The sequence below is a fragment of the Oncorhynchus mykiss genome, chromosome 11 (assembly GCF_057628025.1).
Source record: "Oncorhynchus mykiss isolate SJ-2025 chromosome 11, ASM5762802v1, whole genome shotgun sequence".
Taxonomy (NCBI): domain Eukaryota; kingdom Metazoa; phylum Chordata; class Actinopteri; order Salmoniformes; family Salmonidae; genus Oncorhynchus; species Oncorhynchus mykiss.
This window is the reverse complement of record NC_143032.1, coordinates 45,119,762-45,263,940: the sequence shown is the minus strand read 5'-3', so window position 1 is coordinate 45,263,940 and position 144,179 is coordinate 45,119,762. Positions and strand designations below refer to the sequence as shown.

Below are 144,179 nucleotides of genomic sequence, written 5' to 3'. Positions count from 1 at the left end.
TTGGTGATCCTTCACCAGATCTGTGCATCAGCATAATCCTGTCTCGGAGCTCTACGGACAATTCATTTGATCTCATGGCTTGGTTTATGCTCTGACATGCACTGTCAACTGTGGGACCTTATATAGACAGGTGTGTGCCTTTCCAAATCATTTCCAATCAATTGAATTTACCACAGGTAGACTCCAATCAAGTTGTAGAAACATCTCAAGGATGATCAATGAAAACAGGATGCACCAGAGCTCAATATCAAGTCTCATAGCAAAGGGTCTGAATACTTACAGTGGGGCAAAAAAGTATTTTGTCAGCCACCAATTGTGCAAGTTCTCCCACTTAAAAAGATGAGAAAGGCCTGTAATTTTCCTCATAGGTACACTTCAACTATGACAGACAAAATGAGAAACAAAATCCAGAAAATCACATTGTAGGATTTTTAATGAATTTATTTGCAAATTATGGTGGAAAATAAGTATTTTGTCACCTACAAACAAGCAAGATTTGTTCAAGCAGTTGGCACACAGTTTGGACACTCATCCGTAAAACAGAAGACATGCAACCAGTGGTCTCTTCAGTCCCCAGTTCCAGAACAGAGCCATGATGACTACATGGAACTCTCTGCCACCCCAGGTAACTCAAGCTAGCAACAAAACTGCAATGACGTGCACTGAGAGTCGGGAAGCAAGTTCAGGGAGTGAGTGTTTTTAATAAAATAAATGGAACATAATATAACACTAAAAACACTAACAGCACAAAAACATGAAACTGAAACAGAAACAATGACGCCCCGGAAAGGAGGCAAAGGGGGTGACGTATATAGGGAAGGTAATCAGGGAAGTGATGGAGTCCAGGTGAGTCTGATGACGCGCAGGTGCGTATAACGATGGGGACAGTTGTGCTCCATAACAAGCAGCCTGGTGACCTAGAGGCCGGATTAGGAGCAAAAACCAGTTTAAATAACTGATAAACGAACAGCTTACTACACAAAGGGGACTGTGAAGAGACACAGCCATTTTAAATATATATATTGTTTTGTAATTTGTACTGTACTATGTATTAGACATACAGTGCCTTGCGAAAGTATTCGGCCCCCTTAAACTTTGCGGCCTTTTGCCACATTTCAGGCTTCAAACATAAAGATATAAAACTGTATTTTTTTGTGAAGAATCAACAACAAGTGGGACACAATCATGAAGTGGAACGACCTTTATTGGATATTTCAAACTTCAAACTTTTAACAAATCAAAAACTGAAAAATTGGGCGTGCAAAATTATTCAGCCCCCTTAAGTTAATACTTTGTAGCGCCACCTTTTGCTGCGATTACAGCTGTAAGTCGCTTGGGGTATGTCTCTATCAGTTTTGCACATCGAGAGACTGACATTTTTTCCCATTCCTCCTTGCAAAACAGCTCGAGCTCAGTGAGGTTGGATGGAGAGCATTTGTGAACAGCAGTTTTCAGTTCTTTCCACAGATTCTCGATTGGATTCAGGTCTGGACTTTGACTTGGCCATTCTAACACCTGGATATGTTTATTTTTGAACCATTCCATTGTAGATTTTGCTTTATGTTTTGGATCATTGTCTTGTTGGAAGACAAATCTCTGTCCCAGTCTCAGGTCTTTTGCAGACTCCATCAGGTTTTCTTACAGAATGGTCCTGTATTTGGCTCCATCCATCTTCCCATCAATTTTAACCATCTTCCCTGTCCCTGCTGAAGAAAAGCAGGCCCAAACCATGATGCTGCCACCACCATGTTTGACAGTGGGGATGGTGTGTTCAGCTGTGTTGCTTTTACGCCAAACATAACGTTTTGCATTGTTGCCAAAAAGTTCAATTTTGGTTTCATCTGACCAGAGCACCTTCTTCCACATGTTTGGTGTGTCTCCCAGGTGGCTTGTGGCAAACTTTAAACGACACTTTTTATGGATATCTTTAAGAAATGGCTTTCTTCTTGCCACTCTTCCATAAAGGACAGATTTGTGCAATATACGACTGATTGTTGTCCTATGGACAGAGTCTCCCACCTCAGCTGTAGATCTCTGCAGTTCATCCAGAGTGATCATGGGCCTTGGCTGCATCTCTGATCAGTCTTCTCCTTGTATGAGCTGAAAGTTTAGAGGGACGGCCAGGTCTTGGTAGATTTGCAGTGGTCTGATACTCCTTCCATTTCAATATTATCGCTTGCATAGTGCTCCTTGGGATGTTTAAAGCTTGGGAAATCTTTTTGTATCCAAACCCGGCTTTAAACTTCTTCACAACAGTATCTCGGACCTGCCTGGTGTGTTCCTTGTTCTTCATGATGCTCTCTGCGCTTTTAACGGACCTCTGAGACTATCACAGTGCAGGTGCATTTATACGGAGACTTGATTACACACAGGTGAATTGTATTTATCATCATTAGTCATTTAGGTCAACATTGGATCATTCAGAGATCCTCACTGAACTTCTGGAGAGAGTTTGCTGCACTGAAAGTAAAGGGGCTGAATAATTTTGCACGCCCAATTTTTCAGTTTTTGATTTGTTAAAAAAATTTGAAATATCCATTAAATGTCGTTCCACTTCATGATTGTGTCCCACTTGTTGTTGATTCTTCACAAAAAAATACAGTTTTATATCTTTATGTTTGAAGCCTGAAATGTGGCAAAAGGTCGCAAAGTTCAAGGGGGCCGAATACTTTCGCAAGGCACTGTAGATATTGTGTGCATGTACTGATATGTACTATAGGCTGTGTGCGACATTTAAAATGTATGCAATTCAGTCCATGACTAATAATGTTCTGTACTATGTATTATGTCACATTTCATGTGGACCCTAGAAAGAGAGGCTGATGCTTTTGCAGTGGCTAATGGGGATCCTAATAAACATCAAATGAGAGGCTTTTAAGCAGTCTTTCAACAGAATGGTGTTAAAGGCCAATTGCCAGTGATTAAGTTCGAAACACTAGCTAGGTTCCATCCAATTTGGGACAGAATTTCATGAGATTATTATAAAATCTGCATTTAATTTTTTTGCATTTTCAATAAAAACGGATTTGTTACAGATAAAAGGCTGAGCATGATGATGTAGTGCACATAAAAAAAGTGATGTGCCGTATATAAAATGTAAATTCAATGTGCTTCCATTGCATTTTCCAATCTATCGATGGTTTTGTCACGCAAGATGTTGAGATAAATGGCACACTTGCCCAATCTGGTTTTCATGCATACAACAGTTAGTTGATAAGGTTGACAGGTGAGGTTATAATATAAGATGGATAAGATTATTGTTTGTTAATTGGTAGCTAAACACTGATCATCATGTCACTAGCATACAGATTAAAATCTCAATATTTATTGGAAAGGAGCACCAAGCTCATAACCTTGAACTTCAACACCCTGTGAAGTTCATCATAATTTATTTAATCTGTAAACAATCATAAACAATGCATGCTTTTTCAAGTTGTGGTAAGAGGACACCACAACATAACATCTCTGTTCTATCAATACTTGCCCAAGAAATCATTTACCCCGCAATTTGTCACAGAATTCCTTTTACCGACACAAAAAGATCACACCATGTAGAGTAAGCAAATTGCCTGTCGACATTTCTGAAATTGAACTGACACTTCCTGTTTCCATCACAGCTGTCGTGATTTGTTTTATGTGGTATGACTGAACTTGCATAAAACTATGGATGGAAACGTGTTTAAGCCTAATGAGGAGGACACATTGAATATTCAAGACACATTGAATAACAGATTCAAACATGAAAAAACAGATCGTCAAAAACATTTATTAAAAGGAAGTTTGTGTGTCCTGTATCTGACAGATATAAGAAAGAATAGGAAATGATTTACCCATATTTAACCCCTTATTTTTGTTGCACTAAACTACTTTCATATATACACTTCCATAACTTTTTTTAAACTGGTACTGGGCGACTTTCAGACGAGTCCTGTGAGGTTTGTGGGTGTCCTAGGTCAAAACATGTACGTGTTCGTAAGAGTCTCCCCTTTCCATAGAGGGGTCATATTAGTTTGTAGCCCAAACTGTGCGGACACTACAGGCAGAAGTTGTCAGATCGGCGGCACTAACTTCAGACGAGTCCTGTGACGCTTGTGGGGGAAAGTAGAGCACCGTTCGTACGCTACTGTCTCATGGTCTGACAAACACTACTGTAGCTCAGCCACCTTCCATCTTAGATGCGGAAGATGGCCATTGGAAAGGAAAAACCTTTTTTTTTTAAAGCATGGAATCCTAAAGTAACCGAGAAAGCCAATAGTTGGGGAACGTCAGGTATTGGTTAAGTCCTCAAAAGGTTGATTGTGTGTCCAAACACACATGATTCTTCCTGTTGAGAATTTGAGTAAAACAATACTGTTCAAACCTGCTCACATCCAAGAATAACTGATTCAATAGCATTGTAAGTTTGTATGCAGAATGGTGGGTGTGTTCGCTGGATCTACATTTGCCCTTGTGGTTTGTCTGTAAGTGTTTCTCTCAATGGGGGGTGAAAATTACCACAATCATAGTAGTGCTTGCTTTGATTAGAGGAAAACAAATCCCCCAGTGGTTACAGAGCCATTCATTAGAGTTACTTACCAGCCTAGAGCAGGTATGTAGTGCTCATACGATCTACCAAACATTGTCCCTGTAATTACTTTGGAATTGCTCAAACTTTAACCACCACAGGACTAGAATCTGTTGAAAGTATAGGCAAAGGTATTCATCTCTGCGATATTGCACCATACATAGTTCCCTTGCATTTTAGATAAAAAACTGTACTGAATCCTACCGCTGCCAACTTAAAGTAGACGGTTGAAGTTGCACCTGGCTAGCTTACGTTCCGAGTTCCTATCTCTGCCATGAGACTAGGGGTTTATAGTATTTATGTTTATGCGTCCCCCATGCTCATCGCTATAGTAGACTTATGACTTAAATCAAACCTTATGTACTATCTCCAGTGGATGGAGGTTTAGGTGTGGAAGATGTGATTAGCTGGGTCTTTAGTCTGTACAACAAGGGCCCATAGGGTCTTCTGTGCCAGGGGTGTTGTCACATCTCAGGGTGTTTAAAAAGTAGAGAGAGACCGAGAGGAAAAAATATATACAAAGTTTGAATTTCCCCAGCTGTAACAACTCTTGTGATCGAGGGGCCCAGGGCACAATCTGTGGTTTGTCCCTCCGTCCTAGTGCTGCCGTCACTCAAGGACCATCCGGACGGCTGAGAAAATGATTAAGACAGACCATACACTCCCCCTCACCCGCCATACCCCGGAATAGCCTAAGCAGCCCCATCGAATTAGTTTAGAAAGACCTGAAGAGGTTTCCAGATTAGAGTTTGAAGAGGGCACTATCTATGTATAGTGTCTCCATCTAGTCAGTTATTATTGCAATCATCTGCCATAGAACAACTTTAAGTGGTAGGAAATGAAAATAGGCTTTCACTGTACAGAGAAGGTTAGACTGAGAAACCAAAGAAAGGACGGGATTAGGGGGAAATAAAGAATGTGAAGGCAAGGAGAGGGATTTGCAATGAGGTGAACTTTGGGTGCACTGTACAGATTTGCAGCCAGGCAGGTTTTAGGTTCTTGCGTCATCACTGGATGTAGAAATAAATGAAACATCAGCAAGACCTGCAAAGAAAGAGCAGGTAAAATCACACAGGTAAAATCACATGGAGGGCCTCACACACCCCAACACAAACCCCAGGCAGGTGCCGTCTCTATTTAAGATGATGCTTTCCCCCCTCTCAACTGGAAAGGTGCTTGGATTTCAGTTGCGGAGGTAAAACATTACAGCAGGACTTACAGCAATAGTACAAGTACTATAATAGTTTAGGTTGTGCAGCAGTCTCGCTACAGAACATGGAAGAAGCAGCATTGTGGTCACAGGAACAAAATGATCACCAAAAAGCAGAAAGTAATTAAAATGAGTGCATAAAGGACCTGAATGGACACAATACAAATATTTGTGAATATGTTTCTTTGTTCAGTGGACTCTCCTGAGGGACACCTGAGGGACACTTTGAGGACAGTATAGTGTAACTTTTCTGCTCCTCGGGGAGACCAGCACGGAGACATCTAACATTGTGGTGAGATGGTGAGGTGAAGGAGAGCCAGGATGATGGGCTCTCTCCCTTTGAGGGGGAGTGGTCTCAGCCATGCTGGGCTACAATAAAAGGCACTTGTGTGGACCTCTAAGAAGCCCAAACTTTCCAGTAGCACTACCGGCGGTTGCTGCACCAGGGTTACTGGCACACCTCGTAAAAGAAAGAACGAATGAAAGGAAGAAAACAAACAAAGAACTCTTGATTTTGATACATTTGCTTCCTAGAAAATTAGTGTGACATTTCATTTTGAAATTCTTTGCATTTCCAGTGAAGCGGCCCCTTGGTGTGAAAAAGAGAAAATGAGAGCTCTGCTTTGCACCGCTTTGCTTTCTCTGACCCTGGCCAGCAGTGTGTACAGTGATACCGACAGCACTGCTTCTGCACCAGTCGACGCAGCAGGTAAGTGTGTGTGTCTGTGCGATGTGTCTCTGTGTGTGTGTGTTCGTGCAGGGGTGTGCATGTGCGTGCCATGAGGCCTCAGTAAAGAGGGACCATAGACTAATATAACAGCAGGGTCATTATAGTGGTTGGTAACAGATCCCTCTCTGGGATGCCATTCACAGTCTGACTCACCACTGACACATTGACTAACGGTTTACGGCTGAGCCACTGGCTGAGTATAAATCCGCCTGTCAGTCACAATGGCTTGCTTCCACACATCACAAACTAACGGTTTTACACTGCATATGGACCAAACTACTATTTTTAGAATGAAAATGTGTACGTTTTTAATTTTAGCTCAAATTGGGTTCTAGTTCAGAATTGTTCAAAATTGTTTACAGGTAAACTGTAGATAATTGATCATTATGTCTACAAATGGACCACTTGGCCTTTTTTTTGTTCCTTTACAATGTATTTATTAGGAGGGAGTGAGAAGTGGAAAATTGGAGGGGGACATTTTCAGATTGCACCTGCTCAAGCTACACAATTGAGTTTAACTTAAAAATGGCACCTGTGGCCTACACCAAATACTGTGAGATATCTTACTGCCAAATGCAATAGTACAATACCACCGAGAAACATATGGTTCTAGTTCAAACTAGAGTCTCAATGTAAAAAGTGAAGAGTATTTGAATGAATTTGTCCAGTCCTGTAGGCTGACTCAGGGGATTTGAGTTTCAGCATGTGTTCGCTCTATCACGGTAGAGAGAGAAATCCTGGCAAAAGGCAAAAAAATATACACTTCCTCAGTCTGTAGATGAGATGCTGCTGTTCTGTCTTTCTTGTCTGTGTAAACGTTTGTTCTACTCCTGTGGCCTGATGATGTCAGATGTTTGTGCATGTTTATTTGTTTTATTTCACAATTATTTATAAAGGTTAGGCCAGTGCTGTGACACAACACACACATGTTATGCACTCAAGAAATATTCAAGCAAAGTTGCACCCACCTTTTAGAAAAATAAATTGTCTGCCTACCTTTCTGTCACGTCAACCATCCATCCAAATCAAATAATTCCATGAGTCCGTCTGTCTTCATAAACGTTCACTCACGTAGCCTATTACATCATGTAGTAGGCTACGTGAGTAGCATCAACTAATCATCAACTAGATTTTGCCGATGTTGCCGTTTTTTGTTGTTGTTTTGAGCAGATCGGGGGGGTGAAACATAATTACACATTATTTTTGGACTGCAAATTGACCACAAGAAGCCCAAACAGATATAATAATTGACAATGGCATAATCATTTCAAACCTTGCTTACATTTGTATGTGATCACGTGTCCTTTTATTATCCGTGGGGATACTTGGAGTTGAGTTCCTAGTGTTTTTACAGGCTTTCATGTCCAACAATGAAAGAAAAAAAAGCAATGACAAAAACAACAACTTCGGTTTTGTGTTTTTTTTTTTTTTGCTCAGAAAACTTGAGAGCCAAATAAAACCACCCGTGGGCCAAATTAACCACCAGTTGGGGAATCCTGTTATATGTGGTAATCCAATGAGTAACACTGCAGCTGTAGTTTGCCAGTAATAATCATTCATCACATATACTATACACAACTTTTAGGAAGTAGGGTATTTAATGCAAAAATGTTATCACTCTTTTCTATTTGATAAAATTATGACATTCTCTTTCTCGCTCAAAGAAGGCAATTTGGCCCAGGCTTGCAAACAAAATATCCTGCATTATGCTGTAAATGAAGGCAATTAATAAATGTTGGCCTAATAAAAGCATATTTGATTTAACCCAATAAAAAAATTGGAGAGTGAGTATAAAATCGCATTTCGATAGATGCACGCCTCAGTATGCTATTATAGCCTATCTGCAGCGGAGAAATTATTGTACAAGGATATGTTTGCTGTCAGCTGGCTACTGTCGGAAAGTTACAATCTAATGAAACATTTGTTACATAATTTAGCTCATGAAGTGGATGTTATGTTGCACATTCAACACTAACTAGGCGATCCCTCTCATTTGTGTAGGTCTTCGTATATTACCATGGAACAATAGATGTAGAGTCAATAGCATACGACAACATAACACGAAGGACAATGTTGATTGGCAAGTGGAATGATGTCCAATAGGATTGCAAGGTAAAAGCGGAAGATGGGATCAGGTTGGCTCCCTTATCCTTGGTTAGTAGAGACTTCAGAAAATATGAAATTGTTACCCGCAACATAAAAATGTATATGGGGGGAGTTGACGTTTGTGTGTATGCGTGGATGCGTGTGTTTGTCAAATCAAATAAAAAACATACACATGGTTAGCAGATGTTAATACGAGTGTAGCGAAATGCTTCTAGTTCCGACAATGCAGTAATATCTAACAAATTCACAACAACTACCTTATACACACAAATGTAAGGGATGAATAAGAATATGTACACATGAATATATAGATGAGCGATGGCCGAGCGGCATAGGCAAGATGCAGTAGATGGTTTAGAATACAGTATATACATATGAGAAGAGTAATGTAGGATATGTAAACATTATTAAAGTGCCGTTATTTAAAGTGACTAGTGATACCTTTTATTTAGTCCATTTATAGTGGCAGAGATTTGAGTCTGTATGTTGGCACTATGTTAGTGATGGCTGTTTAGCAGTCTAATGGCCTTGAGATAGAAGCTGTTTTTCAGTCTCTCGTACATGCATGCGTGGGTGTATGAGAGAGAGTGGACGTTTTTTGGGCACGTGCCAGGGGTGTGTGTGTAGGTGTGTGCCTTGGTCACAGCTATGCCTGTTAACTCCATCTTCTTATTGATTCAGGCTAGCTGTGCAGAGCTGTAGGATGTTGTAAAGGATAGCATGTCTAGCAGGCCTGGGTTGGTGTGGTTTATCACTCAATGATACACATGTAGTTACAGCTGTGTAGCATACTCTCTCACTGTATACATACTGATGTAGGCTTATAGGCTAATTAGTGACTAATCAACTTCCTCGGTTGCGCCTTCAACATCTCAAAGACCACAATTACACCAAGTTAACATAAGGTTAGGATAACATTATTACACTTCTGTAGACGCCGAACATACAGTATATGCCGCATGGCAACGTTGGACCATTATGATGTTACTGTTCATTTATTCCTTTATGATGTTACTGTTCATTTATTCCATTATGATGTTACTGTTCATTTATTGCCCTACGTTGCTACACTCTCAAAAGACACAGCTGTTTCCAATAACGCGGTACTGTAATCATTTATGGAGTGAGAGAGAATTGTGTATGATCGTAAAAATGGCAGTAGGTCTTGGCTTCTGCTGTACTTTTTAATTGTCATGCACATGTGTTCATTTACTAATTCTCTCCTCTCTTTCATTTTCACCCCACCCTTAACAAAATATGTGTGAGTGTGTGTGTGTGTGTGTGTGTGTGTGGGGGGGGGGGGGGGGGGGGGGGGGGTTGGTAATGGTTTAATGAGCCGTTTCTATACGTTACATCTGACAATTAGGGGGAACCCTTGACCCCACAGAAATAGCCTCGTATAAATAAGCTAAGGCTTGATATATGACAGAATATTTAGCTGCTTGCCAAGTGGTTAAATACACATGCCAAGCTGTCACTTTATGAGTGCAGTGTATATTACTTGGGGCCACATACACTCAAGGGCAATGTATCTCCACTGGTAACTCAGGTAGCAGGGACAGGGGTAAAAGAGCAGTCTTACACTCACATCTCTACTGAAATTAGGCTTTTTTGCGTGCAAAGGTTCACCAATATATCTTTACAGTGTCATTCTTTGCATAGTCTTTTTTGTACAGGATCTGTCTGTTCTTGATGTTTCATATGCATGTGGTCAGTCTATGTGCTGTATGGGGTCTCATTGTACAGGTTTTATTTAGTTTACGTTCAACCGCATAGTGTTTCCTGGTAGCTATGAGATCTCTTATTTGTACCATGTACAGCCCATCCCCAGCCTCATATGTTCAGGGATTATGAACCTCAGCCAGTGGTTTATGAGCGCTAGAACAATGTTTTTATAAATCAGACAAATAAGTTTATTTTTTTATTTTTTATTATTTTAACCTCGTATCTGTTGAATAAGAATCAGAAACGTTTAGGGATAAATCCTGGATGGCGTCACATCTGGCCGACTGCCGTTGACGTTGTCATGCGCTCCCGGTTTGATCAGTCATTCTGGGCTTTCAGTTTCCAATGAAACTTCACTCAACGGCTTCCCAAGTCCAGAATTTATGAGGCAGAGAGAAGCTCTGAGTCATAAGCCAGTGACAGAGGGAGAATTCATACAAATATACTGGGCCTCTTCATGAAACTCTCCATGCCCCATTCTTTTAAGAAGTGGGATTTTTTATTCTGCTTAGTAAACCCTTTGGCATGCGTTTGGTGTGCCTGCCTGCCTGCCTGCATGGAGGCGAGGTGTCTGGGTGGGTATGGAGGGGAGGGATGGTGGTGAGTGAGTTGCAGTCCAGAGGAAAGGAAGAAAATGAAAGAGCGGTTGGAGTTAGGGATATAGGGTGAGATTACATTTGTCGGGCAGCACAGCTTCTGCTCATTAAACCCCTCTGCAGGATAGCGTGCAACTGATAACGTGTAGGCCACTATTAAGCCGAGCCACATGTTGGCTATTTGCTCTGTGTGCATGGGAGAATGGGGTTATGGGGTTTAGAGAGGTTGGGTGAAAATCAGGGGTGGAAGAAGTTGGGGTGTGGGGGAGAAATGATCAGAGCGGAAGGCTGTTCACCTGGAGTACCTGGTAGCGATTCCTGCATCTGTAAATGGCACACGTGGACAAAAGCTTTTGCCCGTTGAAGAGACAGCAGAACCATTTTCCAGTCATGGCTTTGGTGTGGCTCAAGGAGAACCTGGCAGACACAAATAAAGAGGAAAGGAAAGAGAGAAAGAGGAATAGAGAAACCAGGAGAGACAGTCAGACACAGAAGGGAGGAAGGGAAAGCAGGAGAGTGAGAAGCATATTATTTTGTTAAGCTTACACACCGACTAGGACGACTGCGGACACTAGTTAGTAGCTGCTGACGTATTTTGACCAACCAGGTATCTATCCAACCTTTTTATGAGTAAAGTGAGTAAAGTACTTGTCGGATGAAAAAAAATGTCATTACATGCCTATTTGAAACAGAACGTTTTTTCCGTAAACTTTCCAAATGTCGACAAATCAAAATACACTAGACAAGGTGGCATCTTTTTGTGTCGGTAAAATTATGAATGTCGGAGGAAACGCTTTTATGCACAAATATTGTTGTGAAGGGTCTGGAGGTCAGGGAGATTGTGGGAACACATGGAGTTGTCGGAAAAGCATGCAGTTTATTAGGATACAGACAATATAAATGATGATAAACTTCACAGGGTGGTGAAACTACAAAGTGATGAGCTTAATTGTCCTTTTCAAAAAATATTGAGGGTTTTATTCTAATAACATGATAATGGATGCTTTGCTGCAGTTTGAAAAAAAAAAAAAATCTTACTCTTTTGTCCATAACAATAATCTCATCATATAGGCCAGGAGTCTCCAACCAGTCAATCACCTGTGAGTAGCTCGCCAAACAATTCCGAATGTACACAGAATTTTTTTCGCCGAATACAACTGCTGTAGACCTTACAGTGAAATGCTTACTTACAAACCCTTAGCCAACAATGCAGTTTTAAGAAAAATAAGTGTTAAGAAATATTTACTAAATAAACTGAATTAATAAAAAAAAGAAAAATAACAAATACTTAAAGAGCAACAATAAAATAACGGTAACGAGGCTATAGGTTAGTCGAGGAAGTAAAATATAGTATAAATCATTTCAAATTCCTTATATTAAGCACACCAGACAGCACAAACAAAAAAAATATGTGTATGTATGGATAGCCAGGGGCATACTCCAACAGTCAGACATTATTTACAAACAAAGCATGTGTGTTTAGTGAGTGAGCCAGAGAGGCTGATCCAGAGAGGATGACCAGGTATATTCCCTTGATAAGTTTGTGAATTTAACCATTTTCCTCTCCTGCTAAACATTCTAAACATAATGAGTACTTTTGGGTGTCAGGGAAAATGTATGGAGTAAAAAGTACATTATTTTCTTTAGGAATGTACTGAAGTAAAAGTAAAAATAAAAAAATAAAAAGTAAAGGACAGATTCCCCTCAAAACGACTTTAGTACTTTAAAGTATTTTTACATAAGTACTTTACACCACTGACTGTATGTTACCGTACATAACGTTCTCAAACAAAGCAGAATTTTCACATCCCCTCCCTTTTGAGCAGAGTATGCCTGTAGAAATCATCATCAGCCTTTGGAAAGAACCAAGTCCCCTTTCGAGTCATGAGCTATTGTAGGTTTCCATCCAATTGGCGACAGATGTAAATGTAAATTTTCTAAAATCTCCATAAAAACAATATGCACATTTTCTCACCAGATATGTGTTTCCATACTTCCTTACTGTTGATACTTAAGTACATTTTAGCAATTACATTTACTTTTGATACTTAAGTATATTTAAAATCAAAACATTTTACTCAAGTAGTATTTTACTGGGTCACTTTCACTTTTACTTGAGTCATTTTCTGTTAAGGTATCTTGACTTTTACTCAAGTATACGAATAGGGTACTTTTTCCACCACTGCATATATAACAGGAAATGCTTATTTTACTCTTACTCTCGATCATATAGACAAACTGTTTGTCTTTTTGCCAAGTTTGTATATTTCATTGAAGTGTGATGTGTCAGCATTGTGCTATTTAAACCCTTTAATTTACTACCCCATATATTTAAGAAGAGTGTTGTGACCATTGGCTGCTCTGTCTGGCCCAGGGGGCTATATATCCTGGGACTCTACACATAGCTTTATTGGTTGTGGCTGCACCAGTGGTGAGTGGGTCATGGGTCAAGTGCATCCATCATGTCCCTGCTTGGGCTCAGTGGGCTGTGTGTAGGCAACCACTGGGTGGGGTCCCCACAAAGCACCACTCTCATAAAGGGCCTGGAGGTCAGGGAGATTGTGGGAACTCACGTGGAGTGACTGATAGCAGCTACCTCTCTGAACTGAAGGGTGGCCTGGTTCGGAGGGAGGCCAGGAGGGAGGGAGGAAGGGAAAGAATGATGATGGCCATAACATGAGGGAAAACGTGTCTGTTTGCAAACCGTTTAGTCACCTTATTTTGTAAATGCTGAATTGCAGGATGCCCAACTCATGTTTTACACAAGTCAGCTGGGGCGGGTGAAAGATAAACATTTAATTTTGGGGGTTAATGTGGATTAACATTGAATTTGTTAACTGCCAGAGCTGGTCATGGTATATAGTTTGCTGAGAGCTAGGTGCAGATGATTTGCAGAGGTGGGAGACTGGCTGGTTCCAAAAGCAGAATCTATTTAGGACTGAAGGGCTACTTTGATGATATAGCTGATTGGCCACTACAGAGAGGGGAAGAGGTAGAGTGTGTGTGTGTGTGCAGTAGTGGAAAAGGTACTCAAATGTTACACTTGAGTAAAAGTAAATGTACTTTAACATTAATCAAGTAAAACGGATAGTCACCAAGTGAAATACTGCTTGAGTGAAAGTCTTAAAGTTTTTCTTTTAAAATATACTTAATTCACTAGATTCTTACAGAATAAAATTAAAAGTAAAAGTTGTCAAAAATATAAATAGTGAAGTAAAGTACAGATTACCCCCAAAAATACTTTAAGATGTACTTTACACCACTGTGTGTGTGTGTGTGTGTGTGTGTGTGTGTGTGTGTGTGTGTGTGTGTGTTTCTAGGCAATGTTGAGAGGGGCATTTTTCAGAGATCTTTTACTGCTTTTATGCTTGCCAATGAAACGCATGCAAAACCATAATTATTGAGGACATTAAAAGACGTGGCACGTCTGAACTGACACCAGTAATTAAAATATCTTAAGGAGCCGCCCCTTTTTTTCAATTTTCGCCTAAAATCACATACCCAAATCTAACTGCCTGTAACAGGCCCTGAAGCAAGGATATGCAAATACTTTGAAGTTTGTGGAAATGTGAAAGGAATGTAGGAGAATATAACACAATAGATATGGTAAACGACAATACAAAGAAAAAAACAACCGTTCTTTTGTATTTTTTGTATTATCATCTTTGAAATGCAAGTGGAAAGGCCATAATGTATTATTCAAGCCCAGCTGCAATTTAGATGTTGGGCACAAGATGGCAACAGTGTATCTGCAAAGTGTTGGACTGATCCAATGAACCATTGCATTTATGTTCAAAATGTAGTATTAAAACTGTCCAAATGTGCCTAATTTGTTTATTAATAACTTTTCATGTTCAAAACTGGGCACTCTCCTCAAAAAATAGCATTGTATTATTTCACTGTAATAACTACTGTAAATTGGACAGTGCAGTTAGATTAACTATAATCTAAGCTTTTTAACAATATCAGATATGCCTTTGTCTTGGGAACTTTTCTTGTTACTTACAACCTCATGCCAGTCGCATTAGCCTACGTTAGCTCAACTGTCCCGTGGACGAAGTTAATGCAACTTTGTTATGTATTCTACTGTATTCTTCTGATGCTTTAGTAACTCTTGACTTACACTACACCTTTTCTTGTCCTTCACAGAGACTGAACTTGGTGATCAGAACCGTGTGTTTGCCAGTCGCGGCTCCAACATCACTCTACCATGCCGGCTCCACCGCCGGCATGGGATGTCTTTCGGCCGCGTGGGCATAAGGATCAAGTGGACCAAGCTGTCTGCGGATGAGTCACTGGAGGAAGATGTGCTGGTGTCCATGGGCTTCCACAAGAAGAGCTACGGCAGCTTCCTGGGCCGTGTCCGCCTGCTGGAGGCTGACGATGATGACGCCTCACTGCTCATCAACGACGTGTCCCTGGACGACATGGGAAAGTTCCGTTGTGAAGTCATTGATGGCATGGATGATGTCATTCATGAGGTTACCTTGGAGGTGCAAGGTAGTGTAGGCTACAGCGACGGTAAATCTTTATCTTTTTACTTCCTCCCCCTGCCATCTCATCTCATCATCCCGCACATCACGTCACCACCCTCCATTTAATTTTGTCTTCACTGTTCTGTCTTTATGGTGTTAATAGACTTGTGTTACCCTGTAAATAAGGACAGGAGGTTTTCATGACCCTACCCATAAACTACTGTCTGGAAGAAATGAATGGTTTCAAGACCAGAGCCAAGAAATAATGGTTTCAAGACCAGAGCCTGTTTCCTTATTTTCAACACCTCACCACCATTATATTGATTTATGTGTAGAAATACAAAAGACAAAAAAAGACAGCTTTTGTTCATTTTTCAGAGTTTGTGCTGATAATATTCACACAGCCTTTCACTGCAGTACATGAAAACACATTTTCCATCTGAACTAATCCCACTCCGCATCGATTCTAACATCCTCCTTGCTCATACAGTACTATTTACATAATTGTGAAAGGAGTCCTGTTCTTCCTTTTAATATGTGGCACAAATACAACCTTTTTTTTACATTCTATTCATAAAACTGAGTCAGCCTGAATCTATTGAATACTATTACACGGTATTAGTTCCCATCTGGGCCAAGACCGCCTGAGCAGATTTTGCTTCAGGTTAAGAAAAGGGATCTTTAATAGAGAACAGCTAGCTAGCTGGCCATAATCAAAACAGGCTGGAACGACTGTCTATTGTTAACATTGGAACAAAGTCATGCCCAATGAAAAGCCGCAGTACTGGTTGTGACTTTCCCTCAAAGTAATCCAATTAAATGTTCTCTTGTTTGCAGCTGTATACATCTGACAGTCAAGCACTCAGCTAGCACTAGGCTACCATGGGATGCAGGCTTGTGTCAAAGATGAAACTACAGATGCTGATGTAACAATCTAATGTGTTACAGGGCATTGTTTTTGCTTTATCGGCTCTTAGTTGTTTCTAAACCACCAAGGGCCAAATACAACCCTCTCTGTTAGCTAGCAGTGACACGAAGTACATTAACAAGGGATAAAGAAGGGCTGTTGAAGTCCAATTCAGTGCTTTTTTATTTTTACCTTTATTTAACAAGGCAAGTCAGTTAAGAACAAATTCTTATTTTCAATGATGGCCTAGGAAATAGTGGGTCAAGTGTCTTGTTCAGGGGCAGAAGGACAGATTTGTACCTTGTCAGCACGGGGATTCAATTTTGCAACCTTTCGCTTATAGTCCAACGCTCTAACCACTAGGCTACCTGCCGCTTTCCAAGAACATTGCATCTCCTAAACAGTATGTCAACAATCACTACAGCCAAATGAAAGCCACCTTTCCCTTACAGAACTTTACATTTTAGGCATTTAGCAGACTCTTATCCAGAGTGAGTCACAGTAGTGAGTCCATACATATTCATACTGGTCCCCCATGGGAATTTAACCCACAGCCCTGGCATTGCAAGTGCCATGCTCTTCCAACTGAGCCACACTGGACTACATTTCACACATATAAGGGATTACATTTTTTTGTAGGCCGGACACACATAAAATACTGGTCAGGACAACCGCGGAGTGAACCAGCAAAGTCTGAGTCAAGAAGGGAATTAATTCAATTACATAACCATAATGCCTTAGGGGCTGTTTTACGGCTGTAAAATCACATAACTGAACCACCAAATGATTGACACCAGAGGTTCCATTTGCTGTACACAGTTGAGGATTGTGCTTTGTATTATAGTGCTTTGGAGTCTTGTTCTGGCCTAACGTATTTGCTAGCTTGGCTGTTACAGCCTAATTAAAACGTAAACAGCGTGAGATGTATCTCCCTTCCCTGCTGAGGGGCAGAATACCACAGAATTAATCAGTTAGAAAAGTCTGAATCCTCTCTGGAGGGCGGCTGCTCTTTTATCACTCACCAGGAGCTGCAGAACCAAGAACAGCTATAGCTTACACTCACTAACATATACTATCAGATCGTATGTCAGAAACCCCCAATCCCTCATGAATGGTCCAGTCTAGACCCAAGGACCACACACATTCTTTATCCTACTGGCCTTTTTGCTCTACCATGGCCTTTTTGCCTTTACCTCCCTTATCTCACCTCATTTGCTCACATCGTATATAGACTTGTTTATACTGTATTATTGACTGTATGTTTGTTTTACTCCATGTGTAACTCTGCGTCGTTGTATGTGTCGAACTGCTTTGCTTTATCTTGGCCAGGTCGCAATTGTAAATGAGAACTTGTTCTCAACTTGCCTACCTGGTTAAATAAAGGTGAAATAAATAAAATAAATAAAGTAGTCAATGAACAGCATTCTCACATAGGTATTCCTCTTGTCCAGATGGGTTAGGGCAGTGTGCAGTGTGGTTGAGATTGCATCGTCTGTCGACCTATTTGGGCGGTAAGCAAATTGGAGTGGGTCTAGGGTGTCAGGTAGGGTGGAGGTGATATGGTCCTTGACTAGTCTCTCAAAGCACTTCATGATGACGGAAGTGAGTGCTACGGGGCGGTAGTCATTTAGCTCAGTTACCTTAGCTTTCTTGGGAACAGGAACAATGGTGGCCCTCTTGAAGCATGTGGGAACAGCAGACTGGTATAGGGATTGATTGAATGTGTCCGTAAACACACCGGCCAGCTGGTCTGCGCATGCTCTGAGGGCGCGGCTGGGGATGCCGTCTGGGCCTGCAGCCTTGCGAGGGTTAACACGTTTAAATGTCTTACTCACCTCGGCTGCAGTGAAGGAGAGACCGCATGTTTTCGTTGCAGGCCGTGTCAGTGGCACTGTATTGTCCTCAAAGCGGGCAAAAAAGTTATTTAGTCTGCCTGGGAGCAAGACATCCTGGTCCGTGACTGGGCTGGATTTCTTCCTGTAGTCCGTGATTGACTGTAGACCCTGCCACATGCCTCTTGTGTCTGAGCCGTTGAATTGAGATTCTACTTTGTCTCTGTACTGACGCTTAGCTTGTTTGATAGCCTTGCGGAGGGAATAGCTGCACTGTTTGTATTCGGTCATGTTACCAGACACCTTGCCCTGATTAAAAGCAGTGGTTCGCGCTTTCAGTTTCACGCGAATGCTACCATCAATCCACGGTTTCTGGTTAGGGAATGTTTTAATCATTGCTATGGGAACGACATCTTCAACGCACGTTCTAATGAACTCGCACACCGAATCAGCGTATTCGTCAATATTGTTATCTGACGGAATACGAAACATGTCCCAGTCCACGTGATGGAAGCAGTCTTGGAGTGTGGAGTCAGCTTGGTCGGACCAGCGTTGGACAGACCTCAGCGTGGGAGCCTCTTGTTTTAGTTTCTGTCTGTAGGCAGGGATCAACAAAATGGAGTCGTGGTCAGCTTTTCCGAAAGGGGGGCGGGGCAGGGCCTTATATGCGTCACAGAAGTTAGAGTAACAATGATCCAAGGTCTTTCCACCCCTGGTTGCGCAATCGATATGCTGATAAAATTTAGGGAGTCTTGTTTTCAGATTAGCCTTGTTAAAATCCCCAGCTACAATGAATGCAGCCTCCGGATAAATGGTTTCCAGTTTGCAAAGAGTTAAATAAAGTTTGTTCAGAGCCATCGATGTGTCTGCTTGGGGGGATATATACGGCTGTGATTATAATCGAAGAGAATTCTCTTGGTAGATAATGCGGTCTACATTTGATTGTGAGGAATTCTAAATCAGGTGAACAGAAGGATTTGAGTTCCTGTATGTTTCTTTCATCACACATCACACCATGTCACGTTAGCCATAAGGCCTTATGACTATATAACTGTAGTTATATAACATGCATAACTATGCAATGGGTCTTTATCCGCTGTGGTGATTCAATTAAAGACACAAAATAAACATTCTTGTAAGGAGACATTCAAAAAAGAGCATGTCATAAAATGAATAACAATCGATTCGGACTCACTAATAGTTGTCTTACAATAGAATAACATACAATAGAATAACAACAATAGCGAGTTCAGTTGGCATTTACCTGAATGGGTGCTCCATGTAGCCTAAGAGCCACATTAGCTATGATATTAACCCCAGCACCTTGCTCATTCCCAGGTGTGGTGTTCCCTTACTCCCCACGGCTGGGTCGTTACAACCTCAACTTCCACAATGCCGAGCAGGCTTGCCTGGACCAGGACTCTGTGGTGGCCTCCTTCGACCAGCTCTACAAGGCCTGGAGGAGTGGCCTTGACTGGTGCAATGCCGGTTGGCTGAACGACGGCTCCGTGCAGTACCCCATAACCAACCCCAGACAGGCCTGTGGAGGAGTCAACTCCGGTGCGGGCCTGAGAAGCTACGGCCAGCGCGACAAGTCCAAAAGCCGCTACGATGTCTTCTGCTTCACCTCTGCCATCAACGGTGAGTTTGTCTGCTTTATATGGTTGTTTTTGAGGAAGTCATTGGACATGCAGTATCTATTATTATAACAAAAGTAGTAGAAATAGTTAGGCATACATTACAGTAGGGAAGAGTTCATCAGCATATCTAATTGACCTCTCTTTAAAATGAGGCAACCCAACCAAAATCCTCTGTTTTCCTTTGGCCGTCTTCCCTCTCTGACCTCAGGCCGCTTCTACTGGCTGGTGCAGCCCGACAAGCTAACGTTCAACGAGGCTGCTCAGGCGTGCCAGGATGACGGAGCTGAGATCGCCAAGGTGGGCCAGATGTATGCTGCATGGAAGAACGGCTATGACCGCTGCGACTCTGGCTGGCTGGCTGACGGCAGTGTCCGCTACCCCATCTCCAGACCCCGAAGGAACTGCAGCCCGACAGAGGCGGCTGTGCGCTTCGTGGGATTCCCCGACAAGAAGCAAAAGCTCTTCGGCGTCTACTGCTTCAAGGGCCAGCAGTGAAGAGGAAAGGGCTTAGCCCTGAGCACCAAACCCATATAACCATCAAAGAAAAACAACAACGACACCACCAATAAACAAAAGATGCATATCAGGACTTAATTTGCATGAAGTAGCATCACCTTACCAATACTGTGATACATTTGTTTTAATGAATACTGTAAAATCTCATTTTTCATACCACAACCGATCCAAGACTATTTTCTAAGCTGAAACAAGCGTTATTCCTTAACATTTTCAGTCATGTAATACGTTGCATATAATGTGACAATACCATTTTTAGTTATACAAAATGTTGGTCACATAATAACGCGGTACTATGGTTGAAATGGACTGGATGAGTTATCTTCTAAGGCCTAGATTCAATCAGAACAGCTTTAGCCAACATCTATATAGCGGTTTGTTTTGGCGCTGTTGGAGATGGAACTGCATTAGAGCTGTCAAATTGGTGAGAAGCTGGTCTTGATCATTGTTGCAAAGCCACAATCGTCCCATTCACATTAAAATTGTAGGCTACAGCGAAATAATGTTCTAATTGAAAATCATTCGATGAAATTAGGATTTCTGTCACCATATTCAAGGTGTAGATTACGTCTCACATTCTGGTGTTTGAACCTGGAAACAAGGCTACAAGGGATTTCTCTTAATTCTACTCCGTGCAGCCAATGGCAACATCCCCTTTAGGTATAATGCCAGGAGCCACTTGTGGATTTGACAGATCTAACACAGTTCCAACACCGCAAAAACAACCGCTATGCGGAAGTCGGCTAAAGCAGATCTGATTGAACAGAGCCCTAACTAACATGTACTGTGGCCTATCTAGCAGCTTATGAGCTAAATTGCATGAACATAATGACCACTGTTTGACTATGGCAGAAGTATATTTTGATTTCAGTAACACTTGCACAGTAATGCTACCACAAAAAAATTACATATATATTTCAATCCGAATCTGAAGTGAATATTCATCTGAGCAGAGGGGCATTTCACAAAGGAGATTCAAGCTAACTTTCCTGAAACAGCAAACTAGGATATTGTTTCAGAATTTCAGAAATGTTTGCTATTAATTTACAGACCCTAATCTCTGAAAAACACCTTGTATTTCTGCTTTTATTTTACTGATACCTTTCTCTCCTCAGATAGAAGTCAGTGAAGGAAAAATCTCAGCGTACAATAGGCCTAGTGTTTAAAAACAATGACCTAGCCATCCACTCACAGCCATGTGCATATCAGGATTGCAATACAATTGGAGTGAATCCTTGCAAACTAAGCGGGAAATCTGAAATTGGTATTTAACAGCAGTACAGAAACAGCTGTATGTCTGTGTAACACTGGAATGGCAGCCAAATAGGGATCCACATTGACAAACTTCTGCTGTTGCAAAGGATTTGGGTTGATTGTACATCATCGCCGAAGTTACAAGCTGCAAAGGGCTTACATTACACTTCTCAGGGCATGCAACCGCCTTTAAGACCCCGTTGCTAGTGTGCAACAGTGCTTTAAGACAGTGCCTTAAACCAGGTGACCATTTTGGGTGATCCATCCAGGCCACCCAAGACCTGCTTTGAGAACTGCCAATTGAATAATTCTGGCAAAACGATGTTGAGCAGCTTTTAACTATACGCACAAATAAAAACGCAGGGTCTGACTAAAATCCTGACTTGAAGAGGTTGGTCCAGTCCATACTCGAAGATCAAAAGAGTCACAAAGCATTTCAAAACAAATATAAAGTGGGAAAAAAGAGAGACTAGAAATATTGCATCTGACTTGTGGTCAATATGTTATTGCTTTGTATTCTCTTAGCATTAGAATACTAATCGTCCCCTAGGACATGCAGGAGGTCGACAACTGAGATCTGTGTTGACTGAAATCACAACCACTAGCCTATTGAAGCCAATATTTGCCAATAAAACTGATCATACAAATGATGGTGGTCATCTTTCTTTTTTTTGTGTGTTGTATTTCGGCTAACCCTTTTCTCTTTCCTAGATCTGGCATTGACAGGTAGCATGTGGTTATTTGGTTGAACCTGGTTTACTAACTGGGGCTGGGTCACTGGCTTTACTGGGGCTCTCTCATGCCGTCCCTGGAGGGGGTGCGTCACCTGAGTGGGTTGAGTCACTGATGTGGTCATCCTGTCTGGGTTGGCGCCCCCCCCCCCCCCCCTTAAGTTGTGCCGTGGCGGAGGTCTTTGTGGGCTATACTCAGCCTTGTCTCAGGATGGTATGTTGGTGGTTGAAGATATCCCTCTAGTGGTGTGGGGGCTGTGCTTTGGCAAAGTGGGTGGGGTTATATCCTTCCTGTTTGGCCCTGTCCGGGGGTGTCCTCGGAGTGGGCCACAGTGTCTCCTGACCCCTCCTGTCTCAGCCTCCAGTATTTATGCTGCAGTAGTTTATGTGTCGGGGGGCTAGGGTCAGTTTGTTATATCTGGAGTACTTCTCCTGTCCTATTCGGTGTCCTGTGTGAATCTAAGTGTGCGTTCTCTAATTCTCTCCTTCTCTCTTTCTCTCTCTCGGAGGACCTGAGCCCTAGGACCATGCCCCAGGACTACCTGACATGATGACTCCTTGCTGTCCCCAGTCCACCTGGCTGTGCTGCTGCTCCAGTTTCAACTGTTCTGCCTTATTATTATTCAACCATGCTGATCATTTATGAACATTTGAACATCTTGGCCATGTTCTGTTATAATCTCCACCCGGCACAGCCAGAAGAGGACTGGCCATCCCACATATGCTCTCTCTAATTCTCTCTTTCTTTCTCTCTCTCGGAGGACCTGAGCCCTAGGACCATGCCCCAGGAATACCTGACATGATGACTCCTTGCTGTCCCCAGTCCACCTGACTGTGCTGCTGCTCCAGTTTCAACTATTCTGCCTTATTATTATTCGACCATGCTGGTCATTTATGAACATTTGAACATCTTGACCATGTTTTGTTATAATCTCCACCCGGCACAGCCAGAAGAGGACTGGCCACCCCACATAGCCTGGTTCCTCTCTAGGTTTCTTCCTAGGTTTTGGCCTTTCTAGGGAGTTTTTCCTAGCCACCGTGCTTCTTCACCTGCATTGCTTGCTGTTTGGGGTTTTAGGCTGGGTTTCTGTACAGCACTTTGAGATATCAGCTGATGTACGAAGGGCTATATAAAATAAATTTGAATTTTGAACTGCAGTTAGATCAAATACACTGTGAAATAGACAGACACACATTCCTCGGTGGTGGTATTATTTGTTTTCTAATGCCTAGTACCTTTTTAAACAAAACTTGGTGATACATTTTTGATGCTGTGACTTTTTACCCTCCTTGTAAAGGTTGTTTTTCTGTGTCGTTGGACCTGAACTAACAAACATTAATTATGTTTTTAGAAATGCTAAGGTTGCCATTGTGGCAGTAGAAAGCTGTTTGCAGAGCATAGAAGTTCGCAAATGAAGGACATTCTCTCCTGTCTCCATTGTCAGTGTATCATGCAGTTTTTGATTGAAAATACATATCCAAAATAAGCCTCTAATACTCTGTGTGTATCAAACATTAGGATTTAAACTCAGCAAAAAAAGAAGCGTCCCTTTTTCAGGACCCTGTCTTTCAAAGATAATCAGAAAAATCCAAATAACTTCACAGATCTTCATTGTAAAGGGTTTAAACTCTGTTTCCCATGCTTGTTCAATGACCCATAAACAATTAATGAACATGCACCTGTGGACATTAACAGTTTACAGACGTCGCCTACGTCGCCTATGGGCACAAACCCACCATCGCTGGACCAGACAGGACTGGCAAACGACGAGTCGTGGTTTTGTCTCACCAGGAGTGATGGTCGGATTCGAGTTTATCGTCGCAGGAATGAGATTTACACCGAGGCCTGTACTCTGGAGCGGGATCGATTTGGAGGTGGAGGGTCCGTCATGGTCTGGGGCACTGTGTCACAGCATCATCGGACTGAGCTTGTTGTCATTGCAGGCAATCTCAACACTGTGCGTTACATGGTACCCTTCCTGCAGGCTCATCCTGACATGACCCTCCGGCATGACAATGCCACCAGCCGTACTGCTCATTCTGTGAGTGATTTCCTGCAATACAGAAATGTCAGTGTTCTGCCATGGCCAGCGAAGAGCCCGGATCTCAATCCCATTCAGCACATCTGGGACCTGTTGGATCGGAGAGTGAGTGTTAGGTCCATTCCCCACAGAAATGTCTGGGAACTTGCAGGTGCCTTGGTGGAAGAGTGGGGTAACATCTCACAACAAGAACTGGCAAATCTGGTCCAGTCCAAGAGGAGGAGATGCACTGCAGTACTTAATGCAGCTGGTGGCCACACCAGATACTGACTGTTACTTTTGATCCCCCCCATTGTTCGGGGACACATTATTCATTTTCTGTTATTCCAGTCACATGTCTGTGGATCTTGTTCAATGTACTGTATGTCTGTTGTTGAATCATGTTATGTTCATACAAATATTTACACATGTTAAGTTGCCTGAAAATACACGCAGTTGACAGTGAGAGCATGTTTCTTTTTTTGCTGAATTTACAATAGAGAATGACATTTGAAAAATATTCAGACCCCTTGACTTTTTCAGAATTTTGTTACATTACAGCCTTATTCTAAAATGTATTAAATACCAACAAATCCTCAGCAATCTAGACACAATACCCGTAATGACAAAGTGAAAACAGTTTACACCTTTTTTTTAAAGTGTATAAAAAAATACAATAAATAAATCCTTTATTTACATAAGTATTCAGACCCTTTGCTATGAGACTCGATATGGAGGTCAGGTATATCTTGTTTCAACTGACCATCCTTGAGATGTTACTACAACTTGATTGGAGTCCACCAGTGGTAAACTAAAATGATTGGACATGATTTGGAAAGGCACACTCATGTCTATATAAGGTCCCACAGTTGACAATGCATGTCAGAGCAAAAACCAAGCCATGAGGTCAAAGAAATTGTCCGTAGAGCTCAGAAACAGGATTGTGTAATGGCACATATCTGGGGAAGACTCGCCAAATAAATTCTGCATCATTGAATGTTCCCAAGAAAACAGTGGCCTCCATCATTCTTAAATGGAAAAAGTTTGGAACCACCAAGACTTTTCCTAGAGCTTGATGCCCGGCCAAACTGAGCAATCGGGGGAGAAGGTCCTTGGTCAGGGAGGTGACCAACAATCCGATGGTCACTCTGACAGAGCTCTAGAATTCCTCTGTGGAGAAATTTCCAGAATGACATCCATATCTGCAGCACTCCACCAATCATGCCTTTATGGTAGAGCGGCCAGAAAGAAGCCACTCCTCAGTAAACAGCACATGACAGCCAGCTTGGAGTTTGCCCAAAGGCACCTAAAGGACTCTCAGACCATGAGAAGCAAGATTCTCTGGTCTGATGAAATCAAGATTGAACACTTTGGCATGAATGCCAAGAATCACATCTGTTGGAAACCTGGCACCATTCCTACGGTGAAGCATGGTGGTGGCAGCATCATGCTGTGGGGATGTTTTTCAGCGGCAGGGACTAGAAGACTAGTCAGGATCGAGGCAAAGATGAACGGAGCAAATTAGAGAGATTGATGAAAACCTGCTCCAGAGTGATCAGGACCTCAGACTGGGGTGGGGCATGGGTTCACCTTCCAACAGGACAACCACCCTAAGAACACAGCCAAGACAACGCAGGAGTGGCTTCGGGACAAGTCTCTGAATGTTGTTAAGTGGCCAAGTGGCCTAGCCAGAGCCCGGACTTGAACCCGATGAAACATCTCTGGAGAGACCTGAAAATAGCTGTCCACAATGCTCCCCATACAAACTGACAGAGCTTGAGAGGATCTGCAAAGAAGAATGTGAGAAACTCCCCAAATACAGGTGTGCCAAGCTTGTAGCATCACACCCAAGAAGATGATGTAATCGCTGCCAAAGGTGCTTCAACAATGTACTGAGTAAAGGTTCTGAATAGTTATGTAAATGTGATATTTTGGCTTATTTGCAAAAATGTACAAAATCCTGTTTTTGCTTTGCCATTATGGGTTATTGTGTGTAGATTGAGGGAAAAAAAGGTTTTAATACATTTTCTAAAAGGCTGTAACGTATCAAAATGTGGAAAAAGTTCTGAATACAAAGGCACTGTAAAAGAAGGCTCTACTTTGTGCAACTCTGGCATGGATTTGACATAATCCACTTAAATTGTTGGAGGAGGTTAGTGTGATCCATAATAAACTTGAAAAAATACAAAGTTATAAACATGTACATCTACATACTATCAAGACCAAACCTATAGGAAATATGTGTATTTCTCCTTTATCTCCTCTGGCTGTTGGGAGACATGCCAGCTGTGCTTCAATTTACTCTTATCTAACAAGTGAGAAAGCAGGACAGACTACACTTCTACAATATTTGCTTTGGTAGGGAGCTTTATCTCCAAGTGGTTCTAACTGTGGTGAAATTGAATGGGGATACATTTGTGTTAGTGAAAAGAAAACCCAGAAGAAGGTAAGGTTGTTAATTATCCCATGAACCGATTGACATGCCACTTTAAAGAGGTTGTGTGACACCCTCTACCAAGACTACTTAACGCACTGCAACCGCCAGGGAGATGGCTGGAAATGGCATTAAGGCCATAAAAAACAATGTAGAGGTAAATAGGAATAGTGCTGTTTACAAAGCAGTCATGAGTATACAGACTGTGTGTATGTCAGGGGGTTACATTTCTTTCCATATTTTTTTTTTAATATTCTTTAACACTAGGCAAGTCAGGTCAGAACAGATTCTTATTTTCAATGACGGCCTACCCCAGCCAAACCCTGACAACGCTGTGACAATTGTGTGCTGCCCTATGGGACTCCTAAACACGGGATTTGATACAGCCTGGAATCGAACCAGGGACTGTAGTCTTGCACTCAGATGCAATGCCTTACACCGCTGCACAACTCGGGAGCCCCTGTTTCATGCTCATCACTGAAATCCAGATTAAGGATGAGGAGATGCCACAGAAATAAATGAACAATGTACATGGCGCGGGGTTGATCTTAAGATGGCGCCAACAGATATAGAATCTCTGCTTCCAGTTCATAAGGAACTTCGCAGTATTTTTACTTTTTTTTTTGTTCACAAGCATTTCGCTACACCCGCAATAACATCGACTAAATATGTGTGTGACCAATTCAATTTGATTAGACTCAGGCGGAGACCTGAGACGACCAGGAAACCAGCGAAAGCCAGAGCACATTTCCTTTCCAAAACAGAAGAGGTCCCAGAAAGCATCCGATATCCCAAAGAAACCACGTGAGAGTCTTGTTTTCCGGAGCTTAACAGCGGGACATCTGCGTTTCATGATGGAGACCTGTAATCACAAATCAAGTCTGCTCCATAGGCAGTGCCGCAGTCTACACAATGAGAACTTAACAAGCACCTCGTCATGGAGTGCATGTCCAGGACTTGTAGACAATGACACTGAAACAAATGATTGGTTGAAGAAAGACTCTTTATTGTTTCTCTTCAAGGTATAGCCAAGGATCCTGAAACAAAAGAGAATGTTGGATTGAGTAGTGCATTTGTTTGCCAACAATACTTTGACGCCAAAGTCAAGTGTTTGCTGTGCGTGCCATGTATAAATCTGCCTATTTAAAGGTACATGATCTAGCAATGTGAAATATTACTAGAATAATGATTGAAGTGTTGGTAGAGTATAATCATATCATTTAACCTACCTCGCGGCGCTGTTTCCTTGTTTAAATGCGGGTGTGCATGAGGCAAATTAGTCTACTTCTTCTTCTGTGGGGTTTATTGGCGGTTGGCATCCAACGGTATGGTGCATTACTGCCACCTACTGTACTGGAGTGTGGGCCAGAGACGGGGAAAAATAATCCTACCTGACAGCCTCTTTGCTCTTAAAAAAAGATAAGAAAATATTTGAGACTATATCTAATGATGTCCTACTCAATATACTCTTTAAAATAATTTCCTGTAACCCCTTCTCCCTCATACTGGACCTCAGCCTCTCTCTTTCCTTCTGATACTGCCCACACTGTAGCAATACATGCTCCACGGTCTCTGTTTCCTGGCAAAATTACACTTTCCTGTTGGATGCTTTCCTATCACATTTAAGGACTTATTCAACTGGCTGTGTCCCACCATTAATCTTGTAAAAATAGCCTCTTCTCTTCTGTCCCTGCCTGCCGTCCTCCCCTCATTGACTTTCCTCAGTACTTCAAATAAAAGCCTGCCCTTAGTATCTCTGTTCCACGGCTCCTGCCATCTCTGTACCATCACTGTCCACATCAGGCTTTTTGCCTCTGCCCTGCTCATTGAAACTATAACATCAACATCCCCACTTCTAAGTGCTTGTTTAGCCAGTATATCAACTGCCTCGTTCCCCTCCAACCCCACATGGGCTGGGACCAAAGTAAATCTTATCTGTATATCCATTTGTCCATCCATATATCCAATCCTGCCATGGGGTTGTAGCACCTCATAAAGCAGGTCTTGTCTGCTACGTGACCTAAAGGACTGGAAAGGCATTAACACTGCACATGAATCAGAGCAAATAACTACTCTGTCTGGCTTGACTTCCTCCACCAACTGCAAAGCCAACCGTCCGGCCATCAGTTCCGCCGTATATATTCAGCCAGATGATCTGTAATACATTTCCTGATTTCCATCCCACATTCCTGCACTACAAATGCTTACCCAGTACGTGTCCTTGGATCTTTTGAACCATCTGTGTAAATGGCCACAAAATCCTCCCTCCATATCTTTCTGAAGTCTCTCCAACACTTCTAGATCAACGACTGGAGGCGGGAGTGGCCATGGTGGATTTACAGGAACAGCTACCGTTGGACTAAACTCCCTTCATACAGTCCCATCTCCTTCGCCTGGGTATTACCTACCGACCCAAAGCTCGTGTTTTGTCTTTGCTTATCTTCCCAGCATGCTTGTAAAATCCCTTTTGCAGGATGAGACACTCCATGTCCCTGTAGATTGACCCAATAATGAATTGCCAGCTGCTGTCTCCTAAAATGCACTTCATCTCCCACCTTCATCCTGGTAAAGAACACTGTCTGAGTTTTCTCTACAGAGAACCTGAATCCCCACATTAATGCCTACTGTTTTACCTCGTCAATTGCTTCATGTACCTCCCTGACTATGCAAATGTATTCCCCTCTTCCATAAGGCCCCATCATCTGCAAATAACGACCTCCCAATATCCGGTTGTACCTGAGAGTAAACATCATTGATCATGATTGAGAACAACAAAGGACTGATCACTCTCCCCTACTATGGTGTACCGTTATCCACCAGGTGCCTGATAGTGACTTTCTCGCCCTCACCTGGATAGATCTTCCAAACAGGAAATCCTTTATCCATTTGTAAGTTCTCCCTCCTACCCCCATAATATCAAGCTTGATTAACAATCCCTCCTTCCACATCATATCATACGCCTTCTCCACATCCTGACCTCTGTTTCTCAGCAGAGCACTGGGTCCATAGTTCCGCTTCCCTGCCTGAACCCACTCTGATGTGGCGATACTAGCCCCCTGCTCTCCAGGAAGTAAGTTAGCTTCTCCGTAATCATACGTTCCATAATCGTACATACATGTGATGTTAAAGCTATTGGCCGATAGCTTGTTGGCCTCGTTGGGTCCTTCCCTGGCTTCCAGATTGGTACCACTACTGCCTGCTTCCAACTGTCTGGTCGTTTCCCCTCCTCCCACACTGTGATGTACAACACCAAAACCTTATCCAGTGCCTCATCACTAAGATGGGCCAACATAACACCTGATCTTTCCCAGGTGAAGTTAACCCTGCCTTACCTATTGCCCTTTTCACCTCTGCCATGGTAAATGGTGCATTCAACGCATCATTTACATTCTCCCTCCTATCCAGTACTTCAGGATGCTCCTCTCTCATTTTCTCTCTCCCCTTCTGCCCCTCCTCTGACAAATATCTAGAGCTATGCACTTCTACAAACGCATTTGCCGTCATCTCTGCCTTCTCCTCGTCTGTTACTGACACATCCTTCTCACTCGTGAACACTTTGACTGACAGATGTTGGGAGTTATGCGTCATTTTCAGTACTCTAAATTACCTGTCCCTACTACTCCTCACCATTTCCCCACACTCCTCCGTCCACCATGGGACTGCTTTCCTCCTCCTCCTCCTCCCTGAACTCTATATAGTCTCAGTAGCTGCCCCCACTAATGCTGTTCTCAACCAGTTATTCATACTATCCAATGCCCACTCCACCCGAGGCCTCACATGCTCACTCAGCTCCTGAAACTGATCCCACTTTGCCCACCTCCCTCCGGCTTACTGGGCATAATATGGAGTAATGATCACTCCCTACTGTCGACTCCTCCCATACCTCCAACTCACAGATTCCTGGCATCGCACTAGATACCAGAGTGAGTTCCAAGGCAAACTCTTTCCCTGTGGCTACATCAATCCTGGTCCCTCGGCCATCATTAGAGCACACCAGATCTTTCATTTCTATCAGATTTTTGAACACTTGGCCATTTCCCTCCATCTGTTTCCTCCCCAGAGCGTGTTGAGGGCATTAAAATCCCCACACCATATTATCTTACTTCTATCCTGCCCTCCACCCTCTCCAGCACTTCCAGGTCCAAATATCTGAAAAGGATTATAGTAGTTCACTACCACTAGCACCACTCCTCTAAACCACACCTCCAACACCACATACAGTAGTCCTGTTCAATACCTCTGTCTAGCATCCTGCAGGGAAGTCCTTGCTTTATGAAGGTGGCACCCCCCTCCCCTTACAGCTCTGTCCCTACTAGCCACTACATATGATGATAAACTTCATATTCGGTTTGAGCAATGTTACATACACACAAATCATAGGTTTAGCTTGCATATCTACAATGAACTGCTTCTATTGCATTATATTGCAGTACTACCACTATAACTAAGATTCAGTAAAACCTAACTCCACCCTCGGCTGATTGATGTCATCTCAAACCTTTTCCCATGTCAACGCTGTCATACTCAGATGTCTCCCAGCAGCTTTCACTATTTGGGTCAATATCACTAAAAGTGTTATTTTTTGTCCTCAAGATAAATCATTCAAAATTGTATTTATAAAATATACACTGGATTAAATTTCAAAAGTATCCTTATGTGTGTATGCCTTCATAACAATAGAAGCATAATGACATAGTCTTCAAAGTAAATTTGATACATTTTAGACTGGGGATGCACGATACAGTGCCTTCGCAAAAGTATTCACCCCCTTGGCATTTTTCCTATTTTGTTGCGTTACAACCTGTATTTGTATTTCATGTGATGAACGTACACAAAATAGTCCAAATTGGTGAAAAAACAACTTGTTTAAAAAAATTCTAAGAAATTAAAAACGGAAAAGTGGTAGGTGCATATGTATTCACCCCCTTTGCTATGAAGCCCCTACATACGATCTGATGCAACCAATTACCTCAGAAGTCACATAATTAGTTAAATAAAGTCCAGCTGTGTGCAATCTAAGTGTCACATGATCTCAGTATATATACACCTGTTCTGAAAGGCCCCAGAGTCTGCAACACCACTAAGCAAGGGGCACCACCACGAAGATCAAGGAGCTCTCCAAACAGGTTAGGGACAAAGTTGCGGAGAAGTACAGATCAGGGTTGCGTTATAAAAAAATATCCAAAACTTTGAACATCCCACAGGTCACCATTAAATCCATTATTAGAAAATGGAAAGAATATGGCACCACAACACACCCGCCAAGAGAGGGCCGCCCACCAAAACCTCACGGACCAGGCAAGGAAGGCATTAATCAGAGAGATAACAAAGAGACCAAAGATAACCCTGAATGAGCTGCAAAGCTCCACAGCGGAGATTGAAGTATCTGTCCATAGGACCATTTTAAGCCGTAAACTCCACAAAGCTGGGCTTTACAAAAGAGTGTCCATAAAAAAGCCATTGCTTAAAGAAAAAAATAAGGTAACATGTTTGGTGTTCGCTAAAAGGCATGTGCGGCCTCCCGGGTGGCGCAGTGGTTAACGGCGCTGTACCTGCAGTGCCAGCTGTGCCACCAGAGACTCTGGGTTTGCGCCCAGGCTCTGTCGTAACCGGTCGGGACTGGGAGGTCCGTGGGGCGACGTACAATTGGCCTAGTGTCGTCCGGGTTTGGGAGGGTTTGGCCGGTAGGGAAATCCTTGTCTCATCGTGCACCAGAGACTCCTGTGGCGGGCCGGGCGCAGTGCGCGCTAACCAAGATTGCCAGGTGCACTGTGTTTACTCCGACACATTGGTGCGAATGGCTTCCGGGTTGGATGGCGCTGTGTTAAGAAGCAGTGCGGATTGATTGCGTTGTGTATCGGAGGACGCATGACTTTCAACCTTGGTCTCTCCAGAGCCCATACGGGAGTTGTAGCGATGAGACAAGATAGTAGCTACTAAACAATTGGATACCACGAAATTGGGGAGAAAAAAAATGTGGGAGACTCCCCAAACATATGGAAGAATGTACTCTGGTCAGATGAGACTAAAATTGAGCTTTCTGGCTGTTAGTTTTTACCTTTAAAAAAGGTATAATAACAAATTCTTATTTTCAATGATGGCCTAGGAACAATGGGTTAACTGCCTTGTTCAGGGGCAGTATGACAAATTTTTACCTTGTCAGCTCGGGGATTCGATCGTGCAACCTTTCGATACTAGTCAAACACTCAAACCACAAGGCTACCCTGCCAGCCATCAAGGAAAATGCTATGTCTTGCGCAAACCCAACATCTCTCATCACCCCGAGAACACCATCTCCACAGTGAAGCATGGGTGGCAGCATCATGTTGTGGGGATGTTTTTCATCGGCAGGGACTGGGAAACTGGTCAGAATTGAAGGAATGATGGATGGTGCTAAATACAGGGAAATTCTTGAGGGAAACCTGTTTCAGTCTTCCAGAGATTTGAGACTGGCATGGAGGTTCACCTTCCAGCAGGACAATGGCCCTAAGCATACTGCTAAAGCAACACTTGAGTGGTTTATAGTTATGCACGCTCAAGTTCTGTTTTTTGTCTTATTTCTTGTCTTTCATAATAAAAAATATTTTATATCTTCAAAGTGGTAGGCATGTTGTGTAAATCAAATGATACAGCAACCCCAACAATCTACATTATTCCAGGTTGTATGGCAACAAAATAGAAAACATTCAATAGGGGTGAATACTTTCGCAAGCCACTGTATATTGGTGAACATATCGTAATCGGACAATATTAGCTAAAAATCGGCCCGATGTCTAGTTACCGTGCATACCTATTTAACGTAGGTACATGACGTAATAATGGCAACACAGCATTCCTAACCTAGCCCACACAATGTCTGCTGTGTGGATCGAGCAGTCAACAAGGCGAAATCTATTAAAGCCAAGACTATGGAATTTGTTGCCCTTGACAATCAAACATTCTCTGTCGTGGGTGATGTTGGATTTAGCCGACTGGTCGAGCACCGGTACACACTACCAAGTGCGCTATTTTTCAGATGTTGCCCTACTGGAGATACACAGTAATAGCGTCACTGTATTAGCTTCTAAAACATACAGGTGAAGTCGGAAGTCGGACGTTTCACAATTCCTGACATATAAACCTAGTAAAAATTCCCTGTCTTAGGTCAGCTAGGATCACCACTTTATTTTAAGAACGTGAAATGTCAGAATAATAGTAGAGAGAATGATTTATTTCAGCTTTCATTTCTAAAATCACATTCAAAGAGGGTCAGAAGTTTACATACACTCAATTAGTATTTGATAGCATTGCCTTTAAATTTTTAACTTGGGTCAAACGTTTTGGGTAGCCTTCCACAAGCTTCCCACAATAAGTTGGGTGAATTTTGGCCCATTCCTCCTGACAGAGCTGGTGTAACTGAATCCGGTTTGTAGGCCTCAATGCTCGCACACGCTTTTTCAGTTCTGCCCACAAATATTTTATAGGATTGAGGTCAGGTCTTTGAGATGGTGACTCCAATACCTTGACTTTGTTGTCATTAAACCATTTAGACACAACTTTGGAAGTATGCTTGTGCTCATTGTCCATTTGGAAGACCAATTTGCGACCAATCTTTAACTTCCTGACTGATGTCTTGAGTTGTTTATTCAAAATATCCACATGATTTTCCTTTCCTCATGATGCCATCTATTTTGTGAAGTGCACCAGTCCCTCCTGCAGCAAATAACCCCCAAAACACGATGTTGCCACCACCGTGCTTCAGGGTTGGGATGGTGTTCTTCGGCTTGCAAGCATCCCCCTTTTTCCTCCAAACATAACGATGGTCATTATTGCCAAACAGTTCTATTTTTGTTTCATCAGACCAGAGGACATTTCTCCAAAAAGCAAGTTTTTTGTCCCCATGTGCAGTTGCAAACCATAGACTGGCTTTTTTTATGGCGGTTTTGGAGTAGTGGCTTCTTCCTTGCTGAGCGGCCTTTCAGGTTATGTCAATACAGGACTCGTTTTTACTGTGGATATAGATACTTTTGTACCTGTTTCCTCCAGCATCTTCACAGGGTCCTTTGCTGTTGTTCTAGGATTGATTTGCACTTTTCGCACCAAAGTACGTTCATCTCTAGGAGACAGAACGCGTCTCCTTCCTGAGTGGTATGACGGCTGTATAGTTCCATGGTGTTTATACTTGTGTACTATTGTTTGTACAGATGAACGTGGTACCTTCAGGCGTTTGGAAATTGAACCAGACTTGTGGAGGTCGACAATTTTTCTTCTGAGGTCTTGGCAGATTTCTTTTGATTTTCCGATGATGGCAAGCGAAGAGGCTCTGACTTTGACAGTAGGCCTTGAAATACATTCATAGGTACATCCCCTATTGACTCAAATTATGTAAATTAGCCTATCAAAAGCTTCTAAAGCCATGACATAATTTTCTGGAATTTTCCAAGCAGTTTAAAGGCAGTCAACTTAGTGTATGTAAACTTCTGACCCACTGGAATTGTGATACAGGAATTATAAGTGAAATAATGTCTGTAAACAGTTGTTGAAAAAATTACTTGTGTCATGCACAAAGTAGGTGTCTTAACAGACTTGACAAATCTGTAGTTTGTTAACAAGAAATTTGTGGAGTGGTTGAAAAACAATTTTTAATGACTCCAACATAATTGCATGTAAACTTCTGACTTCAACTGCACATACTAAAGATACAGTAGCACTGTCAAAGCTGTACAAAAAAGTCTGCAATCAAGCAATCACCGGTCACAAACAATGTGTTTACAATACCGCATTGGTAATAAAGCATAATTTGTTAAACTGCAACTTCTGGGGAAGCTAGCTTTAGCTTGGTACCTTTAGCTAGGTTGCCACTTGTTTTTCGCCTATTGCAATTGAACTTCAGGTCATGAAAATAAATAGCTAGCGAGCTACTTAACCCTGTCGCCCAAATCTAACGTTATAAGCAGCCAGCTTGGGTCAATTGGCTAGTGAGGCTTGACAGTTTCTACGAACTGTAATGTAACTTTTTTAACTTTTCTTCTGGACTTAGTGCTCGAGCCTTGTGCATTTTGATTACTGGACTAAACACGCAAACAAAACAAAAATGCCTGTGTTTTTCTGTGACTAGGTGCTGACCTAACATAATCACATGGTGTGCTTTCGCAGTAAAGCCTTTTTGAAAATGGACACTGTGGTTTGATTTACAAGAAGCGTATCTTTAAAATGGTGTATAATACTTGTATGTTTGAGGAATTTTAATTATGGGATTTTGGTTGTTTTGAATTTGGCACCCTGCAATTTCACTTGCTGTTGTCGAGGTGGGATGCTAGCGTCCCACTTGTATCAGAGAGGTTAAGAAAATATACATTTTCTACAATGACATCACAAACAGGAAATTATGTCACTTCCTTTGCGGGAAAACAACTGTGGTGAACCTGGTGAGTATCTAGATTTCATAGTATTACATTTTCATCATTATATGTTTGGTGAGGTGATGTGGGAAAGCATAACTTGTTATGCAAAAATACAAAAATATTTTTGTCAAACAATGCAAATTCCTTTTCAAGTGGCAACCATTATCCTAGCTTCATCACAATCACTTGGAGCATAGTTGCTAATTTTAGCTCCAGCTGTCCACACTCTTATTGTCCACCCTGTTATATATGTACTGTACACTGAACAGGGTGGACAAATGGATATCTTGCATTAATGTGTTGCTAAATATCTGTTTTTGTTCATAAATTGTGTTACATAATTAGAGTATACATAGCAGGTATAGTATTTTAAGAATAAATAAATATCAATTGAATCAGGTTTTTCTGAAGGAATGTCACCTCCTCTTAGTGCAGTTGAAAGACAGTGGCTGTCAGGGAGTGTACAGGTCAGGTGCAGGAGAGCAGAGTATAGTTAACAGGCGCACTTTTATTTTTGTTCCAAAACTGAGAGCACTACATAAATCAAACAAGCTCAAAACACAGAACATAACAAAAGTAAAGCGCGTAATAAAACATGAACATGAAACAATTACACACAAAGACATGATGGGAACCAGAGGGCTAAATGCATGTAGATTGAATGAAAACCAGGTGTGTATGGAACAAGACAAACAAATGGATATATGAAAAATGGAGCGTCGATTGGCTAGAAAGCCGGTGACTCCAGACACCCAAGTCATATACTGTTCTCTCTGCTACCACATGACAAGCGGTAGCAGAATGGAAAAAGTTTTACGCTGCTGCTACTCACTGTTTATTATCTATCCATAGTCACTTTACCCCTACCTACATGTACAAATGACCTCGTTAACCTGTACCCTCACACATTAACTCGGTAACGGTACCCCCTGTATACATCCTTGTTATTGTTATTTTTTAAACTTTTTTTTTACTTTATAGTTTATTTGGTAAAGATTTTCTTAACTCTTTCTTGAACTGCATTGTTAGTTAAGGGCTTGTAAGTAAGCATTTCAAGCATGTGACAAATAAAGCTTGATTTGATTTGATGTGGAGATGACTTGTGCTTCAAAGTGTGAGGTGGTTGTTTTAGATTGTGAACTGTACAACAATACGGATTCTTGCATTGGTAGCCATAGCATTTCCTCTAATTAATTTGTTCTGTCATATCACTCGCATTTTAAAATACAATTTATTATGTACACCTTTCTAGTACTGGGTTGGACCCCCTTTTCCTCCAGAGCAGCCTGAATTCTTTGGGGTCATTCTACAAGGTGTTGGAAGCATTCCACAGGGATGATGGTCCATGCTGACGCGATGGCATCACACAGTTGCTACAGATTGGACGGCGGTTCCATCTCATCCCAAAGCTGCTCAATTGGGCTGAGGTCTGTGGACTGCACAGGCCATTTAAGTAAATTGGACTCGCTGTCATTCCAGGCAATGTATTTCCACTCCTTAATTGTCCAGAGTTGGTGATCGCGTGCCCACAGGATGCGCTTCTTCTTGTTTTTAGCTGATAGGATTGGAACCCGGTGTGGTTGTCTGCTGCAATTGCCCGTCCTTGACAAGGATCGTCGAGATGTGAGTTCCGAGATGCCGCTCTGCACGCCAGTTGTACTGCGCCATTATTTGTCTGTTTGTGGCCCGCCTGCTAGCTTGCAAAATTGTTGCCATTCTCCTTCGACCTCTCATCAATAAGCTGTTTTCACCCACAGGACTGCCATTGACTGGATGTTTCTTTGTTGCACCATTCTCTTTAAACACTGTTGTGCATTAAAACATTCAGGCAGGAATAGAGTACCTCCTGGATACATGTTCAGGAGTTACTCAAGATTTTCAAGTGAAAGTAACTATCCCAGTTCATTGACAGTAGCTGTTCTTGTAAACAAAGATTTGAACAGTAAATGTCTTGCAACTACTGTAGTGCAAATGTTGAACAGTGCCACCAAATGTTCAACAGTGCCACCAGTCTGTACTACTAACACAGAGAGGTCATGTTGACCAACAGATCAAAAAGGTCGAAGCTTACTTCTGAACATTAATTCATGGTTTGGAATATGGTTTGAAACCTAGCCTCTACCAGACTGGTACTGAATGTAATGGTGGTGAGCTTACAAACAAAAAGGAGCCTAAGTAAAATGAACAATCATTTATTCTTTTTTCGGGGTGACGGAGAGCAGGTCTTGTTCTTAAAAATAAAAATGTAAAAAACATCCCAGACATTCACATTGTAAAATAAAAGGTTATGCTATGAATATAAAACGTTATTATGTGCACTTTAATGCTAAAACACAACTGGCAAAACGAGACAAACATACATGACAAAAATGGTTTTAAAAAGCACAACTGTTGGGCACTCCGTAAATTGATTACAGTCTTCAATTGTGCAACACAAAATCTCTACAAAGTGTTTGGTAATATTGTGACGAGGACAAGGCATAATCAGCTGTTTGAAGCCCTACACTTTGGTCCATTGTTGACCCCTAAATGTCAAACTATAAGGTCAATTTAGTGTAGTGTGTAGTAAAGGAATATCTTCATCACATTGACTAATACTGTGATGATAGCTGTCTCCTGCAAAGCCTGTACGATACATGTACAAAGTATTGAGACTGCCGTCAGGCCAACTGATTGCATCATCAGAATATTTCACTGATGACATAATAGCATAGCAAGAAGAGGAAAAGCAGCTTGAAAAAATAAATTAAATCGCATCTCTTGTTGAAAAAGGTGTTTGTTCAGGTCTTTTGGAGTGTTTCACGCAGCACATTCTCTCAATTGTCATTTTGCATTGACCTAAGAAAACGGCACCCATTATCAACGTATTATATATTCCATAAATATCTATTCATATACAGTTGAAGTCGGGAAGTATATATAAACTTAGGTTGAAGTCATTAAAACTCGTTTTTCAACCACTCCACAAATGTTTTGTTATCAAACTATAGTTTTGGCAAGTCGGTTAGGACATCTACTTTGTGTATGACACAAAGTCATTTTTCAAACAAATGTTTACAGACAGATTATTTCACAGATAATTCACTGTATCACAATTCCAGTGGGTCAGAAGTTTACATACACTAAGATGACTGTTCCAGTGGGTCAGAAGTTTACATATACTAAGTTGACTGTGCCTTTAAACAGCTTGGAAAATTCCAGAAATTGATGTCATGGCCTTAGAAGCTTCTGATAGGCTAATTGACATAATTTGTGTCAATTGGAGGTGTACCTGTGGATGTATTTCAAGGCCTACCTTCAAACTCAGTGCCTCTTTGCTTGACATCATGGGAAAATCAAAAGAAATCAGCCAAGAAAAAAGGTCTAGTTCATCCTTGGGAGCAATTTCCAAACGCCTGAAGGTACCACGTTCATCTGTAAAAACAATAGTACGCAAGAATAAACACCATGGGACCACGCAGCCATCATACTGCTCAGGAAGGAGACGCGTTCTGTCTCCTATAGATGAACGTACTTAGGTGCGAAAAGTGCATATCAATCCCAGAACAACAGCAAAGGACCTTGTGAAGATGCTGGAGGAAACGGGCACAAAAGTATCTATATCCACAGTAAAACGAGTCCTATGTCGACATAACTTGAAAGGCCGCTCAGCAAGGAAGAAGCCACTGCTCCAAAACCATCATAAAAAAAAGCCAGACTACGGTTTGCAACTGCACATGGGGATAAATATCATACTTTTTGGAGAAATGTCCTCTGTTTTGATGAAATAAAAATAGAACTGTTTGGCCATCATGACCATCGTTATGTTTGGAGGAAAAAGGGGGACGCTTTCAAGCAAAGAACACCATCCCAACCATGGGATGTTGTGGGGGTGCTTTGCTGCAGGAGTGACTGGTGCACTTCACAAAATAGATGGCATCATGAGGAAAGGAAAATCATGTGGTTATATTAAAGCAACATCTCAGGACATCAGTCAGGAAGTTAAAGCTTGATTGCAAATGGGTCTTCCATATGGACAATGACCCCAATTATACTTCCAAAGTGGTGAGTAAAAATGGCTTAATGACAACAAAGTCAAGGTATTGGAGTGGCCATCACAAAGCCCTGACTTCAATCCTATATAAAATGTGTGGGCAGAACTGAGAAAGCGTGTGCGAGCAAGGAGGCATACAAACCTAACTCAGTTGCATCAGCTCTGTCTGGAGGAATGGGCCAAAATTCACACAACTTATTGTGAGAAGCTTGTGGAAGGCTACCCAAAACGTTTGACCCAAGTAAAACAATTTAAAGGCATTGCTACCAAATACTATTTTAGTGTATGTAAACTTCTGACCTACTGGGAATGTGATGAAAGAAATAAAAGCTGAAATAAATCATTGTCTCGACTATTCTGACATTTCACATTCTTAAAATAAAGTGGTGATCTTAACTGACCTAAAACAGGGAATTTTTACTTGGATTAAATGTCAGGAATTGTGAAAAACTGAGTTTAAATGTATTTCGCTAAGGTGTATGTATTCTTCCGACTTCAACTGTAGGTGTTCCTTTTGTCGAGGTCGGAAAGGGCAGTGTGGAGTGCAATAGAGACTGCATCATATGTGGATCTGTTTGGGCGGTATGCAAATTAGAGTGGGTCTAGGGTTTCTGGGATGATGGTGTTGATGTGAGCCATGACCAGCCATTCAAAGCACTTCATGGTGACAGTCGTGAGTGCTGTGTGTCAGTAGTCTTCTAGGCAGGTTACCTTATTGTTCTTTTAAAACATGTTGTTATTACAGACAAGGAAGAAATGTCAGGATTTGTGAAAAACATAGTTTAAATGTATTTGGATATGGTTTATTTAAACTTCCGACTTCAACTGTATATTTATCTTTACAACACACGGATGAGACGAGATGAAGGCTGCAGCTGGTGACAAGGAACTGGTTATTTGTTCAAAGCTGACCTCACAAGCACTCTAAATTGATTGGCTCGGCATCCCCCATGTTTCTTTTCTCTTTCAGTGATCTGAAATCTGATTGGTCAGTGATGTGTGCCATCCAATAGTCCCAGGGCCTGCTCCGTTCCTCTGGTAAAGATGAAATCTTGGATGAAAAACTACATAAAATACATACAGTAATCATGTTTAACAACAGGAGCTCTATTGATGTTAAACCCAAGGATAGATCCTCTTTCTTTGAAATTGTATTTCCGGATTATGGAGAGGACCTTAATGGGAGATGTATTGGTTACTGCGGATTCATTTGAGCGTTAGGAGCTGCGTAGCACAGACTATTTGAAAATGTTTTGAATTCTTTTGTATAACACAAGCGCAATAATTTCACAAAAGCTGATCTTTGCCTGTATCTTTTTCACCATGTAAGAGTTGAACAATCTTCAGTCTGTGTAAAATAGAGGACTGTCTAATGAATGCACTATTTGGTTCGAAGTTCTTCCCCAGCACACTCATGAGAGGTTATTTTTCTTTAATTTCCAGTAGCCAGTGGAAGGTATCCACTTTGGCGTTGTTATAAATTAGTGTCCCTATATCAGAATATTCTTTGAAAAGGCACTTCATTCCAAGATTCCATCATCAAAATGGTAAGAAAATTTCACATTTCCTTTGGGTTTGTTTTTTTTGTTCCTTTTTTGTTCAAATGTATTTTTCTTTTTTCATTCGTAAAAAAAAAAAACATCTCCACATGAGTGACAGTCATGCATTCCTATTGTGCAGATTGTGAGCAGGCGTAACCTAGCCTAACCACGGCGATCCCTGTCTTCTGTTTCGCCTGTTCACCGATCTCCTCAATCTCCTTCCTCGATGGTGAGGACGGTGTCGGGCCTCTGCCTCGTCGGACCGCCACTTGTAGTTATTACTGCTGAACAGGCTGTAGCTCTGGTGCCTCCTTGAGAATGCCCTTTGGGAGTTTGATGCTGAGGAAGAAACAATAGCACTTTGTCGGAAAATGTGGAGTGAAAACCGGTAAACAAAGGTATCCTCACTATAATCAGTCAATTAATCAATCTATTGTACTTACGACTCATGCAAGCAATTTTGGGGATGTCCCATCGGCCATCTCCACGGCAACGGATGGTTGGCACATGCCTCTGGATGAAGCCGCCCTTACACTGATACCTCACCAGAGCATTGATCTCATAGCGTGACCTCTTCCTGCCGAAGGTCTGAGCATTCTGTACCAGAGGGGGCTGATTACAGGCCACTGAGGAGAACACACAGGGGTAGATGGAAGAATGGATGGCTGAATAGATTAATGGATGAATGGATGGATGAATGAATAATGTACACAGTCAGTGGATTGAAATAGCTCTCAACAAGGCACTGCATGTTTTACATTGTGTAGTTGTGGTGAACACACTCCCTTTTTTTTTAATATGGCAAAAAGTATTGTTTTCAAAGAAAAGAAAAAGAAAAACGACAAAAAAACAACTTTGTCTTACCTGTGCCTTTCTTGCAGGTGAAGGTGAGGTGATAATTACAGGGCACATCGTTCCACTGGCCGTCCTCGTGCCAGATCATCACCACACAGTCCTCTCCAGACGAGAAGAAACTGTCCGGCTGGTTGGGGCGCCAGTTTTCATATTGCTGGTGGGGAGGGAAAGAAAGAACAGAAACAAACTATTATGAAAAGATCATCATCATCATCATCAGTAGCAGCAGCAGCATCATAATCATCGTCGTCCTCATCGTCGTCCTCATCAGCATCCACCTCAGCATTATCAGGTTTAGGATTATGTTTATTTCAACATCTTGGAGAAACACATATAAAATCTGATGCAATACAATATAAAACGCAAGTCAAATATATGATCAGTGTATCATCAATAAATCATAAGTCATAAACAACCAATTGGAATACCACTAAATCAAATAGGATCAGACCAGGATCTCCGTAAATACACCTTAGAGATTTTCCACTAGCAAGTGTCTCACTTTGTCCTACCCCATACAATACAGAAACACATACTCTGTCTCCCTAAGAACGACAGCTAACAGCATGCTGACAACACTGCTTATCTCTGGGGTACAATTGGAACAGTAGATATGATCAGTGATAGTCCAGTCTTAAGGTTACACAATCAGTACATTCACTATCACAGTAAATCACACATATTTCTTACCTCTAACATGACCCACCAGCTCCCCCTTGCTATTGCACATAAGTGTACCAAGTTAGATTCTATTGATAATAAAGGAACTTGGGCTTTTACCAATAATGTGTAAGATGCATTGTTTGATGCAGCAGGAGGGAACAACACTGCTGTTGAAAGTATATAAAACAATTGCCATTGGTTTCACATTTTCAGTCTGTGTTACCAATAGCCTTTCAGTATGTACTGTATACTGAACAAAAATATTGCAACAATTAATTCCAAAGATTTTACTGAGTTACAGTTCATATGAAGAAATCAGTCAATTTAAATAAATTCATTTGGCCCTAATCTATGGATTTCACATGACTGGGAATACAGATATGCATCTGTTGGTCACAGATACCTTAAAAGAAATGGGCCTCACAATGAGACTCAGGATCTCTTCACAATATTTCTGTGCGTTGAAATTGCCATCAATAAAATGCAATTGTGTTCGTCGTCCGTAGCTTATGCCTGCACATACAATAACACCACCGTCACCATAGGGCACTCTGTTCACAACGTTGACATCCACAAACCGCTCGCCCACAGGACGCCATACACGTGGTCTGCGGTTGTGAGGCCGGATGGACGTACAGCCAAATTCTCTAAAACGACATTTCAGGTGGCTTATGGTAGACATTAAATTATCTGGCAACAGCTCTGGTGGATATTCCTGCAGTCAGCATGCCAATTGCACACTCCCTCAAAACATGAGACACCTGTGTCATTGTGTTGTGTGACAAAACTGCACATTTTAGAGTGGCCTTTTATTGTCCCCAGCACAAGGTGCACTTGTGTAATGATCATGATGTTTAATCAGCTTCTTGATATGCCACACCTGTCAGGGGGATGGATTATCTTAGCAAAGGAGAAATGTTCACTAACAGTGATGTAAACAAATTTGTGCATTTGAGAGAAATACGCTTTTGTGTGTATGAAACATTTCTGGGATCGTTTATTTCAGCTCATTAGACATGGGACCAACACTTTGCATGTTGCGCTTATATTTTTGTTCAGTCTAGTAAGGTTGGTGAGGCAATTTCTGAATGTGACTGCTGTATGTGATTCTTAGATTCCCCACACGGGGGCACTATTTTCCTTTTTCCTGTTCAGATCAATACAGACTTTTGACTCATCTTTAACTATTATAATGGTCATGCTGTGTGGCCCTATAGACATCACAGCAAAAACATTTGTAAATTATATTTATTATTTAAACACGTGTTTACTTATAAACAAGATCAGGCGAAGAGTTGTAAAATGTACTGTCACTTAGGGTAAGCTAAATAACTTTTCATTTTCCTCCACTTTCAAACTGACCCCTCTGTCTCTCTGACCACCCTCTTAGCCTCTATCCTAACCCCCTCCTCCCCTCTGTCCTCTGTCCTTACCCCTCTCCACCCCTCTGTCCTCTATCCTCACCCCCTCCACCCCTGTCCTTTATCCTCACCCTCTCCACCTCTCTGTCCTCACCCCATCCACCCCTCTGTCCTCTACCCCTCACATCACCCCATCCACGCTGCTGCCTCAGAGACCCCAAAGGATACTGCAAGACCAGCTACACTATGACATAATTGTACAGAGTTTTCTGAGAGAGGCTTCACTTCAAAGCCAAACAAAGGAAGAGAAAAGAGGTCAAAACACAACATAAACTGAGCATGTAAGTCCTGCTCAGATACACATTTACACTGCTACAGAATTTGTGCTGTGCAGCATGGAAATAATCATGAGAAATATAAGGTTTCTACTAGAAATACAACGTCACGTTGCCAGTTTGTAAGCTGGTGGACACAGATCCATTTTGGAATACAGAATATTATCAATTCATCCATGGAAAGTATATTCAAATGCTACACCAACAATATCATTTTCCTAAGTCAGGATTTTTCTTCCCGAACAAGGTGAGAGTGGGTTTAAGAGACGGAGGCTTCTCAATGCCTTGCTATCGTCACTGTACAATACAATCCTAGGAAAGAAAAGGTGCTATTTAGAACATAAAACTGTTCTTCGGCTGTTCCCGTAGAAGAACCCTATTTTGAAAAATATTTTCCAAAGAAGGTTCTACATGGAACCAAAATGGGTTCTCCTATGGGGACAGCTAAAGAACCTTTATGGAACACTTTTTTCTAAGAGTGTATACCAGAGGAGGCTGCTGAGGGGAGGACGGCTCAAAATAATGGCTGGAACAGAGAAAATGGAATGGATTCAAACCATGTGTGTGATGTATTTGATACCATTCCACCATTCCACACGTTTCCAACAACATACAACACATCCCGCATATAATATATGCCTGGAATAATTAGTGTAACTCTGCTTCCACACACTACAATGAGCACACACACACACACACACACACACACACACACACACACACACACACACACACACACACACACACACACACACACACACACACACACACACACGTACAGTTGAAGTCAAAAGTTTACATGCACTTAGGTTGGAGTCATTAAAACTTGTTTTTCAACCACACCACACATTTCTTGTTAACAAACTATAGTTTTGGCAAGTTGGTTAGGACATCGACTTTGTACATGACACAAGTAATTTTTCCAACAATTGTTTAGAGACAGATTATTTCACTTTATCAATTTATTTATAATTCACTGTATTACAATTCCAGTGGGTCAGAAGTTAACATACACTAAGTTGAATGTGCCTTTAAAAAGCTTGGAAAATTCCAGAAAATGTTTTTCATGGCTTTAGAAGCTTCTGATAGGCTTATTGACATAATTTGAGTCAATTGGAGGTGTACCTGTGGATGAATTTCAAGGCCTACCTTCAAACTCAGTGCCTCTTTGCTTGACATCATGGGAAAGTCAAAAGAAATCAGCCAAGACCTAAGAAAAAAATCCTTGGGAGAAAATTCCAAACCCCTGAAGGTACCACGTTCATCTGCACAAACAATAGTATGCAAGTATAAACACCATGGGTCCACCACTCATACCGCTCAGAAAGGAGACGCATTCTGTCTCCTAGAGATGAACATACTGTGGTGCGAAAAGTGCAAATCAATCCCAGAACAACAGCAAAAGACCTTTAGATGATGCTGGGGGAAATTGGACAATGACCCCAAGCATTATTCCAAAGTTGTGGTAAAATGGCTTAAGGACAACAAAGTCAAGGTATTGGAGTGGCCATCACAAACCCTGACCTCAATCCTATAGAACATTTGTGGGCAGAACTGAAAAAGTGTGTGCGAGCAAGGAGGCAGACAAACCTGACTCAGTTACACCAGCTCTGTCAGGAGGAATGGGCCACAATTCACCCAACTTATTGTGGGAAGCTTGTGGAAGGCTACCCAAAACGTTTTACCCAAGATAAACAATTTAAAGGCAATGCTACCAAATACTAATTGTGATGAATGAAATAAAAGCTGGAACAAATCATTCTCTCTACTATTATTCTGACATTTCACATTCTTAAAATAAAGTGATGATCCTAACTGACCTAAGACAGGGAATTTTTACTAGGATTAAATGTCAGGAATTGTGAAAAACTGAGTTTAAATGTATTTGGCTAAGGTGTATGTAAACTTCCAACTTCAACTGTACATGTAGAGTATATATTATATATATATATATAGCTGCTTGGAATGCACTGCTGCATTGATCAGAGCTACCGTCTCTCAGCAAGGCTTTTTGTTCAAATAGTCTGTTCAAAGCTGTGACCCCCCCCCCCCCCCCCCCCCCCCTCTCCCCATTCCTTCCCTAAGGCCCCATGCAGGGACCCTGTTATTACGGTTAGCAAACACATCAGCTTCCTGCTTTGCTGACTGACTCAACAAACACCGCTTGGGCAACCCCACAACAGCCCCCTGCATCCTCCACAAAATAATCAAACAGGCTCTTCACCCCCGCCCCCCCCCCCCCACACACACACACAGTAGAATTTATACATGTCCTTAATTAATTGAGAATCAAGGCCGTGTGTGTTACAGTTGAAGTCGGACGTTTACATACACCTTAGCCAAATACACATGAACTCAGTTTTTTACAATTCCTGACATTTAATCCTAGTAAAAATTCCCTGTTTTAGGTCAGTTAGGATCACCACTTTATTTTAAGAATGTGAAATGTCAGAATAATAGAGAAAGAGAATTATTCATTTCATCTTTTATTTCATTTCAATGTGTTTTTTTCTTCTTATGTCCAGCTTCTTAAGCAAGAGATTATTTAATACCAGTTATGTTAATACACTCTGCTCCCAGATAAAGCCGAGATACAGTAAAGCTGACCACCCACCCAGGCCCACTACCCTACCCCCCTCCCCTTCTCTCTATCTGCTGCTGTGCACAGGTGCTGCCCATCTGTGTGTCTGGCTGCTGGTTGGTGGCCCTTCCCTCGGGTGCCTGCTGTGCTTCCTGAGGAGAGAGAGGAGAGGGGGAGGCCTGTACCTGTCTGTGCCTGTCAGCTCCTCTCGATTCCGCATCACTGACACCTTCATTCCTATCTCTCTCAGCTGAGAGGGGATCCTGCTGCAAACGGACACAACTTATCTCCTGCCCCCCAGGCACTCTCTGTCCCTCCCCCTTCCAGCCTCCCCTGGTGATGGTGGGCTCTTATCTTTGAAGTGAAGAGTTAATCTGTTTAACGTAGCTGAAAGTAGTAATTAACCACTTTCCTGTTTAGTGAGGGGAATCTGCAGTAAGTTTACACAACCATAAACAAACACACTTCCACTTGAGCAGACGCATAACGCTACATACTGAAGCACACCTAGTGGCAATTTTTTTTATTGTTAAAGTTTGTGAATGACAGAGATTGTTGTCATTGAGTGGCACCCGATGTCACTGGACATATAGTGTAGCGTGACACCAAGCCAGTGCGCTCAACAGGGTGTTGAGGACAAAGTAGTGTACTTCATGAGAAAGTGACCACAGTGAGTTTATTTTTTAACTACTTCAGGATAATCTTTTTCGATGTAACCTTTCTTTAACTAGGCAAGTCAGTTAAGAACAAATTCTTATTCACAATGATGGCCTATGCCGGACAATCCCGGGCGACGCTGGGCCAATTGTACGCCGCCCTATGGGACTCCCAATCACGGCCGGATGTGATACAGCCTGGATTTGAACCAGGGTGGCTGAAGTGACGCTGAATTGCAGTGCCTTAGACCACTGCGCCACTCGGGTGATGGCCACCCAGACGGTGGTGTCAGCAACATATTTAACAGGATTCAACACTGTTTATTGAGGCAAAAAAAGTGTGAGAACCCCTTCTTACCATGGGCATGCTGTCGGTCCAGCGGAAGTCATTATCATACATCTTATCGTTCAGGCCGATCCATTGGTAGTCCTGTCCAAGACCTGGCGTGCATGGCACAAGGAAACACAGGAGGTCAATGATTTGATTCCACTGCCTCATTTAGGCGTCTTTCAGTCCTTCCATAAACAGAGAAAGGCATTTTTTAAGTACATGCACCACTCTTCCTGTTCCAACTGCCTGCCTCCATTCTCTCTCTCTCTCTCTCTCTCTCTCTCTCTCTCTCTCTCTCTCTCTCTCTCTCTCTCTCGCTCAGTCGAGACATTTGTCGTCTACTCTGCTGGCGCTGCCAACCAGCCAGAAAACTACTGTAGTCATCCACTATGCCTCTTTAACTTTTGCTCCACAGCCCATATACACTGATGAGATGAGCAAATGCTGACTTTAAGGCGAGCAGCATGGGGATACATGTGCTGGCAATCCCCTGGTGTTTCTGGAAATCCGTTCCATATATATATATATATATATATATATATATATATATATATATATATATATATATATAGGATAATCCTACTATTGGCTGCTACCCTGCAGGGGTTGTGCCTTAGGAGGTATACTGTCTGTGATATGCCGTAGAAGTAACTTACAGGTTGTTAATACTGTGTTATTGAGCATTCTTCTCTGCAAGAGTGTCTGTCTGCTTGCCTGTCCGGTAATGCAAATGCTTTGAACTACTAGTTGGTTGTGTATTGTGTGCAACTAACAGTGTTGTTTGTGCGTCGTGTACGTGCATGTGTGATATCACACTTACGGTTGACAAACTGCTGCTCATCATGGGAGAGAATGCTGGTGAGGTGTGCCCCCTGTACCCGACACTCCTTCTCCGCTGTATCCCAGTTCCTCCTCTGGGGGATGTACTTGTAGCAGTGTCCCTGGAACTTATGCCAGCCGTAGTCACACGTCTGAGTGTCTGAGAGAGAGAGAGAGAGAGAGAGAGAGAGAGGTAATATGATTAGTAGATACAAAGGTTACACATATTCCAATACCCTTTCATTATTATTTCACTGAAAAATATAGTCTGCCTTAAGATTTAAGAATGTCCAATCTGTCCAACACCTGTCGGAGCCTGGTCCTATCTGCATGTTTATCTTTGTTTGTTACTAATCCTCCAGTGCATAACAAATAGATTAAGGAGATATTTGGGAGAAAGACAGAGAGCAGGGTACTGTGCGTCTGGCTCTGCTGCTATCTCGGACACATTAATTAGCGCTGTTGCTCTCACTGTATTTCTGTCTCTCAGGGTCAGGATATGGCCGCTGTCTCCGTTACCCCCAGCACCACTAAACGAGTGGGGAGGTCAAACAAAGAAAGACACTCAGGGTCGACAACAGCAGGAGTGTCACACGAACATCCTGGATAGCTGTGTGGACGGTGTCTTCCCCAAATCTCAGGTCGACGCTAAACAATTGTAAGGTTATTGTTCTCAGCATAGCTAATTAAACGTGAAATACTGTAAGACCACGGTTTTGGAATGTAATTGATATAGCTCTGCTAGGTGAATAGTTACAGGGGTTCACAGGTCACATTCTGCATATATGGATAATTGTGTTGGGAAACCCCTGAATTGGTACCAATTAATATTCTAGAATATAGTTGAGCATCAGCTGGCAATTCCTAATATAGATTAGCATCAGCTGGCGGTTCCTACAGCCATTACTGTAATTTTAACCAAGCCAGGCATTTCCCAAAATAAGAATGTAAGTATGAAGCATTACACATTGTTTAGCTATCAATCCCCTCAGTTTCTAACAGACATAGTGGAAGAATAACATCTCCTAACCTCATTACACAATGGGCTGCCTGCATTTACACAGGCAGCCCAATTCCGATCTTGTTTATACTTATTAGTCTTTTGGTCGGCTCGGAAAAAGATCTGATGTGATTGGTCCAGAAGCAATTTGTGGAGAAAAAAAATATCAGAATTGGACTGCCTGTGTAAGCACCGTTTTTTCAATATCAGATTTCATGAACCATTTTGATTGTAACCCTGTCATGATGCAATCATGTGTGTGTGTGTGTGTGTGTGTGTGTGCTTGTGTGTACTACTGTGACACGTCTATTTACTTCTATTTACTATTTACTCTCTCTCTCTTGTCGTGGTTACAGCTGCACAACCCTATGGATTAATCGTGGCCTTTTCTCTGTTTGTCCACTCTTACTGTTTCTCCTCTGGCACGAGACCCTTAGAAAACAGCTGGGTCTTAGCACACCTGGCTCGCTGAGGAGTGAAGGCAGCAACATTCGAGGTGCGGTCGGGACAAACTGGCCAATGTGGATGATGCCCTTGGTCAACACACTAGGGTCAAAATGGGGTGCAGCGAAGCTATAGACTCGAATAAGAGGCTATGAGTTGGTCTGGATGGCATCATCCTTAGTTATCACACCCATCAATGTCAACGAGTGTCCCGACCCAGGTTCTGTGGAACAAATCCAGTAAGGTCTACTGATTCCTTTCACATTCCCTGCTTAAGGCCAGTGAATGATTGCATCATTGTTGAGCTGATAAAGACTAGCACACCTGTACTGGTAAATTCCTTTACAACTTGACTGGGTGGGCATCAACCAAATGTCTGTGATTTCTTTATTAGGCCATTGTGTTTCCTGTCATGTGGAATTTGTAGAGACTGTAGCCCCTGGCAATGTGTTTAGTAACACTACCCTATATCTTAATAGTATGAGTGCCTGAGGACGACACTAAGGTCTGTAAAATGTGGATGTCCTGAAGACATAAATAAAGATGTTTATGACTCAGAGACTGTCTGTGAGTGGAAAGCAGCAGGTGTTATGGAGAAGGCACTGAATGGACCTGTACTGTGAGGTGGGAGGTGACCATCCCATTTCTACTCTAACTCCAGTGTTTTAATGACTCAGTCTCATCGTCCCACTCTATTTCCCAAGGGCTTATTTTACTATGTCATATTCTTCCTTGTATCTACAAGTGCTCTAATGAGTGGATACACTGTAGGTCGGACATAAAATAAAAAAAATAAAAAAAAGGTTAGCTGGAAGCCTGAAACAACCTAAAACCAATATCTGATCATATTATTTGATTCAGCTGATATGTTCAACACGGAGAGGATCATACTGACAGATCCCATGGAAATTGTAACAAACATACCTTCATCACAATACAATCCAGCATAGCTTGGGAGACAAACACAGGTGAAGGAATTCAGGCCGTCAATGCAGGTACCTCCATTGCGACAGGGGTTGGATTGACATTCATCAATGTCTGAAAATAATTTGGGAATAATATGGGTAGATTACACTGCATAGGTAAACAAAAAAAATGGTGGGGGGGGGGCAAATACATATTTCTGGAGAACTCTGAATTCAAATATTATGCAGATCCTACCATTCGTTAAATTTTGGCACATGGCTAATGCACCCAACGCTACACCAGTAAGCCACCAAAATGTGTCCTCTTTCAAATGTATTTCATTAGCATATTGAGAACTGATCATCACACTCTGCAACGCTTAGTAAAAAAAACATTCTTGGCATACCTGTTTCACAACGATCCCCACTGTAGCCAGGGGCACAGCTGCAAGATTGGAAACGTCTGCTTCTGTAGCAAGAGCCCCCGTTCAGACAAATGTTCTCGGTGCAGGAGTGGATGCCTGTGGGTTAGAAGTAAAATGAGAAAAACAAACATTCAATTGATATCACATTCTAGAGAAGACAAATGTGAAATGACAAATGTTAAAAAGTATGATATGATGATATTATTTCCATTACACACAATAGCATTGTATCATTGACCACCATTTTTAAAATGACATACCTGCAATCTCAACAACAGTCATCTGGCCCAAATCCATTCCAGTCTCAGCTGAAGTGATAGTTTCCACTACCTTGATGGGGGGTTCACCCTCGACTAATGTAGGTCCTGATACATTATCATAGTCCACACTTTCCTCCTCCTCAGACACAGATGAAGGAGTGCTTTGGATCATAGAGACGGATTCTGTCTGGCTCTGTGTTTCAGCTGGCGATACAGTTGTGTACTCTGGCATTTCCCACATTGGCATCTTAGTGGCAGGAGTAACAACTTCAGAAGCCGTCTTTCCTTCGAGACTGCTCTCAGAACTCGCTGACTCAATTTCAGCCCTAGGATGCGTGAGAGAGGGTGAATCAGTGATGGCGGTTGCAAGTTCTGCCTGAGTAACAGAGAGGGATGGGGTGGTCTCCTCTGCTGTGTCACTCTCCGGCTTCACAGGGGAAACTATGGTCACCTTTTTCTCCAAGCCGCTTACTGAGCTGCTTTCAGAGCTGGAGGAGGCCAATGCTGACTGAGTCACAGATCGGTTTGACTCTTCCTCCGAGCTGCTCGATGAACTGCTCTCTGAACTTGATGACGCACGCTCAATCTTCTGAGCCTTCGTTGGGACACTGCTGAGCGTGGTCGCTTCTACCTCAGGTGTTGTGGTGGTTTCAATGAGGGAAGGTTTCGACTCAACCTGTAAGGGCTCTGTAATACTCTCATAGTCCACTTCTTCATCAACGTCTGTCGTTGGTGTTCTATACACTTTAGTTTCTAACACTTTCTCGGTTAGAGGAGAGCCAATGGCAGAAATGTCTGTTTCTTTGACCTCGGCCTCTTGTTTGGAGCTGCCCTCTGCACTAGGAGAAGCATCCTCTGTTGTAGGTACCTGGCTTGAAGCTTCAACCTGTTCCTCTGATGTAGATGGTACAGCATCAGTCTTCACTGGAGAGGCAGTGGAGACACAATCTGATTCAGAGCTCTGAGTGGGTGTTGTTAAAGTGTCAACAGACTGGCTTGAATCTTCCTCAGGCAGCATGGGTCTGGTTGTCGGCATTGCCGTTTCCTCAGAAAATATGTCCGGTTGGGAACGATGGGTAAATGCAATCTCAGACAGGCCCTCTTGGAGCAAAGCCTCAGGTGTTGTCAGGTCTGGTTTGGGGGAAAATGTTGCGACAAACTCGATCATCACATTGGCCTCCGTTGTCACCTTAGTGGAATGGACAGAGACAATTGGAGGTGCTGTACTAGCCAGGAGAGGAGCTTCTGGTGCAAAACCATCTGTGGTGAAACTCTCACTTGTCTGGTCCCCTGAGCTCTTGTCATCTGTAGAAGGTAAGACAGAGTTGCTTTCAGTATCATCAATAACTGACGGTTTGTCAGAGCCTGCTGGTCTCTCTGTTTGCTCAGTGACTTCACTCTCTGCTGTTACAGATTCCTGTGAAGATGTTGTAGCTTTCTCAGTGCTATACAGAGAAGAAACTGTAGTAGTTGGTGAGTCTTTGGTAAACATATGAGGAGTCTGGTCACCTGAGCTCTCCTCATCTGTATCAGATAGGACTGAGCTCACAGTGTTTTCCATTGAACTGGAAACACCCGGTGGCTGTTCTATGCTTGTTGATTCCGTCTGTTTTGTTTCTTCACTTTCAGCAGTTATTTCAGCAGAGGCGAGGTCACTCATTGAGTCGGGTTTCTCTGTGCTGTACAGAGAAGACACTTTTGTAGTTGCCACCTTTTCACTATCTGCTCTGGTGGTCATTACGTGTGGCATTGCTGTGGTTGTCACTTGTTCAGTGGCAGACTCTGTGGTAGACATATCAGGGGTTTGATCACCTGAACTACTTTTGTCTGTAGAGGAGAGGACTGGGCTTGTCTCCGTCTCATCAATAACAGGAGTAGATGACGGCTGTTTTGAGCCTGATGGCCTCTCTGTTTCTTCTGTGACTTCAGTCTCTGCTGTTACAGTTGCATGTGAAGATATAGTAGGTTTCCCAGTGCTATACAGCAATGAAGCTAAAGTTGTGACAGACTCTTTGGTAAACATATCAGGAGTCTGGTCACCTGAACTCTCCTCATCTGTATCAGGTAGGACTGAGATCACAGTGCTTCTCATTGAACTGGGAATGTCTGATGGCTGTTCTGTGCTGGTTGATTCTGTCTGTTCTGTTTCTTCACTCTCACCAGTTATTTTAGCAGAGGTGAGGGCACTCGCATATTCAGAGACTGGTGATGTGGATGTCTGCAATGGCTTGGCTGTGCTACTGTGCACATGAGCTTCTGTTTCAAGAGACTCCTGGGTGGTCATTGGAGTTGCCCCTTCTACTGAACCTGTTTCTGTGTCATCAACACCTGGAGTAAAAGACTCCTCAGAGTCTGATGCTTTTGTGGTCTGATCAATAGCAGCACTCGCATCTGGTGATTTTGCTGTTGTCATTACATGTAGGACTGGGCTCGTCTCTGCCTCATCAATAACAGGAGTAATTGCTGGTCCCTCGGTTTGGTCTGTGCCTTCAGTCTCTGTTGTTACCGATTCCTGTAATAATGTTGTGAGTTTCTCTGAGCTAAACAGAGAAAGAACTGTAGTTGTTGTAGTTGCATACTTTTTGGTAAACATAGCAGGTTTCTGATCACCTGAGATCTCTTCATCGATGGAAGTGAGGACTGAACTTGTGTCAGAGGCAGTGCTGACAGCTGTAGGTTCTCCCTCTGGTTTTGTGGTTGTTTGAAGAGCAGGTTCAGATTCAACCTGTGACAGATCTGGAATATTTTCATGGCCCGCCTCTTCCTCAATGTCTGGCAAAGCAGATGTGACCACAGCGGAAGCAGGTGTACTGTACACTGCAGTGGTAATATCCGTGACTAGAGAAGTAACAATATACCCGGTCGCTTCCTCCTTTATAGAGATACTGGTGGGAGTGCAAGTCCTGTTGACCTCACTGTCCTGTTCTGAGCTGACCTCTGTATCAGTAGAAACTCTCTCTGTTGTAAGTCCCTGGCTTGAAGATTCAACTTCTGATTTAAATGGTATTGCTGTAGAAGCCGTGGCAACAAAAGGTGATTCTGAGCCCTGTGCAGGTGTGGTTACAGTGTCAATGGAGTCCCTTGAATCTACCTCAAGCAACATGGGACTCGTGGTGGCCTCTGCAGTTTTTTCAGATGAGACGTCAGTGAGAGGATGTTGGGTAAATTCAATCTCAGACCTGGTCTGATGGAAAGATTTCCCAGGCATTGTCATGTCCACCTCGGGGACAAAGGTTGTGACAAACTGGACCACCACATCGGGCATTACAGATGGCTCAACAGTGGAATGGACAGACAAACTCAGCTGGGAGTAAGCTTTCTCTGTGTTCTCAGTGTTAAACAGAGACGACACTGTGGTAGATGTAGTCTTTTCACTCTCTGCTATTGATTTTTCATGTGACATTGTTGTGGCTGTTACCTGCTCCATTTTGACAGTACTGTCAAATGGAGAAACTGTGGTAGTTGCAGACTCTTTGGCAAACATATCAGGGGTCAGCTCACCTGAGCTCTCTTCATCTGCGGGGGTTAAATTGGAAGTGGAAGCAACTGATGATGTATCTGTGCTATACAGAGAGGATGTGGTTTCAGAGGGTTTGGGTGTCCAAGTTGTAATTTCCTCCCCAGAGATGCCCTCCTCTGAGAATGAAGGTGCTGGAGTTGTAACCTCTGTCACTTCACCCTTCTCAGTAGCTGTTGAGCTCATGTCTGGGGTGGGAGTTGTGGTTTGGGAGGTCTCCACTACAGAGGCGGAGGTTCCAGAGCCTTCAGAATCGTCATCTCCTGAAAACTCATCAACAGGCAGTGGACTGGTTGATTTCACAGTCTCTCTGTCTTCCTCAGTGGACACTGACGTCTGTTGTGTAGCAGTGGAAGCAGTGGCTTGCATGGAACTAGATAAAGTTGTTGTGTTCTCCACTTCAGAATCCTCATCAGATGGGCCTTCCCCTGCAGATTCAGTAGTAGTAGGAGAAGGGGTGGTGGATAATTCCATCTCATCTGTCAGGAATTCATCATCCTCACTGCTAACTGTGGTCTGTGTGCTTGCATCTATGGGCTGAGTTGTTGGATGGGATGATACAGGGGCAGAAGGAGTAGTCTCTGTATTGGACTGCTCTTCAGTGACACCATCTCTGGAAAACTCATTAACAAATATATATGATGTGGTGAAGGCCGTCTGAGAGCTGGACTCTGTGAAAACAGTTGTGGCTTGAGTGGTTTGAGCTACAGTGGACATGACCTCTGAACTAGATGCCTCAACATACTCTATAGATGATGTGGTGGTCGTTATTACAGTCTCTGAATCTTCAACTTTTGTAGAGCTGCTTGTCGTCTCAGCACTTGCCTCTTCAGATATATTTACGGAGGTGACTGACGGGATATGTGTTGTAGCCAGACTCGGTGGGTCAATTGTGGAAGACAAGTAGTAATCGGGCCCAGACCCTTCAGGTTCCTCTGTCATTGCATTTGAGGAGTGTGGTGTCATGGTAAGGGCTGTGACTCCCCCTGCTTCCTCTGCAAATATGGTGGGGTGGAATTGTGAGGAGGGGTCCACCATTGTCACAGTATCAGCATCAATTATTGTGTCATCTTTAGTGATAATCTCAGGGGTTGTGGTCATGCTGTCCACAACAGTGGAGAACAGTTCGTCCTCATCTATGGCCTCTTCTGTAAATATGATAACTGGGCTTGTTGCTGGTTTTGTACCACGCAGCACCATGGTGGGGGTCTGGTTAGTTTTGGTTTGGCTGCTGGTTGAGGTGATGATCATAACCTGCTGGTCAGTGACACCCTGATAGATAATAGAGGGGATGGCAGTGGATATGGGTGACTGTGAACCAAAAGGCACTGTTGTATGGTCTCTGACAGTGGTGTGGTCCCTTGCTACAGTGTGGTCTCCAGTGGTTAAATGATCACTCATTGTATGGACTCTCATTGTAATATGGTCTATTTTGGTTGTAGGGAATTGGTGTGTTGTATGGTCACTCATAGTTGTACGATCACTCCCAGTAACAGTAACAGGGGGCTGTGTAGACTCAGGAAAGATGGTGGTTTCTGTGTCAGGGCTGATATGACCTTCCTCATCTGGGCCTGGTGTGCTTGACACAATGGATTCTGTTTGACCTGTTGCCTCGCTGAATGTGTCTCTCTCAGTTGACGGTTGTTGTTTGGTTGTGAACGCCATCCGTTTTGATATGTCATCGACACCCGTTGTCTTGGGAGTGGCGTAGTCAGAGTGAGGTGATATGGAAGTCTGAGAAGATTGCATTATTGTTGACATTGGTGTGGTCATGACTTGTTCTGTCTTGACAGTACTGACAAGAGAGGACAATGTTGCAGTGACAGACTCTTTGGTAAACATATCACGGGTCTGGTCACCTGAGCTTTCTTCATCTGTAGAGGAGACTACTAAGCTTGTCTCTGTGTTAGGGAGAACTCTGAATATGGTAGCTTCTCCCTCAGGTTTTGTGGTAGTTTGAACAGGTGAAGGTAAATAGTCCACCACTTCGTCAATATATGGCAAAGTGGATGGTGTGAAAGTGGTGGTAGTAACAAGTTGTTCTGAGCCTGACGTTTTCTCTGTAACTTCGCTCTCTCCTGTGGTCATTACAAATGGCGGTGCTGTGGTTGTCACTTGTTCTGCTTTGTCAGTGCTGTCCAATGAAGTAACAGTTGCAGTGACAGACTCTTGCATAAACATATCAATGGTAAGGTCACCGAAGCGCTCTTCATCCTTGGAGGTTAAATCTGAAATGGAATCAACTGATGTTTTTTCAGTGCTACACAGAGAAGAAGGTGAAGTTGGAGCAGATCCTGCAGTCTCAGCTGTGGTCAGTATTTGTGTTGGCTTGTCAGTGCTGAACATTGAAGTTACTGTAGTTGTAGAAGTCTTTTCACTCTCTTCTGTTGCAGTTTCCTGTGACGTGGTGGTATGTTTCTTAGTGCTATCCAGAGAAGAAACTGTATTTACAGAGTCTTTGGTAAACATATCAGGGGTCTGGTCACCAGAGCGTTCTTCATCTGTGGAGGTTATATCTGAAATGGAAGCAATTGATGATTTATCTGTGCTGTATAGAGAAGAAACAGAAGTTGTAGCAGTCCTTGCAGTATCATATATTGCAAATTTATGTGACTTAATTGTCAATACTTTTCCTGGTTGCTCAGTGACATGTTCTGTTTTGTATGTACTGTATACAGAATACAATTTTGCAGTGACAGACTCTTTGGTAAACATATCCGGAGTCTGGTCACCAGAGCTGGCTTTGTCTGTGAGTGAAATGGAAGCAACTGATGGTTTATCTGTCACATCACTTTCCAGGTCCTGAGCTTTGCTAGAAGTAACCTTTGCAGTTGTGCCAGATGATTTATTTACATCAAGCTCAACATCTGTTTCTTGGATTGTTTCAGTGCTGAAAGAAAATGTGTTAAAATCCTGCTTTGTTGTTGCTGTACTAGACAGAGGAGGAGAAGTTGTGCTTGCAGGTTGCCGAGTAGACACGTCAGAGATGTCTTCACCTGAACTCTTGTCCTCTGTCCCTTCAGCCTCAGCTGTAGAGTCTATTGTCAAGTCCCCACTACTCTGCTCTGTGAAAGAGGCTGGGGAAGCCTCTGTTGTATTATCTGTGCTTGACATGGAAGGAGATTGGATTAATGTGGATTTCTGGGACTGCGTGAACTCTGTTGAAGATTCAACACGAGGTGTTTCAGACGTGCTTTCAGTCTCTCTGATTTCAGTCTCATTGGTTGCAACAGTGAAATGGTCCTGTGGTTCAGTGGTGGTCCGCACTTGTGCCTCCTCCCCTGACTCTTCTGCTTGGATTTTCTCCTGGACACCATCTATTGGTGAGATTTCAGAGACCTCCATGTCTACATAAGTGAAGGAAGTGAGAAAGGGTTTTGATGTGCTTGCTAGTCTAGTTGTTTGGTCCACAGAAAGCTCCAGAGTTTCAATGTCTGCAGCGGGAGTGTACAAGGGTGTTTCATATATTTCTTCTGTGGGTGTGATGACTGTTCCTACAGTTGTGCTTTGGAAGGGGTCACTGCTGATTATTGGGGAGGAAGATTTGGTCATCACAGCATCTGACCCTAGTGATGTTGCTGTAGCAAACTCCTTGCTAAACATATCAGGTGTCAGGTAGCCAGAGCTCTCTTCATCTGTGAATGTGACCACTGAGGCCGCCACATGTGAGTCAGAGCCAACTGAATGTCCCTCGGTGCCTGTTAGTTCTTCTGTCTTTTCAACCACCTTGGTTCCATCAGTTACCTCTGTGCTTGCTGTAACCATTGAGTCTGTTGAAGATGATGTAGTATGCAGTGGGGTTGTTGTAAAAGCATATGTGTCATCACCTGAACTCTCATCCTCTTTGCCCTCACTTTCTGAAGTAGAGGGTTCTGTGAAGTCTCCACTTCCCTGCTCAGGCAATGAAGCAGTCGCTGATTGTGTTGTTTCATCTGTGCTAGTGGAGACAGGATATTGGGATGACATAGATGCTTGGCTGATCCGTGTTGAGGATGCAACACGTGGAGCATCAGATGTACTCACTGTCTCGTTGATTTCTGTCTCATCTGTGGCTACAGTGAACTGGTCCTGTGGATTAGTGGAGGTCTCCACTGGGACCTCTTCACCTGAACCCTCTGGCTGAGTTGTCTCTTGGTCATCCTCTGTAGTTGAGATTCCAGATCTCTCACCCATGTCTATGAGTGTAGAGGTGCTGTGAGTAACCTGTGTTGAGGCCCCGGTTTGTTCTGTCACCTGTCCAGTTGATGAATGAGGAGTGGTATAACTACTGACAAACTCAATTATCGTAGCTTGCACCTTGCTAAACATATCAGGGGTCTGGTCACCAGAACTGTCTTCTTCTGTTGAGGTCACTGTTGTTCTTGATGTAGTGTACGCACTAACTGACTCTGATGGGAATGCCGTAGTTGCAACAGATTCCTTGGTGAACATCTCAGTTGTGGCACCACTTGAGCTTATATCCTCTTCTGAAGTGAGGACGGCTATAGTCTCTGTTTCATCAATGATGAAAACAGCTGAGGACATTTCTGAGCCTGTTGGTTCTTCTGGCTGTTCTGTTCCAACTGTACTGTACACTGGGAGAAGAGGTGCTGCATCTGACTGTGTAGTAAACATATCAGGAGTCTGAACTCCTGAGAGCTCCTCTGGGATGGTACTATCAACATGAGCAATGGTACCTGTGCTACGTAGAGACGGATCTGTAGTAGCAATAGCAATCCCTTTACATTCTGCTGTTGCAGTTCCCTGTGACGCTGAAGCCATTACATGTCCTGATTTCTCAGTGCTGAAGACGGAAGTCGCAGATGTCTTTTCACTCTCTGCTGATGCCCTTCCCTGTGACACTGTGGTATGTTTCTCAGTGCTAAACAGAGAGGAAGATGTGATGATTGTATTCTTTGAAGTCTCAGGGGTTACAATTTCATGGAATGCTGTAGTTACTAATTGTACTGGTTTCTCAGTGCTGAATAGAGAGGACTCTGTGGTGGTTGCAGTGTCTTTGGTAAAAATAGCAGGGTTCTGGTCACCTGAGCTTTCTTCGTCTTTGGAAATGAGGACTGCACTTGTGTCAGGGGCAGTGCTGACGATTGTAGGTTCTCCCTCAGGTTTTGTGGTTGTTTGAATGGTAAATGGTATAGTTTCAACGAGTGGAGGCTCTACACTTATGTCATAGTCCACCTCTTCATCAATTTCTGGTGAAGTGGATGATGTGACAGTAATGGGAGCTAAATGTGTTGCTTCTGTGCTGTACAAAGAAGATGTAGGTGCTAAGGAAGATGTATTGGTAAACATTTCAGTTGTCTGGTCACCTGAGCTTTCTTCATCTGTAGAGATGAGGACTGAACTTGATTCTGTGTCATCAGTAATATGGGTAACAAAATTATTTTCTGTTACTTGTCCTGGTTTCTCTGTGCTATGTAGAGATGAAGCTGCAGTAAGAGCTGTCTTTGAAGTCTCAGCTGTTGCAGATTCATGTGACGACGCCGACACTGTTTGGCTTGGTTTCTCTGTACTGAAAAGAGAGGAGACTGTCGTAGTTGCAATTTCTTTGGAATAAGTATCAAGGATTGAGCTTGTCTCTGTATCGCCAATGTTGGAAACACCTGATGTCTTTCCTGTTTGTCGAGTCGGTTCAGATTCTGTTATCTCAGTTAATGCTTCCTGCGAGGTGCCGATCACTGTAGCTGATGTCCCCATTGATTCCCATGTCTGATCTATCAGGGTAACCACGGGAGTCATTGATGATTCCTGGGTAAAGATTTCAGTTGTGTCCGCTGAGCCCTCCTCTGTGAGGGTGTATATAAAATATGCTGTTTTTTTGACATTTGCAGTGACTGATGGGTGGACAGTTGCATCTGTTGTCTTGGTGGTAACGTCCAAAGAAGTGGCGGCAGTACCTGCTGTGGTCGGGGACCCAAAAGGTGACACTGTCGATATTCCATTAGCATGTCCACTGGGTCCAACGCTTGTTGATTTAGTAGACACCTCGTCCCTCATTGTGACTGTGCTGAACTTAGGAGATGCAGTTGTTGCAGAAGCCATACCGGTGAACATTTCAGTTGTCTGACTGACTGGACTCTCTTCTTCAACTGATGTGAATCTTGTCTCTGCATCATCACTAATAGGAATAGATGTTGACTTCGAAGACTTTGTGACTGTGCTGAACAGAAGAGAGGCTTTTGTTGCAGAAGTCACACCGGTGAACATTTCATGGGTCTGTTTACCGGAGGTCTCTTCATCTGTAGAAGTTATTACTGGAGATGTAATAGTAGTGCCTGCCATACCAGGAGTAACTGAGAGTGTATCTTTGCTTGAGGTTTCTACTTTCTGCTCAGTCACACCCCTTATCACAATAGCTTCCTGTGTTGTGTATCTGCTGACTGAGTCTGATGGAGAGGGCATGGTTGTCTTGATCATCCGAACAGTAGTGTACATTGGATACGCTGTTGTCACTGGAGTCTCTTTGGTGGACATCTCAGATGTCTCTTCATCTATAGACCTGATGGCTGCATCATCAATAACTGGAGTTACTCTTCCTGTTTTCACTATCACTGTTGTCTCTATATCAGGCTGTGTTGTGGTTGTTTCCAGCTCTGTTTCGATTGTGCTTGAAGCCATTTTTGTGGGGGATATATTAGGAGTCTGGTCACCTGAGCTCCCTGTAGTAGATGAAGAGGAAGTTGTTTCTGTGTCATCAGAAACAGGATACACTGGACGTTTTTCTGTGACTGTGCTTTCTGCAATTCTTTCTGCGCTGTACTGAGAAGTTGCTGTGGTTGTAGTGACCTTTCCACTCTCTGCTGTTGCAGTTTTTTCTGATATTGTTGAAGGTTTCTCAGTGTTATACAGAGAAGAAGTTGCAGAGATTGTAATATTTGATACTGAAGTCGTTACATGTTCTGGTTTCTCAGCGCTGAACAGAGAATAAACTCTGGTAGTTGTGGTGTCTTTGGTAAACATTCCAGGTGTCTGATCACCTGAGCTCTCTTCTTCTGTGGAGGTGAGGACTGAACTTGTAACAGGGGCGGTGCTGACGGTTGTAGGTTCTCCCTCAGGTTTTGTGGTTGTTTGAACAGCGGAAGGTATAGATTCAAGAAGTGAAAGCTCTTCACTAGTGTCATAGTCCACCACTTCAATAATATCTGGCAACGTGGATGATGTGACAGTAATGGAAACTAAACTTGTTGCTTCTGTTCTGTACAAAAAAGACGCAGGTGTCACGGAAGAAGTCTTAGTAAAAATCTCACTTGTTTGGTCACCTGAACTCTCTTCATCTGTAGTGGTTAAAGAGGAAGTTGTTTCTGTGCCATCGGAAACAGAAGTAACTGAAGGTTTATCTGCGGCTGTACTTTCTGCAGTTTTCTCTGTGCTGTAGAGAGATGTTGCTTTAGTTGTAGTGGTCTTTCCACTCTCTGCTGTTGCAGTTTCTCGTGACATTGTTGTTGGTTTCTCAGTGCTATACAAAGAATATGCTGCAGATATTGTCACCTTTGATGTCTCACCTGTTGCAGTTTCATGTGACAATGTAATGCCGACATGCCCTAGTTTCTCTGTACTGAACAGAGATAATACGTTGGTGGTTGCAGTGTCTTTGGTAAACATATCAAGGATTGAGTTTGACTCTGTGTCATCAATAATGGGAACACCTGATGTCCTTCCCGTTTCTTTGGTTGGTTTAGATTCTGTTATCTCAGTTAATACTTCCTCTGAGGTGTCAATCACTATAGCTGATGTCCCCATCGGTTCCCAAGTCTGATCTATGAGGGTAACCACGGGACTCATGGATGATTCTTGGGATGATTCTGTTGCAGTTTCATATGACGCTGTAGTCCCTACAAGTCCTAGTTTCTCTGTACTGAATAGAGAGGACACTGTGGTAGTTGCAGTGTCTTTGGTAAAAATATCAGGGGCCTGATCACCTGAGCTCTCCCCATCTGTAATGGTAAGTACTGATGCAATTGTCTGAACATCAGCACTCTTCTCACCAGTAGTGGAGGTGACTGAGCTTGTCTCTGTGTAACTAGTAACAGGGGTACCTGAAGGTTTTTCTGTGTGTGTGTGCCTCTCTGTGACTCCTGTGACAGTCTCCACTGTTGCAGTGTCTTGTGACATTGTTGTTTTCTTTGTGCTATATACAGAAATAATTGTGGCGGTAGCGGTCTCAGTGTCAGCTGTTGCAGTTTCATGTGATGCTGTAGTCACTGCATGTTTTGGTTCCTCAGTAATAAACAGAGAATGTGCTGTGGTTGTTGTAGTCACAGAGTCTGTGGTATCACTTGTCTGGTCACCAGAGCTCTCTTCATCTGTAGAGGAGACTACTGTGCTCATCACTGCGTCACCAATGATAGGTGGAACTGATGGTGTTTCTGAGTCTGGTGGTTTCTCAGTCTGACCTGTAACTTCACTTTCTCCTTTTGGGATCGTTACGTCTGGCATGGCAGTGGTTTTCATTTGCTCTGCTTTGACTGTGCTATAAACAGAAGAAACCGCTGTATTGACAGGCTCTTTGGTAAACATATCAGAAGGCTGGTCAACTGAGCTCTTTTCATCTGTTGCAGAGGGGATTGAGCTGGTCTCTATATCAGTAGCAGAAGTTTCTGTGGCTTTACTTTCCTCTGTTTCATGTGATGTTGTAGATATTACATAGTTTGGTTTCTCAGGGCTAAACAGATAGGAGACTGTGCTGGTTGGAGTGTGTTTGGTAGACATATCAGGCATCTGGTCTCCCGAGCTTGTCTCTGTTTCATCACTTATGTGGACAGTGGGGGGCTTTTCTGTGACTGATGTCTCTTCATTTGCAGCATCGCCGACTGTTATATCTACAGGTTGCTTAGTGGTCGTCATCTCAATCTCCTTTTTGATTGAGCTGAACAATGTAGCGCCACTTGTGGCTGTAGACTCGGTGGGGAACATATCAGGAGTCTGATCACCTGAGCTCTCTTCATCTGTGGAATCAAGGACTGAGCTTTTCTCTGTAACAGGAAAAGATGACGGTTTTTCTGAGCCTGACAGTTTCTCGGTCTGCTCTGTAATTACAATCTCTGCAGTTTTATGTGACACTGTTGTAGTAATTACTGGTTTATCAGGGCCATACAGAGACGACACTGTGTCAGTTGCAGTGTCTTCGGTGAAAACCTCACTTGCCTGGTCACCTGTCACTTTGTCTGTAGAGGATAAGGCGGAGCTTACATCTGTTACCACAGTATCCATTGCAGAACCACTGGAAAAAGCTGTGCTGATAGTTACAGAAGGTGCGACTGCTGATGATACATCAAACATTTCACTGGGTTCAATGCTTGATAATACCGTTGATCTATCATCCTCCTTTCTGCCCGTGCTAAACAAAGGAAATGCTGTTGTCACAGGAGACTCCTTAGTGGACATCTGAGTTGTCTTTTCTCCAGAACTCTCTTCATCTTTAGAAGTGACGGTTGTGCTAGTCTCTGTGTCATCAATAACAGGAGTTGCTGATGGTTTCTCTGTAGCCTCGCTGGTTGCTGTTGAGGTTGTGGTCACATCCTCTTCTGTTTTGACTATACTATAAAGAGGAGAGAGATGTGTTTCAGTAGCTATGCTAGTAGACATATCAGGATCACCTGAACTTTCCTCCTCCACAAGATTTGGGGTAAGTGAAGGTTTTTCTTTGCTTATGGTGTCTTCTGGTTTAGGTACCGCACTTGTCACAATTGTGCCCTGTGTGGTGTATCGGGTGATTAAGTTTAAGAGAGATGACATGGTTGTCTTAACCATCTGAATAGTACTATATATTGGAGAGACAGTTGTTGCAGGAGATTCTTTGGTTGGCATTGGAGATGTCACTGTACTCTTAGGACTCTCTTTATCTGTGGAAGTGGAGGCTGAGCTTTTCTCAGTCTCATCAATGATAGTTGTGCTTGTTGTGCCTTTGGTGAATGCTATTACCTCTCTTTCCATTGTTGCTTGTTGTGTAGTGTCTGATGAACTTGTTCTTGGTGATGTTTTTGTGGATCCTAACAAAATCTGTTCTGTGCTGGATAATGGAGAGCTGGTCGTGGACATTTCAAGAGTTTGGTCTCCTGAGCTCTCCTCCCCTGGTACAGAAATTACACGTGTTGCAGTAGTGTATTTCACTGTGGAAGACACTGAAGGAAGGCTAACCGTTGTTCCATCTTGCTGGCTTGCCAAAGATTCAGCTGTGGTAGAGATCATTGAAGGTGATTCCGTGCTGCCTGCCTCTTTGGATGGCATCACCTCACTCTTGATTGTTTCTATTAAATGTGTCTGGCCACTTGTCATTGAGGGAGGCAGAGTGATGCTAGCTGGTTCCTCAGGAGTGTGTGTGGCCTGTGCTGATCCTTTCTTCTGGCCTGAGGTGGTGCCCTCAATGTCATTTATGGTCGCTGGCACTGATGCATCTTCAACATCACCAGAAGAGCGTGTAGAGACAGACAGTAGAGGGGTTTGAATGGAGATGTCAAAATCCGGAAGAGCAGAGGTGCTTTTTGCAGTGTCATTGTCATCAGTGGCGACGTGTATTTCTTTTGTGGGTGAAACAGAGGGCTCTTCCCCTTCTGGCTGAGTCACCTCAGCATCCCTGTCATCATCTGGGGGTTGTATCCCTGACCCCTCCACCTCTTTGCCATACACAGAGGTGCTGATTTGTTGGTTTCCCTCAGGAGTCTTGGGTGCATGAGCTGTTTGGCTTTGGGTTTGTTCTGAAGTTTTGCTTACTGCTGTGCCAGATATTGAAACAGTGGACACTGCTGCAGTGGATGTAGTTATGACGTCACTTGGTCCCTCTGTGGTCTCTGAAACAGATGATAGACCCTCAGCTCTTTGCTCCGTTTTGGACGGAGTGGTTCCCACCATTGTTGTGACAGGTGCAGAGGTTGCAGTCACATCTGTTTGCATAGTACGGCCTTGTGTGGTTTCCTCAACCTGCTCTGGGGTTGTGGTAGGAGTTGACTCCACATGAACCACCTCAGGCCCATAGTCATAAATGTTTTTATCTAGAGTGGACATCGACAAAGGCAGTGGGGTACGTGAGAATGGGTCCCCCGTGGACTCCAAAGGGCTCTCCTCATGATCAGGCTTATCTGGTATAGTATCAGGTATCTCTATCAGAGAGTAATCAAACACAGTGGGGGTCACCTCCTCCTCACTGCCCCCCAGCGCGGTCACATTCTCCTCAAACTGGTCACCTCTTCCTCTCCCTGCTTCCTCCTCTACCTGTCTTCTCTCTTGCTCCAGGGTCACCTCGTGTTTGCCATTGATGAAGATCAGCGTTGGAGTCATGGTGATGGCAGCAGAGGAGAAGAAGTCAGGTTCTCCACGGCCCGGGAGAGGTTCACCGTCCACCAGGGAGGGGGTGGCCCGGTCAGGAACGAAAGGGATGACAGGGAACTGACCCAGGTCAGGCACCTCTGGGAACACAGGGAACTGACTCAAAGTGTCTAAGATCGGCAGAGTCATATCCACTGAAAAGAGAGAGGAAAATGGGGAGAAAAGATGAGAGAGTGAATGAAACACATGACAATGACACTATGATGAGCAATAGTGCGGCTAGCCTTAGTTAATGCATTCCTACAGAGGTCCATGCAGGCCAGACATTTTGATTGCTATACGTTTGCAGAAAGAGCATATTCCAAGATTTATAATGACGTTTTTGGGTTGTCAAAAAACTCTACACATTACACTGATGGTCTCTGTTTCAATATATCACTTTTTCCTAGAATAACTGTGGCTCCTGTGAGTGTCCGTCATCTGAGTGACAATCAGCAATAGCCATTTGGGAAGAAATATCCTTTCTATTTTCTTCTGTTATATTCCATTATATTCTTACTGTAAAATATATGTGTGTTGACTGTGTTAGGGTAGGGCCTGTGATGTCTGCTAAATGAACCAGATGATTTCATAGGCATGACGCAGCCATAGCCTCGGATACTAAGCACAGATAAATGCTACTCAAAATGTGCTATTCTGTTCTCTTGGAATAAATTGACTTATAGCATGTTTTTTTTATGACCTTCCTAAACAAAATAGGATTGATTTCTTTGTGAATGTGCATATTAACACTAGAAAGTCAGAGCCTCGTCATGATTCAAAACCAAGTTAAATGTTTAATAGAGCATGGATTATCTACAGATGAACACATTAAATCTTGTGCGACAAGACATTCCTATGAATACATGAATTGAAAGGCATTTTCCAAACCTCCACAGTTCTCCTGTCAGTGTTCAATGCTCTGGAGCTGTATTTAGCGGTATTCCAAACAAAACAAATCAATCCCATGTTTGTCCTACCTCCTGCAGTTGAATTAACTCACGTCAGCTCAATGCTTTACAATATCATCTGGCCTACCTCACATTGTTTGGCACTGATGCTTCAATCAGGCTCTTACGGGGAGCATTATTAATCCATACAGACGGAGTGTACAAATCATTAGGAACACCTGCTCTTTTAATGACATAGACTGACCAGGTGAATCCAGGTGAAAGCGAGGATCCCTTATTGATGTCACCTGTTAAATCCCCTTTAATTAGTGTAGATGAAAGGGAGGTGACAGGTTAAAGAATGATTTTCAAGCCTTGAGACAATTGAGAGATGGATTGTGGACGTGTGCCATTCGGAGGGTGAATGGGCAAGACTAAAGATTTAAGTGCCTTTGAACGGGGTATGGTAGTAGCTGCCCGGTGCACCGATTTGAGTGTGTCAAAAACTACAATGCTGCTGGGTTTTTCATTCTCAACAGTTTCCCGTAATTATCAAGAATGATCCACCACCCAAAGGACATCCAGGCAACGCATCACCGGGGGCAAACTACCTGCCCTCCAGGACACCTACACCACCCGATGTCACAGGAAGGCCATAAAGATCATCAAGGACAACAACCACCCGAGCCACTGCCTGTTCACCCCGCTATCATCCAGAAGGCGAGGTCAGTACAGGTGCATCAAAGCTGGGACCGAGAGACTGAAAAACAGCTTCTATCTCAAGGCCATCAGACTGTTAAACAGCCACCACTAACATTGAGTGGCTGCTGCCAACACACTGACTCAACTCCATCCACTTTAATAATGGGAATTGATGGGAAATTATGTAAAATATATCACTAGCCACTTTAAACAATGCTACCTAATATAATGTTTACATACCCTACATTATTCATCTCATATGTATACGTACGTATATACTGTTCTCTGTATCATCTACTGCATCTTTATGTAATACATGTATCACTGGCCACTTTAACTATGCCACTTTGTTTACATACTCATCTCATATGTATATACTGTACTCAATACCATCTATTGTATCTTGCCTATGCCGCTCTGTACCATCACTCATTCATATATCTTTATGTACATATTCTTTATCCCCTTACACTTGTGTCTATAAGGTAGTAGTTTTGGAATTGTTAGCTAGATTACTTGTTGGTTATTACTGCATTGTCGGAACTAGAAGCACAAGCATTTCGCTACACTCGCATTAACATCTGCTAACCATGTGTATGTGACAAATAAAATTTGATTTGATTTGATTTGGACACAACTGTAGGAAGTATTGGAGACAACACAGGCCAGTATCCCTCTGGAGTGCTTCCGAGACCTTGTAGAGTCCATGCCCCTATGAAGTGAGGTTGTTCTGAGGGCAAAAGGGGGTGCAACGTAATTATAGGTAGGTGTTCCTAATGTTTTGAACACTGATTGCATACAGTGCATTCGGAAAGTATTCAGACACTTGTACACATTTTGTTATGTTACAGGCTTATTCTAAAATGGATTAAATAAATAAAAAATCCTCACACACAATACCCCATAATGACAAAGCGAAAACAGTCTTTTATGGGTACCAAAGAATATCTGCAGCATTGAAGGTCCACAAGGTCCCCAAGTGGCCTCCATCATTCTTAAATGGAAGAAGTTTGGAACCACCAAGACCATTCCTAGAGCTGGCTGCCCGGCCTAACTGAGCAATCGGGGGAGAAGGGCCTTGGTCAGGGAGATCCAGAGTTCTTCTGTGGAGATGGGAGAACCTTCCAGAAGGACAACTATCTCTGCAGCACTCTGCAGCACAGTGGCCAGACACCCCACTTGAAGTTTGCCAAAAGGCATCTAAAGGACTCTTAGACCATAGAAACAAGATTCTCTGGTCTGATGAAACCAAGATTGAACTTTTTGACCTGAATGCCAAGCGTCATGTTTGTAGGAACCTGGTACCATCCCTACGGTGAAGCATGGTTGTGGCAGCATCATGCTGTGGGGGATGTTTTGAGTGGCCCAACCAGAGACTGGATTTGAACCAAATGTAACATCTCTGGAGAGACCTGAAAATAGCTGTGAAGTAACGCTAACCATCCATCCTGACAGCGCTTGGAGAATCTGCAGGGCAGAATGGGAGAAACTCCCCAAATGCAGGTGTGCCAAGCTTGTAGTGTCATACCCAAGCTGACTCGAGGTTGTAAGGTGCTTCAACAAAGTACACTGAGTAAAGTGTCTGAGTACTTATGTAAATGTGATATTTCAGTTATTTTTTTATACTTTTGCAAAAATGTTTTTGCTTTGTCTTTATGGGGTATTGTGTAGATTGATGGGGGAAAAACAATTAAATACATTTTAGAATAAGGCTGTAACGTAGCAAAATGTGGAAAAAATCAAGGGGTCTGAATACTTTCCGAATGTGCTGAATGCTCGGTGTAACACTGACCTTATTAAGCCCCTGCCCTTTGGGCTGAAAGGTCCCTCTCAGACCCCAAGTCAGCTTAGGCCCTGAGCAAAGATAGACATCCTGTTCCTGCCCTGAGCAAATCCACTGGATGTCAGTGTCTCCCTGGAGAGGAACATGCGCAACATCCGAAGATCGGCCCACACAACTGCCTAAAGCCTTTGGAAAAGAAGTGCTCACGCGTCCCCTTGAGGTGCACACTCCTGTTTTTTTTTTCTTCTTCTCCAAAATTTTTAACAAACTTTGTGCTTCACTCCCTGTTCTGACAAAACTATAACTATCTATAAAGCAGGTGGCAAATGGCTTAACACAGAGCAGTGTTGTGGTCTCTCTGTTATAGTGAACAGCTCTGCATTCTTTGGCTTGTGACTTGCAATCCAACCAACGCCAGGGTAGGGGATAATGGTTATTCATTCACTATTCACTCCTCCTCCATCCATCTCTCTCTCCCCCATCTGAAAAGTGGAGTTTCCCACAAGCTGTGGCTCAGCTAGATTAGTGGCTGGGAGAGAGAACACCTGCAGGAGTCTGACACCTGTTTAAGGCCAGTGGAGCCTGGGAACACAAGAGAGCAATAACCCAACCCCTCACACACACACACACACACACACACACACACACACACACACACACACACACACACACACACACACACACACACACACACACACACACACACACACACACACACACACACAACCCCCCTATTTAATCACCGCACCTTACCTCACTCGACAGCCCCAACTCACAACCACTCCCCTCCCCTTTCTACTCCCCACCACCACAATTGCCATTCCCCCCTGTCCCTTCCATCCTCAGTTGCTCAGTGGCCGTTGCCCAAGCTCCTGGTGCCGTATTACGAATCTGTTCAAATAAAAACAGACGCCCACATAAACCCAGGCCAGCGGTGGCTCTGGAGGAAGAGCAGTGCTCCATGCTGAGGACAGGCACAAACGCTCTGTTGTGTGCAAATCATGAACTCAGCAACACAACTCACCAGCCCCACAGGGCCTTGTGTATCTCATTACTGCAATTCAATGGGCAGGTAGTTAATGTGGTTGCTTTGAAGGAATCGTTTTGCACTGGATAGCACATAATAAGGTTGGACCACACACTAAAACTTGACGATCAAATGATAAGTGGAAAATACCAATGTACACCAATGGAATCTGTTTGTTCTTTCTGATCTGGGAGATCAGAAAGTAAACAAAGCCCTCTGTTTACTATGACTCCTGTGAGTGTACAAAACGGACAGTATCTTTCAGATGGCCAATTTCCATAAACCAGGGGTTTCTTCTGTGAACGTCCAGGTCGCACCAAACAATACGCCACTAAAACACCCATCATCTCCCTCTCTAGTCAGGCCACCACAACACCAGCGGCTCAGCTGTCCTTACAGAGCAACTAACTTCCACAGTCCCATGTCAGAATTAGACATGCATCCATGTTTCTCAAATGTCAAATTTAAAAGTTGTTGCAAACATCAAATTCCGAAGTGTTTAATGTCACGGTTAGGCATTAACTCCGAATGGTTAAGGTAAGAGTTAAGCTTCGGGATAGACTTAAAACAAAAATCTCAAACAAACTTTCTATCGTTCGATTCAAACATGCAACCTTTGGCACCGGAGGCATATGTTCATCCATGTTTCTCAGACATCAAATGTCAAACCTTTGGAATCAGAGGCAGATGCTTAAGCCCACCCGCCATCCCTGTCCACAATGCCCTAGCAAAACGGAATCCTACTTGAAGGTAACAGTTGCCCCTGGTGGCCGGTTTCCACGTCTTCTCCCGAAGTCGTCAGATGTGGATTGATGTCGAATACTGTATCACAGGTGGCCTGGCTGCACAGAGAGGGGAGACTTTGCCTTAGATGTTTATCATAGTACAAAATGTGTACGAGTACACACAGCAGTGTTCTAGAATATTGAATATACTTTTCAAATTCTCAGCGCAGCTCAAAGCAATTTCTCCAACTGTCAACACGTTCAAATTAATAGAAGACGTGTACCGGAGCGGCGTTGGTTAAGAATTGTGGGGAGGTGCGTCTTCAGGTGCGCGTCAGACTATGGAGTCTCAGCATCTGTGGACTATGCTTTACGCTTTAGTGGGGACATCACCCCTGAGTTGGTGTTCAGGCTGCAGTGTGATGACAGGCATCTGTGCTTAGTCAGGTAGGCTGCCAAGCCTCCTCCTTTGCTGCCAGGCTGGCAGAGAGAGTTACACATATACACACACACACACACAGAGGGTGTGGCCTTGGTCCTTGGTGTGGCTCCTCTGCACACAGCTTTGGCTCTCATCCCCAGGTTGCACCGGCAGGCCTGCACTCAGAGGGAGAGGGAGTCCAGATCACCAGTACCCAGGCTCCATGGCAGCCATCTGCCCATGGCAGTCCCAAACCATGTGTGTCTTGTACCACTGTGCCAGAACACCAGACATATTTACAATTAGTGTAGCATCACATTAGGTCAGGAACGCTTGAGTGCATAGCTCTGGTTGGATGCTCACAGTCATAACATACAGTAATTGCTGTGCTGGAAACCATGTATGTGCATGTATTCCTTCTCTCCTCATATTTCTCTACCTCAACTTTCTTCAAGACCAGCCATATCCTCTGACTCAAGGGGAAAAAGTATAAAACATTCCCATATACTCTAATGTGAAGTGGGTGAGGTAATGTTACTGACACATGTTAAAAGGCCACTTCAGGAGAAACTACTGGCCTTACACTGAACAGTGGCATTATGACTCATGGTAAAATATTATAATTATGCTATCCTTTCTATACCCCAACATTACTCAACAATTCTGAGTAATTTAGCCTGAGACACACTGCCACTCTGAGCAACCATCATCCAACCAATAACCTGCCTACTAAGTCGTAAGACACTCCTGCTCAGTAATCTCTCCACTGGTCGATTGACTGTGAGGTGAGTTGTGGAACTCAACACACCGCATTCCGTTGTCTTACACCATTGCGGATGCCTCCATGAAGGAGAATACCAGAGATAGCGAAAAAGAAAAGTGGGGGGAGTAAGCCTAAGCCATAATTTACATAACTGAGGTTCCGGAGGCCTCACTGTTATGCTGACCACAAGACCCTGTTAATACAATAAACAGCTGCATGCCGAGAGATTGTGGCCTTTTTCATTTTTCATTCAGTGTTTATTTCCCTATGACCCCCATGTCTGTCTGGACATCTGTTCAGCTGGACTGACTGACCGAGTTGAGGTGGTCCAGGCACTAAGCTGCAGTCTGTCAACGGATGTGGGAGGGAGGACCCACAGAGGAATTCGCGAGCTAGCTAGGGGGGATAGGAAAACAATAACAAAAAAAACGGGTTTTGCAAGAGGTCCCTTGATAGGTCTAGAAGGGTGGACATGGAATATATATACCTGTTTACTATTATTTAATCCAACGACTTGATTGAAAGTCATGGTATTTATTTGTTTTTTGAGCTTTGTAACTACAGTGTATGATCATGTAAAAATCTGACAATAGGCAGATTCGATTTCGAAGGCTCTTTTTAAATAGCCTACATGATTCTTGCTTGGTCTAAGGTATTTAAAAAAAAATACGCTAAAGTGGTCTATATAGAGTAAAATGTTGTGATGATTTTAATTAAGGCCAGACAACACACCCTAATAAGGTCATTTTTCTCCCTTAATCACATCACAATCAACCTTTACCAGTTGAATGTGGACACAAATGTTTAACTTTTTTGTATTACAATTCATTTGAAATATTGTATGTAAAATATGCAAATGATGTGATTCCTCATTAAATATGTGCATATTTGTAGATCACACAAAAAAAACAAAAAAAACATTCTGAACACTGGACGAAGTCAGCCTAAATATTTTGGTTTCATTTTGTTAAGGTACTCTAGGACTGAATGTATACATAGCAGATTGTGGATAAATAGGTTTTTCAATCTTTCCAGCAGTAAAATACTAAAGAAAGGTATGTAAAAATGCATTTTTTGGTGTATCTTTTAGAAGACAAAATGTCATCCCCAAAAATGTTTAGGACTACATATCAACAATTCTCTATGCACGTCTGAAGACTATGTCTAAGGATAACCACACACAATTTGGTGAGTGCAGATGCTTCTGAGCCCGAGAAAAAGTTGTTGGCATGTGGGGAGAGTGTGTGGGAAGAGACACTGATTTTAGACTACCAAACACCTATTTAGACCCAATCACCATCTCTTCAAAGTACGTTGCTACATACATTATAGTCCAGTTTGTAAAATTCTCCATGAAATGGGTTTTTGAATTGTGTGATTGAATTATGGGAATGATGGATGTCCAGTGGTGTTTGAAATGATTAACACCCTTGATAAAGATGAGCAATAATGACTGTATAAAATAAAATAAATAGCTCATATACTGAGCTACATGTGTATTGTTTGCTGCAATATACAATTATACGACATGAATACAATTGCTCGGGATTTGGTTTAACAATTAATACATTTTTTCTCAAAAATGATTGACACCCCTAAAGATTCTTATAAATCGATTAGTCAAAATTGGTATTTGGTCCGATATTGCTAGCACGTAATGACTACATCAAGCTTGTGACTACAAATTTGTTGGATACATTTGCGGTTAGTTTTGGTTGTGTTTCAGATACTTTTGTGTCCAATGTAAATAATCTATTGTGTCATTTTGAAGTCACTTTTATTTTAAATAAGAATATAATATGTTTCTAAACACTTCTACATTGATGTGGACGCTACGGTGATTGTGGATAATCATGAATGAATCGTTAATAATGATGAGTGAGAAAGTTACAGAGGTTCAATAATCATACGGCCAAGACATGCTAACCTCACTATTACCAATAACATTTGGTTGTTACCACTCAATCCATTCTAGCAGCAGGCTACACAGAGAATGGAACAGCTGGATAGTGGAAATAGCTTGATTCGCACAAAATGGAATATAACGTTGCAGACCATTTCATGTGTACAATCGTCTAAAGACCTGCATCACTCTACTGAGAGTGTTCCCATTTCTAAAAGGATGCATTTTGGGTATTCTTTGAGCATATGTCCATGTTTTTTTCAGAGCCCCTATACTGCACAACGAGAATGAGTAAATGAATCACTGGTGAAAGTGAAATAAATAAAAAAGTGCCTGGATCCTTAAATTACAGCGCATTCAGAAAGTTGTCAGAACCATAGACTTTTTCCACATTTTGTTACATTACAGCTTTATTCTAAAATATATTTAATAGTTTTCTCCCTCATCAATCTACACCCATAATGACAAAGCAAAACGTATATAAATGTATATTCCATTTTTTTTACTGATATATAACATTTACGTAAGTATTCAGACCCTTTACTCAGCACTTTGTTGAAGAACCTTTGGCGGCGATTACAATCTTGAGTTGTCTTGGGTATGAGGCTACAAGCTTGGCACACCTGCATTTGGGGAGTTTCTCCCATTCTTCTCTGCTGATCCTCTCAAGCTCTTGGCATTCAGGCCAAAGAGTTCAATCTTGGTTTCATCAGACCAGAGAATCTTGATTCTCATGGTCTGAGAGTCCTTTAGGTGCCTTTTGACAAACTTCAAGCAGGCTGTCATGTGCCTTTTACTGAGGAGTGGCTTCCGTCTGGCCAATCTACCATAAAGGCCTGATTGGTGGAGTGCTGCAGAGATGGTTTTCCTTCTGTAAGTTTCTCCCATCTCCACAGAGGAACTCTGGAGCTCTGTCACCTCGTGAAGGGGTCTGAATACCTTCCAAATGCACTGTAACATCCCATTTGGTTGTGGCACATTAATTCTACAGTATTTTAATGTGTTTGTTTCAGTAATGACAATCATACTGGCTGTATTTCTGTACTTTAAAAGTTATGTATCTTAAAAACATGATTGCTGACATGCAAAACTATTTGGGTCGATATCAACAATTGACTAATGAAAAGCAAATACAAAAATAACGTTTTTGGTCAGAGTTTTTCTTTAACTTTTTTAGATATTTTTTGGGGTTGGAATGCAATTTGCACCATGTGTGTAGAATCACCCATATGCGTAGAGATACATGATAAACTAGATAGCTAACTGTGTTGTCACCCATGAAGATGTGTTCAATCATCTAGCATAGTTAGCACCCATGCTAAATCAGAACACTGTTAGCGTATTCCAAAAGAGGAGAGCTTCACCATTTGCAAAGCCCAAAAAATATAAATATTATAGCTAAAATTATGATTGGTGTAAGCTTTGGAAAAAACCTGATGAGAGATGTTCCATAAAGGTACTGAAATGAACGACAACCAAACCAGATGCTGATGTAGCAACGCCTCTATGCGTATGTCTGTGTGTGTGAGAGAGAAAGCGAGAGCAGCACATGCATTCTCCTTGGCTGAGAGTCAAAACCCCCACTTCAGGACCCTGGACAGCACATGGTCTTACTGTATCTGCCAAAAAACCCTCTACTGTACATTCATGTGCATTGGCGGAGAGCTGCAGCACCGTATGCTATAAGTGTTAACACATGCCTATGTTACAGACAACCACTCTCTGTCACATAGGGCCTAGGCCAAAACGTAAAGAGCTGTTCTCCACAGTAAAACCAAAACATGTACTGTGCTTATGTTTTCAATAAGCTTTTTGGCAAGTCAACAGTTTGAAAGTGATCAAGTTGAAGTCACACCCCAGTAACAGTAACCTAACACATCTGACCTCCTACCAGAGCATACATAAAGGATCCCAGGCAGTGGCTGATCTGAAGAACTAGTCCTTATGCACCACATTACTATGTAATAGGCCTAATCCTAATACAGAAAGTACTGGTCTTTCCAGGTGACATACAGCAAACTTTATCTACCGCAATTAACTCATGCAGACAAGATTACTGTCAGGAAAAGAGACCATCTGGAGAGATACTTGGAGTTTGACCTTTATTTAAAACCTCTTCAGTCTACCCCCTCCTTTTTGAAACATTCTGTTAAAAATCACGCAACATTTCAGCGTCCTGCTACTCATGCCAGGAATATAGTATATGCATATTATTAGTATGTGTGGATAGAAAACACACTGAAGTTTCTAAAACTGGTTAAATTACGGCTGTGACTATAACGGAGCGTGTGTTTCATCGAAAAGCGCAAGAAAAACTGGTCACTGAAAACTGAAAAAAATATCCATGCGCCACTTGCATGTTTTGTTTAAGGGACACCAAATTAAATGGGGCCGAGATTGCAATTCCTACAGCTTCCACACGATGTCGCCAGTCTTGTCAATTTCCTGGGAGTTATTTCTTGGTCAAACAAAGGAGAGAGATTCCATTCCATCCGGTCTCCGACAGGACGTCTTGGAAGAGAGATTTCCCGAACATGATTTGAAGACGGAGCTATTGAATACACATCGCCCCGTGTTCAATTTGATAGATTATTAACGTTTACTAATACCTAAAGTTGGATTACAAAAGTATTTTGAAGTGTTTTGTGAAAGTTTATCGTCGACTTTTTTAATTTTAAAAAATGACGCTGCGTTTTGAAACAGTGTTTTTTTCTGAATCACACAGTTTCCATAGATGGATATTTTGGGTATATATGGACCGATTTAATCGAAAAAAAGACCCAATAGTGATGTTTATGGGGCATATAGGAGTGCCAACAAAGAAGCTCGTCAAAGGTAAAGAATGTTTTATATTTTATTTCTGCTATTTGTGTAGCGCCTGCTATGCTAATTATTTTGTTTACGTCGCCTTCAGGTATTTCGGGGTGTTGCATGCTATCAGATAATAGCTTCTCATGCTTTCGCCGAAAAGCATTTTAAAAATCTGACTTGTTGGCTAGATTCACAACGAGTGTAGCTTTAATTCAATACCCTGCATGTGTGTTTTAATGAACGTTTGAGTTTTAACGAGTACATTTAGCATTTAGCGTAGCGCATTTGCATTTCCAGGTGTCTAGATGGGACGTCTGCGTGTCGGTGGGAGTAAGAAGTAATAACAAACTATATAGGTCACTGAACTCTGAATTGTTACAGAGCAACGTTTACCTAAAATGTCTAGCCTATATCATATAATATAGTGAACAAGAGGTATTCTTCTTACCTGACTCGTTTTGCTTCTGCTTGTCGGCATTGATGTTGATAACTTGGATGGGGAGTCCATCTGGGCCCACAGTGGCTGGAGCGCTGGTGGAGGTCAAGGGAGCAAATGAGAAGTACTCTGTATCGATGTCTGTGGTGGTGTCCTGGACTTCAGGCAAGGTTTCACTGAGGGACTCAGGAAAGTGAGTGTTGGACTCTTCAATGACCTGATCACCTGAGCTCACATTTTCAGCTGACGTCTCACTGTCGATGAGAATGGCGGCTGCTGTTGGGTTCACTGAGGAAGGTTCCTTAGAGGTCACGGTTGCATGTGAAGTGGTGGTAGTGGGATCACTTGGTGGGTCCTGTGTTTGACTCGCATCCTCCTTGTACAGAATGGCTGGTGTCTCTACATCATGAGGAAGAGGTTTCTGTGTGGGCTCAGCTTTAGAAGCGCCTTCTGTCTCAGCCGGGTGAGTGACAACTTGTATGATTGAGTATTGGGATGAGGGTGTGGTCGGGGCATCAGTTGCTGAGCCATCTAAAGACTTTGATGATGACTTTGTTGGTATTGCTGATCTTGTACCTCCTGATTGTGTTGGGGTGATGGCCTCCATGCTGGTGTTGGGCTCTGTATCACACACAATAGTGGTAATCATGGTTGTTTCATCCATGACAGTGGTGGAAGGGGTGCTTGTTGAGGGATCGTCATGCACCGCTTGGGTTGGCGGAACGGGTGGGGTACCCTCTACAAATCCTGCAGTTCCAATCTCATCAACAAAGTCTGGGGAGGGGGTCGTTGAATGAAGGCCGTCAGAGTATGGCTCTCTTTCTGGGTACACTGTCGTGCCAGCGGGACTTGATGAATCAGTGTGGGGGCTAAGTGTGCTTCTGTCCTCAGTGTTTACTGCCACTGTAGATGATGACCTTGGTGTAGGTGACAAGGTGACCGCAGCAGTGGAGCCCAGGTCATTGATGGTTTCGGGACCCATTCCACTGCCCTCCACATCTTCAGTGAATAAGGTCACAACCATACTGGGAGTGACAGTGGATATTGTGGGTGGGGTAGTTTCAGTGATGACTGCATTAGGGGATCCCTCAAGGACCTCTGCTGTTGTGGGTGGGGCAGTGGCCTCGACTTCCCTATGATCAAAGGGTTGAGAAGTAGTGCCACTTACAGACGCATCTGGAGTGGCGGAGGCCATCACCATTGTGGAATCATCTGTGGTTTCAAGAGTGGAGGGCTGTTCAGTTACACGTAGACTGGACTCATATGTAGTGTCCTCAGTACTAACAGGTTCATCTTTAGTTTTCTCAGTGGTGATTGGTTCAGTTGGTTCGGTTGTCGAAACTGATTGGGCGTCTACCAGGTCAGAGGAAATCTCTGCAGTGATCCCTTCCAGGGTGGTTTCCTCTGCGTTTCCGTGAGCAAACATGGGTTCTGTGCTTGGAGAGGCCTCTAGAAGAATGTCAGGCTGAACTTTGCCCACTTCTATCACATAGTGATTCTCTGGTTCTTCTGTGGGCTCAGCCAATCTCTCCCCAGACCCTGTGCTCGATGGCTGGTCCACGGCGGTATCTACGGACACTTCAGGTGAGGCATCTTCTACCTGGATGACTGCAGTGGCCTGAGGGGGAGCAGGGAAGGTAGAATCACTAGGATGTGGACTTCCTGTTGTGGGTGGAGCTTGGAACGTGTCTCCACGGGGAGGGACCGACTCCACATGGCTTGGGCTTTCCTCAAAGTCATCAACATTGTAATCGGGGAAGGATGTTGTCGGGAAAATGTCACCTTCTTGTTTTGCAGCGGCAGTGGTGTGTGGCGAGGTCACCTCCTCAAGATCGCCTTCATGTGTTCCCGGGGTGGGGCGAGGCGATACCATGCTGGTTGAGAACATAGACGAAGGGGCCGCTGTTTCGGCTGATTCTCCGGTCTCTGAAACAAGTTCAAAACTTGGGGTCTGAGTAGTGCTGCCTCTGTCCAGGGGAGAGAGAGCTGTGGTGGGACCAATGGCGGATGTGGCCAGCATGGGGGGGGATGTAGTAGCACCCTCCACAGACACTTCCACCCACGTCATCTGATTTATCCCCTTCTTCCTAGCTGAGGATAGAGAAAGATAAATAAAGTGTATTACTGTCAAATAAATCCCCCGACAAAAAAAACAGCAGACCAAAATAAGCAATGACCAGCATAGGAAAATTTGGCCAGGCCCAAAAATACTTTGTTACATAAGATCAGAGTGATTAATAGACGGTGAATTAATATCCCAGCGTTTTATTTTTGGACCACATAACTATTTAATCTGGGATCTTTCATTCTATTTTCAAACTATCCAGTTCCTGTCTGAGGCTCCTTGGCTGGCACCAGAATGGCACGTTTATCTTGGCTATACCTTGCCAACTCACTCAGTCCACCAGGTTTCACACAGCACTACCCACTCACAATGCAACACACTCACTGGTATATGGCACAACGCCAGTATAGACTTCAGTATGAACCCTAGAGTGAGAAGTAGTGTTTAGAAATAACATGACACTTAGAGACACATCATTGTCTTGTGGGACTTACCCACAAAGCTTTGACAGTTACTGTTTCTACCCCTGGTCCAACCATAAATTTACCCTCACTCTCTAAGAACTAATTATATAATTCTGAAAGGGTATGGAGGGGACTCTCTGGAGCATCGATTTTGGAAGAAGTTTCACAGTATCCACCCCCAGAGGCTTGTGACCATAACAAGGATGGACATTACCAAGCAATGGTCATAAACTGTGTCTTGAAGTCCAATGTTATCATGTTGATCCACTCTGAACGTTCTTTTTCCCCCATTCCCACCACTAACACGGGCTAATTTACCTCGCTAAAGCAGATAATGTCGGTGAGGTCATTTTCAAAGCTTTCTATTTCGGTGCACACGTTGAACATTCCTTTTACATGTCCTACTGTGTCTACGGGCATTCACGGGGCCATTTAAGAGTCAATTAAACAGCATATAAACTTTTCGGGATCTTCTGGTCTGGTTTTGTGGAGTGGCCCTGAGTCTTGTCTTCTGGTCTCTTCCATGCCTGTGTTCCCACAGTCTCTGTGTTTACTAGTTTTTCCCTTCCTGTGGTCCTGCTCCTGACTTTTATATTTATTTGTATTCGTGGTCACTTGGGCTGCTACTCCAGTATTCATATTAAATAGACTAATCATAATTATGATCCCTCCCTATAAGTTACAGCACTGTATGAATAACAGAGGTTAAGCTGCTAAGAGACCAAGACTGAATTCCTCCCAGACTGCTCTGTGACTGGATCAAAGCTTGATTGTTCAGAAGGCACATCCTTGCTTGTTCTCACCCTGTCCCAATGTCTGACCCACTCGCACTCTCCACTCACACTCTCTCTCACCCTCTCTCTCTCTCCCTCTCTCATATACCGTACAGACACAGGCACAGACAGTGTGACAGTTTCAGTATCCTCTCCTCGGTCACAGACTGCGTAAAGCAGAGAGCAACTGTTCAGCACTACGTACTTGCCCTCCTCCACGCGACTATCTCTAATGTAAGGTTTGAGAAACGTCTTTCACTAACAGTATAAATAGACCCTGGTCTATAAGAAAGCAGAGGGAGTGCATTATCTCACGGATGTTTGTGTGCGGTCACTTTTACTGGGGCCTTTGTTTTCTCCAGTCCAGGGACCAATTATCCCTCCATTTTCCTCCTCTGCCACTCTTTCATCTAACTGACTAATGTTTATACAACATCTTCTTTGGTGTTTTTGTGTTCCTGCAAGGGGAAATTGTGAAGAATTCCAGCCAATGGAAAAGGGGTTACTTGAAAAGCACTTAGGTGAGAACAAAACCAAAAAAGCACAGAGAGCGCTAAAATGGAATACACAAAGCAGGAGGTCAGGGTGCCCTGTTTGTGTGACCTCCTAACCCTGTGGGGACTTATCACACGGAGAGCTAGCGTCTCTCAGGGAGACCCAATAGCCTGGTAGGGGGCAGCTTATCTCGCTGACCCTCTTTTAAAAAGATGGAAAGGCCAGGTCAGAGGTCACCGAGGCTGACTGGCTTTAGAAGTCCGGCCAGTAGCTTCGTCCATTAACCTAACGTCTGCTCCGATAACTACCAAGTGAGAGCGATGGAAAAGCGGAAACTCTGACAGCCGAAACAATCTGAAAGAGGAGGAAAGAGAGAGATAGGCTGACAGGTGCTGTATCCGCACTTTTAGTCACACGGATATAGTCATGTTTAGGTGCAGTTTATCTAACTTCGATCAGATAAGTACAGTGCCTTCAGAAAGTAATCATACCCCATGATTTATTTTACTTTTTTCTTGGGGGGGGGGGGGGGGGGGTGGATCAGCTTTAATGGATTGTGGCTTCTATCAATGTAATTGTCTGCATAATTTCTAATCCCCTAAACATATGTTTTTTTATTAGTAAATTATTATTTCCATCTTTATTATTTTCCCCCTTAACCTACCACTCCTCTCCTAATTGGAGTAAACTAATTAAATATATTTTGCTTCTTTATTTTGTTGTGTGACACCCTGAATTCAAAATGTATTAAATCAAAACATTTTCACCCATCTACACACAATGCCAGATAATTACAAAGTGAAAACACATTTTTTAGACATTTTTTTTTACATTTATTGAAGTATTCATACCCCTGTGCACGATTTGCCCATTATTATTTTCTAAATTCTCCAAGCTCTGTCAAATTGGTTGTTGATCATTGCTAGACAACCATTTTCAGGTCTTGCCATAGATTTTCTAGTAGATTTAAGTCAAAACTGTAAGTCAGCCACTTAGGAACATTCGTTGCCTTCTTGGTAAGCAACTCCAGTGTAGATGTGGCCTTGTGTTTTAGGTTATGGTTCTGCTGAAAGGTGAATTCATCTGCCAGTGTCTGGTGGAAAGCAGACTGAAACAGGTTTTCCTTTAGGATTTTGCCTGTGTTTAGTTCCATTCCATTTCTTATTTATTCTGAAAAAATCCCCAGTCCTTAATGATTAGAAGCATACCCATAACATAGTGCAGCCACCACTATGCTTGAAAATATGAAGAGTGGTATTGGGTAATGTGTTGTCTTGGATTTGCCCCAAACATAACACTTTGTATTCAGGACAACAAGTTAGTTGCTTTGCCACATTTTTTGCAGTATTACTTTAGCGCGTTGTTACAAATAGGATGCATGTTTAGGAATAGGTTTGTTCTTTACAGGCTTCCTATTTTTTCCTCTGTCAATTGGGTCAGTATTGTGGAGTATTGTGGAGTAATTGGCATTTTACCTATGTTGTTGCCTTACAACCTGGAATTAAAATAGATTTTGGGGGGGGTTGCATCATTTGATTTACACAACATGCCTACCACTTTGAATTTGTTTTGTGTGTGTGAAACAAACAAGAAATAAGACAAAAAATCTGAAAACTTGATCGTGCATAACTTTTCACCCCCCCAAAGTCAATACTTTGTAAAGCCACCTTTTGCAGCAATTACAGCTGCAAGTATCTTGGGATATGTCTCTATAGGTTTGGCACGTCTAGCCACTGGGATTTTTGTCCAATCATCAAGGCAAAACTGCTCCAGCTCCTTCAAGTTGGATGGGTTCCGCTGGTATACAGCAATCTGTAAGTCATACCACAGATTCTCAATTGGATTGAGGTCTGGGCTTTGACTAGGCCATTCCAAGACATTTAAATGTTTCCCCTTAAACCACTCGAGTGTTGCTTTAGCAGTATGCTTGGGGTCATTGTCCTGCTGGAAGTTAAACCTCCGTCCCAGTCTCAAATCTCTGGAAGACTGAAACAGATTTCCCTCAAGAATTTCCCTGTATTTAGCACCATCCATCATTCCTTCAATCCTGACCAGTTTCCCAGTCCCTGCCGATGAAAACATACCCTACAGCATGATGCTGCCACCACCATGCTTCATTGTGGGGATGGTGTTCTCGGGGTGATGATAGGTGTTGGGTTTGCGCCAGACATTGCGTTTTCCTTGATGGCCAAAAAGCTAAATTCTAGTCTCATCTGACCAGAGTATCTTGTTCCATATGTTTGGGGAGTCTCCCACATGCCTTTTGGCAAAGACCAAACATGTTTGCTTATTTCTGGACACTCTTCTGTAAAGCCCAGCTCTGTGGAGTGTACAGCTTAAAGTTGTCCTATGGACAGATACACCAATCTCTGCAGTGGAGCTTTGCAGCTCCTTCAGGGTTATCTCTGATTAAGGCCCTTCTAGCCTGGTCCATGAGTTTTGGTGGGTGGCCCTCTCTTGGCAGGTTTGTTGTGGTGCCATATTCTTTCTATTTTTTTAATAATGGATTTAATGGTGCTCCGTTGGATGTTCAAAGTTTCTGATATTTTTTATAACCCAACCCTGATCTGTACTCCCTGACCTGTTTGGAGAGCTGCTTTGTCTTCATGGTGCCCTTGCTTAGTGTGCCCCTTGCTTAGTGGTGTTTCAGAACAGGTTTATATATACTGAGATCATGTGACACTTAGATAGCACACAGGTGGACTTTATTTAACTAATTATGTGAAAAGGTAATTGGTTGCACCAGATCTTATTGTGGGGCTTCAGAGCAAAGGGGGTGTATATACATATGCACGCACCACTTTTCCATTTTTTGTTTATATATTTTTTTAAAACAAGTTATTTTTTTCATTTCACTTCACCAATTTGGACTATTTTGTGTGTGTCCATTACATGAAATCCAAATAAAAATACATTTAACTTACAGGTTGTAACGCAACAAAATGAATATGAATACTTTTGCAAGGCACTGTACAATGTTGTTGATCCATCCTTAGTTTTCTCATATCACAGCCATTATACTCTGTAATGCTTTTAAAGTCAACATTGGCCTCAAGGTGAAATCCCTGAGCGGTCCCTTTCTTCACTGGCAACTGAGTAATTAAGAAAGCCTGTATCTTTGTAGTGACTGAGTTTATTTATACATTATCCAAAGTGTCATAAATAACGTCATCATGCTCAAAAGGTTATTTAATGTAAAAAAAAATGAACAAAAATTACCCATCTACCAATAGGTACCCTTCCATGCGAGGCATTGAAAAACCTCCCGTGGTTTTTGTGGTTGAATCCATGTTTGAAATTCACTGCTCGAATGAGGGACCTTACAGATAATTGTATGTGTGGGGTACAGAGATGGGGTAGTCATTCATGCAACTTATTATGTTACTTGTTACGAAAATTTTTACTCCTGAACTTATTTAAGCTTGCCATAACAAAGAAGTTGAATACTCAAGACATTTCAGCTTTTCATTTTGAATTAATTTGTAAAAATCTGAAGAAAAAAAAATCTGTGTGTAGACCAGTGACAAAAAAAATCTACATTTTATCCATTTGAAATTCAGCCTGTAACACAACAAAATGTGGAAAAAGTGAAGGGGTGTGAATAATTTCTAAAGGGACCGTATACTATGAAGTATTTTAACAGTTTATATATTGTATATTTTATGAAGGAGTACGTGACTGTTTTCACTGCTCAACTGCGCCAATGAGGTTATCCAAGGCTAACCACAGAGAAAGGAAACAAAAACATGTGTCCTGCCTTGAAGTACAGTAATACAGGTGATAAACCCGGACAGATAATGATTGTGTCGGACTCTCCAATACACTATTGGTAAATAAATCTTCCATTAGTATCAGATTGAGCTATGCACCGAGTTCAAAGGCAGCATGAGTTTAGAATGATGATTTCACACTCCTGTGAGCCAATCCCAATTTTGGTTCCAGAGGTAACGGGCGGTGAACCCAAAAGCACATGCAGTGAGGTCAGTAATTCACTGTGCTGGGCTACATAGCCTAGCTCTAGCACAAAATGCACAACGCTCTACATAGGGATGCGTTTCATCTGTTTGGTTGGTGGTTTCTTCTATCAACAAACAAAAAGAAACACGAAAGTGACCATGCAAATAAACCTGACAGTTGATTCAAGATGAGTTATAGACATTATATTGCAAGAAGGCTGTTTTGTAGATATCTCATTATTTGTGTCAGAGAGGTTGCTGCAAATATGAGTATTGGGGATGGGTGCAGGAGCTACACCCTTAGAGGGTAACATCACAATTACTCACAGCGCTGGCCTTGAGCAAAAAATACTAAACTCTATGAATAGTGTGCTCTTTCAAATCCAAAATGTAACATTTGCTCATAGATGAGAATATAACAGTAAAATGCCTATGTATGTTTACCTTTGAAGCAGTATGCTCCCAGCTGGGTGATGGGTTCTGGGAAGCCAGTCTGGTTCCTGTAGCGATACATGGTCCTGACGCCCAGCAGACCGCCGCCGCACTGCATTCTGGGTACCGCGACGGGGTGGCGAGCGCTGCCGTCGGCCAGCCAGCCGTAGTCACACCTGTCCAGACCCTGTCTCCAGGCGGAGTGGAGCTGACCCGGCGACGCCAGGATGGCGTTCCTGTTCTCACACTCCTCCTTTGCCTCCTCAAACGTCATCTTATGGGTCACAGGCGCGTAGAACACCTCACCTGAGACAAATAGGAGTTTCATGTAAAAGGCAACTTTCTAGTGACTGAGCATCAGGATGTTTTCATGCAAAGTCTATGTTTGCCATGACTGATCTAGTGTGCTGAAATACTGAACTGTAACTGCTTACACTAACAATAGTGTTAACACTAAGTTATACCTATATTTGAGTTCAGTCCTCACTATTATAAGAATGTGGATTTACCTTTTCATAAACTTCTATGTGACAGTGCTTCAATATATCCAGTCGATATGGATATGGGGGGGGGATTACTTATCATTCCAATTTTACCATGGTAGCAGTTGCATAGAGATATAGACCCATAATTACAACCTAGTGTCCATGCTGTGGAGGGCTCTGGGCCCAAACATTCTCATTTGGGACTACAGTGCAGCATTCATTCCATTATCCTGAGGTGGGCTAGCAATGCTGACTATGTGTTTGCACTCACAAAGACAGTCTGTCTATCATGCCATTAGGTCCCCCACCGTGGGTGTGGCAGTCCATAGTTAATGTGGTCAAATTAATTTTTCAAAATGTAGGTTTCCCACTAAATGAAAATGACAACACTTATTGGCTGTGTGTTTAACTTGGACAACATAATCAAACACATCAGAACAGACACCGTACTTGAGCAACTACATCTGCTCCTCAACTGGCCCCCCCATCACACTGCATAAAAATCAATACCACTAATACACCATTAGTGTATGCCAATGATATTATCGTACTCCTCGCTGACTGATCCAATGATCCAGAACGACATCCCCTTAGCCATATGACCCTCAACCTGATGTGGTGGGGGATATATGTAGGCTAAATGTTGAGTAGGCCAAATATCTTTAATCTCACGCCTGCACTCTTAGAAAACAAGGGTTCCAGAAGGGTTTTTCAGCTGTCACCATAGGATAACCCTTTTTGGTTCAAGGTAGAACCCTTTTCCAAAGAGGGTTTTACCTGGAACCAAAAGGGTTCTTCTACCAAGGTTTCTCCTATCGAGACCTACTAAGAACCCTTTTCGGTTTTAGAAAGCGCTTTTCTTTCTAAAAGTGTGCCTTCAGTTTAGCGGCCTGAGGAGTGATGTTAGAGCTTATAAACGAGCAATGGGGCACGCTGCAACTGAGGTTCAATTTGTCATCAGCCTCAGCAAGGAGGATACACAAAGAGAGGATGAAGTGCATTGGCAGCTCTGAAGCTTTTCCTTTATGGTGCCAGCAGCATTTAAAGCTCCCATTATCACACAGTTTCTGGTGTCTTTTTTTAGAACCTTTTAGAGCCTGGTCCAATGTTGAGAGACTGACAGCTTGTCTCTGTTGATCGCTGTGATTGTCAGGGGAAAAAACGTTTGGTACTTTGCACTCTTTTACATAGAGTTACTGTACCTTTCACTCATTTCTATATACATACCCCAAAATATGTTATAAACAGTCAACAAAACAAGAAGTAGCCCAGTAAATATTTGGAGAGGAAATGCCACACCAGGTGAATTTACTTGCTACATTAAAATACCAGACAAAGACCTAAATTGTACATTGTCACCTCTTTCCATCTCCAGGTGTATAGAAACTCACTTCTCCCCTAACTAGCATCAGTGTACAGAGCACCTGTGCGTGGTTCCATTGGATGTGCTGATCTTGCATAGGTTTTCATTGTATGTATCACTAGGCCACTATGTCCCACATTTTGTTCTCTTACCATTCAGCTTGTCCACATAACAGTACACATCATAGGTCTCTGTGGCCTTTCGGGGTCCATATGTCCTCACCCCAGGCTTCCCCTGCAGGTTTCCATAGCAGCCAGGTCTCGGTCTAGTGATTGGGTATCTAAACATGCAAAGAAAAGACAAGATAATGTAATTGATCTGTAACCGGAAATGTCATTGTGTCAGTCAACCTCACACCATAAAATGATGACAAAGACAAAAGGGACTGCCAGGTGAGTTAGAATACAGCTGGAACTGTCACTGGCTTGAACAATCTCAGTATATGTGCAGTTCACATTCAGGCCAATGACAACTATGGCAGAGCGGGTAAACCAAGTAGTTTTATACTTTAGGCCCTGTAAAAACCAGTTACCAGTAGCCTGGGAGCCAGTCCTTTTCTGATTAAACCAAAGATGTCTACTTTGTCTTCGACACAAATGGACTAGAATATATAATTGATGGTCATCTTTTTTTTTTAGGGTGCATAGATCAGCTTAGTAGTGCAGATATATTGTAGCTTCCATCAATTTAATTGTCTACATCATTTCCAATTCCGAGCATGAAAAAACATTTATATACATATCTTTTTTAAAATATATTTTCCTTTCTTATTTTCCCCTAACCCTACCACCCCTCCGATAATTTGGGTAAACGAATGGACAACAACACTTAAGCTTTTACTTCCAGCTTAAACATACTATATACATTTATGGACACAATGTATTTTAAAATAGTTTTCCTTTGTTTGTTTTAATCCCATCCTTCGGCTACCATCAACCCCTCCCATCTATCTCTAAAGACCGTCCAGTTGTATTTCTATTTTGCCATATATTTTTAACCGTGCCGTTTATCAAAAATTCTGAACCTATAGACATTTTACAGACACAGTATCTTTTTTATAAGTAATATTCTTGTTTTTTTTATCCCAGCCTTCAACTCCACAACCCCTCCCATCTATCTCGTAACACCATCCATTTTTGATTTGTATTTGACATGTATTTTTCAGCTGTGATGTTTCACAAAAGTTCTGAGCCTTTCTATTCTCATAGTTTCTCCATATTGTAAATTAAAGATAAATATATTTGCTAAAATATTTGTTATGTTATTGATCGATTGACTATGACTTTTCAAATCACCCAGAAATGTTACCTGCAGAGTCATCTCCAGGTAAATGTTGCACCTCTTCAAACATTCCTGGACCTGCGACCAAAAACAAGCTACATATGGACAGTACCAAAACAAAATGATCTAATAATTTGGTCTCTTCCCAACTATTTTGCAATATCTATGGCACAGCTGTCAATTTTTTGGTCCTTAAATAAAACTGGTATACTTTTTTATTTATCGCAATTTTCTTTCACTAATTTTGGTCTTTAATGCAGGGCCAAAAGATAGGTTCCTTGCTTTTTCCCCTTTCTACTTGCCTCTTCTATTTTTGCAGTAATACTGCAATTAGTTGGATGTACATTTGAGTAGAGCAGACATTTCCATATATTTTTGTTAGCTGCGTGTGTGACATTACTCCACCGGTCCTATTTATGATATAATTGAATGTTTCTTTGTAAATTAGTATATTTGAGCTTAACCACAATATTTGTTCTGTATTTTCTGGTGGATTAAACTGAAATCCCAACCACCTTTCTATTTCTTGTTTTAGAAATAGAGAGATTATTTCTTCTTTTTTTTACCTAACTGACAGATCTGCGATCCAACCTGCATCACAGTGGTCAAAGCCGTCCTCATACGCTGATTTCAGCTGGTCAGGCGTGGCAATGGAGGCTCCTATTGTTTGGCAGGCCTGGACAGCACTCTCATAGTTCATGGTGTACCTGCTGGTGCTTGCCCGGTAGTGAAACACAACACCTGGGAATAAATACATACATACATAAAGACAAATTAGGTCCTGTGTAAAAAAAAAAGGAAAAGAGTACAACTGAATCATGGGTAATGTCTAAAGCCTTGGTCACGTTGGCAGTTTGAAGTGACTCAGATCAAAATTTTTGCATATCCAATTCGAATCTGTTCTTTTTCCTGCAGTCTGAACAGACAAGAATAGGATATTTCAAGCCACATTTCAAACCACCTTCGTAGATGATTTGAAGTCAGATACAAATCTGATTCTGTCCATGGCAGGCATTGTTGTCACCTTAGCTTGCTACATAACTTCTGAGATATCAGCCTGCACTACTGCCCACTCACTCGCCATTACTATGACACCTAGCGTAGCCATGTCAGCAAATTACTTCTCTCTGAACACACACACATTTGATTTGGTTACTTGTAACTTGCTGATTGTACAGTCAGTATTCCCAAACGGATTTGAAAAACAAAAACAATTTGAGCATTAAGGCCTGCAGTGTGAACAAGGCTAAATAGCACACGTGTGAAATAAATCAGGGTCTACATTTCTTGTGATGATACAGTATATTACAATTTAGTGGAAGATTACTAGAATCCTCGGCAATGACCACAAGATAACTCTGGATGATTTAAAGACAATGCCATGGCCCTGACTTCCCATATTTGTGTAAGCTGACTGACTGATGCCTTGATTATAATTGATGCGAGTTGGAGAGATGAGCGGTTGGGTCTCTGTGAAAGCCAAAGCTATCCCATGTCAACCCATACCTGTTTTCAACATATCCCAAATTGGAGCTATGTCTCCCAGATAAAGTAACTTGCAAAATAAAGATGGGGGAATAGAGGCTTATTAAGTTAAGATTTACACCACAGTTCCATACACAGTTAAACGATAGTGCCGCAGTAATCAGCGGTAATCAGTCTGGTAATATGAGACTACGGTGCAGATTTCATAGCTATGGAATTGTTCTACCCAACTTGGAACATGGACTTTAAACAGCAAGGTTAAACTTTTATGGTAACACCTTATCGATGACTGACCGTAATGTGTGTGTCTTTGCTCTGATCATGCAGTTGTCCTGATGAGAAGACTCAACGAGCCCATCCACTACGCACTGTTTTACAATCAGAAACGGTCTTGAAGAAAACCCATACGAGATACATCTCTAGTGAGAATGTGTGCCCGTGGCACAAAATGCAGGAAACCCCTAGTCTCCAGTCAACACACGTGCTCCTTCATTTCATCTTTACTGATTGGCACACTTAGGGAAAGTGCTTTGATTAGTCACTCAAACGTATCCGCCACCGCCCACTACATTCAAAGCTTGGCTCATTAACTTCGGAAGTGTTCATATTTTTCCAACATGAACTTACCAGGGTGTCAATGTGCCGAGAGGATTTTTGCTTCATCATAAGGGAACGAGCAGAGAAACTGACTATACTTATAACTGTAAATGTTTTGAGCGTGGATTAAGTAAGCATCAGCAAAACCGTTAATTCCAAATATAAGCGTCATGACAACAACAAAAAATCCATAGCACACAAGACTGAACTAGTCATACTATTATAAGGTTAACCTTCACTCGACCTCTTATACATTTTAGAGAGGCGTAAATAACAGTGGTGAAAAAAAACTGATGACACCAACCGTTGACATTGAGGTTGACCGTGTCCTGCGTGTCCTCGATGCCGTACATGACTTCGCAGCGGTAGGTGCCGGCATCGCTGGCTCGGAGCTTCACCATGGTCAGAGAAGAATCCCCCACATCCTCTGGGTGGCTGGGCACCGACACACGGTTCCTGTAGGTGGAGCCTATTTTAATCTTGCCATTTTGGGCCACCAACACTGTGGATTCCATTTCCCCTTCAATTTTGGTCCATTTGATGCGCAGGTAGTCGGTGCTGGGGGTGGTGCCATTGGCGTTGATGGCGGGCATGGTAGTGGGTATGGTGGAGAAGTGGCACGGCAAAACTACCTTCCCCGAGAGGGAGCCACTCACGGGCCTCGCCATGGGTAATGTGTTGGAGACTGGGAAACAAAGCACAAAAAGTCTAGGTAAGGCAGTCAAAATAGATAGGATACTGAACAAGTGCATGTTTTTTCACAACCAACGGAATCAGAGAATAACAATGTTAGCTGTGGGCACAGTACCAGCATGGGTGATACTGGACAACAACAAAAAACACAATATGTTGATTCAAGTTTGTCCCCTTTGACCACACTACCTACGTTTTTATTCTATGTGTTTATGTAGTCTGTGACAAGATCTTAATAAAAAGTAAAACCTTCTATTCAAAGTTTAAGTCAGTCTTTATAGAGGTTTAATTAGTCAAGTGGGTAACACTTTACATTAAGTTGCCCCTATTACTATGTAACTACACAGTAATAACTGTAGTAACGACGATGTAATCACATAGGTGTAAGTATGTAATTACATGTAACAAGGTTGTAGTGCTATCAGTTATTACGCAATTGGAACAAGGAATGTGTAATTACACATCCACTTGCTTGTATTACCATTGAATTCACATGTAAACAGGCTCCTGAAGGAATCTATCCCCAAGCCATGAGACTGCTAAATAGCTTACAAAATGGCTTCACAGTTTGACCCTTGTATTTATTTAAATGTTTGCACTGTCTCTATGCCCACTAATAGGACTCTACGCGCTCACGCACACTGACACTCCAACACACACATAACATGCACACACATTTATACTGATTCTACACACATACAATCTTCATTAACTCTGCTGCTACCCTGTTAATCATACATCCTGATGCCTAGTCACCTTACCCTGACACTGTAGATATCTACCTCTATCACTCCACTATTCCTGCACATTGAAAATATGGTATTGGAACTGACCCTGTGTATAGCTTCTTACTCTCTCGTGTTCTTCTTATTTCTTCTTTTTATTTGTCATGTGTAGGGCTGTGGCGGTCACAAAATGTTGTCAACCGGTGATTGTCAGGCAAATAACTGTCAGGCTCATGGTAATTGACCGTTAATTAACATAAACACAATTAGCATCTCCTGACATATGCACACTGATGCAGACCTTTGGAACATCTACATTTAAAACAAATAAAAAGTTGAATAAATCCCTGTAATATAGCCTACACCTTCACAATATCTCCATGATTTATTTTAGATAGGTCTAAAGAAGCATGATACGAAGAAAATGTAGTCTACTTCAGAAGAACCTAATAGCATATTTTGAGTTGTCCTTGTGTTAGGTCCTGATCTGGCTATTCCAAATGGCTGTGGGCTACGCTAGTTCATTTGGCAGACAAGATTTTCTTAGAATTCCATGGCATTATTTTATATTATTTTATAGTATGAAGAATACAATTGAACCAAGCTGAATAAAATATACATATTTTCTCTACATTGGGCACGTGGTTATTCTGTGTTGAGTGGTTAACACATAAATAGGTACTCCAATACCCTTAATTTGAAGTTACTCATGTAACTTGAGTTGTTCTAGAAACGTTGGGCAGTATGTTTAGATTTGTACAGTGCCTTGCGAAAGTATTCGGCCCCCTTGAACTTTGTGACCTTTTGCCACATTTCAGGCTTCAAACATAAAGATATAAAACTGTATTTTTTTGTAAAGAATCAACAACAAGTGGGACACAATCATGAAGTGGAACGACATTTATTGGATATATCAAACTTTTTAACAAATCAAAAACTGAAAAATTGGGCGTGCAAAATTATTCAGCCCCCTTAAGTTAATACTTTGTAGCGCCACCTTTTGCTGTGATTACAGCTGTAAGTCGCTTGGGGTATGTCTCTATCAGTTTTGCACATCGAGAGACTGACATTTTGTCCCATTCCTCCTTGCAAAACAGCTCGAGCTCAGTGAGGTTGGATGGAGAGCATTTGTGAACAGCAGTTTTCAGTTCTTTCCACAGATTCTCGATTGGATTCAGGTCTGGACTTTGACTTGGCCATTCTAACACTTGGATATGTTTATTTTTGAACCATTCCATTGTAGATTTTGCTTTATGTTTTGGATCATTGTCTTGTTGGAAGACAAATCTCCGTCCCAGTCTCAGGTCTTTTGCAGACTCCATCAGGTTTTCTTCCAGAATGGTCCTGTATTTGGCTCCATCCATCTTCCCATCAATTTTAACAGTCTTCCCTGTCCCTGCTGAAGAAAAGAAGGCCCAAACCATGATGCTGCCACCACCATGTTTGACAGTGGGGATGGTGTGTTCAGCTGTGTTGCTTTTACGCCAAACATAACGTTTTGCATTGTTCCCAAAAAGTTCAATTTTGGTTTCAGCTGACCAGAGCACCTTCTTCCACATGTTTGGTGTGTCTCCCAGGTGGCTTGTGGCAAACTTTAAACAACACTTTTTATGGATATCTTTAAGAAATGGCTTTCTTCTTGCCACTCTTCCATAAAGGCCAGATTTGTGCAATATACGACTGATTGTTGTCCTATGGACAGAGTCTCCCACCTCAGCTGTAGATCTCTGTAGTTCATCCAGAGTGATCATGGGCCTCTTGGCTGCATCTCTGATCAGTCTTCTCCTTGTATGAGCTGAAAGTTTAGAGGGACGGCCAGGTCTTGGTAGATTTGCAGTGGTCTGATACTCCTTCCATTTCAATATTATCGCTTGCACAGTGCTCCTTGGGATGTTTAAAGCTTGGGAAATCTTTTTGTATCCAAATCCGGCTTTAAACTTCTTCACAACAGTATCTCGGAACTGCCTGGTGTGTTCCTTGTTCTTCATGATGCTCTCTGCGCTTTTAACGGACCTCTGAGACTATCACAGTGCAGGTGCATTTATACGGAGACTTGATTACACACAGGTGGATTGTATTTATCATCATTAGTCATTTAGGTCAACATTGGATCATTCAGAGATCCTCACTGAACTTCTGGAGACAGTTTGCTGCACTGAAAGTAAAGGGGCTGAATAATTTTGCACGCCCAATCTTTCAGTTTTTGATTTGTTAAAAAAGTTTGAAATATCCAAGAAATGTCGTTCCACTTCATGATTGTGTCCCACTTGTTGTTGATTCTTCACAAAAAAATACAGTTTTATATCTTTATGTTTGAAGCCTGAAATGTGGCAAAAGGTCGCAAAGTTCAAGGGGGCCGAATACTTTCGCAAGGCACTGTATATATATTGTAAGGTTGCATAATGCGACTCTAATGATGATTTGAAAAAAGTTACTTGAAAGGCGTGAGCACTGCTTCGTTTTTTTTGCGCAGGCTGTAAACACTTCCTCAGTCTTTCATTCACAATTTGACAAGAACTTGACAGTGCCTCGAATGTCACGGCAGCATCCCCTTTGTGGCCGTACAGCACAAGAATCCATGCCTTTTGCAGCCTCTGGCCATTGTGCCCTTCTCCCTGAGTGCTGCATGCTCCTAAGCACCTCTCACTCACATGGCTCTCCATCACGTGATCGGGTCTTTCTCATAGGCTCCAAGTGAAGACAGATACATAGGGGACGCAACTGCACGCATCCTTATCTAATTCTGAGGTGCATATTGAAGATATTGGAAGAACTGTCCACATTTACTTTTTTTCAGCCAACAAGATGAGTAGGTCTAACGAAGAGCAAAATCACTAGCCTATGTCAATCTTCTATCCCCCATAGTACAAAGGTTTACCTATTCTATTCTGTGCAAGAAATACATATTCCTTACATAGTCTGGGACATTTGTGGGATGCAATAGATCCCAAATTAATACAACCACTAGCATCAAAATACCTTTTTTACGCAATGTGGCGGAAGCACAGATCAGAACATTTAGCTTAAAATGTTGAGAAACTATCAGGATATTTCTTCACATTAGAAGCGCAGCAATGCGCACATGGCAGTAGGCTATAAACACGAATGTTTAATTAGTGTGAAAACACCATTATCAACAGTGACCGCAAATGCGATTATGCATGTAATGCTTTTAGTTTAAAGGTGCATTTTTATGGTGAAAATGATCTTCCCCAAACTTGAAACTCACACGCTGCTTATGAATGCCAGTTAGGCTCTAAACCCCTTGTAAAAGCAAATGAATGGGCTTAATTTTAAGAAGCTATTTGGCCACTTTAGTTGTGCTACAAACCTTATCAAAACATATAGGCCTATGGGCCAGGCTACATGAGTTAAAAAAAAATATATATATATATATATTTCACCTTTATATAACTAGGCAAGTGAGTTAAGAGCAAATTCTTATTTACAATGACGGCCTACCAAAAGGTAAAAGGCCTCCTGTGGGGCTGGGGGCTGGGTTAAAAAAATATAAATAAATTAAATAAAAATATAGGACAAAACACACACCACTACAACGAGAGACAACACAACACTACATAAAGAGAGACCTAAAGATGACAACATAGCATGGCAGCTGCACATGAAAACACAGCATGGTAGCAACACGTGTTGCTCTGATTTTAAAAAGTCACAAAAGGCAGTTTCTTATGTTTGGGCATCATTCACAAGTGATAATATATAAGTGATAGGCTAATATTGTCACCCATCAGACTATTCTTGATTTAATCTTGTCTTTTACATTTACTAAATAATATACAGTACCAGTCAAAAGTTTGGACACACCTACTCATTCAAGAGTTTTTCTTTATTTTTACTATTTTATACATTGTAGAAAAATAGTGAAGGCATCAAACTATGAAATAACACATATGAAATCATGTAGTAACCAAAACAGTGAATTTAGATTCTTCAAAGTAGCCACCCTTTGCCTTGATGACAGCTTTGCACACTTGTGAGCCTCTCAACCAGCCTCATGAGGTAGTCACCTGGAATGCTTTTCCAACAGTCTTGAAGGATTTCCCACATATGCTGAGCACTTGTTGGCTGCATTTCCTTCACTCTGCGGTCCAACTCATCCCAAACCATCTCAATTGGGTTGAGGTCTGGGTGATTGTGGAGGTGTTTCCTAACTTTTGACTGGTACTGTTTGTGTTTTGACTTGGAATGGACTATTATCATGCACCTATCTCGAAACAGGGACAACGGGAAGAAATACATATCATCTAGGTACTAAAATAGCGAATGGAGGACGCTTTTACCGTGGTTCATTTTCATACCAGTCGGGTAGGCTATACTCCTGTTGTAAAGATAAACTATGTGCTTAATATTAGGAAAGTTGAGAAATAAATATAGTAGGCCTAGCCTATGGAAAGCTGATGGGATCCTCCTCTTTTTAGTACAGGCCATCACTTTGTTTTCTGGTGCAATTGCATAGCCAATAGAAATGTTGCACAACATGAGCTCATGGGCTCTCATGAAGTGTTTGATTAGAGTTTTTGAACACATTTTCTTTGAAGTCAGAGTGATTAGAGGGTAAATAGAGTGCTGAATACCAGGCAGTTGGCACGTTTGGTAGGCTACTAAAGACCATCTGCAGCATCAGAGCTTGAAGAAGCTGAATTACCATGAATGAAGGGTCACATGAAATTTGACTGCCTTCATGACTCGTGTAGTACTGTGTGGCAGTACCGCCTGTGTGGCAGTAATACGGTCACTGCAACAGCCCTAGTCATGTGTCTTTGTTCTACCTTATGATATTTGTAGTACTACATTGATTTTGATTACTGAATTGTTGAGTTTAGAGCTTGCAAGAATGGCATGTCACTGTACTTGTGTGCATGACATTAAAACTTGGAACTTAATAGCAGGGTTGATAAATAGGCTAGCACCTGGCAACAACAATTGTAACAAGGCATACCCTGTCGTTAACTACCGGTCATGTTCTATTTCTTTATTTCTATGTTATGACCTGGCTCAAAGGCTATACCGAATCAAATGTAATGTAAGAACATTGTAGTTACATACGCGCATCTATGGCGTACATGCACCTACTCAGGAGCAAGCAACTTAATGTAAAGTGAAACCCAGTATGTTCACCTTTATGATGACTATGTATTTACAATGTAACAACCTTTGCAGACAATAGGCTGACCAGGAGAAATTAGGAGACAGGAGAAAAATATGTATAACTATTTTTTAATTACATTGCACTTACAATATAACAATCTTGACTAGTGACTAGGTGACAGGATAGATAATTTACAGTAGCAGCAAAGTACAGTATGTGATGAGCCAAAATAGTAGAGCAGGAGATTCCACGGTAATAAAGCTGTCGCGCTATCAGTAATTACACATGTGGAATAACCTTTGAATGTGTAATTACACATTCCCTGTTCAAATTGTCTAATAACTGTTAGAGGCACAACCGTATTACATGTAATTACATAGAAACAGCGATGTAACTACTATGTTGTTACTACAGTTATTACTGTGTAGTTAAATATTAATAGGGGCAACTTAATGTAAAGTGTTACTGTCAGGGGCATTGCTATTTTGCTATGAACCTCTCATTCAATAACATACACAGAGGGTGTTACATTCACTCCAAGACTATATAGAAAAAAAAACATGGATCATAGTACCAAACTGGCCCTTGGGAAGTCAATCATCATCCTCAACATGATGGGTGGGGAGCCTTCCGGTGAAATACTGTATATACACAATGTGCTGTATAGAACAAGTGTATTACATGAAATATATGTCCTCCACCCACAAAACAGAGGTCGAACAGGAAAGGCATGTCTCCATCCTTAAAAGTTGTTCCACAACTATACAACTTGTCCTGAACCATAAGACCAACTGATTCCTTGTTCTTCCTGGGTATCAGTGCTAAAAAGATTGGCTGGTTTCCCAAACACAGATTATGCCTAGTCAGACTAAGAAGCACTTCCAGTGGAGAATGTAGAGTAAATGTAGAGGACGTGTGTCAGGTACATGGTTGCTCATGGTCTCGTGATTGGTAGCCATGCCTTCAAAATGACTGTTGGCCCTCTCCCCAAAGTCTAACGTTCAAGAAGTTGGATTCTCCTGTGTGAGACCCGGGTTCAGATAATGCCTGTGAAATTAGCATCGCATCTGGTCATTCTAGACCAGTGTTTCCCAACTCCAGTCCCCGATTACCCCCAAACAGCACACATTTGTTGTGTTGCCCCGGACAAGCACACCTGATTCAACTTGTCAACTAATCATTAAGCCCTCAATGAGTTGAATTAGGCGAGTTTGTCTGGGGCAACAAAAATGTGTGCTTTTTGGGGGACTCGAGTACTGGAGTTGGGAAAACACTTTCAGGCAGCAGGTCAGACAGGCCAACAGTCCTCTAGAGCAAGGTTATTCACAATTCCCTATCTTTAACTATTCCTTTGTATAAAGTTATCCACACAAAGTGACTCCCAGTCTCGGTCTATATGACAGTCAGAGCCACACTTACACACAGTGCACACCCTCACAATGCCAGACGCAATGTCAGAGCAAGAGGCTGAATCACCTAGGCCACCGGAACAGGATTATCCCATTGGAGGGAATCGACGAACGTTCCGAGCAACAATGTTCAGAATGTTTTGTAAGTGGTGTGGGACAGCCCCTAAGGCATGAGCCAGGGCTCTAAACAGAGGGACTTATTAGTGCTGAGATGTGAATCCAGCTGTTTTAGCCTAATCTAGACTGGGACCTGGGCTTGAAAGGTGTCCTGTCTGTACCCAGAGATAGGGCCAAGGACCTGAGGCTCTAGATGCCAACTGTTGCCTAGCACAGGGCTGACCTTACCCTGCTAGGATAGCAGGGCTGTGGGCTCACAGTCACTGACTTGGTGCAGTCTGCATCACTTGAAGACTGGGGTGAAACCTTACTGCTGTGAGACATGGGGTTGTAACAGCAATGATTACAGAATGGAAACCAATACAACACAGTAGTTCGCAATTTACTGGGGGTCAAAAAGTTGTGTCTGACCACTTGCAAAACACCCAGAGATAGAGGGAGAGAGAGTAGTAGTAGTAGTAGGCTACACTTACCAAGCCCAGATACAGTTTGACACAGGCAGTATAACCACAGGATATGTTTTACATTCAGTATCATCTTGAGCCTGAAGGTGGGATGGAAACGCAATGCATTAATTGATAGTTATAATGAGACATACCCCCATCTGCTATAAGGTCTAGCAAGACCCAAGTGGGCAAAATACACATTCATTACAGTGAAGATGTCATAAGATTGCCATGTCAGCACATTCAGAAGTGAGTGGGGGAGCTAACTGGATGATAAGGGAATCCTGATAGGGGGAAATTGGATGCAGTGTCATTTCACAGCCCAGAACAAGCATCCATGGTCTCTCTACTGCTAGTATCATGCCCCAAAGGTGCTCTAAGGGTAATTTGTCAGTCTGGTCACTTCCTCCTAATGCGTGGGTGGTGAGATTGAGAACCCCATGGAGGTAGCCTCCTGTGGAGTCAAATCACAAACGTGTGGGATAAAGGGGGACGCTGAAGAGGGCCTGTGAGTGGCCTCATTTGCACTGCGGTTATGTAAACACAATTGAAAATGTTAAAGAAACACATTTATCTGATATCACTCTTTGAGTGGATTGCGGGAGAGTTCAGGGCGGGTAAACTCTGTGACATGTTAATTAGTGATACGAGTCTAGAGGTGAATCAATACACTCAACCCTAAAAAGAACAGTCATCGAAAGAAACAGGCGACTTGTGTCTTTTGTTAGATTTTTTAGAGGTGGAGGGGGTAGTCAGTGAGTTGTAGCCTATGTATTAATCTGTAATCTGTCTGTCTGTGGCATGGCATCGCGTTCTGTCATTTATGTAACTATATTATTAGCCTCATTTCAAGGCAAAATTGCTAGAGAGCCGTCTGGGTGGACGAGATTATGCCTACTGTCTCATTAACCAGTGTATGGCGCGCCATAATTTGGATAGCCTTGTTTTACAATTTAAACATTTTTTTCAATAACCATTTACACTGTGCATGAATTCACAAATAGGTTTACATAGTGTGTGTTATTCGTTCTCCCTGATTGTGCAAGAAAGCGCATATGTGCAAGTATGTAGTTTATACAATTGTTGAAATCCTCAATAGGTTTCTCCGTGTTTTGGGAAATTAAATGCAGTCATGCTGGGTGAATAATATAAGAATACTGCATTAGCGTCACTCGACGGGTGTATAATTGGTTACAGGTGTTTTGCGCATATGGGGATAAAAGAGGGGTTGCCATTAAACAGCTAGTGCTGCATGTCACTATAAAATGCACCTTGTTACGAGTTTGAACTGTGAAACAGAGATTATTTTAATTGTCAACCTTTCCCACTACGGTATATATGAAAACAGCTGTGGGCTACCCTAAGTCAATGTTACTTACATTTAAGGACTTGATATGACCAATACCATTAGAATATAAACTTTCAGAAAGGTGGCGCGTAACTGAGTGGAACGGTTTCACCTATCAGGCTACACAGTCTACAGAATAATACAACATTTAGTCTTCAAATGTGGACACGCTTTGAGTTAGGCTACACGGACAAGGCAACGTTGCCTACAAAAGCTGCACGTACTTAACGGTGTTGTCCAATGAAGCTATCCTCCGCAAACGATGCTCAAATAAAACATCTGAAAATGTAACTTGTCGCTCTAGATTATTATTGAATCCCTGTTCCAAGGCAAATAGAGAAACACAATATGATAAACCTTGGAAAGGTCATCATAAAGGCTCATTAATGTTTCTAACACATTCTAAAGCAAAGTACCAGGATGTCTTATTAAGTAAATTGAAACTTCCTGAGGATTTCAACAATTTCAACAAACCCTAATAAAATGCTTAACTAAATCATATAAATTATAATAATAACAATACAAAGCATTACCTTAAACACGGTTTTATCTCCATGAAATAGAAAAATAATATGTTAATATCCTTACAATTCCAGTTACTACCATGCGTAAAAAAGTGCCCAAGAATATGTTATCCGCAATTCCGGCGCTTAGCACTTATTTCCCGGGCGCGCTGTTCCTCTCCAATCACTGCTGCTGTGTTAATTTGTCAGTGTTTGAGAGGAGGAGCGCACTGCCCATCCGAAAATTGAGTGGACACTTTAGGGAGGGAGAAAAAAAAACATAATTAGACCCTCTGTCCAACAAGAACATCCTCATCCGATAAGATTGTTGCTACATCACACACATCACTTGCACTGGTCGGACCGTTCTCAATGGAACAGTTTGGAACACAGACGTACTCATCGGTAAATTTTATAAATACAAAATAATGAGGTACCGAGTGTACAAAACATTAAGAACACCTGCTCTGTCCATGAAATCGACTGACCAGGTGAATCCAGACTAAAGTTGTTCCTTATTAATTCTTTATTGATGTCACCTGTTAAATCCACTTCAATCAGTGTAGATGAAGGAGAGGAATCAGGTTAAATAATTATGTGTTTTAGCCTTGAGACAAATGAGATATGGATTGTGTATTTGTGCAAATCAACCCGTATGGTAGTAGGTGCCAGGCGCACCGGTTTTATTGTGTCAAGAACTGTAACGCTGCTGAGCCAGCATCCCTGTGGAACGCGTTCGACACCTTGTAGAGTCCATGTCCCGACAAATTGAGGCTGTTTTGAGGGCAAAAGGGATGCAACTCAATATTAGGAAGGTGTTCCTAATGTTTTGTGCACTCAGTGTATATTTCAATTAAACATAAAACTGATCAACCAGAGCCATTATATTGTTGTCCATACCTTGATCCAAGATATTCCGTAGATGATTAACAAATTCCTTTGGAATGAAGCGGTGTCCAAAATTATGTTCGCGGAGAGCGATGCTACGCAAGGCCGTACGCAAAGGAACAAAGGCTGAACAGATTCAACTGTCCCAATATAAACTGCCTTGTGCTAGCTAACAGGTTGGACACCACACTCACAACTGTAGAGGGAGATGGTTGCCCACTGGACAAAATGTATATACAGCCCTATCGAAACAACTGGGCTACAAATGATGCAAAAACGTCAACATTTGCGCAACAGTTTTTTCCTGCCATCATGCGGTCCGGGGAATTGGTGATAATTAAACGAAATAATCTCATCTTCTGTACAGAAATATAAGAAGTTAGTAGTGCAAGTAAATTCACTAATAACTATTGCAGTATTTCATTAAGTTCACAATGGACAACGCAAATAAAATGCCAGCGTTTATATTTGGGTCATTGTGGTTATCCAACTACAACTGTAGTTTAGGCTAATTTACAGCTCTGATTTGGTCTGGTAACTGAGACAGACCACTGACTTGACCCGACAGAGCCAGTGAGTGATCTGACAGTAAGTGAATTGCCCTTTCCCTGTGCTTCCACACAGCGGAGAGGCCGGACCACACTTAGTTACCTCCTGTCTGCCAATCCCGTTCATTGGCTACTGCCAGATAAAGAGGCTGGATGGACCTCTGGGGAGGTGTGTGACCAAAACTGTTAAAAAGAGATTACATTGCGAAATCGTTGTCAGAGGAGCCTGTTCATTCTTAAATCCCTAATGGATTTCACATGCAGTCCTTCTCATGGAGCCTGTCATCGATTTAACATTTCCTAAAATAGTTGATGATATGTGCACTATACTTTTTTTTGTTTGGGATCAATCATATATTTCTCAGGTGTAATATCCCAACTCTCCATAAAATATTTCATAATGGAAAAAATTGCGTGGCCAGGTTTAGGAACATGTTTATCAAAAATAGTTCAAAGTTCTTGTTTTTGAACCAATGACTCGACTAAAAAAGAATAAAGGCGATTTAATAGAACATGAATGTAATGATGTTTCACCTACCTTTGCAAGACAACATGTTTACGTGGGGGAAAATGGGACCACCACACCTGTTATGTGCTTAGATATGTTATTAGTCTTGAATTTGGTATATGATCATTCATTAAATAAAACTGACATTTCACTCCATTATCATTACAGTGGACACATGGTGGGAATGTGTGTGTTCCTTCGCTGTAAAAAGTATGTGAATGATGTTGCCTACTTTTGCACTGTATTCGCCTAGTCAGTTCTAGTGTGCTGACCGATGTCTGAACATGCAAGGTTACATCTGTCTGGCATTGGAATGCTAATTTCCCCTTGCATGACATCTCAAACAAGCTGATTTGTCTCTAAACCTTTGACACTTCATGTGTTGTGTGAGACCTGCTTAAGTCAAACATAGAAGACATATACGCCATAGTGAATTTCTTACTAACATACACTTTCTGTAAGCAGTTTATATGAGGTAAGAAGAAATACAATTAAAATAAAAATAGTTTGAACTGTATTATAATTAACTAACAAATCAAATGTTTCTGTTATAAAAACAGTGACATGTTTTTATGGGGTGAGTATTTCACAAATATTAACTTCCTCTTCCAAATTGTACAGTGCTATCCCCCTTGGCAAGAAACAACAAATCAAATCAAATCAACTGGTTTTGTAGAATCTCTCTCAAAATCAATGCACTGCATTGACAGTGGTAAATCACTAGCTACATTTCCATCCTATTGGCGACAGATTTTCATGAGTATATTTGAAAATCATATAAATAATATGCACATTTTCCCACAAAAGATGTGTTTCCATCAAATATACTTGTTGCGGATAAAAGGCTGTGCGTGATAACATGGCACATAAAATACCTTTAGTGGTTATCATGTTTCAAGGTAAGACCCAGATGCAGACAACGTCGAATTAACAACAGTTTATTAATCCAACAGGGGCAGGCAAAAGACAGGTCAAGGGCAGGCAGGGGTCAGTAATCCAGATAGGTGGGGCAAAGGTACAGGACGGCATGCAGGCTCAGTGTCAGGGCAGGCAGAAAAGGTCAAAACTGGGAAAACTAGAAAACAGGAACAATCAAGAGACAGAAACAGAGGGGAAAACGCTGGTATGCTTGACGAAACCAAACAAACTGGCAACAGACAAACAGAGAATACAGGTACACAGTAAATACACAGGGGATAATGGGGAAGATAGACAACACCTGGAAGGGGGTGGAGACAATCACAAAGACAGGTGAAACAGATGAGGGAGTGACAGTTACAGTTACACCCCCCCCCAACGGGGCTATAGTGGCAAGTCTGGACCACTGCCGGTAAGAGAGGGAAAAGGTGAACCAGGTAAACAGCAAGGACCATCTCGCTAGCCAGGAGTTGAGGTGCTTGGCGGTGCGGGGATATTACAGGTTTTTGTGGTTGGTCCACACAATGAAAGGATGTTCCGCCCCTTCAGCCAGTGCTTCTTATTTCCTCCAACACCATCTTCACAGCGAGAAGCTCTCAATTCCCCAAATCGTAGTTCCTCTCCGTGGCATTGAGGTGGAGGGAGAAGAAGGCGTAGCGATGCAGCTTAAGGTCTTGGGCAGAATGTTGTGACAGGACAGCCCCCACTCCAACATACAAAGCATCGGCCTCCACCACAAACTGACGGGAAGCGTCAGGATGAACCAAGACAAGAGCAGTGGTGAAGCTGTGTTTGAGGTCCCGGAATGCCTGGTCAGCAGCAGAAGACCACTTGAACGGAACCTTGGTAGAGGTGAGTGCAGACAGGGGGGAAGCTGTAACCCAGAAAGGGGAGGGTGGAGTGATGGAACTCGCACTTCTCCTCCTTCCCCAACAGCTGATTCTCCAGAAGGCATTGAAGAACCTGCCGGACTTGGAACACTTGTTCTTGGGGGGAGCTTGCAAAGATGAGGATGTCATCAATGTAGACAAAGACGAACCGGTTCAACATGTCATGGAGAACATAATTTACCAGAGCCTGGAACAAAGCAGGGCATTGGTGAGGCCAAAATGCATGACAGATACTCATAATGGCCGCTGGCCATGGTGAAGGCGGTCTTCCACTCGTCCCCCTCTTGTATCCGCACCAGGTGGTAGGCGTTCAGTAGATCCTGAACACTTCCCAGAGGTCCTGGTACTCTGCTGGGATGGCGGAGAGGTCCGGGGCACCTTCAGAGCCCTAAGGAAGACGTCCAGGGGCAGGATTCGCAGACTTCAGACAATGGGCGTGGCAGAACGGACTCCAGCCTATGATGGCACCCGTAGACCAGTTGATGAGGGGATTGTATCGCTGGAGCCAGGAGAATCCCAAAACCACGGAAATCTGAGGAGACTTGATGAGCGGAAATTGAATAGTCTCGCTGTGATTCCCCGACACCCGTAGGGGCGGCAGGTAGCATAGTGGTTAGAGCCTTGTACTAGTAACGGAAAGGTTGCAAGATGGAATCCCAGAGCTGACAAGGTAAAAATATGTCATTCTTCCCCTGAACAAGGCAGTTAACCCACTGTTTTTAGGCCGTCATTGAAATTAAAAATGTGTTCTTAACTGACTTGCCGAGTTAAATAAAGATAAAATAAAAAAGGTTGATGGGAGTGGTATTATCAGTGACCCAGCCTATCTAGCGCCTGTCCAGTGCTCTAACATCCATGGGAATGGAGAGGGGATGAGTGGGGATGTTCAGCTCGGAAGCCAGGGTAGAGTCCAAAAAGCTGACATCGTCCCCAGAGTCAATGAGGACCTGGAGGATTTAGGCTGGTTTCCCCACAGCAGAATGACATGAAAAGGGATGTGAGCAAGGGAAGCAGAAAAGTTCTCCATATGGCACACCAGAGTACTCACTTTTACCGATGAGCCTGGTCTTTTAAAGGAGAAGAGGGCACAAAATGACCAAGAGTCCAACAATACAGACAACTCTTCATGTTGATCCTGTAATACCGTTCCACTGGCGACAGCCCAGCTCTGCCTGGTTGCATAGGCTCGGGAAGTGGTGACTCGGCCGGCTTCGTCGACTCTCGGGGGAGGTCAGGAAGCCTCGTGTTCTCTCGGCAACAGGACCATCGGGGACTTCCGGGGTGACTCGGAGGCCAGGTGGAATCCCTGGACTTGCAGGCAAACATGAATTTCGTCTCCCTCCGCCGTCCCCGTAATCACCACGAATGCGGATGGTCAATGCGATGAGGAAATCGAGATCTGTAGGTAACTCCGGAGCAGCAAGCTTGTCCTTGACCTCCTCCACTGCACAGTCTGCCACACTGCGGGAGTCCTGCCGAAGCTGGATTTGCTTCTGGGCAGCTTCTCTCCCAGAGAACAGGGCATCAAAAACCTTCACCTCTCCCATACAGCAGTAGCCCAGGTGAGAGCCCTCCCGGACATCAGCGTGATGAGGTAGGCTATCTTGGAGCGATCTGAGCGGAAGAAGGACGGCTGAAGCTCGAAGACGAGGGCACACTGATCTATAAACGACAGTCAGGTGCTCAGCTCTCTATTGAAGCATTCCTGTGGAGTTAAGCAGGGCTCCCGAGAAGGTGGAGTGACTGATGAGACAGCTGAGTTACTGAAGGTCTATGGGGTTACCACCGTGGTAGGCTGCCTCCCAGACATCCTGCAGAATTGCTCCTGCAAAAAGCCCAATGCCCGGTCATGGCATTCAACCAACGTTTGTATCCCCTCCATAAGGCCACAATTCCTCTCGCCGACCGATGGTTGCTCCTTGGGAGGAGATGGTGTTGCGCAGCTGGCCCAGGTCTGCTGGGTCAGTCATGGCCAGTTCGTACTATCACGTTTCAAGGTAAAAACCCAGATGCAGACAACGTCAGATTAATAATCCAACAGGGGCAGGCAATAGACATGACAAGAGCAGGCAGAAGTCAGTAATCCAGATAGGTGGGGCAATGGTACAGGATGGCAGGCAGGCTCAGGGTCAGCGTAGGCAGAGGTCAGTAATCCAGATAGGTGGGGCAAAGGTACAGGACGGCAGTTATGCTCAGGGTCAGGGTAGGCAGAGGTCAGTAAACCAGATATGTGGGGCAAAGGTACGGGACGGCAAGCAGGCTCAGTGTCAGGGCAGGCAGAAAATGTCAAAATCGGGAACTAGAAAACAGAGGGGAAAATGCTGGTAGGCTTGATGAAACAAAATGAACTGGTAACCGACAAACAGAGAACACAGGTAAACATACACAGGGGATAATGGGGAAGATGGGCGACACCTGGAGGCGGGTGGAGAAAATCACCAAGACAGTTGAAACAGATCAGGGTTTGACAGTGGTTAAATTCCCATGTACTGAATAAAAAATACAAGTCACATTTTTTACTATACTGATGGTTTCATTACAAAACAATGTTGCATTATATACCGTATATACAGTATATATATATATATATATATATATATATATATATATATATATATATATATATATATATAAATAATGCAACATTGTTTTGTTGCAGACAACGTATATATACACCCTATCTCAGCTCACTGGTCACCATAACACCCACGTGTAGCACGCACTCCAGCAGGTATATCTCACTGGTCATCCCCAAAGCCAACACCTCCTTTGGCTGCCTTTCCTTGTAGTTCTCTGCTGCCAATGACTGGAACCTATTGTAAAAAATAGCTGAAGTTGGGGACTTATATCTCCCTCACTAACTTTAAGCATCAGCTATCTGAGCAGCTTGCCGATCGCTGCAGCTGTACACAGTACATCTGTACCTCATCCCCATATTGCCTTTATTTACTTTTGCTCTTTTGCACACCAGTATTTCCACTTGCACATCATCATCTGCACATCTATCACTCCAGTGTTCATTTTCTAAATAGTCATTTCTTCGCTACTATGGCCAATTTATTGCCATTTGCACACACTGTATATAGAGTTTTTCTACTGTGTCATTGACTGTACGTTTGTTTATTCCATGTGTAACTCTGTGTTGTTGTTTGTGTAGCACTGCTTTGCTTTATTTTGGCCAGGTCGCAGTTGTAAATGAGAAGTTGTTCTCAACTGGCCTACCTGGTTAAATAAAATATATAGTGAGAGTGCCCACTATGTTATTAGCATGCGCTGTCTAGCCAACAGTTTAGATACATGTACTGTAGGTCTAGACTACATGATGAGATTATTTTTTATTTGTGAAAAGGCCGCCAAGCATCGATGATCATGCCACCAGAAGCAGACCCTCAATATTTATTGGAAAGGACCATCAAGAATACTGTACACTTTCACAAATTATTTCATCTGTTCATGAGTTATTTAATCTGTATCCTAATAAACTGCAAGAATTCCGAAGTCGTAGTAGCAGGACCACTCACCATATTATCGCGTTACTCCAGGTTTACTTCGATATGATGTTTATTATAACAATATTTGGGCATAAAATCGTGTCAAACGACATTTCTCACACAGTATATTTTACCAAAACTAAAATATCTCATAATATCTTGCTATTTTGTTTTGTCTACATTTGTAAAGTTTGCCAATACATATTCTGTTACCACCAGGCCATTTTGTATTCGACATGTACTTTACTCAGATAAAACGGTTGGAAGAAAACACGTTTATAGACAAAACCTCAGTTTGTTTGTGATGCTGCGAACAACCTTGAAAGCGCATCCAGATTGGCTGTCCACCACTGCGAATACAAAAGTCATATATCGTTTAGTTTCCTTGTGCAGAGTTAACACTAATGACAGCCCTTAAAAGCAGTCATTGAAAAGGGGCCTCTGTTAATCAAAGCTGACAGGCAGGTCTGGTTGGCAGGCTAGCTGTGCAGGCTAATTGTGTGAAAGCACTGCCTTGTCTCAGGGACTCCTCAGACCAGATGAGAGCTGGAGCAGAAGTTATCGGCATGTTGTAGTAAAGTTGGTCCTAGTCCCCTGGGGGCACTTTTAAAAGTGTTATGTGTCTTTTGCATGCATGTCTACACTGTAATCATCCCTGGGTTGACCGCCAGTTACCTACTATACCCCCGCTTTCTGGCCTAGACTGGTAAACCATGAAAACAGATGACGGTAGTTTGTGTGTTTTTTGTGGGGAGGGGGGATGGGGATGTGAGGCAGGGGAGATGCAGATTTCTGCCCTGCTAAAGCTGCCCCGGTCAAGTGTAAGTGCTGTTATTGTGAAGTGGAAACTTCTCGGAACAACAGCGGCTCAGCCGTGAATTGATCGATCACTCAAGCTCACAGAACGGGACCGTAGCGCGTAAAAATTGTCTGTCCTAGGTTGCTACTCTCACTACCGAGTTCCAAACTGCCTCTGGAAGCAACGTCAGCATAATTACTGTTCAACGTCACCAGAATGAAATGGGTTTCCATGGCCGAGCAGCCGCACACAAGCCTAAGATCACCATGGCAATGCTAAGCATCGGCTGGAGTGGTGTAAAGCTCGCAGCCATTGGACTCTGGACCAGTGGAAACGTGTTTTCTGCAGTGATGAATCACGCTTCACCCTCTGGCAGTCCGACGGACGAATCCGTGTTTGGCAGATGCCAGGAGAACGCCACCTGCCCCAATGCATAGTAGCAACAGTAAAGTTTGGTGGAGGAGGAATAATGGTCTAGGGCAGTTTTTCATGGTTCGGGCTAGGCCCCTCAGTTCCATTGAAGGGAAATCTTAAAACTACAGCATACAATGACATTCTAGATGATTCTGTCATTCCAACTTTGTGGCAACAGTTTTGGGAAAGCCCTTTCCTGTTTCTGCATGACAATGCCCCTTGCCCAAAGCGAGGTTCGTAAAGAAATGGATTGTCGAGATCGGTGTGGAAGAACTTGACTGGCCTTCACTGAGCCCTGACCTCAACCCTACCAAACACCTTTGGGATGAACTGGAATGCCGACCGTAAGACAGGCCTAATCGCCCAACCTCACTAATGCTATTGTGTCTGAATGGAAGCACGTCCCAGTAGCAATGTTCCAACAACTAGTGGAAAGCCTTCCCAGAAGAGTGGAGACTGTTATAGCAGCAAAAAGGGGACAAATTCCGTATTAAAGCCCATGATTTTGGATTGAGATGTTCGACGAGCAGGTGTCCACATATTTTTGGTCATGTAGTGCATATTGTTTGTAAACAGTATATTATTAATCATCACCCCCATATGCAATTGTTTAATAATCAGTCTTCTCTTGCACTCTAAAAATAAAAGGTTCCTGGTGTATCCCTTAGGGGTTCTTCAAATTGAAACTGGGGGAACCCCTATAAGTTTTTGAATAACCATTTAAAAGGGTTCTTTAAAGAACCGCTTTTAATGGATCTTCGAATAACCTTTTGAGGTACATTTTTGACCTACCCCCCTCTCCTATTATTATTATTAATAGTAATATATTAATAATAATAATAATAATACGCTTAACAATACAAAAACCAAACTTTTAGTTGTCAGTTGTTTTTTATCATTTTAGTGGCAAAGCAGAATAAGAAACTATTCCAAATATGAAGTAAACTCCCAGCAGAGCACCAAGTCCAATGGGTATACCCTCTAGTGTGTTGATGTTAATGTGTTGACGTTCTCCGTATCCTTAGCCAGAAATATTTTACAACAGGTTTCTTGTTATATTCATCAGTGGTGTAGTGAGGGTGAAGTCTGTGAATCCCCAAAAATAGTAATTATACAGATAATTAACAAAACATGCACATGACAGTATTCATACCTTGGTTTTTGTGGTAAAATGTGAATGAAAAAAACTGTTTTGATAATGGTTTTCATACACATACCTTGTCCATAATGTGGAGGCCTATGGGATTTTCATTGAAGAGGTAAGGGACAGACACTTCACAAGTCCTCAACTGGCAGCTTCATTAAAAAGTACCTGCAAAACACCAGTCTCAACGTCAACAGTAAAGAGGCGACTCCGGGATGCTGGCCTTCTAGGCAGCGTTCCTCTGTCCAGTCTGTGTTCTTTTTCCCATCTTAATCTTTTATTTTTATTGGCCAATCTGAGATATGGCTATTTCTTTGCAACTTTGCTTAGAAGGCCAACATCCCGGAGTTGCCATTTCATTGTTGATGTTGAGACAGGTGTTTTGCGGGTACTATTTAATGAAGCTGTCAGTTGAGGACTTGTGAGGCGTCTGTTTCTCAAACTAGACACTAATGTACTTGTCCTCTTGCTCAGATGTGCACCGGGGCCTCCCACTCCTCTTTATATTCTTGTTAGAGCCAGTTTGCGCTGTTCTGAGAAGGAAGTAGTACACAGCATTGTACGACATCTTCAGTTTCCAGCAATTTCTCGCATGGAATAGACTTCATTTCTCAGAATAAGAATAGACTGACAAGCTTCAGAAGAAAGATCTTTGTTCCTGGCCATTTTGAGCCTGTAATCGAACCCACAAATGCTGATGCTCCAGATACTCAACTAGTCTAAAGAAGGCCAGTTTTATTGCTTCTTTAATCAGTACAACAGTTTTCAGCTGTGCTAACATAATTGCAAAATGGTTTTCTAATGATCAATTAGCCTTTTAAAATGATAAACTTGGATTAGCTAACCCAGCATGCCATTGGAACACAGAAGTGATGGTTGCTGATAATGGGCCTCTGCATGCCTATTTATATATTCCATTTAAAAAATCAGCCGTTTCTAGCTACAATAGTCATTTACAATATTAACAGTGTCTATACTGTATTTCTGATCAATTTGATGTTATTTTAATGGACAAAAAATGTACTTCTCTCTCAAAAACAAGGACATTTCTAAGTGACCCCAAACTTTTGAATGGTAGTGCATGTAAATGACATATTTCTGCAGTTCATTGTCAATGTGATGTAAGTGCCTTAAAATGTGTTTGGACCCCAGGAAGAGTAGCTAATTGGAATTGATAAATACAAATACATGTGAAAAAAAATTGCATTCAGTTGCTTAGTCTTCTAACTAAAAACAACATGCCTGTTATCATAGAAGTATATTTCCTAGGGTAAAAATAAATTAAGGATGATACTTGTCTACTACAAATGTGACTTTGGCTCTAGCAGCAAATAGCAAAACGTGTCAGCAAGCATTCAGAAACGTACACAGCTGGTTGGAGAGTAACAGTGTCAACGTCACCGGCCTGAATCAATTATATAGCTACAGTCTCCCTTTTAGCATATAAATTACTTCCAAACTAGAGAAAGTAATTTTTATTGCTATATGTGTATTGAGTTGATGAAACTTTGAAACTAAGTTCCAAGCTACATTGGTAGCACGGTGTCGTAGAACGAGTGTCTTATGAAACACATTCTAGACACTGTCTCCTGCAATCTTGCCATAACTTATTTGACGGAGAAATATCAGCTAGATAGGCTACACATATGCAGCTGTCCCCAAGCTATGCCAGCTAGCTGCTGTTAGCTTGGCTAAACACAAGGTCAGCGCAGGCTTTAGCCTACACAGAGAACTGAATCAGCTGACCATCGTGAGATGGCGAGTCAGTCAGGAGGGGAGAAGTCTCTTAACTTTGTTCTCTCCAAAGCAAAGTTAGCTGTACTCACTTCTGTCCTAGTTTGTTGTGATTGAATGGCAAAGATACACAGAAGAAACACCCACATCAAACCATTGTTTCAGTCATGGCCGTTAGCATTTCTTAATGACCAAGTTTCAAAACAAGGCCAAATCTGGAAGTTTAGTCCCCCTTTAAAAATATTTCAGAGGGAGAAAGAAAAGAGAAGAGAAGGTGCTAGCAATTGCAAACAGGCGCTCAGAGGATGAGGGGAGCACGGCACAACTGTCTTGTGTCAATACCAGGTGTCAGTCATAAGCAGAGGGTAGGCACCAGGTGTCAATCATAGGATAGGTGTCAATCATAGGAAAGGTGTTAATCACCTTTGGACAGCCAGTCAGTCATCAATAGTAACACAGAGGAGTTGCAGAGATCTTCAACAAAACCAATGACATGCGGCTTGGACTTCTGATGTTTGAAACTTTGATTTTGGTAGCAAATGATCACTACCAACAAGGTTAGGATTTGGGTAAGGTGATCCTAGATCTGTGCCTGAAGTTAAACTGTAACCAGAGCTCCTTGCTTATAGTGCTTTGCCATTGACCTTGTCCGCGCCACTACTCTACTCATCATTTCATCCTCCAGTCAACACACCACATGACTAGACAGGGGCTCACAGATTTTACAAGGGAGGCCCCTCTCTTCCCTCCCCCTAAAGTGATGGAGAGGCAGTGTCCAAACCCACCAGGGAGGGTTGTAACAGGGGAGGGAGATAAGGGCCTTTCTCAGACAGCTGCTCCAGGTTAGTGTGCTTCATGTTCAGACAGGCTGGACAACACGTAGCAGAGATCAGGTACAGATCATGCAACTTAAACAGGAAATGACCAAGGAAATGTAATTTTCTTCCAAAATACTGCACCCCTAAAGAGATGATTAAATAAGAATTTAATAATTGTATTGATGGATACAATGCATGTTTGGAAAGGTTGGTATACTGTATACCGATATACCTGTAAATTGTCCCTATGTAGTAAGTAATTGATGCTCAGTAGTTAACTGAAGAGTAAAATGAAATGTTTACTGTAAATGTCTGATACGTTCCTGAATAGTAATCCCACAGGGATGACTAACCACCAAACCTGCATACTTGCACACAGTCACACACACTTTTGTACCTTCCGATGAATCCTAGTGATTCCCAGTATAATCTTATGTGATTGAGTTTATCAATAATTTTACCCCCTACCAAGCTTTTGACATTTTCCTCTGAGAAAAAAGGCGTTTGATAACCTGAAACATGCTCTTTGCTGAGTGATAGACTTGAGTCAATTACAGTCAATCGTTTTTAAAAGTGTGGGAACCATTTCATTTCCTACCCCCTTGCTGTAAATAAGTGAATTAGTGCATACTGCTCCATAGGGGATTCAGAATCAAGTTTCAAAGTTTATTGTCGTGTGCACAGGGTACAGCAGGTGAACAACAGTAAAGTGAAATACTTACTTGCGCGCTCTTTGCCAACAATGCAGTGAAACAAAGTTATAATATAGATAAGAAAAACATTAAACATTTGAGAAGAAAACAAAAACACGACAATACAAGTTACAGTGCCGTAGAAAATATTTGCTCCCTTTCTGATGTTCTCTATTTTCTGTGGTTTGGGGATGCTTTGCTACCTCAGGACCTGGACGACTTGCCTTAATAGAAGGAATCGTTTGTGTCAGAGAAGTATACAGAAGAATATTCAGGCCATCTCTCTGTGAGCTGACGCTGAAGTACAGCTGGGTAACCGTAACCTTAGCAAGCAGTTGCTTATCAACAGATAGTTTTGTTAATAGTATGACCCTATGTAGATCATCTACAGATGGACTATCCAAATAAAGTGTTACCAAAACATGTAACACCAACAGACTTGGACTACCCATGTTGAAAGCCTGAGGTGTCAAAGCTTCAAATGTTTTGAATTTGTAATAGGGGCAATAAATATCTCGCAATGTTTTTTTCTGAGTCTCATTGAAGATGTTCAGTTAGTTGGTTTGTGAGAAACTCGGAGCACATATAGAATCCTGCTCAAGGCCACTCTGCAGCAAGGTTGTCATTATCACACTTGCTGGTCAACAAGACAGCACTAGAGTAAACCACAGAGCTCAGCTTCATTCACATTATTAGAGCAATTAGTTTACACTGGTGTCTCAGTGAAAATTAAGCCATTACTGGAAGTGAACGAACAAACTATTTAAATGATGGGTTGAAACTAGAAGTGGAAACCTTTTTGTCTCAGAAAATGTATAATGACTGTCCTCTATCCTCATATATGAGCAAGAAAAGGACAGGGGATATTGGGATCTTCATTTGGTTCCAATCATGGGGAGAGTTAACAAACTTCTGATTTTATAAGGTCAGCTTTCCTATTGAGGATGGTAAAATCCCCAATGAAGACTAGAACTCCTTACCAGTTTATCCTCTAAATTCACATAAGAATGTTTCCCACAAGAGGCACATTTATGACATTGTTACTAATAAGCATGCACCCATTAAGAAAAATTATTTAGAGACTGAGGCAAAAGGAATGGCAAATAAGTCTGACTGCACAACATATTGGCAAAAGTACAAAAAATTCAGAAATCATGTGACTAAACTGAATAAAAATATTAAACTATACTATGCAACAAAGATGAATTATATAAAGATAGTAAAAAGCTATGGAGCACCCTAAATAACATTTTGGACAAAAAGGAAAACTCAGTCACATAATTCATTGAATCAGATGGCTCATTCGTTACAATATCCACTAATATTGCCAACTACTTTATGGCAAGATTAGCAAACTTAGGTGCAACATGCCAGCAACAAACACCAACCCTACACATCCAAGTATAACTGACCAAATTATGAAAGGATTGTCATTTTGAATTCCGTAAAGTGATTTTGGAAGAGTTGAAAAAAGTATTGCTGTCTATCAACAATGACAAGCCACCTGGGTCTGACAACTTGGAGTTAAAATTACTGAGGCTAATAGTGGATGATATTGCCACTTCTATTTTCCATTTCTTCAATCTAAGCCTACAAGAAAGTGTGTGCCCTTAGACCTGGAGGGAAGCTACAGTCATTCCGCTACCGGATAATTGTAAAAAACCCTTTACTGGCCAACCACTCAGCCTGTTACCAACCCTTAGTAAACTTTTGAAAGATATGGTGTTTGACCAGATACACTGCTATTTTACAGTAAACAAAATAACAACAGATGTTCAGCACGCTTATAAGGAAGGGCATTCAACATGCATGGCACTTACACAAATGACTGATGATTGGCTTGAGACAAATCTATGATAATAATGTTTTGGGAGTTGGTTTATTAGACTTCATTGTAGCTTTTGACATTATCGATCATACCCTGCTGCTGAAAAACTTGGTGTGTTACGTCTTTACTGTCACGTTCTGACCTTTATTTCCTTTGTTTTGTATTTATTTAGTATGGTCAGGGCGTGAGTTGGGTGGGCAGTCTATGTTTGTTTTTCTATGTTTTGGGGCGTTTCTATGTTTCGGCCTAGTATGGTTCACAATCAGAGGCAGGTGTCATTAGTTGTCTCTGATTGAGAATCATACTTAGGTAGCCTGGGTTGCACTGTTTGTTTGTGTGTGATTGTCTATGTTGATGGCTTGTTTCAGCACAGTCCATATGATTAGCTTCACGGTTGTTATTTTGTTTACTGGTTTTGTATAGTTTTCAGTGTTCACTACTTTCTTTATTAAAGATTGACCATGGACACTTACCACGCTGCGTATTGGTCCTCAGATCCTTTTCGCCTCTCCTCTTCAGATGAAGAGGAGGACGACCGTGACATTTACACCCACTGATATATTGTGTATGAAGAGTTACCGGTCTAGCAGAAGACAGAGGGTGTTCTTTAATAATGTAAGCCTCTCCAACATAATCCATAATACGACGTCCGGCTCCCGGCGCACGTCGTATGTGGCAGGGATTGCAAACTATTACAGACTACAAAGGGAAGCACAGCCGTGAGCTGCCCAGTGACACGAGCCTACCAGACGAGCTAAATCACTTCTATTCTCGTTTCGAGGCAAGAAACACTGAGGCATGCATGAGAGCATCAACTGTTCCGGATGACTGTGTGATCACGCTCTCCGTAGCCGACGTGAGTAAGACCGTTAAACAGGTCAACATACACAAGGCTGCAGGGCCAGACGGACTACCAGGACGTGTACTCCGGGTATGTGCTGACCAACTGGCCGGTGTCTTCACCGACATTTTCAACATGTCCCTTATTGAGTCTGTAATACCAACATGTTTCAAGCAGACCACCAAAGTCCCTGTGTCCAAGAACACAAAGTCAACCTGCCTAAATGACTACAGACCCATAGCACTCACGTCCGTACCCATGAAGTGCTTTGAAAGGTTGGTAATGGCTCACATCAACACCATTATCCCAGAAACCCTAGACCCACTCCAATTTGCATACCGCCCAAACATATCCACAGATGATGCAATCTCTTTTGCACTCTACACTGCCCTTTCCCACCTGGACAAAATGAACACCTATGTGAGAATGCTAAGACTAAGGAGATGATTGTGGTCTACAGTAAAAGGAGGATCGAGCACGCCCCCATTCTCATCGATGGGAAATGACATCCTTGATGTCCACATCACCAACAAACTAGAATGGTCCAAACACACCAAGACAGTCATGAAGAGGGCATGACAAAGCCTATTCCCCCTCAGGAAACTAAAAAGATTTGGCATGGGTCCTGAGATCCTCAAAAGGCTCTACAGCTGTAACAACAACAGCATCCTCAGTGGTTGCATCACTGCCTGGTACGACAATTGCTCGGCCTCTGACCGCAAGGCACTACAGAGGGGAGTGTGTACAGCCCAGTACATCACTGGGGCTAGGCGGTACCGGAGTGCCAAGTCTAGGATAAAAAGGCTTCTCAACAGTTTTTACCCCCAAGTCAATGGACTCCTTTTCAGGCAATCAAATGGCTACCCGGACTATTTGCATTGTGTGCCCCCTCAAACCCCTTTTTTTTACGCTGCTGCTACTCTCTGTTTGTCATATATGCAGTCACTTTAACTATACATTCATGTACATAATACCTCAATTTGGCCGACCAACCAGTGCTCCCAAACATTGGCTAACCGGTCTATCTGCGTGGTGTACCATCCGCCACCCGCCAACCCCTCTTTTATGCTACTGCTACTCTCTGTTCATCATATATGCATAGTCACTTTAACCATATCTACATGTACATGCTACCTTAATCAGCCTGACTAACTGGTATGTAGCCTCGCTAATTGTATAGCCTCGCTACTGTATATAGCCTGTCTTTTTACTGTTGTTTTATTTCTTTACCTACCGATTGTTCACCTAATACCTTTTTTGCACTATTGGTTAGAGCCTGTAAGTAAGCATTTCACTGTAAGTTACAACTACACCTGTTGTATTCGGTGCTCTTGACAAATAAACTTTGACTTGATTTGATTATGCCACAATAAAAGGTAATACATTTAAAACGTTAAATGACAAATCTTTACTGCTAGGCAAGCGCTTGCACATATACGATGTCCCGTACCAGGAAGACGTTAATTGTACTTCCATGGCTGGTTACATTACATTTGCCTACCAATGTAATAGTGGTCGTACAACATAAAATGAACTGTAGGATGTATAATATCCTAAGTCTTGATCGTTTAGCATGATATATTATGTTCGACTGCTTTAGTATGATATATTACATTGGACTGCTTTGGTATGATATGCGACGTTAGGTTAGGGATTAAGGTCAGAGTTAAGGTTAGGGTTAGAAATCGGGTAAACGGGTTAACCCTTTCAGCTGCCATGGATACCCTGGCTTTGATACATCAGTCATAATACAGTATCCAATGGAAGTCTAGCGTCTCTGGAGAAATCAAGGAAATCAAGTTCAAGTTCTCTCTTCCGATCTCTTTGTTATACTGTCTATGTAGCAGCTACTCTTAGGGAAGAAGAGTGTGACATTCCTGTGCAGATTAGGCTTAGTTTAGCCAGTGCATGGTGGGATTAGCAAAAGCATGGCCTCCTGCTGTCATTACCAGATGTGGGTATCATCAGGCCATAGAAAGCCAGTATTAGCATTTGCGGCCAGGATAGTATGAGTGGTGACAGGTGCGTGAGACAAAATATACACTATCGTTCCAAAGTTTGGGGTCACTACCATCAACAACCATAAATACCACCAAATTGACTTCATACAATACTCAATTGTGTATTCTTTCGAGCTTGGATTCAATTAAGTATATTATTTTTGCAGGTTGGCGTCTTTGGTTTATTCCTTTTCATGATTTGAGTGCGAGTACTTTTGAACTCTACATACAGTACACTACCGTTCAAAAGTTTGGGGTCAGTTAGCAATGTCCTTATTTTTGAAAGAAAAGCACATTTTTTTGGTCATTAAAATAACACAAAATTTATCAGAAATACAGTGTAGACATTGTTAGTGTTGTAAATCACTATTATAGCTGGAAACGGCTGATTTTAATGGAATATCCATGCTCGAAAGAATACAGAATTAAGTATTACATGAAGTATTTATTATTTTTGTTTCTCTGTCCCTTTGGGTTATTCCCTTTTATAGTTTGAGTGTGAGTATGATCAACGCATTGCAAGGGAGACAGGGGTCAGAGGTCAGATTGGCTCCTCAGGCACAGGCTCCAAGTCCAAGTTGCTGTCATGCACAGGTCTGGGATCAGTTTACTCTCCCCAAATCTTAGCCATTATGTGGGGGGTGGATGCTAAACCCGAGACTTTGATCTGTGTCTAGTTGCATCATCATCTACTCTGCAGGGGGGCGAGGGATATAAGTTCTGACTGACACAGAGCTTCATTGCCCCCTGTGTAAAGACATCTTGTGATGACCCTCTGGGAGGAGTGGTGCTAAGTGAGGTATACAATCTCAGACTCCATCTGGGGCATGTTGACCTCTCGGTAGCCCAGGCCGCTGAGGCACCATGGAGAGAGATAGAAGGGGATTGGACATCATGGCAGGTTTAGCACATCATTGCAGCCTTGTCATGAACTCTTGTCAGTGGATTAGATGCATACAAAATGTTACTTTTTCTGAGACACACAACATTTGGTAGGTGACTAACAGACAGACCACAAGGGCAATGCGCATGCTGCTGGAACAATATATCACTTGTTGAGATGTATCAATATTTCCAAATCAAAAACGTGCAAGAAATAAGCATTAAAATAGGCAAGGCAATTGTCTTTGGAAATATCGGCATCTGTGCCACATGATGCTGTTCAATTTTAAAAGTCTCAGTGTTGTGACTAGATGGAGTACAGCTAGATCCGGAAAAGACTTCTCATAACAGGTTAGGAGAGCAATTTAGCTTACCCTAACCCTTTTCTTAACCTTAACGTCATTCTCCTATCTTGCTAAATTATTTTCTTGTTATATATTGGGAAAAATACAGAGATCAGCCCATTGAGACCCAGAGTCTCTTTTTCAAGGAAGATTTGACGAAGAAGTCAGCAACAATCAATACATTACAGAATTTAAAAAACACAACAATACAATTCAACAACATGCTCCAGCCTAAAGAAAGCATTTTACACTCCTCTGTAAGAGTCTCCAATCAAAAATGTCAATGAATTCAGTGGCCCTAACATATCTCAACTTGCTGCGTAAGTTATCCTAAACTGCTCCGAAAAGGCACTTCTGGTCGTAGCTGTATTACACCTAGTCAGAACCAAGTCTTAGGGCTCCTAGTAAACACGTACATTTTTTGTGTCACTATCTCTATGCGTTTGTACAGAGCGAATGCAGATGGTTCTGGTTTTGTAATCAAAATACCCTTTACTGAAGCACCCAAGACCCTTTATTGTATGTTCATGGTTTCTCTCTGTGTCATGTGTATGTCAGATTACTGTGAATCCTTTAAGATCATTCTTTTAAAGAGTGATAAATAAGGTGCTTTTCAGTTGCTATATCCATTTTTGACTGTATAAAGGAATTATATGTACCCATTTATTATTGAAGTATATCACTTATAAATGCCTTACAAGCTTAGTTCAACTGGTGTGCCCCATCTATCAGGCATGAAGGTAAGACCCAGATGCAGACCACATCGAATAAACAATAGTTTAATATTCCACAGGGGCAAGAGATAGACAGGTCAAGACAGGCAGGTGTCAGTAAGCCAGAGGAGGGCAAGGTACAGGTCGGCAGGTAGGCTCAGGGGCAGGCAGAGTGGTCAGGCAGGCGGGCTCGGAATCAGGACAGGCAAGGGTCAAAACCAGGAGGGCAAGAAAAGAGACTGGAAAAAGCAGGAGCTGAAACACAAAACACTGGTTGACTTGAACAAACGAGACGCACTGGCAGCCAGCAAACAGAGAACACAGGTATAAATACACAGGGGATAATTTGGAAGATGAGTGACACATGTAGGGGGGTGGAGAAAATCACACAGACAGCTGAAACAGATCACGGTGTAACACCATCAGAACCCAACTTATACGTTTGTTTGTAACCAAAGTAAAACATGTGACTTCATTTTTTTGTATTAAACTTTTTATATAGTCCTTTCATCCATAGCTCTGTTGATGAATTGAGTGATTACATTTCTTCAGCCCCATCCCTCAGATCTCTACAGAAACAGGGGTGGGGAGAAGGCTTTGTTATTATTTCTACTGCTGATTGCCGCTTTAACAACAGTTCAGGTACAGCTGCTCATAATGTCTTTAAAACACTTGTATAATAAAACAGACCATGATGCAATAGATTACGACAATTAATGCAAAAAAAATATTGCTGTAAGGTTTAAGAAAATCACCCAAGCAACACATTCAGACCTTTCTCCACATCTGAAATTATGCTACCTAATTAGCCTTACCACTGGGGAAACAGATGGAGCCAGAACAGTGGTGGCAGGTCTGAATGGCAGCAAATCATGTTAGCAGACTTGACAATACACCCTGTGAAGGGAGTGGTCTCCACGGTCTCTGACGTTCCTTCATGGGGTGCCTCTCTGCATGGTCTCACTCAAAACTCAGGCCTGGAAGCTCTTGAGAAATTGCTTCCATATCTTTGGACTCGAATTGCGACGGCGCCTTTCAAGTGGTAAACTCCCAATGCCATTACCAGGGAAGCACTGGAGGAAGATAAGTCACTGTCATCATAAAACCATGTTTAGCATGTTTTCACCGCAGCACTGTGTGGAGAACACAGCTGGAGGCATTTACAGTACATAAGAAAGACGGGATGGCATCAAGTCAACCTTGTGACCTTTTGATTGGATCAAGATGTACAAATTACAGAAGGACAAGATGCAAGTTGTCAATACCACTGCCAGATAAGATTCTACTGAAAAATTAGGTATCAAAACTCTACAAGCCACAAAGATCGAACGGTAACAAACATGACCCGACGACATATCACTCAATATGAACAAATAATAAACTGAAAAGATGTGCTCAAAATGGTGACGCAACTCCAGAAGACAGCTGCATAGTTGTCTAGCGTGGTGTGCGGATTCACTGGCCAATAGTGACCGGTCTCTGGTTGGAGAGGTTTCATGGCCTACAGGGAGTCATCCGAGCTGTGGCCTTTAACGCCTTGTTGGACATTCTGCTTCATGGAGTTCTGCTGCAGTACTCCTGTTTGTTTATTTACAGACACCTTGAGGAGGAAGTGATGGGCTCTCAAAAACAAGGCGAGAGGAAGTGATGCGATAGAAATGAATTATAGAATTCAAGGCGGCAAGCCTAGAAGATAAACAACCCAACTTCTTATTAACTCTTTAGAGTTGAGCAATTCACAGACTCATCTACAGTGGAAGACCAAAAATAATCTGTAAATTTATACTCACACACTCAAATGTAACGATATGCAAACAGCAAACCATAACACATTTACATCCAGAAAATGTGACTAACCATTGGACCATTGTTCAATGGTGATCCTTGCCAGAGAGCAATGATTTGCAAGTGTCCACCCACCAACCATCAGACCACTCATTTGCTCTGCATGAAACCCCAAATTACTTATCTTCCAGATTGTTTTAACCCAAATTGGGGAATAGATCGACATTCATTTAAGGATCTGACCCTTTTTTTCCAACATGTCAAACTTTGCTGTGGCCAGGGTCAAGAATGGTGATTTCAGCTATCCGAGTGCGCAGGGCTTCTGAGTCAAGTGCATCTACCGACAACAGCGTGACACGGACAATGAAAAAAGGAGTGCAAGACTTCACAGTTGTCTTTTCTACAGAAATGTTCGATGATCGACTGGGAATGCCTTGAAGATCGACTGGTTGGTGACCACTGACGTAGGGAAACAGGATGCCAGTGGTTGACCATTGAGCCACCCATAACAAATTACACATAGGTGAAGGGGTCTGAAGAAAGGTTCTGTGCAAAGGTTCTATAAAATGATTGAAATGGCCAAGCTACTAGGTTTGATGTAGGTTATCATTAAATGCTTTTCTGGTAGATATTAATTTAGGCTGTATGTGCACGCTATTAGTGTGAGTGTTCGGGGCTGATTTTATAGACATGATTTTATACTGTCATAACTGGTTTTCAACTGCTAATAAAACCCCACATAACCTAATCATCATACATATTGATAAATGTATGATGGCTGTCAATGATAACACATTTATAATAATATGAATTGAATATAATGTTGACATGGATGTCAATGACAACACATTTATAATAATATGAATTGAATATAATGTTGACATGGATGTCAATGACAACACATTTATAATAATATGAATTCAATATAATGTAGACATGGCTGTCAATGATTACACATTTGTAATAATATGAATTCATTATAATGTTGACATATTACATTTTGACAATAATAATTATGGTAAGTAGGAATATGAATATGATTATCAAACTAATGTAGGGCTTCATTGGCTGCTTCACTAACCTGCAAGTTTACTTCTGGTCTGGAGAGGGTTTCTTGACTCGGGGCCCTGGGAATAACAGAGCCAATGCTTGCGGCTAAGCAACACATCTTTGCTGTCACTCACAGTGTCCTTCATAGAGCTTGTCCGTCTGGAAATGTCTGGGTGACACACACAACCACACCTAATCTCAGTAAGCACCTACAAATTTCACACAAGACAAAATCTCAAATTTGTTGGTGGTGCCAGTAGTCAGAAGTGTATTAAGAGATTCAAGCTGGGTTTCTTGATAGTGAAACTGCCACGTCTGTTTTGGCTATCACAACAACAACAACAAATAAGTTACTGCAAACAAACTCTCCCGCCCCCCTAAGACATCATTACACACGAGGTAGAAGAACAAAATATGTGCTACAATTTTTTTTAACACTCTATTCACCTCTGGTTGGACGCTGCTCAGCTCTGTTTCGTAGACAAAATCAAAACAGCAAAGCGGGAGAATAGTGGCGCTGCTTACCCTATTGCAGATTCCATCTTTAAGGGGTCATTACGGAGTCATTTAGTTGCAGGGCCATTCAGGGCCACATTCTGTTATGAGCTCATTCGGACACAATGGTAGAAAACACACCAAGGTCAAGAAAAGGTCTATGAAGTTTTTGGTTGCACTGAGACAGATTAAGTCTACTTGTGCAACTGCCCCTTGAGGTTGAATTCACATGTATCAGATCACATTTTATGGAGGATGACCTCAGGAAACCTCTTGACCACTTCTATCCCATCTGGACATCCACTGACCCAGATCCGGACTAAATATCTCACATTCCAGATAAGCCTATGTACAGTTGAAGTCGGAAGTTTACATACTTAGGTTGGAGTCATTAAAACTCATTTTCCAAACACTATAGTGTTGGCAAGTCCGTTAGGACATCTACTTTGTGCATGACATAAGACATTTTCCCAACAATTGTTTACAGACAGATTAATTTACTTATGTATTACAATTCCAGTGGGTCAGCAGTTGACATACACTAAGTTGACTGTGCCTTTAAACAGCTTGGAAAATTTCAGAAAATTATGTCATGGCTTTAGAAGCTTCTGATAGGCTAATTGACATGATGTCAAGCCTACCAAGGCCTACCTTCAAACTCAGTGCCTCCACGGGAGCAATTTCCGAATGCCGAAAGCTACCACGTTCATCTGAACAAACAATAGTACGCAATTATAAACACTTTGGGACCATGCAGCCATCATACCACTCAGGAAGGAGACGCATTCTGTCTCCTAGAGATGAACGTACTTTGGTGCGAAAAGTGAAAATCAATCCAAGAACAACAGCAAAGGTCCTTGTAAAGATGCTGGAGGAAACAGGAACAAAAGTATCTATATCCACAGTAAAATGAGTCCTATATCAACATAACTTGAAAGGCTGCTCAGCAAAGAAGAAGCCACTGCTCCAAAACCGCCAAAAAAAAGCCAGACTACAGTTTGCAACTGCACATGCGGACAAAGATCGTACTTGTTGGAGAAATGTCCTCTGGTATGATGAAACAAAAATATAATTGTTTGGCCATATTGACCATCGTTATGTTTGGAGGAAAAAGGGGGAGGCTTGCAAGCCGAAGAACAACATCCCATCCGTGAAGCACGGGGGTGGCAGCATCATGTTGTGGGGGTGCTTTACTGCAGGAGGGACTGGTGCACTTCACAAAATAGATGGCTTCATGAGGAAAGGAAAACTATGTGGATATATTGAAGCAACATCTCAAAAGTTGTTCACAAATTGGTCTTCCAAATGGACAATGACCCCAAGCATACTTCCAAAGTTGTGGTGAAATGGCTTAAGGACAACAAAGTCAAGGTATTGGAGTTGCCATCACAAAACACTGACCTCAATCCTATAGAAAATGTGTGGACAGAACTGAAAAAGCGTGTGCAAGCAAGGAGGCCTACAAACCTGACTCAGTTACACCAGCTCTGTCAGGAGGAATGGGCCAAAATTCATCCAACTTATTCTGGGAAGCTTGTGGAAGGCTACCCGAAACGTTTGATCCAAGATAAACAATTTAAAGGCAATGCTACCAAATACTAATTGAGTGTATGTAAACGTCTGACCCACTGGGAATGTGATGAAAGAACGAAATGTTGAAATAAATCATTCTCTCTACGATTATTCTGACATTTCACATTCTTAAAATAAAGTGGTGATCCTAACTGACCTAAGACAGTGAATTTGAACTACGATTAAATGTCAGGAATTGAGAAAAACTTAGATATTTGGCTAAGGTGTATGTAAACTTCCGACTCAAACTTCCGACACTAATAAACCAACACATTGAATAATAAACACAGACACCAACCTTGTCGTAGAGCAATACAGATTATATTTTACTGAACTCCGTACCACTCTATTTAGTATGATATGTTTCTTCACTTTAGGTTACATTACATTAGCCTACCAATGTAATAGTGGTCATACAAAATAATAGGAATTGTAGGACATATACATTGCATTCGGAAAGTTTTCCTCATCAATCTACAAACACCCCATAATGACAAAACAAAAACAGGTTTTAGAAATTGCTTGCAAGTTTGTTAAGAATAACAAACAGAACTGCATTACTTATATAAGTATTCAGACCCTTTGCTATGATACTCGAAACTGAGTTCAGGTGCACCCTATTTCCATTGATCATCCTTGAGATGTTTCTACATCTTGATTGTAGTCCGCCTGTGGTAAATTCAATTGATTGGACATGATTTGGAAAGGCACACAACTGTCTATATAAAGTCCCACAGTTGACAGTGCATATCAGAGCATAAACTAAGCCACGAGGTCGAAAGAATTGTCCGTAGAGCTCCGAGACAGTATTGTTTCGAGGCACAGATCTGGAGAAGGATACCAAAACATTTCAGCAGCATTGAATATCCCCAAAAACGGAGTGGCCTCCATCATTCTTAAATGGAATAAGTGTACACAATTTAAACAACTTGAACCTGATCGACCATCTCTGGAGAGACACAAAAATAGCTGTGCAGCGACGTTCCCCTCCAACCTGAAAGAGCTTGAGAGGATCTGCAGAGAAGAATAGAAGAAACCTCCCAAAGGTTAGGAGTTAGGTTAAAGGGTTAAGGTTAGGGGAAGGCTTAGCTGACATGCAAAATAATTGCAAAGTCGTTATAATGTTAAAGTTGTCCGTGATGAGATTCAAACAAGCAACCTTTGGGTTGCTAGATGTTAATGTTATAAGCCCGCCTTTTCCCTCTCATCGCCCACTCTCGCCATCCATCTTTATTTCTCTTAGGGAGATGGATAAGAGGACCAGGGGATGATGTAGTGGCTAATATAATGTAGCCTACATGCAGTATAAACACAATGGGTGTGCATAGCAATGGGCATAAAGCAGTTGCCTGGGTTCAGTTGCCTGGGTTCAGAGGCCTTTAATTGTCTAAGGGACGTCCACACATCAACCCCACTTCCCTCTCTGCTCTCTCTACATTCCAATGCCTTTCAGACAGTCATTCTCACACTCCTTTCCTCCCTCCCTCCCCACTCGTGGCTCTCATCCCTGACACGGTCTCCTTTGTTTAATCTCTGGAGATCTATGGGTCCTAGACCTGCTTCCTGTGAGAGTGTCAGGGAGTCATATTTAGACTTTTACAGAGCACAGAACAACTACAGGAAGATTATAGGGTAGACTTCTTCTTTCTCTGCAGCTTTTGTTTGTCATCCTACTCTATCTTATCAGGCCCTAATCAAGAGGAAAACACAACCATGCCTTACACAGAGGGACATGGGTTAACTGGGGTCAAGTATGTCAAAACATCCACAAAAGACTACTCTGGACTAGGCATGTTCACAGACAAACACAGAAGGAGCTGACATACAGACAGTTACAGTGTCTTCAGAAAGTATTCACACCCCTTGACTTTCTTCACATTTTCGTTGTGTTACAGCCTGAATTTAAAATGGATTCAATTAAGATGTCTTTGTCACTGGCCTACACACAATTCCCCATAATGTCAACATTTTTAGAAATGTTTACAAATTAATTAAAAAAATAAAAACTGAAATGTCTTCTGTCAACAAGTTTTCAAACTCTTATGGTATGCCTAAATAAGTTCAGGAGTAAAAATGTGCTTAACAAGTCACATAAGTTGCATGGACTCAAAAATAGTGTTTAATTAGATTTTTGAATGACTACCTCATCTTTTGAGCAATGAATTTCAAGCACAGATTCAACCACAAAGACCAGGGAGGTTTTCCAATGCCCTGCAAAGAATGGCAGGTATCGGTAGATGGGTAAACATTTAAAAAGTAGACATTGAATGTCCCTTTGAGCATGGAAAACTTATTAATGACTTTTTACCCATAAATTTACCCATCTACCAATAGGTGCCCTTCTTTGCGAGGCATTGGAAAACTTTCCTGGTCTTCATGGTTGAAGCTGTGCTTGACATTCACTGCTCAACTGAGGGACCTTACAGATAATTGTATGTGTTGGGTAGAGAGATGAGGTAGTCATTCAAAAATCGAATGAAACACTACTTTGCAACTTATGTGACTTGTTAAGCGCATTTTTACTCCTGAACTTATTTGGGCATGCCATAAGAGGTTGAAAAGGTATTGATAGAAGACATGTTTACTCCTGAACTTAAAAAAATAAATAAAAATGTATTCAGGCTGTAACAACAAAATGTGGAATAAGTCAAGGGGTATGAATAATTTCTGAAGGCATTGCATGTGCGTGCATAAACAAACACACAAACTGCAGCTGTCAGTTAGAGAACATTGTGGAAACACACACACACACACACACACACACACACACACACACACACACACACACACACACACACACACACACACACACACACACACATACACTTTTACACACATGCTTTAGTGCTCCTTCTCTACCAACTACAGTGATCTTATGGTCCTCTAGAGTTTCAAGTTGCCTTCTTTGCGTTGGCTCTCAATTACAGTAAGATTCACATAGCAGCCAAGGCATTGGTGATAGTGCATGGCCTGCTTCCTCCCACTTGCAGCTCATAGCCAAGAGAGGAATGCCTAGCAACTGTGGATTAGTTGGACAGCTAAATTACTGTAAACACTGCTGCGTTCGTGCTCACACACACACACACAGAATAGACTGACCTGTTGGACAGAGAGAGCCTCCACAACTAAGTCTGTACATATGTCAGATCCATGACTGTTACGTTTCACAACCGCCTGCTCCATCACTCTGCTGGGTTTGGACCAAGCATAAGCAGCCATTGCAAAAGGAGCCCCCCCCCCCCCCCCCCCCCCCCCCCATAGAGACGGGAGGTATGACTCACACCCTGTGTGGCATCACACTGTCTTTCCCTGACGCAGAAAGGGAGACCACCTCTTATGCGGCCGTGCTGAGCCCCTCCAGATCAGTGAAGACTTCACACGGAGGGTTCATGACTCAGTGCTTCCCAGGCCTCCACTATCCCAGGGAATGGAGTTTAGCTCTAAACCTCTGTTCTAGGATAAGTTCTGTCACTATGTGGAGTTTATGGCTTAGTAAAAAATAACACGTGTGAACTCAGGAGCTCACAGATATGGACTGGGAGAGCTTGACCTACATGTCATCATGTGATTCTAGGGCTGGGCGATATATAGAGTTAATTTACATAACTTTTTTGGCTCAAAAGGCCAAATGTCTGTATTGCAAGAACCAAGTTTTTTTTTTTTACAAGGTTTTATGTAATAACGTGGGCAAATGTGGCATCTCACGGTCTGTCAGCACATAATTAACCGAACCATGTCCCAACTGAGTCACAGCACATGTACAGGATTTATCCAACAATCACAATCCTGAACAGTCTTTCCCAAGTTGTAACCATGCCCATGAAGTGAAGCGACAGGCATTCTAACAACATGGACAATGTGGAAAGCTCTGCCTCTCGTGAGGATGAAATCATCCCCAAAAAGGCCAACGATGTTTGCTCTGTGATATGGAAGTGGTTTGGTTTTAAATGGTCAGATGTTCAACAAACCACTGTTCTGTGCAAAATGTGTTGAAAACTACTTTCTTCCAGCACCTGAGACAAAAGCATGCAGTGGAATGGAAGGAGTGCGTGAAACTATGAAATGCTGGCGCTTCCAGCAGTCCCACTACCAAAAGGTCTGGTCGTAGACAAATAACCATAGTCATATAATGTTCTAACGTAATCCCATAAAACAGGAAAAGTTTGCGTGGAAGGAGATCACAGATGCGGTGACACAGTAAATAGTTAAAGAGATGGTACCCATTTCCACAGTTGAAAAGTTTGACCACACATACCAGTTAGCAAGCTGCAAATATTTACCATATTGCTACCCGCAAAAAAAGTCACAGAGAAGCTGGCTAACTGTCTTACTTTCCACTACAACCGATCTATGGTGGAGCAGAACGTCAGAGCCATACCTAAACTCAGGGGCGCAACTTTGGTTTTAGAAGTGGATGGGCCATATAAATATATATATGTTTTATCCTGTCGGATAAACACTCCAAACATCCTACCCGACTACTTGGAGGTGTCCGCACGGTCCTAAAACACCCTTGTTTTGTGTCACATTCCAATGATAAAACTGGTGCTGGGCAATAATGCAATTTCAGAATATTGGGGGGGGGGGGGGGGGGGGGGGGGGACATGTCCCTCTGTCCCCAGTGAAAGTTCTGCGCCTGCCTAAGCTAGACAGTCCACTACATAGATAAAGATTGGACATTGCAAAATGCATCATACTTCCCCGAATAATATCCCAGGGTCTCAAAGTGCACTGTAGTGGAAGCTGAGCAAAGACAGACAGGTGTTCATGACAACCGACAGAGGAAGCAACACGATAAACGCATTGGCGTTAAACAAGTGGACCCGCCTGCAGCGCTTTGGACACAAGCTTCACCTCGCCATCGGTAAGTGCCATTGGATAATGAACATTTTAAGTATATACAAAAAAAAAAAAAGATGTCCAGACCAGCTGTGATCTGTGTTTTTATCAGACCTACTGTTGTTGTAATTCTACCATCTAATAACAAATTAACCACAAGCCTATTTAAATAATAACAACAGCATGGACAACATGTAATTGTTTGATTTAAATATATTTTCAATCAAAATGATAAAATATCTAAACATATGCAAACAGCTACAGTGGTCAAACATTCGTGAACAATATAATAGACCGATGTGTGTGTGTGTGTGTGTTCCTACTTGTGTATGCATGCATAATATTATGTCACGACGTTGTCCTGGGGGTAGGTTTATGACAGTCATGAATACCTCTCCCCCCTTTTTCCTCTCTCTACCCTACTGATGTGACATTTTAAAATCCTTTGGTTAACATAGAGATTCTGCGAACATCAGAAGGTGGGGGGGAAATTAACTATATTCTGGTAATCCAACCAATTGAACATATGCGGTGGTACTTAATGAATATGATGTCAGTTTGGTTGTCATCTGAGACATTCTCATCAATGATAGGAGGATATAAACTCTACAGTGGAAAGTCTGCACATTGTAGTTATCGGATTCACATGGAATTGTAGTTCAATTTAAATGTTTGAATTTAAAATTATTGGTGAAAAGATTAAATGTAATTTTAGATTTTAAATTTTAATTTTAAACTTTTCAAACACACCCTTCTCGCTCCACTATATAAAGCCTTGACGTAAATGTAACCTCCTGTTCCGAGGATGTGAGGACGATGGTCCATACGTTAAAAGGACTAACATGTCAACTACAGAACTAAGCCAACTTGAGCGTGAGCTTTGGTTGTGAATGGTATGAACTTTGAACACTTATTTACTACAGAAGTGATACCTCCTAGCCGTTGAGTTAGCAACAGCAGCTGCAAACGTGGGCTAGGAAAGAACAGACAGAGTATCCCGTCTACCACACAACGACGTTGCTACAACGTATCCAATTTACCACCAGAGACATTCTTCAAAGGACAAAGGACTCGGTTGGGCAACACGGCCTTCCATCGACCACCAACCTACCCAAGCGCAGCTCAGAGTAAATATTTATTGCATTTTCCTTTTTCAAATGGGCGGTAATTTAGAATGCATAAGATACTGTATTTACGATAGAGACATCGCTTCTCCCTTTGTTCCTCAGTCTTCCCGCTCTTTCACTCACTTTCTTTGTGTAACCATTGGTCATATCTATTCCCTCCACTAGGGACGTTTTCCTTCATGATATAATTTATAATCAAGGTATGATTCATTCTGTGTATATTGTTATGGTGAGTGAATGAGGACCCAAAAGCGAACTAACTTAAACAGAGCTTCTTTAATAACCAAACATAGGTAGGCTCAGATAGACCGGCAGATTCCGACAGGACAGGACAAGGTTACAGCAAACATGACGAAAGTCTGGCTCAGGCATGAAATACAAACAAACAAGAATCCGACAAGGACAGGAGCAGAAACAGAGAGAGATATAGGGACCTAATCAGAGGGAAAAAAGGGAACAGGTGGGGAACGGGGTGAATGGGTAGTTAGAGGAGACAAGGGACAGCTGGGGGAAAGCGGGGGAGAAAAGGTAACCTAACACGACCAGCAGAGGGAGACAGGGTGAAGGGAAAGGACAGAGACAAGACACAACATGACAGTACCCCCCCACTCACCGAGCGCCTCCTGGCGCACTCGAGGAGGAAACCTGGCGGCAACGGAGGAAATCCTCGATCAGCGCACGGTCCAGCACGTCCCGAGAGGGAACCCAACTCCTCTCCTCAGGACCGTACCCCTCCCAATCGACAAGGTACTGGTGACCACGGCCCCGAGGACGCATGTCCAAAATCCTGCGGACCCTGTAGATGGGTGCGCCCTCGACAAGGATGGGGGGGGGGGGGGGAAGACGAGCGGGGGCGCGAAGAACGGGCTTAATACAGGAGACATGGAAGACCGGGTGGACGCGACGAAGGTATCGCGGAAGAAGAAGTCGAACTGCGACAGGATTAATGACCCGAGAAATACGAAACGGACCAATGAACCGCGGGGTCAACTTGCGAGAAGCCGTCTTAAGGGGAAGGTTCTGAGTGGAGAGCCAAACTCTCTGACCGCGACAATATCTAGGACTCTTAGTTCTACGCTTATTAGCAGCCCTCACAGTCTGCGCCCTATAACGGCAAAGTGCAGACCTGACCCTCTTCCAGGTGCGCTCGCAACGTTGGACAAAAGCCTGAGCGGAGGGGACGCTGGACTCGGCGAACTGAGATGAGAACAGCGGAGGCTGGTACCCGAGGCTACTCTGAAAAGGAGATAGCCCGGTCGCAGACGAAGGAAGCGAGTTGTGGGCGTATTCTGCCCAGGGGAGCTGTTCTGACCAAGACGCAGGGTTGCGAAAAGAAAGACTGCGTAAGATGCGACCAATAGTCTGATTGGCCCGTTCTGCTTGACCGTTAGACTGGGGGTGAAAGCCGGAAGAGAGACTGACGGAAGCCCCAATCAAACGGCAAAACTCCCTCCAAAATTGAGACGTGAATTGCGGACCTCTGTCCGAAACGACGTCTGACGGAAGGCCATGAATTCTGAAAACATTCTCGATGACGATTTGTGCCGTCTCTTTAGCAGAAGGAAGCTTAGCAAGGGGAATGAAATGAGCCGCCTTAGAGAACCTATCGACAACCGTAAGAATAACAGTCTTCCCCGCTGACGAAGGCAGTCCGGTGACAAAATCTAAGGCGATGTGAGACCACGGTCGAGAGGGGATAGGAAGCGGCCTGAGACGGCCGGCAGGAGGAGAGTTACCGGACTTAGTCTGCGCGCAGACCGAACAAGCAGCCACGAAGCGACGCGTGTCATGCTCCCGGGTGGACCACCAAAAACGCTGGCGAATGGAAGCAAGCGTACCCCGAACGCCAGGGTGGCCGGCTAACTTGGCAGAGTGAGCCCACTGAAGAACGGCCAGACGAGTAGGAACGGGAACGAAAAGAAGGTTCCTAGGACAAGCGCGCGGCGACGGAGTGTGAGTGAGCGCTTGTTTTACCTGCCTCTCAATTCCCCAGACAGTCAACCCGACAACACGCCCCTCAGGGAGAATCCCCTCGGGGTCAGTGGAGGCTACTGAAGAACTGAAGAGACGAGACAAAGCATCAGGCTTGGTGTTCTTAGAGCCCGGACGATAAGAAATCACGAACTCGAAACGAGCGAAAAACAGCGCCCAACGCGCCTGACGCGCATTAAGTCGTTTGGCAGAACGGATGTACTCAAGGTTCCTATGGTCAGTCCAAACGACAAAAGGAACGGTCGCCCCCTCCAACCACTGTCGCCATTCGCCTAGGGCTAACCGGATGGCGAGCAGTTCGCGGTTACCCACATCATAGTTACGTTCCGACGGCGACAGGCGATGAGAAAAATACGCGCATGGGTGGACCTTGTCGTCAGAGAGGGAGCGCTGAGAAAGAATGGCTCCCACGCCCACCTCTGACGCGTCAACCTCGACAACGAACTGTCTAGAGACGTCAGGTGTAACAAGGATAGGAGCGGATGTAAAACGATTCTTGAGGAGATCAAAAGCTCCCTGGGCGGAAACGGACCACTTAAAACACGTCTTGACAGAAGTAAGGGCTGTGAGAGGAGCGGCCACCTGACCGAAATTACGGATGAAACGACGATAGAAGTTCGCGAAGCCGAGAAAGCGCTGCAGCTCGACGCGTGACTTAGGGACGGGCCAATCAATGACAGCTTGGACCTTAGCGGGATCCATCTTAATGCCTTCAGCGGAAATAACAGAACCGAGAAATGTGACGGAGGAGGCATGAAAAGTGCACTTCTCAGCCTTCACAAAAAGACAATTCTCTAAAAGGCGCTGGAGGACACGTCGAACGTGCTGAACATGAATCTGGAGTGACGGTGAAAAAATCAGGATATCGTCAAGGTAAACGAAAACAAAGATGTTCAGCATGTCTCTCAGGACATCATTGACTAATGCCTGAAAGACAGCTGGAGCGTTAGCGAGGCCGAAAGGAAGGACCCGGTATTCAAAGTGCCCTAACGGAGTGTTAAACGCCGTCTTCCACTCGTCCCCCTCCCTGATGCGCACGAGATGGTAAGCGTTACGAAGGTCCAACTTAGTGAAAAACCTGGCTCCCTGCAGGATCTCAAAGGCTGAAGACATAAGAGGAAGCGGATAACGATTCTTCACTGTTATGTCATTCAGCCCTCGATAATCTATGCAGGGGCGCAGAGACCCGTCCTTCTTCTTGACAAAAAAAAACCCCGCTCCGGCGGGAGAGGAGGAGGGGACTATGGTACCGGCGTCAAGAGCTACAGACAAATAATCTTCGAGAGCCTTACGTTCGGGAGCCGACAGAGAGTATAGTCTACCCCGGGGGGGGGTGGTTCCCGGAAGGAGATCAATACTACAATCATACGACCGGTGTGGAGGAAGAGAGGTGGCCCTGGACCGACTGAACACCGTGCGCAGATCGTGATATTCCTCCGGCACCCCTGTCAAATCACCAGGCTCCTCCTGTGAAGAAGAGACAGAGGAAACAGGAGGGATAGCAGACATTAAACATTTCACATGACAAGAGACGTTCCAGGAGAGGATAGAATTACTAGACCAATTAATGGAAGGATTATGACAAACTAGCCAGGGATGGCCCAAAACAACAGGTGTAAAAGGTGAACGAAAAATCAAAAAAGAAATGGTTTCGCTATGATTACCAGAAACAGTGAGGGTTAAAGGTAGCGTCTCACGCTGAATCCTGGGGAGAGGACTACCATCCAGGGCGAACAAGGCCGTGGGCTCCTTTAACTGTCTGAGAGGAATGTCATGTTCCCGAGCCCAGGTCTCGTCCATAAAACAGCCCTCCGCCCCAGAGTCTATTAAGGCACTGCAGGAAGCTGACGAACCGGTCCAGCGTAGATGGACCGACAAGGTAGTGCAGGATCTTGAAGGAGAGACAGGAGTAGTAGCGCTCACCAGTAGCCCTCCGCTTACTGATGAGCTCTGGCTTTTACTGGACATGAAGTGACAAAATGACCAGCAGAACCGCAATAGAGACAGAGGCGGTTGGTGATTCTCCGTTCCCTCTCCTTAGTCGAGATGCGGATACCTCCCAGCTGCATAGGCTCAGCTCCCGAGCCGGCAGAGGAAGATGGTAGTGATGCGGAGAGGGGGGCAACGGAGAACGCGAGCTCCTTTCCACGAGCTCGGTGACGCAGATCAACCCGTCGCTCAATGCGAATAGCGAGTTCAATCAGGGAATCCACGCTGGAAGGGACCTCCCGGGAGAGAATCTCATCCTTTACCTCTGCGCGGAGACCCTCCAGAAAACGAGCGAGCAAAGCCGGCTCGTTCCAGCCACTGGAGGCAGCAAGAGTGCGAAACTCAATAGAGTAGTCTGTTATGGATCGATTACCTTGACATAGGGAAGACAGGGCCCTGGAAGCCTCCTCCCCAAAAACAGATCGATCAAAAACCCGTATCATCTCCTCCTTAAAGTCCTGATACTGGTTAGTACACTCAGCCCTTGCCTCCCAGATTGCCGTGCCCCACTCACGAGCCCGTCCAATAAGGAGAGATATGACGTAGGCGACACGAGCAGTGCTCCTGGAGTAAGTGTTGGGCTGGAGAGAAAACACAATATCACACTGGGTGAGGAACGAGCGGCATTCAGTGGGCTCCCCAGAGTAACACGGCGGGTTATTGATTCTGGGCTCCGGAGATTCGAAAGCCCTGGAAGTGGCCGGTGGATCGAGGCGGAGATGGTGAACCTGTTCTGTGAGGTTGGAGACTTGGGTGGCCAGGGTCTCAACGGCATGTCGAGCAGCAGACACTTCCTGCTCGTGTCTGCCTAGCATCGCTCCCTGGATCCCGACGGCTGAGTGGAGAGGATCCGAAGTCGCTGGGTCCATTCTTGGTCGGATTCTTCTGTTATGGTGAGTGAATGAGGACCCAAAAGCGAACTAACTTAAACAGAGCTTCTTTAATAACCAAACATAGGTAGGCTCAGATAGACCGGCAGATTCCGACAGGACAGGACAAGGTTACAGCAAACATGACGATAGTCTGGCTCAGGCATGAAATACAAACAAACAAGAATCCGACAAGGACAGGAGCAGAAACAGAGAGAGATATAGGGACCTAATCAGAGGGAAAAAAGGGAACAGGTGGGGAACGGGGTGAATGGGTAGTTAGAGGAGACAAGGGACAGCTGGGGGAAAGCGGGGGAGAAAAGGTAACCTAACACGACCAGCAGAGGGAGACAGGGTGAAGGGAAAGGACAGAGACAAGACACAACATGACATATATGTAATTCTGTGTGATTAGTTAGGTATTTAGCAAATAAATAATTAAACCTATTAGCCAGGGTTCGTGAAGATAACCAAGAATTTACAAGTTTCAGATGACACTGAAATAAGGTGACGAATAATATTGACTGCTATTGATGTCAAATATTACTAGGTCTTTAAGAGTTTATTCGGGAAGATAAAAGCTCTATAAACATTCTTTCGTGGTGCCCCGACTTCCTAGTTAATTACATTTACATGATTAGCTCAATCAGGTAATGTTAATTACAGAGAAAGGATTTTATAGAATAGCATGTCATATCACTTAATCCGGCATAGCCAAACACACAACATTATGTAAGGTGAAACGTTTTAGCCCATGCTTTTTCTCTATTAAGTAGAAATAAGGCTTATCAGGAAATGTGACATCACAATGTGTGAATGCTATACTTGTCACAATATTGAAAATGGTGCCATTCCAAATATCCTTTCGAAGTGCTTTTATTTATCTGGGTTTTGTACAGTGAAAGGTGTGAAAGACCCACGGATTAACTGTGCCATCGAGGTATGCAAGAAGGTTGTCAGCTGCTTCTCCTTCAGCTGCAAGAAGAGGAGATATGATTTTTGTACAGGCTAAAAAGTCTACCCATTCACCAGCTAATCAGAGTCCCCAACCAGGTGGGGTTCAAGACAGAAGATTGTTGAACGAGTCCTGTGGTAGGACAAGGCCATAGCCCGGTTCCTGGGCTCAGGGAAGAAAAGCAGTCACCTGGTGTCCAGCTGGCAGGATATTGACGATGTCGGAGTGCCTTCAGAGCTATTCACACCCCTTCACCTTTTCAACATTTTGTTTTGTTACAGCCTGAATTTAGAATGTAAACAATTTAGATTTTGTGTCACTGGCCTACACACAATACACCATAATATCAAAGTGGAATTATGTTTTTTAAAATGTCATCAAATTAATAAAAATTTGAAGCTCAAATATCGTGAGTCAATAAGTATTCAACCCTTTTGTGATAGCAAGTCTAAATACGTTCAGGAGTAAAAATGTGCTTAACAAGTCACATTATAAACAGCATGGACTCACTCTGTACCCCACATATACAATTATCTGTACGGTCCCTCAGTCGAGCAGTGAATTTCAAACACAGATTCAACCACAAAGACCAGGGACATTTTCAACTGCCTTGCAAAGAAGGGCACCTATGGGTAGATGGGTAAAAATGTCAAAATTAGACGTTGAATATCCTTTTGAGAATGGTGAAGTTATTAATTACACTTTGCAAATCTGAATTATTAAGGACTGGGGAGTTTTTCAGGATAAGAAAAATGGAATAGAGCTAAACACAGGCAAAATCCTAGAGGAAAACCTGGTTCATACTGCTTTCCCCCCAGACACTGGGAGATTAATTAATCTTTCAGCAGGACAAATGTTGCACAATCCAGGTGTGGAAAGCTCATAGAAGCTTACCCAGAAAGACTCAGCTGTAATTGCTGCCAAAGTTGCATCTACAAAGTATTGACCCAGGGGGTGTGAAAACGTATGTAAATGAAATATTTCTGTATTTTATTTCAATAAATTTGCTAACATTTCTAAAATCATGTTTTCACTTTGTCATTATGGGGTATTGTATGTAGGTAGATCGGTAGGTGAGAGAGAAAAAATCTATTGAATCCATTTTGAATTCAGGCTGTAACACAACAACATGTGGAATAAGTCAAGGCTTCTGAATACTTTCTGAAGGCACTGCAGCCTGAGGAGGGTCAATCTCACACAAAAGAAAAAAAGAGCACCACGCTGGAGTATCTCAATGACAAGTACGATGACCCTGCCACAGATGACCTCTTGGATATGGCCTCACTAATGGATCCCCCGGTTCACGACAACATACATAGCAGACGACAAGGTTGAGGGCATCGAACAAAAGAGGTTTCGGAGCTGGAATCTCTGCTAACTGAGAAAAGCCTACCTCAGCCTGGCATAGCTGTGCACGTGCACACAGAAGAAGAAGCCAAAAATGTGGCTAAGGGCAAGAAAAAACTAGCTATCTTCTTCAGTCAGAGTACACCATCAAAACTGAGCTTTGACGCTCCTTGATATCCCCTCACCAAGATCCACTTGAGTGGTGGAAGCTCCATGAGGCCAACATCCAGAGACTGAGCAATCTTGCAAAGAAATACCTTTGCATTCCTGCTATAAGTGCCCCATCGGAGAGAGCCTTCAGCACTGGTGGGAACATTGTAACATGCCACAGGGCATGCTTGAAGCCAGAGTCAGTAGACAGGCTTGTATTCCTCTCCATAAACCTATAAGAGCAAAGTAACAGATATAATTATTTTTATTAATTTGCACATACTGTATAGGCCTGGTTGATATCGAAAGACAAGCAGCATTGTTTATTTGTGTCACGTTCTGACCATAGTTCTGTTATTTTATCTTGTGAGTTGGGTGGGCAGTCTGTTTGTTTTTCTATGTTGGTTTTTGAGTTCGGCCTAGTATGGTTCTCAATCAGAGGCAGCTGTCAATTGTTGTCCCTGATTGAGAATCATACTTAGGTAGCCTGGGTTTCAGTTTTGGGTTGTGGGTGTATGTCTTCCGTGTCAGTGTTTGTCGCCACATGGGATTGTTTCGTTCATTTCACGTTTATTGTTTTGTATTTCGTAGTGTTCAGTTTATGTTTTAAAATAGACATTATGGACACTTACCACACTGCAAATTGGTCCTCCGATCCTTCTCGCTTCTCCTCCTCAGAAGAGGAGGACGAGGTTCGTTACAATTTGTTAGTTTTAATAAAGAATATGCTAATTTAAACCATGTATTGATCTTTTTTTTAGCTGGTTTAGAGAGAAACAAGAAAAAACTAGATACAGTATATACTTCTGAAAAATAAAATCTAGAGATTACTTTTAGGCCATATCGCCCAGCAATCTATGACGTCACATCATGAGCAGTAACGGGGAATGGGCGAAAAATGAAACCCAGCTGAACACTGAACACCCCACCCAAACTGTTGCTTGTACTCTGGGTGCTAGAGTGGAGTTTCGACAGAATGTTCCCACTATTGTAACTTAATAAGGTACACATGAGTCCGATTATACCACAGGGAGAAGCTGCTGTGTCAGGGTTCCAGAACTAGACAATGATCTAGAAGGCTATGGTTGAGGGTGCTTCTTGGCACCTCCCTGTGGGTGTCAGCCAAATGGCACTTCCACAGACAAACAAGGTGCAGTATTTGACTGCTGTTTTATGGATGGCAGAAATAATCCAAAATCATAATACACACACACACACTCATCTTTCAGGAAGTGGTCAGAGTGGGCCCATTGCCTGGAGAAAAGGGTTTGTAATTTCATTGAGTAGTGAATGGACTGATCGTATAGAGATGATTCACGTTAGAGTACAAACAAACAATTGTACACAGAGAGACAAGCAAGACACACACACACACTCACACTCACACACACTGCTCAATTCGATTTGGCACTCGGGCCTCTGACTAATTTCAACATTCGGGTGGCTGTCTTTCTAGACAAGCTGATAGAGAGACATGGGGGTCGAAGGACATACAGACAAAACAAGGAACCCAACGGTGCGTTGGAATGTGCGGTTGTTGTCTGTCCAACCTGTGGTTCTCCTGCTCCTCCAGCTCCACCCCGTGGTGCGGCTGCTGTTGAAAGTGTCTGATAGTGTCCTGCAGGCCTCTGATCTTGGCCTTTTTTTCATTGAGCACCATGACGAAACAAGAGAACAGGTCTCCCTGTCATCTCAATCTCCTGGACATGCTGCTCCAGCCTGAGGATCACACATCAGTTATTATCACATTCTTGGTGTGTGTGTCAGAGTAGGAAGGGGAGGACCATCCTCCTTAGTGAAATGTTATTATCCTTTTCAGATTAAACTATACTAAATATATTCACGTCACCAAATAATTGATTAAAATACACTGTTTGAAACGAAGATCAACAGTAACATCAACAGCACTGGCTGGGGTAGCACCATGGTGTAGCCGGCGTACAGCTAGCTTCCGTCCTCCTCTGAACACATTAACTTCAATACAAAACCTAGGAGGCTCGTAGGCCTCACCCCCTTCCATAGACATACAGTTGAAGTCGGAAGTTTACATAGTTTACATCTATGTGGTGAGAAGCTTGGTGACATTTTTTAAAATTTTATTTCACCTTTATTTAACCAGGTAGGCAAGTTGAGAACAAGTTCTCATTTACAATAGCGAGCTGGCCAAGATAAAGCAAAGCAGTTCGACACATACAACGACAGAGTTACACATGGAGTAAAACAAACATACAGTCAATAATACAGTATAAACAAGCCTATATACGATGTGAGCAAATGAGGTGAGATAAGGGAGGTAAAAAAAAAAGGCCATGGTGGCAAAGTAAATACAATATAGCAAGTAAAACACTGGAATGGTAGATTTGCAGTGGAAGAAAGTGCAAAGTAGAAATAAAAAATAATGGGGTGCAAAGGAGCAAAATAAATAAATAAAATAAATACAGTAGGGAAAGACGTAGTTGTTTGGGCTAAATTATAGGTGGGCTATGTACAGGTGCAGTAATCTGTGAGCTGCTCTGACAGTTGGTGCTTAAAGCTAGTGAGGGAGATAAGTGTTTCCAGTTTCAGAGATTTTTGTTGTTCGTTCCAGTCATTGGCAGCAGAGAACTTGAAGGAGAGGCGGCCAAAGAAAGAATTGGTTTTGGGGGTGACCAGAGAGATATACCTGCTGGAGTGCGTGCTACAGGTGGGTGATGCTATGGTGACCAGCAAGCTGAGATAAGGGGGGACTTTACCTAGCAGGGTCTTGTAGATGACATGGAGCCAGTGGGTTTGGCGACGAATATGAAGCGAGGGCCAGCCAACGAGAGCGTACAGGTTGCAATGGTGGATAGTATATAGGGCTTTGGTGACAAAACGGATTGCACTGTGATAGACAGCATCCAATTTGTTGAGTAGGTTATTGGAGGCTATTTTGTAAATGACCAAAGTCGAGGATTGGTAGGATGGTCAGTTTTACAAGGGTATGTTTGGCAGCATGAGTGAAGGATGCTTTGTTGCGAAATAGTAAGCCAATTCTAGATTTAACTTTGGATTGGAGATGTTTGATGTGGGTCTGGAAGGAGAGTTTACAGTTTAACCAGACACCTAGGTATTTGTAGTTGTCTACGTATTCTAAGTCAGAGCCGTCCAGAGTAGTGATGTTGGACAGGTGGGCAGGTGCAGGCAGCGATCGGTTGAAGAGCATGCATTTAGTTTTACTTGTATTTAAGAGCAATTGGAGGCCACGGAAGGAGAGCTGTATGCATGGCCAGCAGTAGAAAAATGCTTATTGAAATTCTCAATTATGGTGGATTTATCAGTGGTGACAGTATTTCCTATCTTCAGTGCAGTTGGCAGCTGGGAGGAGCTGTTTTTATTCTCCATGGACTTTACAGTGTCCCAAAACTTTTTTGAGTTAGTGTTACAGGAAGCAAATTTCTGCTTGAAAAAGCTAGCCTTGGCTTTTCTAACTGCCTGTGTATAATGGTTTCTAGCTTCCCTGAACAGCTGCATATCACGGGGGCTGTTCGATGCTAATGCAGAACTCCATAGGATGTTTTTGTGTTGGTTAAGGGCAGTCAGGTCCGGGGAGAACCAAGGGCTATATCTGTTCCTGGTTCTAAATTTCTTGAGTGGGGCATGCTTATTTAAGATGGTTAGGAAGGCATTTAAAAAAAATGACCAGGCATCCTCTACTGATGGGATGAGATCAATATCCTTCCAGGATACCCCGGCCAGGTCGATTAGAAAGGCCTGCTCGCTTAATTGTTTCAGGGAGCTTTTGACAGTGATGAGTGGAGGTCGTTTGACCGCATTTTTGGTGGTCTTCCTAAGCCAGGATTCAGACACAGCTAGAACATCCGGGTTGGCAGAGTGTGCTAATGCAGTGAATAAAGCAAACTTAGGGAGGCTTCTAATGTTAACATGCATGAAACCAAGGCGAGAGAGATATTGTCTCTAGAAACATAATTGAAACCAGGAGATGTCATCGCATGTGTGGGTGGTGGAACTAATAGGTTGGATAAGGTATAATGAGCAGGACTAGAGGCTCTACAATGAAATAAGCCAATTAACACTAACCAGAACAGCAATGGACAAGGCATATTGACATTAAGGAGAGGCATGCTTAGTTGATTGATCAAAAGGGTCCAGTGAGTAGTGAGGTTGGTTGGGGTCACGGCGATTTAGACAGCTTTCCGGGTCATCGGTAGCAAGCTAGCAT

General features: G+C 42.7%; 2 protein-coding genes across 3 annotated transcripts; one reads left to right on the top strand and one right to left on the bottom strand.

Annotated features, from left to right (window-relative positions):
- The first annotated feature begins 5,749 nt into the window (after window positions 1-5,749).
- LOC110535717 (hyaluronan and proteoglycan link protein 1) lies at window positions 5,750-22,202 on the top strand. 2 transcript variants are annotated; one of them, XM_021620913.3, is made up of 4 exons: window positions 5,750-6,483; window positions 15,081-15,452; window positions 19,484-19,786; window positions 19,994-22,202. In XM_021620913.3, the coding sequence occupies exons 1-4, from the start codon at window positions 6,384-6,386 to the stop codon at window positions 20,278-20,280; spliced, it is 1,062 nt and encodes a 353-aa protein (XP_021476588.1). In that variant the 5' UTR covers window positions 5,750-6,383; the 3' UTR covers window positions 20,281-22,202. The 2 variants fall into 2 exon arrangements, with proteins under 2 accessions (XP_021476588.1, XP_090046326.1); XM_090190200.1 differs by having other exon boundaries at window positions 6,170-6,483; window positions 15,081-15,431.
- A 16,098-nt stretch (window positions 22,203-38,300) lies between these two features.
- On the bottom strand, window positions 38,301-102,727 carry LOC110535025 (uncharacterized). The gene is made up of 15 exons (XM_090189127.1): window positions 102,387-102,727; window positions 100,533-100,603; window positions 92,310-92,690; window positions 90,490-90,664; window positions 88,795-88,922; window positions 86,807-87,100; window positions 78,622-80,700; window positions 52,334-67,303; window positions 52,056-52,169; window positions 51,668-51,781; window positions 49,301-49,459; window positions 48,508-48,590; window positions 42,563-42,707; window positions 42,142-42,324; window positions 38,301-42,037 (listed from the first exon to the last, which is right to left on the bottom strand). Exons 1-15 carry the CDS (start codon window positions 102,407-102,409, stop codon window positions 41,856-41,858), a joined length of 19,101 nt encoding a protein of 6,366 aa, XP_090045253.1. The 5' UTR covers window positions 102,410-102,727; the 3' UTR covers window positions 38,301-41,855.
- Window positions 102,728-144,179: the final 41,452 nt, after the last annotated feature.

Bases quoted from the DNA above. Each gene is read 5' to 3' on its own strand.
- LOC110535025 (XM_090189127.1), bottom strand. From the start codon at position 102,409: ATGGAGATAAAACCGTGTTTAAG. The intron at 100,604-102,386 runs GTAATGCTTTGT...TCCCACCTTCAG, and splicing joins GAGATAAAACCGTGTTTAAG to GCTCAAGATGATACTGAATG. The intron at 87,101-88,794 runs GTAAGAGAACAA...TATTTGTCTCAG, and splicing joins TTATGTGGACAAGCTGAATG to GTGAGGTGTTCTACGCGCCT.
- LOC110535717 (XM_021620913.3), top strand. From the start codon at position 6,384: ATGAGAGCTCTGCTTTGCACCGCTTTGCTTTCTCTGACCCTGGCCAGC. The intron at 6,484-15,080 runs GTAAGTGTGTGT...TGTCCTTCACAG, and splicing joins TGCACCAGTCGACGCAGCAG to AGACTGAACTTGGTGATCAG. The intron at 19,787-19,993 runs GTGAGTTTGTCT...CTCTGACCTCAG, and splicing joins CTTCACCTCTGCCATCAACG to GCCGCTTCTACTGGCTGGTG.